Source organism: Haliotis asinina, chromosome 10 (genome assembly GCF_037392515.1).
Source record: "Haliotis asinina isolate JCU_RB_2024 chromosome 10, JCU_Hal_asi_v2, whole genome shotgun sequence".
Taxonomy (NCBI): domain Eukaryota; kingdom Metazoa; phylum Mollusca; class Gastropoda; order Lepetellida; family Haliotidae; genus Haliotis; species Haliotis asinina.
The window spans coordinates 34,370,501-34,495,474 of NC_090289.1; the positions used below are offsets into that span (position 1 = coordinate 34,370,501).

At 38.4% G+C, this 124,974-nt stretch overlaps 1 long non-coding RNA gene across 1 annotated transcript; it reads left to right on the forward strand.

Moving 5' to 3' along the window:
• The first annotated feature begins 34,719 nt into the window (after window positions 1-34,719).
• LOC137298018 (uncharacterized) lies at window positions 34,720-121,624 on the forward strand. Its single transcript, XR_010957709.1, has 3 exons — window positions 34,720-34,767; window positions 76,595-76,642; window positions 121,182-121,624. It is a non-coding gene; the product is annotated as an uncharacterized lncRNA (long non-coding RNA).
• Window positions 121,625-124,974: the final 3,350 nt, after the last annotated feature.

Here is a 124,974-nt window from a genome sequence, read left to right on the forward strand (position 1 = left end):
GCACTAAGCATACTAAATAAGGGAGACAACTCTTGAAGGCTTAGAAGGCAGCTCATTACGTCAAGAGTTATCTCCCTTGTCTGAGCAGACGGCTTCCTGTGTTGACTTGGCAGAATTTACAGCAAGAGAGAAAAGAAAGCTCATTCTAGATGATTTTGAAAGGGGTGAGGCTGATGCTAAAGTGTTAGCTTGTAGACATGGTATTCCTCTGTCTACAGTATACAGAACTTTGACGAATATTCAAACAGGAACCGGGGTAGAGCACAAAGCAGGGGCAGGTCGGCCTAGGAAATTCAGTGTTGTGGATCGCCGAAGACTTGGGCAGATTGTGAGTAGGGACAAATTGAAAAGTGTTGAGAACATCAAAAATGAAATGATTAGCAGAGGAAGTTCTCAGGTATGCAATGAAACAGTTAGGCAGGAATTACAGAGACTTAATTGGGTGAAAAAACGTGGAATTCCCTCGCCGTTGATGAAAGATGCACAAAAGGAAAAACGTTTAAACTGGTGTCGGGCTCATGAAAATCAAGATTGGGATAATGTTTTCTTTTCGAATGAAAGTTCTGTTTGGCTTTTCCCTAATTGTGTGAAAATTTGGACCAAAGATACTGTCAAACCTATCTACCAGCGACCAAAACATAGCCCGAAGTTTCACATGTGGGGTGGCATATCGGCTCGCGGAGTGACGCCATTGTGTGTTTTCACGGGAAACTTGACAAAAGAAAGATACGTTGACATTCTAAATGGTCACCTTCTTCCGACAGCACAAACATTGTATGAAGATGATTGGATTTTCCAGCATGATATTGACCCAAAACACACTGCGAGCTACACAAAACAGTGGTTGTCGGGCGAAAATGTTCAAGTTTTAGACTGGCCCAGTTACAGCCCAGACCTAAACCCAATTGAGAATGTGTGGGGAGTCATGAAGGACAGAATAAACCAAAAGGGACTGAGAAATATTGAAGATATGAAGGCCGAGGTGGTCCAATATTGGGATACCCTGTCACACGATTATCTACAAACTTTGATGGGTAGTGTGCCTAGGTGTATTCAGGCATGCATTGCTGAGCGAGGCTGAGACTGTAAAAGGATGATGTTTTAACATGTTTATGTAAGTAAAACGCCAGAAGTTAATAAACGTAATGAGTTACATGACGCAACATGATTCTCAATAATTTCTGGGAATACTATAAATTCAAACCCTCATATCAATATTGTGTGTATGAATGTATGTGTTTGAAAATGCATAGAGAGGTTAAATCATAAACAAAAATTTGAACTATTTAACCATTATTCATGTTTCTCCAATAAATATTATTACGTTTTTTCAGAGTTGTTTAAGGCCGTGGACATTTTGGGATCATTCAGGAAAATAGAAGAAAATCTATTATTAACAATCAGGAAGTTGTTTCACTTGAAATAAGTGGTGTTTACTTGGTTGAAACAGCATGTATAGACACAGTAAGCTTGATATCCTAGATGGGTTGCATCTGTAATTTATGTGTAACGAAATCGCCATACATTTAGCAGCTCTGTATTGTACATTCCAATGAATAACATCAACATCTTTCAAAATAGAGTTTAAATTTGTTCTGTGAAGGTTCTGAGTAAAAAGTTAGAGTTGACAAAGGGCTATTTGTATAGCCTAAACATTGCTCAGTGGGAAGAGTCCCAAGACAAGTGTTCTCACCTCCAAACAATACAGAAGAAACTGATGGGCAAATATTTACATGGTGCATCAAGCTGCGCACAATGTCCCACAGACGTATTATGCCATGCCAGATCCGCCTTGTCTTTTGGATCCATGGGGTAACTTCAGTTTAGTTTCCTGTTTGTCCATCAAATTAAACAGGTTTGCTTGCCTCTTGTGAAACAACCTGTTTGACTTAGGTGTTAAACCTTTGAATTTCACTGATAAACATCCTGTATTTGAAAAAAATTCACTGTGTAATCTTGTGGATTTTAGTTTCTTTTGAATACTGAAGGATTCCTTCCTTCTTCTACAGCCTTATAAGTGATGCTAAGGTAATGGTGAAATTCATTCGTGTCAGTTTTTTGTTTGAACATATGTGTCTTTTTTCGTTTCGGCATCTGTTTTTAACATGTAATCAGAGGAATTGTTTCGCAGATGGGGTTTTTTTTTGTTTTGTTTTTTTCAAAACATGATACACATATTTTTTAGTTTAAAGGCAGTGGAATCTGAGTCCTTTAAATCAGTAATGTTTACTTACTGATTTTGATATGGCCTGTTAGGTAGTCGAAGTTCTAAACACAGTTGCTTTTGTAGGAGCAAAGAGTAATGAGCCCTATATTGCACAAGTTTGTATACCACTCAAGAAAAGTAGGGGATATTTGGTTACAAGATTCATAAAATGCAGATGATGAAGTCAAGGAGGAAACAGATGATGAAGTCAAGGAGGAAACGGATGATGAAGTCGAGGAGGATACAGATGATGAAGTCAAGGAGGAAACATGATGAAGTCAAGGAGGAAACGGATGATGAAGTCAAGGAGGAAACAGATGATGAAGTCAAGGAGGAAACAGATGATGAAGTCGAGGAGGAAACAGATGATGAAGTCAAGGAGGAAACATGATGAAGTCAAGGAGGAAACGGATGATGAAGTCAAGGAGGAAACAGATGATGAAGTCTAGGAGGAAACAGATGATGAAGTCAAGGAGGAAACATGATGAAGTCAAGGAGGAAACGGATGATGAAGTCAAGGAGGAAACGGATGATGAAGTCAAGGAGGAAACAGATGATGAAGTCAAGGAGGAAACATGATGAAGTCAAGGAGGAAACGGATGATGAAGTCAAGGAGGAAACGGATGATGAAGTCAAGGAGGAAACATGATGAAGTCAAGGAGGAAACGGATGATGAAGTCAAGGAGGAAACGGATGATGAAGTCAAGGAGGAAACAGATGATGAAGTCAAGGAGGAAACATGATGAAGTCAAGGAGGAAACGGATGATGAAGTCAAGGAGGAAACGGATGATGAAGTCAAGGAGGAAACAGATGATGAAGTCGAGGAGGAAACAGATGATGAAGTCAAGGAGGAAACAGATGTACAGTCCATGTAACATAGCATAATTTTGGAGACAATAATTTAATTTTCATTCCTGTTCTTGTCTCATGTCAAGATTAACATGACTAGCAGTTTTGTGAAAGTGTCTCGCCTTCCTGAAACAATTTAAATTTACTTTTACAGATTTCAATGCCCATTGTCAACCAAGTGATGAAAAAGTAACCGAAACTTTATGCTTTTATTTTCATAATTTAATCAAATGAGAAATGTTTTTAATAATGTAATTGCAGATTAACACAGGCCATGTCACATGTTGGTGGCCCATAAGGTCATATAATATAATGGCATTATCACAGACCTGAGCAATAGCTCGAATGTCTGCCGTCTTGGTGGCACCGAGCCTTGACACATGTGAGTCAGGCTGAAACTAAGGCATATCATGATTCTCAGTTACATCACAGGCAAGTTGTTGACATTCTCGACGTGCACGGTGTAGCCTTAGTGACAGCCTCGTGTCATGCTCACAAGCTCACAACTTTTTATCAACCATTTTGAGAAAAGAATGTTCAACTTTGATAGAGTTTCTTTTTGCTGGGATTATTTTGGAAGGAGCTTTCTTTCATGGAAATAGGGTGACAGGATTCTTATCACTTTGTAAGATTAACACATTTTGAGGTGCATCAGTATGTTCAAGCATTCTGTGTTGTAGATGTGATGATGAAATTTTAACTTAATTTTTGCAAGATGTAGATGGATGCATTTAAATGTGCAGACAAAATATGTGTTTCAGCTTGTTTGTTTCATTGTGCAAGCTTTTCCACATTTATTTTCCTACGACATGGACTGTGTCTGTGGTGTAGTGGTTAGAGTGTTTGACTAGATAGAAAAAGGGGATGGGTTTGATTCTCAGCTTACATCACTTTGATGTTAGCCTACCGTTTGCTCGGTCTCAACATAACTCAGATAAGGACTGCTTGGTATCTGTTGGATATTCATGGTAATCACTATTATGCTAGTGGGCAGTCAGAGCTTTTTGGTCATTGAGTTATGTACTCAGTTTATCTCAAGCAGGAAGGTCCGGGGTAGAATAGGCCTTCAGGAACCCATGCTTGCCATAAAAGGCAACTATGCTTGTCGTAAGAGGCTACTAACAGGATCGGGTGGTCAGGCTCGCTGACATGGTTGAAACATGTCATTGGTTCCCAATTGTGCAGATCCATGCTCATGCTGTTGATCAATGGATTATCTGGTCCAGACTCAATTATTTACAGAATATTACTGGAATATTGCACTCACACCCTCACTCAAGCGGGTGTGCTAATTATCTCTGAGTAACCAGAACAAATTCTACACACCTTGAAACTCAGCTGGGTATTTTGCCATTTTTCCGTTAGGCCAGGCTAATTATATTTCTTGTTTTACGGATATTTGTCCTTTGAAACCTGAAGGCAGGCGGGAAAATAAATAAGAATAAAATTTCCAATCAAAGTAATATTCCTTCTAAATAGACAAAAGTATTTTACTTTTGGCAATTTATGAAGTGAATATGGGTCAAAAAAAACCTAAAAAGTATGTTCTTGTCATGTTACATTTTTAACCAATGAAAACATTAGGGTTATATTTTTTTTGAGCGGGGAAAATTAATTTAAATTTTTTTTCTGATTCTTGAAAAAATATGGCAGGCGGATCCTTAAAACAAGAAATAAAATTGGTCTGGCCTTAGTTGTGAAAATATGATAAAGTTTAATTGTTGGTTTACATGTTTGTTATTAGTATCTGATCTGTAGCAAAGACTTCAAAGTGCCAAGTTCATGTGTTGAAATAGAACAACTCAATATATCTCATTTATTTGATTTATCCACCAATTTACAAGCTGAGATTTGACATTTTTGTTTATATGTATATAAGATCAAATTTAATGAGTATTTACCAAAATTAAAACATTCTTGTACTCAGCAGATGTAATAGGAATTGAGTTTTCACATAAATATTTGTGTGATTAACATAGATATGCAGCTTAGCTGTACCTCTGGGTAGCACTTTCAAACCAGCACTTGCTCATTGTAGATTGCTCACCCGCGCATGCAAGCACGCATGTATGCACGCACATACACAGACGCACATTACTATACTACCCATCAAAAGTTGATGTATTCTTAACAATACTCTACTCTAAAACGCAGTGTGTATGTGTGTGTATGTGTCTGCTTAAAGACAAAACTTGTCACAAGCTCACCTCACCTCACCTCACCTCACTTCACCTCACCTCACCTCACCTCACCTCACCTCACCTCACCTCACCTCACCTCACCTCACCTTGATGCACCATTGAGATTGTACCATGTCATGGTCTTAAACTAAGGCTTGCTATAGAATTTGATAATTTCAAACATGGCTCAGTCATTTTAAAAGACATTTAAATATGGTACTTTTTGGTCATTGACTGCCACTTGGTTTTGATGGATGCACGGACAGCTCAACACAGAGTATAGTGTGTCTGAGTGAGGTATTCCTGCATTACTGTGGCATGGTATCTCATTGGGCTAGCACTGTAAAACCAGCTTAAGCCAGGGCTAGTACAAAAAACCACACATGCACATGCATACATGTCATCATATGAGTGAAATATTCTCAGGTACAACGTTAAACCCCATGTCACCTCACCTCAACCTTCTTCAAATAGCTTGCTTTGATTTTCTTTTTAGCGAAAAAACCCAAATCACTCTTTCGCAAAATTTAATTCGAAAATACAGGCATGTGGAGAAAGTCGTAAGAATTATGTTTTATGGGGTAGTTTTGCTTGTCAGCTTAACAGTGCAAAAAATGCATGCATATTTTGGCAAGCTGTTTTATCCTATAAATTAAAAGGTTACCTTACACACTTTTAAAAAAATGTCATGAAATCATTGATTTTCAGTATAATTCATGTTTTGATAATGGTCATGCTTCTGGTAATAACACAGCACATTTGATGTGCAGAATTCATATAAAATCATTACAATCAATGTGACACATGTTTCCAAGATACATTTGTCAACACTTTATCCTCAGTGGAGAGCTAGCATGATGATTGCTTACATTGAAAACTAGTGTTTGATACAACCCCTGTCAATTCAGTAAGTTTATATATTATATCTACAGAATATTATCTTTGTTCATTATTCATTTCTAATTCACTACATAATGCGTATGAAAGTACTGACAGACAGTCAAACATGAAATGGTATAAAATGACCATGTAGGTTTTGATACAGCCCCTATCAATTCAGTCCCATTTTGTACTAAGTCTACAGGACATCATCAATGTAAGTAATATTTTTCATAACTCTCTGCATAAAGCAGAAGAAGGCAGAATGCAGACAGTGAAACATGCAATGGTATAAAATGACATTGTAGGTTTTGATACAACCCCCACTCAGTTCAGTACAGTTTTGTTCTACATCTCCCGGACATCAACAATGTAAGTTATTCATAGTGAACTCACTGCATCAAACATATAAATGTGATGACAGGCAGTCAAACATGAAATGGTGAAAATAACCATGTAGGTTTTGAGACAACCCCTATTTCTGTATGGGTCTAGCACACTGCTGGCTCGCTCTTGTCAAGGTGTGTTGAGTAGTTGAGTCCTCGTAGGCCAGACTGTATCTTGCCATCTACGTTCTCTACAACACTAACCCAGGAATACTGTGCATAAGTACATACAGGAATATACAATTTGGATTTACTTCCATGCTTCTGCAGAAGGGAGGCGGACTTGATGATGTTTGTTTGACAAGGTAGGTGAGGTCCCATGGCTGTCCTCTGTTGTTTACATGTGTCTCCGCTATACCTGTCTGTGTTGTAGACAGGAGGTACACCACGGCTTGAGCTCATTTCAATATCAGGTGTAACTGAATTTGGTGTCCTGTTTTAATGATTTACAAATATCACTGTGAAAAAGTTCAGAAAGTTAATTTAAATTTTGCTGACACAAGTAATACTGAATCTGACAATGAAGAAAGTTAGTGGTAGGTTTTTTGTTTACATTCATGTTTACATTATATGTTTCTTTCAGAGTTGACTTTGTTCTGTAATCAACCTTGTCATGCATTTTGTGAATGTGAATATTTTGCTCATTATGTTAATTGGCAGTTTTGTTGTCACTGGTATAATACTTGGTAGACATATGTGGGTCAGTTTTGCCCTTCCTTCTGTCTCCCTTTTCCAAGTACCAGATAACAGATATTATAGTATTACTGATTATTGATAAATAATGTCAATGAAAGCAGAATGGCAATTTCATATTCATTGTATTGAATGAAAATTAACCCTGTACATCCATTAATGACAGCAAATTACAGGCATTATTCTATTCTAAATACATCTAGAAAGCTAGCTGGTTCATAAATATGTTTTCACTAGTTTAAAATGTATTTTAGAATCTCAGCCATGATGTCATAAAATTCTGTTTGTTTCACTGTCAGCAAAATATGAAATACTTCAATAAGCTTTACACAAATTTCGGTTGGGATATTTTCTTAGTGGAACAATTGTAGTGTCATACACCTGTTTTGTGTGTTCAGTATTAGGAAAAACTAGATTCTAATCTCACAATATTCTTTACATATTCAGCATTTGATGGGATGATAGTACTCAACGCGCACCTGTGTTTGTTGAACTGCAGGAGAGGCTTTAATCAATGCGACATCTCAGTGAACACAAATTCCCTCTGTGATCATAATAACATTACTTCACTCTAGCAAGTGAGGCCTGCTGGGGCCTGCTCCCTCCTCTCTCACAATTTGAAATTACAGTGTATGTTTTGAGTTTTGTGTTCAGACAAACTCAACAGCCGTGCAATAACCCATTGTTATTATGAAGGTAGTGGGACTTATTTACAAAGGGTAAATATGTATAACTTATCCTTGATATACATGGTGTAGACAAGTGGAGCAGTTTGCACCATCTTGATTATAGAGATTCAGATGAAGACTTGCTTAGGGTTTTCTCAATTATATTTAAAATGGATATTGAAGTATGTTGTGTTTCCTGTATTAAGCCTTCAATATGTGCATCTTGATCTTCCAGACCAGTCTGTGAGATCACACATTTAATCACAGCAACAAGTGGTGTTATTTAATGCCATTCTGCTGATCAGGATTTAGCAGTGACTTGGTGAGGTTTTGCTGTTGTATTTCACAATCATATTTAGATTTGTTATTGAAATATAGTGTATTTTCTGAATTGACTGATTCTGTTATTGCCTCTTAATTCAAAGGAGTAACAGGGTAGCCTAATGGTTAAAGCGTTTGTTTGTCATGCCAAAGATCTGGTTTGATTGGGTACAATGTATGAAGTCCATTTCTGCTGTCCCCCACTGTGATATTGCTGAAATATTGCCGAAGAGGCATAAAAACATAATCACCGATATATGCTGAATAAAAAGTTAAGCACTACCCAGTATATTTTGCAAAAATATAGGTTGGCACATAGGATATCTTTCAGAAAAAATCAGCTATCATAATTTGGCTACATACTTTTAGTTTAAAAACAAAGCCAAATTATCTTTTACTTTCAACAGGATGCATGCGCTTTTGGAAAACATGCATTTTGTTTTCCTCAAAGTGGTTAAATTCTTTTGAAAAGTGAAAATCAGAAATGACCGTTATATGGTCACATGATGGCCACTCTTAGTAAGTGAAACCTAAATTTAGTAGTTTTGTATAAGCACAACAGGAATAGTTTTTTTTATTTGAAAAACGGTGTCATATATGTAACAATATTTCCTTCAATTGTAAATACAAATGATTATAACATCCCTAAAACAGTTACCAGATGAACATTCTTTAAATATGGACAGTCTTTCCAATTAGTTCAGCCTAACATTTCCACAGCTTCACATCTTAGTTTTGAAATAGGCTGGGTCTGAACTTTTAGTTCTTGGTATATTTCCAGATGTCTATAAGCAATCTTTATAAATGCCCAACAAAGCTCAAAGATTTAACAGGCAGAAAACATTTTGTATTTAAGTTTTGACAATATTTTGCAGATGTAAATTCTTGTTTTGGTTTACATGAAGGTATGCAGACTTTGTACTAGTGCTAGTGTAGATGATTATTAGTGTTTAGTGTTTGGACTTTGTGCATGTTAGCTCGTGGTTCATGATGACATCAGCCATCATTGATCATGTCAACAGGGGTTATAGGAACTTATACAATGGTGTGTTGTCCATTATTTGTACATCATTTGTCAGCCTGTTTGTTGACCATCCATAAATCAGACCACCTGAAACGGCTGCAGGGATCAACCTTGATCCTCCAGCACCATATTGTGACTGAGACACCTCAAAATGAGGATCCCCTGAAATATCTTCATGCTGATTTTGTTCAAATAGCTAATAGCATTTTGTGTTTTAAGCAAAGTTTTAAACTTGGATTTTCGAAATTTCTTTGATATATTTGATCAACGAAAGGAAGGGAGACTTAATGAGCGCAGTGCAGCATAGCTGTTGATACCAGTTTTTTCCAGTGCTGGGGGGAAAATTAGTGAATCATTTAAACTCTGATTTCATCTTTTTTTTGTCGCATTATTTTTTTTCTAACTTAATTTGTTGAATTGGCATTTTTGTTGATTTGTTTCGGTAAGTGCATGCCGAAAGGTGTCAGAGTCTGCAAAGTTTTGTTTTACGTTGCATGTGACCTTTAACATCTACCACATTACCCCCAAAAGGTGTCACATTACTTGATGGCTGGTGATAGGTGAGTTTTGGTCTTCAACAACCCATTCTTGTGATGGTCAGTGGTCAGGTTAACTCACTTGGTTGATGTATGTCATCGCATTCCTGTTGCATGAATCTGTCACTGGATTGCTTGGTCCAAACATGTGATTTACAAATTTTTTATGATTTAGCTGAATATTCCTGAGTGTTACATTAACAAACAACCAATAAAAAATGTGACAGGTGAAACAATTCCCACATGCTTCTAACTATTTGTGTCACCATGGAATCGTACCTGGTCAGCTCCAGTGCTTTGATGTTATTCTTTATGGTGACATGTGGCAGAGAGTTGCCTGGTACATTGTATATACTTAAAGTCATTATGATGAATATGAACTCATAACGACCTAGTTGTCATTCGTGACTGTGCTGGAGACACATGTGACCTACAAGCTGTACTGGCAGATTAGATATTAGATTTATACACCAGTGACTCAATTTGTATCAGACATGTCCATTGATTATTTTTATTGCTAATACAGCAAAAGTGTCACTCTGTTTTACTGTACAGTACAGTATAATTTTCTCACTAGAGAACTGACCTTTGTTTAAAGGCAGTTGGGTAGCCTAGTTGTTAAACCGTTTGCTCATCAAACTGAAGACCTGTTTTCAATTCCCCACATGACTACTTCTATATGAAGCTCCTTTCTGGTGTCCCTGTCTCTTGTGTTGGTCGAATATTGCTAAATAATAGTGTAAGACCAAAATCAATCAATCAATCACCTTGAAATGCTACATTTGAGCACTTTCTAAATGGCATTGTGTAATCATGTAATCACAGTCATCATGAGAGTTCAAAAGATCCCCTCCTAAATTTCTTTCTAGTCTGATCATATCACCTAAATATATATTCTTTATCTGATAAGGATGAGTCTTAATGCTTATTTGATTGTATCTGAACACACTGAAAGACATACTCGACTTCTAAAGGTGCCACTGAAAGAAATTGTTCCTCATCGTTAGAATTTAGAGAGGATGCAGGCAGAAGACATTCCGAATATAGTATTTACTGAAACAAATGCTTTTATTTAGAAGAATGAGAGCTGATAATCAGAAAGCTTTTAATACCAGTGAATATTGGTGGAGGTGTAATTGAATTATTATTGATAGATGCATTTGGAGCAAAATAAAAATCCCTTTACTAGGTAAGCAAAGGACAATAGCTAATAGCATTGGCATTGTTTGGCTGATTCACCTTTAATCAAGCAGACCCATACAGCTTTGGAATGTGAAAGATCAAGTCAACTAAGAGTCTTTGAAATGCCTTTAGAAGCGATTCACTTAAAGGCAAATCTTTTATGGATGTCAACTTCTTTATTGTGATGGACATGATGATTCGGGTTTATTCTTTCTTCATCAGGTGAATGAAAGAAGTAAGAAACAGGTGGCAACATATCTACACGTGAAGACAACAACAGTAATGAAAGAACAGTGGAAACCAGTATCTAATTGGCACTAAATTGGTAGATGGACAAGTGGGATTGTTAATCCAGGCTTGGTAACAATGGTGGCAGGTTAACAGATGTTTATAAGACTTAATACTACTAAATTCTGCGGGAAACCTGTAAAATCAAATGGTCGTGCTCATGGACTAGCAGGTTTAAGGAGCTATAACCCTTATACAGTTTACTGCAGACTCATGAAAATCCTGGATGGAATTATTTGGAAATTAGTTTTCAGCATCACATGCAAAAGCGACTTAAGGTTGTCAGGCTCCCTGACTTGGTTGACACATGATATGGTATCCCATTTGCTTAGATCAGCGCTCATGATGTTCATCACTGGATTGCACAGACAATTGTTTACAGACTGCTATTGTATAGCGTTTACAATGGCCATTTCCAAGACACTGTTACCTATGAACACCTAGGGTAGAATTGGTCTTCAGCAGTCCATGCTTCCCATTAGAGTTCTTTGATGGTCATTTTAGAAGTTGAGTTGATGAAGAATGATAACAATGGATACACAACTTTTACTGAGCATAATGCCAGACCAATAATTTTCTTGTTTTACGGATCCACCTGCCATATTTATTCAAAACTAAGGGAAAAAAAAAAATTTCCCTGCTGAAAAATAAAATCCTAATGTTTTCTTTGGCTAAAAATGTAAACTCATAAGAAAATACTTTGTAGGGAAAGTTTTCTTACCCATATTCACTTCATAAGTTGCCAAAAGTAAAAGACTTTGAGTTTTTAAAAGGAATATTACTTTTATTGGAAATTTGGTTTGTAATCATTTACCCACCTGCCTTTAGGTTTTCAAAGGACAAAAATCCATAACACAAGAAATAAAATTGGTCTGGCCTAATTACAGAATAAAAGAAGTTGTATATCCATACAAATTGTCCGAATAAATGTTTGTCTTTGGAGTCCACTGACAGGACTGAACGATCAGACTCTGAGACTGGGGTTCGAATCACCACGTGGGTTCAGTATGTGAAACCTCTTTCTGGTGTCTCCCGCTATGGTATTGCTGCAATATTACTAAAAGCAGCGTAAACTGGCACTTACTCACAAGATGCCAGGCTTTATTTTAGGGAGGCTGTGTGGTAAATGGGACTGTGTGTGCTTAGCTAACCATTGCTTTGAAGTGTTGGGCTCAACTTGGACAATGAAGTCTTTGTGTATTGCTGTGAAATGTCATACACTTTAACATTGACTTGAACAGGGTGAAAGAGGGCTGAAGTGTCCTCACAATATCAATAACTAGACTGTGCCTTCAAGACTTGATTTTTACAAGCCTGCCATTATATAGTTATAAAAATCATGAATATTGCTGAGTGTTATCTAAAACAAGAAATAAATAAACATGCAATCTTAATCTGTCGTAACTCGTCATATTAATGGTTGTTGTGATATGATTCCCTTCAAGACAAGTGCCCAGATAAGACCCGATTTGCCTTTGGTTTGACATATTACTGGATTTTGTCATTGCTGGATGACTTTGTTCTTGGGCCTGTATTATGACACAGTCTTAAACCTTTGGCTATTTTATAACTCCTTGTACACTCAACTTCAACAGCCACTTCTTTTCTTTGGAATATGTGGCCCATCTACTGCAGTATAGGTTTACGTGACTCAGTTCAGTTCAGCTCAGCTCAGTTCAGTTCAGTTCAGTTCAGTTCAGTTCAGTTTAGTTTAGTTTAGTTTTATTATTTGCACATTTTGTCAAGGTAATGACTGAATTTATTGTTCTATCTTAGCATTATGATCATTTATGGAAAATATTTGGTAGCCTAAGAGACTTGCTGTTCTTCCAGAGTAGGAATGATGGAGTATACCAATGGTTAAAACATACTCTCGTCCTGTCAAAGACTTATTACTCAATGAATAAAATAAAAGATGCTTCCTGCTGGCTTTCCCACTTGCTCATTCACTCTTTCAGTCAGTTACTCATCCACTCATTTATTCACTCACTTACTCATCTACTTATTTACTCACTTGCTCATGCGTGTGCTTGTTCACTCACTCAGCCATTCACTCACTCACTCACTTAGCCATGCACGCACTCACTTAGCCACTCACTCACTCATTTAGCCACACACTCACTCACTTAGCCACACACACTCACTCACTTAGCCACACACACTCACTCACTTAGCCATGCACACACACTCACTCACTTAGCCACACACACTCACTCACTTAGCCACACACACTCACTCACTTAGACACTCACTCACTTACTTAACCACTTACTAACACACTCACACACTTAGCCACTGACTCACTTTTCCACTCACACACTCACTTAGCCACTCACTCACTCACATAGCAACTCACTCGCACACTTAGCAACTCGCTTAGCCACTTACTTTCTTCTCCACTCACACACAGACTTAGCCACTTACTAATGCACTCACACACTTAGCCACCCACTCCCCTAGCCACTCACTTACTTCTCCACTCACTCCCTTAGCCACTCACTCAGTCACACGCCCACATACTCACTCACCCACTCAGTATATTCTATTTATCCCCAGGATCAAGTTGGAAGTTGTTTCTACCATGCGAGCCAGCTAGGGGAGGAACATAAGGAGTTGTCATTATGCAATGACATGGCTGTACACTCTCAATACCACTTACTAACCACTAACTCCATAAACAGCACATGCTCCATTAATGTAACAAGTGTTGTGAGGTTTGGGTGTGTTTCCGCATAGTAATGCAAGGTGCTACTGGCTGGCGCCCCCTCAAAACTTTGTTTGACTTGACTCACCTGTCGTATACCTGCTGGTGGTTTCAACTTGGGTAATACTTGCTTGTGGGCAGGAGCTGTGATTCACAGACTGGACATTTAGCAAATTAGGTGTTCCACTTTAAGTGAAATGTTTCATTCATTTTGTATTGAAAACATGATGGAGTTTGTGTATTGTCTCCAAAATCTTTTTACTTAAGAAGGGAAAGATATTTCATTAAGCATATATAATTCACACTTGTCTGCAAGTCCATGACTGCTAAACTGAGCTACCATCAAGTGAAAAAATCATATGATGGTGACAAGCATTTCAGTGTTGTAATTCTGGATTTGATTCCACATGTAAGTGCAGTGTGTGAAGTCCATTTCTGGTGTTGAAATATTTGCTAAAAGCAGCATAAAAACAAACTTTCTAACTCACTCTCTGTAAAAAAATTATAAATTTAAAGAAATTACGCAGTTTTGCTATTGCATACATAATGAGCACATTAAAATATAAAAATTCTGAAGTAAATTTTTGCCAAATGTTTTATCTATACATGGTTGAAATGTTTTAAAAAGTTAAATGCTATTGATTATTCCTTTGTCCAATACTGTAAAGATGTCAAGGGATTTTCCTTCATGTCTCCATTATAAAGAACGAATTTGTCACTGCCGCTGATAAGTTTGCCAGCATCTATAGATTGCACACTAAACTTTTTTCGATTGGAAAGTCGGATTATGTGAACTAAGTCTGACAAATACCTATCTGAAAAATAGTTGAATACTTCAAATACAGACCAGCAGACGTCGTTAATGAAAATTCAGTGAGCTTGAAGGTGTGTGGAATGAATAATGGTGCTTGACACCAACACTTTCAAGGAGATCTCTTAAAGGTCATTAGTATCCCCAAACATGTTTCAAGCATTATATAACGAAGATGAAGCTGGTGTGTGGCATCATAATCTAATTGATCTTCCTGACCTATTAAATATTCATGTGAATCTGGTTCGTCCTGTCTGTGAGGCGTATGAGCTGTTTCAAGCCGTTTATGTCCACCTGTTTCTGTCTACATGAAGTAAGGCGACATGAAATCTGTGATGGCCTCGGGATTCATTGATTCTTCATCTTGATACAGCATCTGCCCAGACCATTTCATTGGTCCAGCAGATAGAGCGTCTGTCTCAGTGATCCATTGTGAAGAGGGTCTAACCTGACTGTCTCAGTAGTCAAGGAGATACAAAGTTTGACCATGCCCTCTCAGTAGCCCAGTAGAAAGAGCGTCTGCCCAGACCATCTCAGTTGTCAAGTGGATGGAGTCTCTGCCCAGACTATCTTGGTGGTCAAGTGGATAGAGTGTCCGCCCAGACCATCTTATGTCAAGTGGATGGAGTCTGTCCAGACCATCTTAGTGGTCAAGTGGATAGAGCGTCCACCCAGACCATCTCAGTAGCCCAGTAGATAGAGCGTCTGCCCAGACCATCTTTGTCGTCAAGTGAATAGAGCGTCCGCCCAGACCATCTCAGTTGTCAAGTGGATGGAGTCTCTGCCCAGACTATCTCGATGGTCAAGTGGATAGAGTGTCTGCCTAGACCATCTCATGTCAAGTGGATGGAGTCTGCCCAGACTATCTCAGTGGTCAAGTGGATGGAGTCTTTGCCCAAACCATCTCAGTTGTCAAGTGGATAGAGCATCTGCCCAGACCATCTCAGTTGTCAAGTGGATGGAGTCTTTGCCCAAACCATCTCTGTGGTCAAGTGGATGGAGTCTTTGCCCAAACCATCTCAGTGGTCAAGTGGATAGAGCGTCTGCCCAGACCATCTCAGTGGTCAAGTGGATAGAGCGTCCACCCAGACCATCTCAGTAGCCCAGTAGATAGAGCGTCTGCCCAGACCATCTTCATCGTCAAGTGAATAGATCGTCCGCCCAGACCATCTCAGTTGTCAAGTGGATGGAGTCTCTGCCCAGACTATCTTGGTGGTCAAGTGGATAGAGTGTCTGCCTAGACCATCTCATGTCAAGTGGATGGAGTCTGCCCAGACTATCTCAGTGGTCAAGTGGATGGAATCTTTGCCCAAACCATCTCAGTTGTCAAGTGGATAGAGTGTCTGCCCAGACCATCTCAGTTTTCAAGTGAATGGAGTCTTTGCCCAAACCATCTCAGTGGTCAAGTGGATGGAGTCTTTGCCCAAACCATCTCAGTGGTCAAGTGGATAGAGCGTCTGCCCAGACCATCTCAGTGGTCAAGTGGATAGAGCGTCTGCCCAGACCATCTCAGTTGTCAAGTGAATAGAGCGTCTACCCAGACCATCTCAGTTGTCAAGTGGATGAAGTCTGTCCAGACTATCTCAGTGGTCAAGTTTATAGAGAGTCCGCCCAGACTGGTTCAGTGGTCTCTGCCCAGACCATCTCGGTGGTCAAGTGAATAGAGTGTCTGCCTAGACCATCTCAAGGGTCAAGTAGATAGAGTGTCCACCCATACAATCTCAGTGGTCAAGTAGATAGAGCGTCCACCCTGACCATCTCAGATGTCAAGTGGATGGAGTTTGCCCAGACTATCTTAGTGGTCAAGTGGATGAAGTCTGTCCAGACTATCTCAGTTGTCAAGTGGATGGATGGATGGAGTCTCTGTCCAGACCATCTCAGTGGTCAAGTGGATAGAGCATCCACCCCAACTATCTCTGTGGTCAAGTGGATGGAGTCTGCCCAGACTATCTCAGTGGTCAAGTGGATAGAGCATCAACCCAGACCATCTCAGTGGTCAAGTAGATGGAGTCTCTGCCCAGACCATCTCAGTGGTCAAGTAGATGGAGTCTCTGCCCAGACCATCTCAGTGGTCAAGTGGATGGAGAGTCTGTCCAGAACACCCTAGTGATTCATTGGCTAGAGCGCCTGCCCAAGCAGTATGTATTATTGAAGACTCACTATGGACATGAACAGCCACAGAGTTGTTGATGCAGCATAAAGCAATCGGTGCTCACACTCTCATATTCAAACAAGTGGTTGATAGCATGAACAAAGGTATGATAAAATTCAATCATCCTGGTTATCCATCTTCAGTGACTTGCCTCTTACCACAAATCTGTGGTACCTGAAACCACTTCTTCACCATGAAGAGTAAATCTCATCTTTCATGATAAAAGATAAATTTACCCCTTTCCTACACTATTACATCCTTCAGGCTGATCTAATGTCAGTCAGTTTCCCATCTAACTCATTCATTAAGGAACTGACAGATTTTCCCAATCTGATTATGCACCTCAGGTTGATACAGAGTCACTTAATTTAAGACGAAACTCAGTTAGCATGGAACTGGCAGTTTTATCTTTGAGATGCTCCCCTTGTCGGCTGTAATACTGTTTCTTACAGGATCCACTCAGTGCTGATTAAGTCGTCAAGACAGCGGACACTGAAATATCTATCTGAGATAGGTCTGTAGATGCAAAGCTCCCATGGGGAATAAGTGAAGTTTAAATTTGTATGGTGATTACAAAACAATCTTAACTGTCTGGAAAGTTTTTTGATAAGGTAGTATGTATTTCCGACATGCATCAAGATTAGATAAAACTGCCACAGATGGTATGTAGTGGGGATTATTTGTGTCTATATGGACATTTAATCATAGTTCCCATGCCATCTTCAGACCTTAGTTTGACACATAATTGACATGAGAATTATGTGCTATGCCATTTCCAAATTTAACTTCTACATGTTCCAGTGCTTTTTCAAGTGAACAGCTGATTTGCCTTTGAATGTTTTAGTGTCAGGTGCCACATTTCAGCCAAAGTGTGCAACTCACTCAGTTCTTTACAAACACCTTGGGCTGTCAGTATTTGATGAGTGAGTGAGGTTACACTCAATATTCCATATATAATCCATAAATAATCGAGTCTGGACCACACAGTATAGTGATCAACAGCATGAGCATCGGATCTGTGCAGTTGGGAACCGATGACATGTCTCAACCAAGTCAGCGAGCCTGACCACCCGATCCTTCTCGTCGCTTCTTACGAAAACATGGTCGCCTTTTATGGCAAGCATGTGTTGCTGAAGGCCTATATATTCTTCCTTGGATCTTCATGGGTCTATTTGATAATGATTCATGATTTTAAACTTATAATACATTCAGAATTGTTCAGTGTTATGAAAAGTTTTTTTTGCTTTTACTTGAAATACTAGTGAGAATTCTAAAGCATAAAAAATTCTGTAATTGTAGACTGAACAATGATGATGATTTGTTTTGAGATGTCACTAACATGGTATGTACCAGTGTGATCTGGTTAGACTGCGAATTCATTTAGCTGATAAGGTCTTATCATGAGAAATGATGATGCAATAATTATCAGAAACATGACATCATGATAGGAGGTTTACATGGCTAAATGAGTCAGTGAGATCCGCTTATAGCTGGGACTTCAGACATAGGCTTCACACATTGTACTCATGTGGGGAATTGAACCTGAATCTTTGGCATGATGAGCCAACACTTGAACTGCCAGGCTCTGAACCTTTGTAACTGGCTTAAATGAACCATATGGAGTGAGTTTAGTGTTACGCCACTTTTAGCAATGTCACAGTTGGGGACACCAGAAATTGGGTACACACATTGTTCTTGTATGGGAAATAGAACTTGGGGCTTCGACGTGATGAGCAAACACTCTAAACACAAGGCTACCCCACCACCCCAATTATATAACTCAGAACATGCCTTACATGTATTGTTCTGATGATGATATTTAGTGGGAAGGATGTTTGGTGTGTCTGAACAATTCATTACTCCTACACAAGATGATAAAAACCTTTACAAAATTCTAGGTCTATCTGATGTCCTCCACCCTGATATAGATGGAGTATGGATCGGCCGAAAATCCTCTTCATTATTGAAGCAAACAGTCAACATTGAAGTTTTTGAAAGCAACACACCAAATATACTGAACAGCAAAAGAAATGTTGCTGTTTGAGTTGATAATAAACACTCTGACAGGTCACCTGATTGTACTTTAGCACTCAATCCTCATCAATCAGCTGTTTCTGAAGAGTTTCTGGAGATTTAGCCGGAACCAGATTGTCCATGGTCAGCTGATAATGAAGCATTGTCTTGTGCATTTTGTCTTGTCCCTGAAGCTCTGTGAACTGACTCATGAATCAAGAAAAGTGTTATGGTTCATCACACTTTATATTTTGAAAAAAAAACCCCAACACTTAGTGCAATTCATTTAGGTTTTTTGTAGATTTAGTCGCAGTGCCAATCTGATTTAATCAAGTTAGGTAAGGTTTGTAATCATTATTAAACATTTTCCAGCATCACGTCATGTTTTATACACATATAAAAAGGCTCATCAGTATTAAATAACTGCCCTATATTGCCCAGGGGTGTGATACTGCCATTTAGTACTGGTTGTTATACCACATGGGGCAGGAATTACTGATTTTATCACTGCTGAGATGGACCTTGACACAGAGGCCCCAAGAGACCACCAGATCAGTGTATAACAGATACATTCAACCTACTGTCTGGTCTGGATTGCGTCTATTGCTCACCTTGCAGGATTTCTGAAAGGAGGTCTCTAGTAGAATATCAGCACAATTATCTCATTATCAGCTGTAATTACCGATAATCAGGTTAAGCCTTGTAGTCATTTATGCCCGCTTATTCAGTGTCTTGTTACATTGAATATGGTCTAATTCCAAGCTTTAACACTGCCAAGTGTCAATGATTCAGTTACCCTAGCTGCACTGTTGTTTGACAGACAGTCAACCATGTCCCAGCTGATTTGAGAGTCTAGAGGGGTGTTCCTTGAAAATGGCTTCTATATTATATAGGCAAGCTTGTCCCAGCTCATTTGAGAGTCTGAAGGGTTGTCCTTTGAAAATGGCTTGTATATTATAGGTGAGGTTGTCCGTACTCTTTTAAAAACTCACTCACTCACTCTCACTCATTCACTCTCACTCACTCACTCACTCACTCACTCAAGATGTTAAATAAAGCTGAATTTTTATGCTTCTATATTTTCAGCATTGGTTCACTAGAAACATAATGGCTCATATGATCAGACAAACGGTTCCTTTATAGTCTATTTAATTGTATACAATTCACTGTCTACCAAGGTTATTCTTCCACACTGACACACATTTATACCTATAACTTTGTCATTGTCAACAGCGGTTCGAGGGTTACCAGGTCTGCAGTGACCGGTAATAACATTCATTTCTTCCTAGATAACATAGTAATGTTGAAAGTGGGCAGGGTATATTTAACAGATAAAATATTCTGGTATGTTATAATTATCCTGCTGGCATTGCTTGGTTTATAATGACTATCTCTGTGGAATGATATAAAGCAGACTGCCCTGGATAATAGATGTCCAGTAACACAGAGGGAGGAAATTTGGATTATGCAGTTTGTTACATTTATATTTCTATATTTTGAACAAAATGTTTAGTTACTGGTTTACTATGCAAAATGTTATGGTGTATATATCTATACTGAACAAATATAGTTAGGGATATATGTAAATTTTGAAATTTTAAATAATGATTAATTTATTCACTGACAATCTGAGGAAATATCAATCATATAAATACCAATATCCCTAAATTATTTTTTTTCAGTATATGATATGATACGATACAGTACAATAAATATTCAGTTCAAACAATATCCAATAATATGGCCATTCATCAAATAATAGAAATAAATCGTCTTCTTGAGGTTGCAATATTCCAGCAATATCCAGACACCAGAAATCGGCTTCACACATTGTACCCATAAGTGGCATCGAACCCAGATCTTCGGTATGAGGAGCTAACTCTGTACCTACTTGGCTACCCCACAGCCCCTGTCAGTTACTGGCAGATACAGGGGCAGTGATATAGCTTGATATAAACCAGGTGACCATGCAGGCTGCTATAGACAAGGAGATTGGATGCATGACTAAAGCTGATTATATTCTTACAGTGACACTAATGTCAAGTCAAGGACTCCAAAATCAAAGCTAAATAATACTGATCATTTTTGGGCTAGCCTTGAGGAAACTTTCCTTGTGACACAGTTACATGCAGAAGGGATGACAGGGTAGCCTAGTGGTTAAAGTGCTCGCTTGTCATGCGATTCAGTTATACCCACATGGGTAAGCTGTGTGAAGCCCATTTCTGGTGTTCTCTGTTGTGATATTGCTGGAATAGTGCTAAAAGCTGTGTAAAACTAAATTCACACGCTAGAATACAGAGATATATCAAGAAAAGAGGTAGCTGACTTTGTGTGCTGGTGGTTGGTGTAATCCCAAATATATCATCATATGCTACTTACAAAGTAAGATAGTCAGTGAATTGATTTGTTATGATCTAAGGAAGAATATAATAGCATTGGCGTTTTCATTGTTAGAGATTTATAATAATGACTAATGACTGGAATGGCCAGCTGTGTAGAACCACACTGTCAGCTGTGACTGGAGACTCACCTGTGTTCATACAGGCTGACACAGCAATGTACTACAGGCATCAATATGTTATTTCGCAGTGTTTACCAGTGCACATAACATTATCTACATCCACAGTGTGTGTACATAGAAATACAGGTCAACTCAATCTGGCTTCAAACCATCTGAGATGATGATGGTTGCCATAAAAGGCGACTCAGCTTGTCGTAAGAGGCGACTAACGGGATCGGGTGGTCAGGCTCGCTGACTTGGTTGACGCGTGTCATCGGTTCCCAATTGCGCAGATCGATGCTCATGTTGTTGATCACTGGATTGTCTGGTCCAGACTCGATTATTTACAGACCGCCGCCATATAGCTGTAATATTGCTGAGTGCGGCGTAAAACTAAACTCACTCACTCACTCACTGAGATGATGCAGATAGCTAAAACATTCCAGTTTCATTCTAGACTGCATATTTGTAAACATTTTCCTGCTGTTATTGTTTACTTTGGAATCTACATTGAGCTGAAGATAACATTCAACAGTGTCAGCATAACCTGGGTTTGCACAGTGATAGTTTGAGAATATGTACAAGATGTTGATACAAATCCAACACCTCAGTCATCATTTAGTATTGGACCAGTGGGATATCCCAGTAGTGAGAGTTCTTACATCAAATGCCTGCGTTCAATTCCTCAGTGGGTACTAAAACTCTTGTATATACATCCTCTGTATATGTTATGCGCTTAGAGCATGTCCCTTAGTGATGTTGATGAGGTGCCATATAAGTACCCTTATTATTATTGTTTACAGATTAAGATTGATATGCAGCAGAGAGGGTTTGGGTGATCCTGGCACAGTCAGGCTGGTAAAGCTCATCATCAGCTCAGGGCCCTCGCAGCCCAGACAGTGAATGGGACATCTCCCAGGAAACACTGCCTAGTCGAACCAACCAAGAACTTTCCGCAGAATATGAAGGCTCACTGACTTGGCTGACACATGTCATTGGTTCCCAACTGCGCAGATCGATGCTTATGCTGTTGATCACTGGATTGTCTGGTCCAAACTCGATTATTTAGAGACCGCTGCCATATAGCTGGAATGTTGCTGGGTGCGGCGTAAAACTAAACTAAACTCACTCACTCACTCACTCACTCACTCACTCACTCATTAGGTAGTGTCAGTTCTATAACAGAATATTCCAAATATTTTTGTGCTATAATTTTTATAGAAAGTTGAGAATTATACAATCTGTGTCTTTGGACCAAGGAGAAGACTATTTCTTGCTGTTTTTAACTTGGATGAGTGACAACACAGGAATTAGGACTTAATATCTTCCAAGGCTCTGGCGTTGTTTTGTGTAGTCAGTTATTGGACTCGTGACAACCTCAGATGAACATTGATTCAGTGTCTGGTTGTGGTATGTGAGCGAGTCTCTAAGCTGAACATGTATAGATCTCTCTTAGCACAGTGGTCCAAAGAACCTTGCTCTACTTTATGAGTCTCTCTCTTTGTGACACTGTGGTCCTCAGTGTAGTTAGTCTAACAGCAGGACAGTAGCCCAAGAAACTTTACCATTATAAGGGTAATGCTATTTTTCAGGGCATTATCATTTGCAGAAGCCCGAGGTCTTTCATTAACTGCCTGACGAAGGAGGGCAGTTGAAAAGACCGAGGGCTTCTGCAAATGATAATGCCCTGAAAAATAGCGTTACCGTTATTAAAGCTAAAATGAATAGAATTTAAAATAAAATAAGAATAAAAACAGCGGCATCAGTTTAGAAGCATTTACTGCCAACAACAAAACAACAGAGGTCACTGACACACATTTTACAATATAAGGGTAATTCTATTTTTCAGGGCATTATCATTTGCAGAAGCCCGAGGTCTTTCATTAACTGCCCAACGAAGGAAGGCAGTTGAAAAGATTGAGGGCTTCTGCAAATGGTAATGCCCTGAAAAATAGCGTTACCGTTATTATAGCTAAAATGAATACTATTATTAGAATTTTTAATAAAATAAGAATATAAACAGCGGCATCGGTTTAGAAGCATTTGCTGCCAACAACAAAACGACGGAGGTCACTGAAACACATTTTACAAACATAGACACGTCATAGAACAACACAGATGACGTCACTATTGAGAGTGACGACATTCGACCTTGACCTTTGCTCATACTACCAGCTGCCATTGTTTTCAGTGATCAACAACGTTAGACTTCAAGTCGATATTTTCATTGCTGTATGTTGTCATTTATGGTACAATTGTTATGGTTTGAACAGGCAGGAAAGTGCATAATTTCACAGGCACTTGTGACGAATGTGAGCCAGATATATGTTCAATAATGAACCCAAGTTCAAATGAGCTGTAGGTGATTGAACTTCACGTAACAACGGGCTTGATAATGGCCCGTCGTCAAGCATTTTGCGGGCATTATCAAGTTACAGTGGCCTGCTCATTTGTGATAACGTGCGGTCGTTTTAATGATAATTCTATCCATTTTAGCTATAAATTGTTAGTCTGACAGCAGGACAGTAGCCCATGAGACCTGGCTATACTATGTTAGTCTGACAGCAGGACAGTAGCCAAGATACCTGGCTATACTATGTTAGTCTGACAGCAGGACAGTAGCAAAGAGACTTGACTATACTAGTCTGACAGCAAGACAGTAGCCCAAGAGACTTGACTATACTGTGTTAGTCTAACAGCAGGACAGTAGCCCAAGACACTTGACTACCTTGTGTTAGTCTGACAGTAGGACAGTAGCCAAGATACCTGGCTATACTGTGTTAGTCTGACAGCAGGACAGTAGCCCATGAGACCTGGCGATACTATGTTAGTCTGGCAGCAGGACAGTAGCCAAAATATCTGGCTATAGTGTGTTAGTCTAACAGCAGGACAGTAGCCCATGAGACCTGGCTATACTATGTTAGTCTGACAGCAACATATATATACTAACTCAAGAAACCTGACTATACTGTGTTAGTCTGACAGCAGCACAATAACCAAAAGAAACTGGCTATAGTGTGCTAGGCTGGCCACTTACTCTGCAAAGTAGAGATCCCTTTCTATCTATATCCATTTTTAACTGGAATGACCTATAATACTTTTTGTTTCTCTTTCTGCATGTTCTTTTGTTATATTTAAGTGAAACATCTTTGGGCATTTTTAAAGCAATATGTATGCAGTAAACAACCCACTTATAAATTCAAATAGTCCTGCTTTTATTACAACCGACCTCACTTGCTCTTCACATCACTCATGATGTGGAATGTCTGATTTCTCAAGCAGCAGACAGATACAAGACAACATACATATTCATGCATACTTAGCAGTGTCGACTGACAGGGTCAGCCATGCGTGGCTGCTTGTACACATTGCTTGGACAAAGTTATCTTAGCTCTAGATTGATCTTAACAGATTTCATGCTAAGGTGATCATAACTTTGATACCTTCACATAGATTTACAACAGTGGCAGTGCTGAAGTGATCTAAACCTCCATACTTATAAGGGTCGTAGTGCTAGGATGATCAAAACTTGATGCCGTAGCATAAGACTTAAGACAGTCTTATTGCTAAGGTTGTAATTTACTAAGGCGCCCTGACCTTCATATCACTGATGAGAGGTGTCACTTATAGTTTTACGTGTCGATATCATTGTGGACTGGGTTTCAGTATGTGAGTTTCATCATCACAATCCACAATGTTTGGCTGTTCATTTGTCTTTTCTGCTCAGGGCTTGAGTCTTTGCTTTTGTCTTGATGAACAGTGTAACCAAATTCTTCCAAAGGCAAAACCTAGTTGAATATTAAGGTATATTGTAGCAATTTTCCAGCAAAATGGAGGTAGTCTGTAAATAACAAGTCTTGACCAGACAGTCATGACGTCAACATAATATAAGTATGGATCCACAAAACTTGGATACGATGACATGTGTCAACCAAGTCAGCAAGTCTGACAAGTCTCATCCTGTTAGTCACCTCTTGTGACAAGCATGAGTTGCTGAAGATATTCTCGCGTGGATCTTCTCTGCTAACTAGCTAAAAAACTAACTGCAAAATTGATGCAGAATCTCTAAACGGGGAAATCCTCATCCTATTCCTCTGGCAAAGTTTGTGTTAATGAGAAATTGCCCTACATGTGTAGGATACAATAGTTAAATATCATTTCCTTAATTTCACAATTTCAGTTTTGATATAACAGTGAGTGAGTGAGTTTAGTTTTATGCCACACTCAGCAATATTCCAGCTATATGGCGTCAGTCTGTAAATAATCGAGTCCAGAATAATATTAATAATAATCAACCAGACAATCCAGTGATCAGCAACATGAGAATTGATCTGCGCAATTGGGAACCGATGTAACGTGTCAACCAAGTCAGTGAGCCTGACCACCCGATCCCGTTAGTCGCCTCTTACGACAAGCATTGTCAGCTTTTATGGCAAGCATGGGTTGCTGAAGGCCTATTCTACCCCAGGACCTTCATGGATCTTTAATATAACAGAATGCTGGAACACTTTCACTTGATAACACACATATGCAGAAAATTAGTAAAGTATGTAACTTAAAATCAAGTACAGAGTATACCATGAAGTGCTAAGGTGATAACTTAGTTACCTTTGCACAGACTTATGACAGTTGTATTATCCTATGAAGTCAGTGCACACAGCTATATTTTTGTTTCCTTGTGCAAAACAGCATCAGATAGGATTGACATTGCGGACAGTGTCGAAGGTCATTCTATCACAACTTGTCCATATCTGGCCCAAAGTCAATATTGACACCTCGCTAGGTTTTGTGGACACGACCCCTACAGACAGAGATTTCACCTATACATTACTGAGATGGGAGTCACACTTTCATTTTATTCTATGAACTGATGTTGCCTGGATGCGTATAAGGATCTGATGTTGTCATGTTTGAACAACAGACTGATTTATGTTTGATGCTGGTAAGTTTTTACCATGGATATTTGGAATAGTTTACATACAGGAACATGTCTTTGTCAAGTGAGATGTACATTAGTCGGTGTGTTTATTGTTGAGATTTTACGTGGGTGCGTTATGGTGGCAGTTGGTGGTTTTGTTTGCAGTTTCCATGAACTCTCACCCTGGTCTGCAAGACATTGTGACATTATTACATAAACAGAAGCTTATGGTGTTAAATATTGAGTTTAAACGTAAACAGTTCTTTTGATAATGTCCTGTGTTGTGTGTGTATATTTCATGACATCTGACCCCAGTTTACAAGCTTTGCAAGAAATTGTGACATTATTACATAAACACAAGCTTATGGTGTTAAATATTGAGTTTAAACGTAAACAGTTCTTTTGATAATGTCCTGTGTTGTGTGTGTATATTTCATGACATCTGACCCCAGTTTACAAGCTTTGCAAGAAATTGTGACATTATTACATAAACACAAGCTTATGGTGTTAAATATTGAGTTTAAACGTAAACAGTTCTTTTGATAATGTCCTGTGTTGTGTGTGTATATTTCATGACATCTGACCCCAGTTTACAAGCTTTGCAAGAAATTGTGACATTATTACATAAACAGAAGCTTATGGTGTTAAATATTGAGTTTAAACGTAAACAGTTCTTTTGATAATGTCCTGTGTTGTGTGTGTATATTTCATGACATCTGACCCCAGTTTACAAGCTTTGCAAGAAATTGTGACATTATTACATAAACAGAAGCTTATGGTGTTAAATATTGAGTTTAAACGTAAACAGTTCTTTTGATAATGTCCTGTGTTGTGTGTGTATATTTCATGACATCTGACCCCAGTTTACAAGCTTTGCAAGAAATTGTGACATTATTACATAAACACAAGCTTATGGTGTTAAATATTGAGTTTAAACGTAAACAGTTCTTTTGATAATGTCCTGTGTTGTGTGTGTATATTTCATGACATCTGACCCCAGTTTACAAGCTTTGCAAGAAATTGTGACATTATTACATAAACACAAGCTTATGGTGTTAAATATTGAGTTTAAACGTAAACAGTTCTTTTGATAATGTCCTGTGTTGTGTGTGTATATTTCATGACATCTGACCCCAGTTTACAAGCTTTGCAAGAAATTGTGACAGTGTTTTATTCACTGAGGCTTATCTTTTTCAAAATTGATTTTAAATGCAAATGGTGCTTTTAATACTGTTTGTTTAATGTGTATACCTTTAGGGACCTTTTTCCCAAGTTTACAAGCTTTTCAAGAAATTGTGATGAAGTTATAAACACGGCAGCTTATGTTGTTCAAAATGGATTTTTTAAAACATAAATATATATTTAACATGTCCTGTAGGCTAACTAAAATATGGAGTATATGAAATATAGTGTTTGGTGTTAAGTGCTGGATTATTAGGTCTGAGATTTTGTCAAATTGATATTTGATAGAATCACTCTGAAGCCAGAAGGAGGTTTAGGGTTGTGAAAAGATTTGAGGAAGATACTCCATATATTTTGGCAAAATTAGTTACCGCTTTGATAAGACATGGTATCCTGCCAGAATTTATATCATTTACTTTTATATCGTTATTTATATCTTGCATATAGGGCTGTAGCGATGCATCAGACTATGAATGAATTGCGGTTGTTGTGTCTTGAATAGCAGTTAATTGATGGCAGAGAAAAGGACAACTGATGTTTGGGTGTAGACTTGAAGCTTCATTGAGTTTGTTTATTTGATGTGGGTTTCAAGCTCCTTGTCAGATATTAAAAGAGACTGAAACTTCTTTGTTTCATATGAGGCCAGACCAATTTTATTTCTTGTTTTGTGGATTTTTGTCCTCAGAAAACCTAAAGACAGGAGGGGGAAAAAAATAAAAATAAAATCACCAACATCCATATACGTACTCAAAGGATTTTACTTAGCAATTTATGAAGTGTATATTTGGCAAAGAACAATCTAAAACAAAGATTTTCTTTTTAGTTTACATTTTTGGCCAATGAAAACAATAGGATTTTAATTTTTGAGCTGGGAAAATTTACTTTTATAATTTTTCTCATCCTTGAAAAAATACAGCAGGCGGATCCATAAAACAAGAATTAAAATTGGTCTTGCCTAAGCTATACATTAATTTAGGAAATAACTGAAAAACAATGGCAGTAGCTGATCACAATAGACTATCACTATCACAATAGTATGTTACAATAGAAATTCACTATCGCAATAGTTGTTTCCCCTTCAATAGTCACCCCTACTTGCTTAAATTTCATTTTCTCAGATGCCTTAGCTTTTTAATAAATCCAACCTCCTCCCACCAGCTACCTCCCATAAAAGTGTTAGCTCTCACCGATTGTGAAGGAAGGGGGTGGGTTAGTGATGAATCATGTCACCTTGGTGCCTTGATAGACAGCTTCAACACTTCTGTGCAAGTATACTCCAGTCTGATCCATTTAAAGCTGCTGAAATCTCCTATTTATGTGTCAATCTGGCATTGTCAGTGTTTCATTTGTGCTGGCAACGGGTATTCTGTGAGCCCAGTGATCCAAATGTAACAGAATTTCATCTGCATCTGAACAAGTCTTCTTGTCAAATTTTCAATTTGTCAACAGATGTCCCCTTCTGACCTTTCCATGTTGAGTTTTGTCAGGGTAATAGTATTAGAAGTCTGTTTGCAGGAGGTTTTGATGCCATCCAGATGATTAATAACCACTGCACTATTTCAGTTTCCGAACCTTAGACTGAGAGGTTTAGTGGATGTTAGAGATGTATCATTTGAAGTGGAAATGTTCATTATCACAGCGAGATTAATGACGTGATGGGTTGAAAAACTTGGGATATTTAAGTTTTTATCAATTTACCTTATGCGTGGCTGCCAGGTGTATAGGCATGTTGGTTACATGACAACTCTTATGTCAAAGTGCCAGGTGTAGGTATGTTGATTACACGTCAGCTCTTGTGTCACAGTACCAAGTGTATTTATGTTGGTTACTTGTCAGCTCATGTGTCACAGTACCAAGTGTATTTATGTTGGTTACATGTCAGCTCATGTATCACAGTACCAAGTGTATTTGTGTTGGTTACATGTCAGCTCATGTGTCACAGTACCAAGTGTATTTGTGTTGGTTACTTGTCAGCTCATGTGTCACAGTACCAAGTGTATTTATGTTGGTTACATGTCAGCTCATGTGTCACAGTACCAAGTGTATTTGTGTTGGTTACTTGTCAGCTCATGTGTCACAGTACCAAGTGTATTTGTGTTGGTTACATGTCAGCTCATGTGTCACAGTACCAAGTGTATTTGTGTTGGTTACTTGTCAGCTCATGTGTCACAGTACCAAGTGTATTTATGTTGGTTACATGTCAGCTCATGTGTCACAGTACCAAGTGTATTTATGTTGGTTAAATGTCAGCTCATGTGTCACAGTACCAGGTGTATTTATGTTGGTTTCATGTCAGCACATGTGTGACAATACCAAGCGTATTTATGTTGGTTACATGTCAGCACATGTGTGACAATACCAAGCGTATTTATGTTGGTTACATGTCAGCTCATGTGTCACAGTACCAAGTGTATTTATGTTGGTTAAATGTCAGCTCATGTGTCATAGTACCAAGTGTATTTATGTTGGTTACATGTCAGCTCATGTGTCACAGTACCAAGTGTATTTATGTTGGTTAAATGTCAGCTCATGTGTCACAGTACCAAGTGTATTTGTGTTGTTAAATGTCAGCTCATGTGTCACAATACCAGTACCAAGTCACAGTCACAGTACTAAGTATATTTATGTTGGTTAAATGATATCTCTCATATCTCAGCTAGCTATTCTCGAAACGTTGGTAGCCCTACGAACTCCTTAACCCCATTCAAAACACACTGGCTACGATCAAAGTTAAGAATTCTTAGGGCTACGAACGTTTCGAGAATAAGGGCCCAGGTGTAGGTATTTTTTGCTCACATGTCAGCTCTTCTGTCTCAGTACCAGGTGTAGGCAGGATTGTAACAAAATACTACAAAATAAATGATAAGATGTGAACAAAATTGTAAAGAACATAATTTGTCACTATTAACATGGATATAGGCAAGCCCTTCGGACAGACCTGTAACTGTACAAACTCAACTCACATACATGAAGCCTTTCAACAGAAATAACATTTACCTTAGTACTTGTTCAGCTTTATTAACTTACCCACAAAAGCAACTGCAGTTAAACTCTTTTCAGATACATAAAAGGTATAATTTCTATTTCAGCAGACCTAAGATATGAACATTTTCAAGTGTATTAAGTTCTAGGGACGATGTGGCTGACATTTAGGTTCATCATGATTATTGTTGAACGAGAGTGTAATGTTACATTTATAGCAAGACATTTAAATGTTACCAGAATGTATGTTCTGGTGTAACCAACTAAAATGTGTAAAATTTATGCATCACTGTTTTTATGAGTCTTATAAACTGCCTACGTAGGCAATAAATAAATTTATAGTCTGTAAAAGGAAAATTGTTCAGATTTTTCGTTCTTTTTTTAACCCCTAACTTGTAATGTTGACATTCAGGCAGAGTTTGTTTTGTATAGCCTAAACATCCAAAGGTACATTTTTATCAAGTGATTTTCATCATATCACAGTGTGAGAAGTAGTTTCCAGTTAGGTGTGAAAGTTACTAGCACACAAAATGAGTCACTTACTCAAAATTTGAAAGTAAGCAAAAGATTGAAGAAATAGAGGAGAATAAGATATTGTCGACATGGCACAGGTTTCTTCTGTGTCATGCTCTGCTGAGGTTTCACTATTAAGTCACTAATATACCGAACATTTTTATCAGGCTATAATCTTGCATGATCTTAAAGTGTATTATAGGTTAACACGTCAGAGAGAATAATAATTATTTTTGAAATGACCCCATGAAAATTTACGAACCACTTGGGCCAGTGGCTGTAGAAATTTACTGGTCCTTATAGATTATTACTAGCCACGGCCAAGCAGGCCAGTGGCTATTTTATGCACTTTATACCTCTTGACTCTGAATTGTTCTCTGAATATTTACATATTGTGACTTCCCATTTTTTAACAGTTACAAGGTCAGACCAATTTTATTTCAAATCCGTAAAACAAGATATAAAATTGGTATGGCCTGATTATAATTTAAAAAAGTAAATGCTTGAGTATCTGTTGCTTTTAACTCCCGCCTTGTAAATTTATCTGAGGCAGTGGGGTAGCCCTATGTTTAAGCATTGACTTGTCACTCTGAAAATTAGGGTTCGATACCCCACATGGGTACAATGTGTCATACCCATTTCTGGTGTCCCCTTGCTGTGATATTGCTGGAATATTGCTAAAAGCGACATGAAACCATACTCACTTGCTCACTCCCTCATAATCTTCCTCTCATTCATGTGAGTGAGTTTTTAATGCCACCTTGTGTTGTATAAAGCAGACTTGACTATGTACATAAGTCAGCTGTTGACTACAACTGTGACGAAATATTGTAGTATCTTAATCGTGATGCTTTATTGAACGATAAATATATTCATACTTTTTTTCGCATCGTGATATGTATCTCATAATTGTTAATTGTCACTAGAAATTGATGGTTATGTCAATGTTTATACATTATTTGATATAAAAATATATGTTTCTAAAGAAAATAGCTGAAGATAGCATATCATGATATGTATCATATCATTCCAAGGTATCTCGATACCCATCGTATTATGAATTTTCTGTATCGCCACACCTCAACTGCTGACATCCAAAAGGAAGTTTGTGTATGCTTAAAAAGACGCAGAATGTTTGTTGACTTTCACTTTATGAATTCTCTCACGATTTCCAACCTTTCTATTTCCTGGTATTCATCAGCATTAGAAACAGGACAACAGTGTCGTTTGGTGTAGGGGAAGTAGATGTTCTCCTGCATGTTTTAAATGTAGCTGAGTAAGTGAATCATTTTTTCACAGCTTTAGCAATATGCCAGCAATAACACCAGAAATGGGCTTCACACATTGTACCCATGTTCTACTGAAAGAATTGTTCACTGTTAATTTGGACGATGAAGTAGTGCCTATGTGGATGATGCAGTATTGGCTGTATGTGATGAAGAAGTGTTTGTAGATGATGAAGTAGTGGTTGTTGACGCTTCAAACATTGCTGTTGACAGTATAGTGGCGTTTTTTGACTGTGTAGATGTTGCTGTTAACGATGTAGTAATGGTTGTTCACGATGCAATCTTTCGATGTGCCGTCACTAGAGTCTATGGATGATGCAATAGTGTCTGCAGTGATGCAGTACCTGAGGATGATGCAGTAGTTTTTGCACATGCTGAAGTGTCTATGAACTATGCAATAGTGTTGGTGATGATGTAGTACCCGTGGACAGTGCAGTAGATTTCTGTACATGATGATGAAGTGTCTGAGCAATGCAGTAGTGTCTGTGATGTAGCACCTGTGGACAGTGCAGTAGTTTCTGAATATGATGAACAAGTGTCTATCTATGATGCAGTAGTGTCTGTGATGATGTAGTGCCAGTAGACTGTGTAGTAGTTTCTGAATATGATGAACAAGTGTCTATCTATGATGCAGTAGTGTCTGCAATGATGTAGTGCCAGTGGACAAAATGGTAGTTTCTGAATATGATGAACAAGTGTCTATCTATGATGCAGTAGTGTCTGCAATGATGTTACTAAGTGCCAGTGGACAAAATGGTAGTTTCTGAATATGATGAACAAGTGTCTATCTATGATGCAGTAGTGTCTGCAATGATGTAGTGCCAGTGGACAAAAAGGTAGTTAATCAATATGATGAACAAGTGTCTATCTATGATGCAGTAGTGTCTGCAGTGATGTAGTGCCAGTGGACAAAATGGTAGTTTCTGAATATGATGAACAAGTGTCTATGGACGATGCAGTAGTGTCTGTGATGATGTAGTGCCTGTGATAAATGTAGTAGTTTCTGTATGTGATGAAGAAGTGTCTATGGATGATACATTAGTGTATGTGATGTAATGCTTCAACTGTGAACAATGGAGTAGTTTATCTATATGATGATTAAGAAGTGCCTATGGATGATGCAGTTACTAAGTTTCTATATCTGATGAAGAAGTGTCTGGATGATACAGTAGTTTCTGTGATGTAGTGCCTGTGTACAATGCCATAGTTTCTCTATATGATGAAGAAGTTTCTATGGATGATGAAGTATGTCACTGTTGATGATGAAGTATGTCATTGTTGATGATGTACATGTTGCTGTTAACAATGTAATAGCTGTTGATTGTAAATGGCAGTATTGACAGTGTCGTAGTGGCTATTTACTAAGTGGATGGTTGCCGCTGACAGTACAATTGTTTCTGTTGATGTTGCTGTGGCTATTGCTGTGGCTGTTGATGTGGCTGTTCATGTCAACGTATTGTCAGCTTAGTCGTGGCCTGGCTTTGTAACGATGTAGACATCTTGATAGTACACTTATGATCTGCTTCAGTGATGAGAGCCACAGAGCAGGAAGGAAGCTCCCTGTGATAGACTTGACAGGTTACAGCCAATTCTAACGACTGTCACTGTTTCGTAATAGCTTGAAGCTGAATCGGATGTTTTTGCACTGGTTTGACAGAAACTGTATCTTGTACAGTGGACAGCTAAGGGATCGACCGTGCCTTCTTGAGTAAGGTCACATGATTTTGCCTGATGCGGGCACTTTTTTCATCCTCTCTGTTAATTCTTACCCTTTAGTCTTGAAACTGCTTCAATGGATTGTTATTTCTGTAGTCACTTCTTAGGATGACTGTTCTTGATCTTAGGTATCACTTTGGAACAAATAGTGGTGGTACTCTATTTGTGACATCAACATCAGTGAAGTTTTACTCCTTGTTTCATCACAGTTTACATGTCTAATGGGGGTTTAAAGAGTTTTACAGACCTGTGAAGCATATCAACATACGTATGGTTAAAAGATAAATGAAAGAATACAATCAAAGACATTTCCGAGATTTGAATCCACAGCCAGAGAGCAATGACAAGGTGAAGGAACCCATTTCTGCACAACAATCTCTGCTACCTAATGATGACAAGACATTAATCTCTTTATTTTTTAAAAGAATACATGAAGTTGGTTATGGTGTAAATATGAACTGCAACTGCACTTTCAGGTCCTCATGATATTATTGTCTTCCAAGGCAGTAAGGTAGTCCGGTGGTGAAAGTGTTTGCTTGTCACACTGAACATCTGGGTTCGATTCAGCAAATTGGTACAGTATGTTTGCTTGTCACACCGAATATCTGGGTTCTATTCAGCACATTGGTACAATGTCTGAAGCCCATATCTGGTGTCCCCCCGCCATGATATTGCTGGAATATTGCTAAAAGCATCAAACCATACTGACTCTTAATATCTTCTCGTTTCAGATGACCTGTGATTAACTAACATGAGAGTACATTTTGCACCTGAAAGGTAGGTTTTGATTTGTCCTTCATTTCCTTTCATTGGTCGAGTGTATGTATCAAATATGGCAGTCAGTGTCTCTCTTACATGTGTTAGGATCTGCTGTAATCAGATCAAATACTCGTAGAATTATTAGAATTGTGAAACTAACAGCACATTACTTTGATGCCTTTTTACCTTTAAACCAAAGTGTTAGACGTCTGTGTGTTACAATCCCGTGTCTGATGATGACGAGGAGGAGGATTTGGTAGTTTTATTTGAACTTTCCAACATGATATGCATCTTGCACATGTACCCTGTGTCTGTTGGAATGGCAACCTTTACATTGCTGACAGGGCATGTTCAGGACAGCGTACTACTGACAGTATCCCTGATACAGGATGGGGTAATTGATCACATGGATGATGTTGGCGATAACCTACAATTGTCACTTCACTTGATAGAAACAATGACATTAGACAAACACAGTCATGTCTCTAAAATTGCTGAATCGGGTATCTACATGTGTAATATACAACACCTGTTTCATACAAGTTACATGTTTTGTACATACTATATGAAACCTGCTTCAAACATGTTGCAGCCATTGTTCATGATGTACAACATCTGCTTCAAACATGTTTGCATTCTTTGGTCATACTATGTGACCCCTGCTTCAAACATGTTGCAGTCATTGTTCATGATTACGACCCCTGCTTCAAACATATTGCAGCCATTGTTCATGATGTACAACATCTGCTTCAAACATGTTTGCATTCTTTGGTCATACTATGTGACCCCTGCTTCAAACATGTTGCAGTCATTGTTCATGATTACGACCCCTGCTTCAAACATATTGCAGCCATTGTTCATGATGTACAACATCTGCTTCAAACATGTTTGCATTCTTTGGTCATACTATGTGACCCCTGCTTCAAACATGTTGCAGTCATTGTTCATGATGTACAACAAAGTGCTTCAAACATTTTACATGCATTGTACATGATGTGTGACACCTGGTTGAAACATGTTTACATTCTTTGGTCACAATATATGACACCTGCTTAAAACATGTTGCAGTCGTTGTTCATGATTTACGACACCTGCTTCAAACATGTTGCAGTCATTGTTCATGATTACGACACCTGCTTCAAACATGTTGCAGTCATTGTTCATGATTACGACACCTGCTTCAAACATGTTGCAGTCATTGTTCATGATGTACGAGAAAGTTCTTCAAACATTTTACATGCATTGTACATGATGTGTGACACCTGCTTTAAGAATCTTGTATGCTTCATGCATAACATGACACCTGCTTCATACATATTATATGCTTCTTCCATAGTATATGACACCTGCTTCATGCATAGTTTGGGTATATGCCTTGTGCACAGTATCCAAGGTTTTCATGCACCTATGAATGCCTGCATATTTACTGACAACAAACATCAAGTAATTTGAATAACCCCACAAGAATGTGGCCTGGTTGTGTCATAACTACCTTGGTGTTCCTGGCAGTGACAAACCTATCTTTCATTGAGACAATTAAGGCAGTGTGTTTCCATCTCCTATGAGTGGTGGCGATAATCTGTGGAGCTGTGTAAGGGGCGTAGACAGGTAGAGTTGTGGATGGCTAGCATCACACCAACTAGGCATGGTTTAAAAGCTGTAAAACACTTGATAAATCTGTGTAAAATTCTGGTGATGAAAACCTTTCATCAATCACGTTCAGTGTCACTGCTAGGTGTTGACACAAGCTCCTCTTACTGGTGAGAAAAGACCAACAGATTTGATGAATATTTACATGAGGGGAAAGGTATTGTGCCCACCCTCAATACCTGTGGAGGACAATAGGTATTACGGTCATTCATCGTGTTGATGCCACTCTGTTTGACCAGTGCTGGTTTTCCATTTGCGGGCTAGTGGTTTCACTGCTCTCTTGGGGACATGCTGTTGGTGTTGGTGCAACACCATTACATGGAGGTATTAGTGAATCTGTGGGGACCATCTCTAAATAACTGTGTGAAACTGTATGGGCCATCTCAATATGTCTGTGTGTAACTGTGGGGCTGTCCCAGTATATCTATTTGTAACTGTTGAGACAGTGTTAGTATATCTGTGTGGGAATTGTCTCGGTATACCTGTATGTAAACTGTGGGGACTGTCTCAGTATATTCTTATGGGATTTTATCAGTATACCTGTGTGTAACTGTGGGGGCTCTCAATACAGTCAGGCCGCGTTAGTCCGGAACCTGACAATCCGATTCCCGCGATATCCGAACAATAGCTAGCTGTAACCAATCTTGTTTACTATGTAAACTCATTACCTGTTGATTCAGTAATCCGGTGCTTCACTCTCCGTATCCGAACGTTAATCAGCGGTAACAGATTAGCTAATTACACATAGTTTTGCTTCATTAATCCGGCGGTACATCAAAAAGGTTGGGATAATCCCTTCACACCATGAGCCCCATTCAGTGGTAATTGTTAAGTGACACTTGCGAGTTGAAGATGTCTTTAGTTTGTGATTTTGATCAGTTAGTAGGTCTCACTTTTGGATAGTTGGAGTAATACCTGTCATGCTTACTTTCTGTATAAAACACTGATCGTGTCAAAATGAGGTCACCTGATGCTTGTCAGTCATGATGGCAATTAAGTCCCGCCCCTAGGCGTAAAAAAAAAAAAAAAAAGAAGAGAGAACGCTAAAGCCAATATTGATCTTATGTGTAAACATTTTGGTCAAGAATTCGGACATTCTATCGGCAAGAGCACAATTCCGGACATTGGATATGTTTTGTGATTGGCTATGATCATTTGACAGACAGATGCAATCACGTGGTTGACACCTGATCTTACTTCGTAACAATGCTGTCAGTCACAAGTATGCCAATGTCAAACTGACCAACGTGAAAGTTGATTTCTTGCCCCCAAACACCACATCGCACATTCAGCCAACTTGTATACGTTCGTATGTTTTTGTATTGCTATGTCAAAGGGAAGTAACCCTACTGTAGTTGTGTTCATAAAAGTTCGTTTCAGTAGTCCGTACGTTTCACTATCCGAACGTTTTTGATGAAAAACAGAAGTGTTCGGATTAACGTGGCCTGACTGTATATTGGGGCATCCCAATATGGCTGTGTGTAACTGTGGGGATAGTCTCAATATTTCTGTGTGGACTGTAGGGGCCATTTCAGTATGTCTGTATGAAATTTGGGATTGTCTCAATATGTCAGTGTGGGATTGTTTGGGCCATCTCAATGTCTGTGTGTAACTGAATGGGACCATCTCAATATATCTGTGCATAAATGTGGTGTCCCTTTAAATATATGTGTGTAACTGTGGATACCCTCTCACTATTTATGCATCTAAGTGAATCTCAGTATATACGCAAGTGTGGGGGCCATTTCAATAAGTAAGTGTAAGTTTAGGGGCTGTCTCAATGTATGTGTGAGTTTCTGTGGGAGGCCATCTCAATATGTGTGTAGCTGTGGGGCCCTCTGAATCCAAGTGTAACTGTAGGGGTCCAGTATATAAATATGTGTAACAGGATTATCTCAATACATCTGTGGAACTATGGGGACCATCTCAATATGTGAGTGTAACTCTGGGATCATTATGAGTATGTTTGAGGAACTGTGGATAGCATCTCAATGTACCCCTGTCATACAGCTAAAAGCAACATAAAAATGTAACTAAGCTAAAAATCTGAATATACCTATGAGTTGTATTTTGTATTTTAGATATTCATTTGTCATCCAAAGGCTATTTGTGGTTTGTACATTTGTGCTGTGACATTTCTTAAAAGTACTTCCGTTTTATTTCAGATATTTAAGTATAGTTGATTTGAACAGTTTATTCGCATGTTGATCTATTCCATGACTCTTTTGATGATTTTCGTCATGATATTGCCCTTGGAAACTAAGGAGAGTCAGTTTCTGTACAGTTTAAATCAAGGAATGTAGAAATGATGTTATGTGTGATCATACCAGAACCTATGTATTCAACATTCAGATTACCACGTCCAAGTTTATGCCGGTTTCAGCGTGCACGACCAGATGTTTGGTCATAACTTGACACAGGGATGTGCTGAATAGGAGAAGATGGGATTTTCATGCGATTGAATCTATGGAAGCATGTCTGCTGCAAAGTGCCTGTTGTTAATGACCACTGTGCGGCAGTAATGTATTTCTCAAGTGGTTTCGATTTTGTGGTCAGGCGTGTTGTTTCATTGTGTCACGGAGATTAATTTGAAACTAATAGCACTTTACAAAATGGCAGCATCTTCTATCAAGACACAGTAGGTGTCACATATTTCTGGTATCAACTTTATAGGCATTAGTGAAATGACGACCTTGTTTGTATTAGAGGGCGAAATCATTCATTTTCTTCTCCATCAGTAAGACAGGACCGCAGCTGAAAATAGCAGGGTTGGTGTGTTGACTTTACTCAATGAGTTTGTTTTTATGCCACACTCTGCATTGTTCCATTTTTATGGCATCAATTTTGATGTAATCAAAGTCTGGACCAGATAATTCAATGATCAACAGCATGAGCATTGATCTACACCATTGTTATATAATGACGTGTCAACTAAGTCAGCAAGTCTTACCGCCCGATCAAGTTAGTCTTTGCACAACATGCATGGGTAACTCAAGATAGTCTTGTGGGTGACCAGCAAAGTTCTTTGAAGTTTTTTTCATTAGACATGGCAGAATTGACACTCTCTCACTCAGTGATTTCTGAAACTTTTTGATTTTACAGAAATTTAAGTGTTCACCTGTTTCAGTCTCCCATCGCTAAAATATGATTTCAATGTTGGTGGCAGGTGCTACTTCTGGAATATATTATTTTTCAAGGCTGATTATTCGGACTTATTCCTAACACTGCAAATGTGTGAGTTTTTCTCCCATTAAATAATTTGTCAGGATTTTTTGTTTTCATTTGGAACACCTGTCTATTGAACTAAAATACTTGAACCTGAAGAAACTCACATGCCATTGGTCACCTCACCTGTGTTAACGAGGAATTTATTTTAATGGCAGATGTTTTTCAGCACTTGAACAACCACACCTGAATGAGGAGAAGGTTTTAACACTTACTTCTGAGTGTGAACAAGCACTTCCTGACCTGCTCATTCAGCAATAACAAGCCACTGACACATGTGAACAGGACACATTCCTGAATAGTGATCAAGAGAGTTTTGAAAGAATGTTTCTAATTTATGCCCTTAAAGTTACTCAGCACCATGATGTTACTGTCAACCTTTTTCATATGGATGCAGTGGGGTAGTGGAGTGGTTAAAGTGTTGGGTCATCAGGCTGAAGATCCGGGTTCGATTTCCCATATGGGTATAGTTTGGGAAACCTGTATCTGGGGTCTTCATTTGTGACATTGGTGTAAAACCATACTCACCCCTATATGTAACTGCTGGGAAAAGAAAGTGTGCACTAAGTTTGATTATGACTGAAACTGTAATCAGATTCTTGTATTTGATGTGGGTATCTACCTTACGTTTCGGATCTTATGTTCGCATTGTTTCAGCTTCTTTGTGTTTTCATCTTGTGTATTCTTGCTCAAATTGGGGCGATGGCTAGCCTAATGGTCATGCTGAAGACAAGGGTTCAATTCCCCACAAGGTTACAAAGTGTGAAGCCCAGTTTTAGTGACATCGCCATGATATTGATCGAATATTGCTAAAAACAGGCTAAACCAACCACACTCACTCACTTACTCACCTTCACTTACTCACTCTTGCCCAAGTCAGTTTTCAAGGGTATACTTGCTTTGCTGACAGTTTATGTTGTGAGCAGATTGGGGACATTTTTTTATGGTCGTTGCAGCCTGTTTTTGGCGTCTGCCTGAGGTGTCATGATGGAGGCTGGCAGACATAGGAGGCTGTTATGTATTGGTGATGAGATTCTCCAGACAACTTATCATGAAGTTCACTGGTCTTCTTTGATATACGGCCAAAGGTGCTGTCAGGGGAATGTAATTTGACCATTTCTTTGTTCTTTAAATCCACACTACAATATTCCAGCTATAAGGTGACAGTCTGCATATAATTGAGTTTGGACCAGACAGTCCAGTGATCAATAGCATGTCATGATACAGTGACATGTCCGCATCACCACTTGCCTGATCACCCAAACCTTCTTTACTGTCTTAACACTTGCAAAATTTGAAGCATGGACAGAAGGCAGAAATCTTTCCAGAATGTGTAGCTGATACTTACAACTGTCATCTACACTCAGCTTCAAAACATGACTTAAACATATACAGTGGATATCTCCCAAAAGAAGTTGCCCCCATGACTTGGAATACACAGCAACCTCATGTGAACATCATCACATTCAGTCTGGTCCATCGTTTTCTTCACAATGTATTTTCAGCTAAGAAAATGAAGTTTTCGTATGTATAATACATAAAGGTCTGTCCTGGGAACTCTATAAAGGGGTTGACTGGGTGTATCATTGGCTATATGTTTCTCCTTTGTTGATGCTTCAGTCAATGAAGCTTCTCTTACTTGAAAATAGTTTCCTATCGGCTTTGGCCGTTACCTGTCCATCTTGTGCTCCTGGTTAGGGAAGGCTGTAGGGAAATACATAGGATGTCAGACTTGCAGGGGATTTATTTCAACAATATTGAGTTTCACGACAATAACTGTCAGGCTGATTCTCAATCAAAGTCATAGTGAAACAGTGGACATTGAAAAACAGTCGATTGGTTATTTTTCATATTTTGTTAAAATTGGAGTCATGCAGACTAACATATGAATTTTAAAATGTGAAACTACGTAAACTTATGTGTGATACTTATCTCATTGATTAGATTTATGTTGATAAGTTTGTAAAGTTAGCAGCATACAGCAGACGTATTTAAAGTAAACTTTGCACAGTTGTGAAGAAACATCTTACCTATAATCATAATTTCTGGTGTATTTCTTTTTCATAAGACAACAAGTCAATGACAACAGCATTTGTACAGTACCAAGAACTCCTTTAACATGGCAGCTTATAGACCATTCATATTGAGGCCTCTGGAATATTCATATCTGTACCAAAACCAGGGTAAATTGGGCAATTATTCATTAGATATATATGTACTGATATGTTTAAAATTAGCATCATACAGCAGAGCAAAATATGAATTTATAATGTGTAACTTCCTGAAGTTACGAGTGATATTTGTCGTAATGATAAGATTTATGATGATATGTCTATAAAGCTAATTGGGCAGCCAGCCGCAGTATCTTTGAAAAGATGGTAAACCTCTTTTCATCTTGCCACATAAGAAACTATGACAAAAAGGTTCCATGTGGTATTGAGTTCAGACTGACTTGACAAGATCTGAAAAAAGGCCTTGTTCATCTGAAAGTTGCATTCCTTTTCAGTGATGAATCAGATGTTAAAATGTGTTTTTTTGGTTACTTCCTCCACCTATAGGAAGTACACGAACTAATCTCAGATTGGCCACAAGTTATCAATCTGTTACCGTGAGGACTGAATGTTGTGCTGTCATTTACTCTACCACTACGTACCACTCGATCTAACCCCTGAGTGAGATGAGGTCAACACTTCAGAATATTTTGTTCGTATGATGACTTGCATGCATGTGTATTTGTGGCTGCTTGTACTAGCCAAGACTTGAGCTGGTTTTTTTAGTGCTTGCTCACTGAGATACCGTGCTGCAGTTAAGCTTGAATACCCCACTCAGACACAGTATTATGATTCCAAGCCGACCAGTCCTAGTCCTACCCATTAATGCCAAGCGCCAGGCAGGCACCAGCAAGTGCCATATTTTAACTTCTTTTGGTACGACATGGATGGGGATTGAACCTGTGACGTTCCGTTCTCCTTGTGGATGCTAAAACCACTAAACCATGTAGACCCTGAGTATCTTGGAGTGTTTGAAAATGAGGCTTACACTGATGTTGCCATGACATGTTGGCGCTGGGCTTCTGGGCCGGCGATTATTTTGAATGGTGGTTGGTAAGCATGCACTAATTGTAAATGGGGGTGATATGGTAGCCCAGTGGTTAAAGCGTTCGCCGAAGACCAGGGTTCAATTCCCCACATAGGTACAATGTGTGAAGCCCATTTCTGATATCTGGTGTAGTATTGCTGGAATATTGCTAAATCCGCTGTGCACTTCCCCAACATACAGGTTTCTATTTCTGAAGATTTTTGTTATAATACATGTGTACTGAAGTCAACCATACTAAATGATGATAGAGAACGCTTCAATGGGGATTCAAAGAAGATGATAATAATGCAGACTTGAAAGTGCACTTGTATTTAACTATTTCAAACCTCTTTTTTTCAAATTTCATTAGGAGGAAGTTTTTACCACTTATAGAATTTTTCCAGATATCATAGCAGCAAACCCCATAAGTGGACCTCACACATCGAACCTGTGTTCCTGGTGTGATATGTAAATGCTTTAAACATGGGTATGCGCGTTTAGTTTTCGGCCACATTGCAATATTTCTGCAATGGAATGGAACACCAGTAATGGGCTTCACACATTGTGACCATTTGGGGAAGCAAACCCAAGTGTGACGAGTGAATGCCTTGACCACAAGGCTAGCCCATCTCCCACTTTAAACACCAGCCTACTCCACACCTTGAAAAAATGTATAGTGTGATCATTAAAAATGTTGTTACAAATTTTAATAACAATTTTAATCTGATAATGTCAGTTTAAATGATAACATGACTTTATTAAGTGACTCATACTATTATCTGGAGCCTTGCATTTGTTACTCTATACTGAACACAAAAAGTTAAGGATAATGATTATTTTGCAGGAATATTTCTTTATATTGATGAGTTAGAATACAATTTCATTAAAGAAACAAAAAAAAAATATTCATGATCCATAGCTAGTTTTGTTCAGTATGTGAATAAGTAAATCACATCTATCAATATCCTATAATATTCCATGGAAACTGACCGACAAGAATCATTTTTATGTTAAAATGTATTGATTCAATTGAAAATAAAATGTCAGTGTCATGTGATCAGATATCTTCTGCATGAGTGCAAGGCGACATCTGTTGGTGAATCATAGAGGTAACAATGTCCTTTCAACTCCAGTCTGATTTAAACGGTGACATTGATATCCTAGCAACTACATGTACATCTGATAACAAGATCAGTCTTTTATCTTTGTCACTGAAAGAATAATCACTGATCTCTAAATCCGGTGTCTTACGTCAAGTTTTGGGGACAGTCACATGTCAGCCACATGTTCTATATTACATCAACAGAGCAATAACAATAGCCAATAAATGTATGTCTCATAAACATGTGACAAATAATGAAATGTGTTTGTTAATTTTGAGGTGTGAGATATAGCATCAGAAATATATATATATGTAATGAAAAAATTGAAATTTTCAAAGTTGGAGGAAAGTAGTTCAGCTCTTTTAAACACTCTCACTCACTCACTCACCTACTCACTCACTGGAACATTTCTGTGTCTAAAAACATCTCGATAAACTTTTGAATGAATATGTAAATTAATAATTTGATGGAGGGTATACATGGGTCTGGCCTTCCAGTAATCAGAGTCATCATTTGTTCTCATTTATAATGCAAATTGATGCACCTCTACTGAATATGCATGCAATTTTCCTGTGCAACAGTTGTCTCAGCGCACAGACTAAGGGTCAAAATAATTGTTTTTGTCAGATGTTTAATGAAATATGTTCATGTTTTTGTTATGAATATTGTCTAGGTATGCAGCTGGGTCGTGAAGCAGATGCTGGCTCTTGTACAAAGGATGCAGAGTGTTGATCGCCTTTCACACTCTGGACTCCACCTCTGGAAAAAAAACACACTGAAAAATATCTTAGTCATGGATCTGTTCACTGTTCTGCCTTGCTTACACCAAACAAACAAAAAACTCTTTGCTATATTACCCCACAGAAAGGAGAGCAAAGGGCACTCAGAAACTCCAAGGTTAGCGCTGGAAATATTTTTATGATCAGTAAAATGAGAGTGGATATTTGCTGTTGGGCAGCATGTGTTGTGGGCAGCCATTACAGATGGTATCAGCAGTCTGTATCTTACCTCCACTGGGGAGTAATCTCGGCTTTCAAGTATGTGCTCACTGTCTCTGTCTGGTAAGGACATACATTTTTAGACATATTTAATAACTGAACATTTTACAGAGGAAGTTCAAATGAAATGCAGTGTTTTCAACTGAAATTCATCAAAATTTGTTTGGGAGTTTGTGGTTCAGTCTTCACACCAATAGGACATAGAGAAACAATCTTGTTTTTGTCACCCATGACCTAGAAATAGTGTAAGAAATATTCCTCAATTGTTTTTCAGTACTAAATGCACTTAAGGAAGTATTTATTTCAGTAGTTTTATCAACATGCACACTTTTGAGTTAACTTTATTTTTAAACATTTTAAACTTTTGTGGTGTGAAAAAGGAGACACTTGCTATGCCAATGTTATGTTTTTCTCCCATTTGTTTTATCACTGAGAAATTTGTTTTGGTACAATGGGTTGATATATAAAGTGTGGGGATATGTAAATTACTTTCTTCTTGCTAGCCTGACTGTCAGGATCAACTGATGTGTCTTTGCTTCATTTGTGTATTTCAGTCTGTAAAATAACAGTGATGATAATGATGGTGATGATGATGATGATGATGATGATGATGATGATGATATTATCTGTGATGATTGATATTTTTGTTTGTTTGTGGTTTAACTCTTGACCAGATAGTCCATGATGGGGGTGACTATTTGGGGGTGACTATTTAGGAGATAAACATCATGTGTTGGCCAATTCTTGGTGTTATTGAGCATTTGAAGCATGGGAATATTTCATTTGAAATCTCTGGGTGACACCACCGGTTCCAAATGCATTCCTGTCGACATTGCAAAAAAGTAAACCAAAGGGTTTTACAGTCTGCACTCTTGTACGTCGAGTACGAGTACAGCAGTGAAGTGTCGTCAGCTGGCTGTTTCAGATGGTTCCCATGGCAGCATCTGGAGTTGCTGGAGTTGCTCATTTGTGACGTCATTTTAATGTTACGTCACAATATTGTTTGAATGACATCACCACTGTTGATAATTGACAAAACAATTGTTTGTAATGTTTCAATAAACAGTGAATAGTCTTGCAGTTTCCAGGAATCATATACCATTTGATCATGTTTTTCATCCAATCAAATTACAGAACAGAGTGACTTTTTGTTTACAATGAATCGTTACAGCCCTACGTCATGATATGTAACTTGGAGATGTTGACAGCATCACTGAAGTTAGTGATACTGACTACCAGATCCTATTAGACTCCTCTTCCAATTAGTAGGGATGCTGAAGGTAGCTGCTGTTTTGCGCAACTTCAGATGTTAAAATATCCACTTTGAAGGACGAGAAATTAGATTTTCTCGCCTTTCCCTTTGACTTCAAATCCTCCATTGTATGGCGTGTTGTCGGTCGTCTGTTTACACAAAGGGACGTAACTCGCGATTCACGTTCTTTTCAGGTGTTCTCGGCAAAAGAGTTCGCATTACGAGAGCTAAAAGTTACCGTAACTTTTCTCGTAGCAACGAGAGTGCTAAGATACTTTCGTGAAACGCCCTTAGCAGTGTATCATAAGACATATCGTAGGAGTTACGAGACCTTAGGCTTACGAGAGTTTTGTGAAACGGGCCCCTGTTCTAACTAGAAGGATTAGTTTCTGAAGGTGCATAGTGTTCGCAGAAACAAATAGTTCCTTTCACACTGAAAAGGAGACCCACTGACATGGGAGCTTCAGAGCCTGTGGAAATCAGGACATGCTTCATTGAGGTTTTTAGCGTTGCAGAAAGGGTAAGGGGGTGTGGGAAATCACCAGCAAAAATTGATATCATCACCAACCAAAATTGAGTGTGTCATCATCGGTGAGCAGAAAATCCAAAACCAAAGGTGATCCACTGACCTCTGATGCTTATCATGAATATTGCCACTTTGAAGCTTTATAGGACATAAAGCCATTAACTGACCAACAATGGCAATCACTGGATCTAGATGGTTGATACAAGCCAAGGGCTAATTCTCAACACACACCAGATTGCCTTAGAAGATACTTTTGATTGTTTTAGAATCTACTGACTAGCCAATGAAATAGTTGGTGTGTCCAGCAATAGTGCCTGGGTAATAAATGGTGTATTGTAATGGGGCAGTAAGGTAGATAACAGTTCTGGTCAGTGGGAGGTCAAGGATGGGTGCAGGAGATGGTGGCTTGGTATCTCACCCTTAATGGCTTGTTTGGTTTATGTTGCCGGTATACCTGGTGTCACAGCGTTGATTTTGAATGTGTGGTAAAAGTGATGGGCTGATTTTACATTACATAAATCATACATCATTTTCATTCTGATATTAAAAAAAATACCTATTGAAAAAAGAACTAGTATGCATAAATGTGTACCATTTTGTTACAGTGCCCTCTTAAAAAAATATGTAATTATATTAATAATATGTAACTATTCCCTCTTTACCAGGAATCTGCAGCACTTTTGACATTTTAATATGGTGCTACTGACAAGGAGTGTGCAACCCTTTTGACTCTCTTGCTTCCCTTTTGGCTTTTCCATTTTGGTGCCTTTTTGCCATGTTTCCCTTTTGACCTGTTCCTGATTTTTGGGACTATGTTAATAATCAGGGGCTGATAAGGGGAATATGTCATAAATTAAGGGTTCGTATGGGAAAATACGTCATTTTATGGATTGATATGGAAAATGTGTTATAGATTATGTGTTCATGTGGGGAATTAGATAAATATCATGAATTGATATGGGGAATATATCATATTTTGTGGATTGGTATGGGGATTATATTACAGACTGATGTGGAGATATACATTGTGTATTATGGATTGACATGGGTATGACGTTGATGATTATTCAGTGTGAGGATTATAATAGGTCGATGTAGCCTTATGGTTAAAGTGTTGGGTTTGATTCTCCACAATGGTACAATGTGTGAAGCCAATTTCATATTGCTGGAAAATTGCTAAAAGCAGCGTAAAACCTCACTCACTCTCTAACTCACTCACTCACTCACTCACTCCTGGGAGATGCAGTTAGTGTGGAATCAATGGACCCAAGGAGACAGACAATTTGTAAGTTTGGCATCTTATCTAGACAAGACCTGTCCCAGAATAGGAAATATTGTTAGGTTAGAACCTGGCGTACCTGAACCATGCCTCCTCCACAGCACACAAATACTATCTGCTCTCTTACCATTAATCAGAGAAGACAGTACGGATTTGTAAGAATGTATGTTAGGTTTATTCCAAGATATAGAATAGCCATGACATTGTTAGCGGTCTGTCACCATTACATATTGTTAGCAATAATTATCATCTTGATCAATAATTTCTTTATTATCAATAGTGTTAGTTGTCATCATGGTCGTTATTGTTTATGTCATTGAAAACATTATTATCATTATTGGGCCATACTGGTCAAAGACTTGGATGTGAGTCCCTACATAGGTAAGATGTGTGGAGCCCATTGCTGGTGTCATGGGAGATGTGATATTGCTGGAATATTGCTATAAACGGTGCAAGTGTAAGCTCACTCACTATTATGATTAATAATGAATTTATGATTGTTCCACTTTGTTTGAAAAATATTAAATATATATGTTAGGTTATGTGATCGTATAAAACAGTTGTTGATTGTGTGAAAAAAAATGAAGGGAATAATAGGTTCCCTGTTACCATCATCCTCATCAACATATTCTTCAGGAATCAAGATCTCGCTGGGTTAAGAGTGATGATTAGCACTATGGTTAAAGCGTTCACACATCACTCCACAGCCCTGAGTTTCATGCCTAACATGGGTGCTCTGTGTAAGGCCCTTTTATGATATCCCCAGCCAAGATTCTGCAGTGATATTACTAAATGATTATGAAACTGCTCATTCACTCATTGAAATTACATATGTATCCTGTCCTCTCAAATATGTCTACCTACAGCTAATGACATGGATTTATCGTCCAAAACGGTGCCTAATGACTGGCGTATTAAGTCATCGTGTAGAAATACCCTCCCTGGGGGCTCCACTCATGATAAGCTCCTTCTTGCTGACCCACATTGTTAAATGTCTGCATGGAGTAAAAAACCTACTCCATGTATTGACTGTGATCTCATCGTGGTGATTCCATGACACGAAAGACAGGGTTAGGGTATAAGAAGCTGTCAATCAATGCCAACTATGGATTAATACAAGGATGGCTTGACCCTGTTGTTTATCTATGTTCTGTGAGTGAGAGAGTTCAGTTTTATGCCGCACTCACCAGTATTCCAGCTGTATGACCTGTAAATGTTCAAGTCTGGACCAGACAGTCCACTGATCAACAGCATGAGCATCGATCTATGCCTCTGGGATATGATGACATGAGTCAAATCCAGTCAGTGAGCCTGACCACCAGAGTCACTTCCATGTAGAGATTCTAGATGAATTAAGCAGTTTTATAGGTACTATGACAAAGGGTTGTGAACATTCAAACCTGGACCAGACTCTCCAGTGGAGAGTATCATGAACACATTTAATCTACACATTTGGGATATGATGACATCAAGCAAGCCTATGATCCAGACCAGCTAACTCTGTTAGTCACCTGCTGGAAAACTATTCTAACCTGGATGTTCATGGATCAAAAATAAGTGACTGCAAGTGTGGGTCATGAATTGACTTTCAATATTTCAGAATTAGAATCAGTTTGAAGAAAGTTACTGGATAAAAGTGAAATCTCCAAGTGTCACACCACCACCTTTCTTTCTGTTTTCACAAAGACAAAAATAATTACTTCATTGGGGTTTTCATAATAATTAGTTACACTGACATTGTTTAAGAAGCTGATGAACGCTAGATCAGCTACCATATTACAGTGGAAGCTATCAAAAACGGCATCTGTCCAATCCGGCAAGTTGTCAACACTGGCACAAAATCTCAGTCCCATCAGTGGCTTGTACATTTATCACCAACTCTGCAATCCAGCGCATTGTCTAAACCGGATTATTTCTTCAATCCCAGTGAGTGCCGGTTTAGATCATATTACCATATTACAGTGGACGCTGTCAAAACCGACATCTGTCCAAACCGTCAGCTTCCACTGTATTCCAGTTAGTTAATATAATGATATCGATATCTTATAAGAAGAAGTAACATCGGAATTGTATGATCAAATCATTTGACTACGTCATGGCCAAGAAATTAATGTCACCCATAGTACAGTGCAATAAATTTATTTTATGTCTAAATATCTCTTCCAGACAGAAATGTTTGTTTTCTTCATTACTTCTTCCCATTTTTTCTTTCAAATTTATAGTGCAAGCAATTAAATTCACCTTGCAAGAAGATTATTGAAAAAGTATAAAGTAGAACCCAAGAGTTCATTAAAAATTTGAACTAAAATTAGGTGCTTATTTTTCTCATGAATTACACCGGTATAAAATATTTTTTATACGGCATAGGCCAGGCCATTTAAAGTTCTTGTATAAAGACCAAAAGCTACATTTTGCATAAGTTAAATAAAGAATTGAAACTGTCTTGTTTGATGGAAAATGTTCATTTTTATGTTCTATATTTCTATTTACAATGTGTATCAGGATTATTTCAAGGGATTATTTTCAGTTTATTCACCTGCCTAATGGCAAAGACAGAGAATAGCCAACAAAAAATTTAGTTGGTCTGGCCTTAAAAAATGAAGTAACAAATTGATTTTATTGATCAGGAATACCACATTTTCCCTGTAGGTTATAAGACAGCTTCAGTGTTTCAATGCTGCTACTCTGATGGCAGACTGATCCTGGAAGGAACATGCCTGGCTTGTCCATTACTCTGTGGCAAGATCCAGGGCTGACTTGCATGAAGTGATCTTAGCGCTACAGTGATTGTAACTCCCATTCTTCAACATAGGCTTAAGATAGTCTTAGCGCTAACATTGCTTTGTGCAAGTGGGCCCAGATCATGGAGGGGCACTTGTCTCCGAAAGCACATTTCTCTAAGCCAACTTGGGTCCCTTGAGCATGCCAGAAACCCTTTATTATCGGTTCGAATCCTGTCTCACCCCAACTGTGTTTTTAGGTTCATTAGCTCCATGCTGGAGTGCCCTGAAGAAATATGATCTAATCTGTGTTGAAAATAGATAAGTTTGCTGCTGAGTAAATTTAACCAGAGCCAAGTCAGCTGATTTTCATGATCAGGAAAGCAAATGTTTTTGCACTTTTGTTTCCAACAAGAATAGGTTAAAATCAAACTTTGCTTCGATACATCTTGTATTTACATTCAGTTGTCCTGTCTTTCTAAGTTATTACTACTGTTATATACAATTAACACAGACTGACATGATTTTATGTTCGACTGAAAGATACTTATGCAATGTTATAGACTGATGGGGTATTAATTATTTATTAGTTCAGAAATTATAATATAATTTCCTGACATGAATTATTTTTCATAGTGACTCTTTTATGGGTTTAATAATGACTTTCTTGGAGATAGGGAGAGTAAAGGTGTCTGCCATATTTAGGAACCTAGGGCAGTACCTGACAATACCTAGCTCACGAATTTCTTCGTTAGGGTGATGGGTAGCCTAATGGTTAAAGCATCAGCTTGTCATGCTGATGACCTGGGTTTGATTCCCCACATGGATACATTGTGTGAGGCCCATTACTGTTATCCGCCGCCTTGATATTGCTTGAACATTGCTAAAAGCAGCATAAAACCGTACTCTCTTGACACGCACTCACTCATTCTCACTCACTCACTCAAGTGGTAAATGACTCTGACGTATAATATTGGGCTTGCCTTCCAAATCAAGACAGACCTTGATGATCCTGAAATACTGTTCAGAGACCCTTTTACCCCACACACTCACTGATTCCTAAAAATGATCCTTGGATCAAGACAGACTTTGCTTTACCCATTGATTGTGGTGCTCAGAATTCCTTCCGAAACTCACTGAGACAACTTGAAACCTTGGTTAAAGTCAAAGGGTCTTGTGCAAACTATCAGGTGGGAGAGGAATTAGGCGTGTACTTCAAGTCGCAAACTTCTTGTCAAAGTAATTTTTAACTGCTCAATGTCTCCCAGCTTTGGAGACACCACAACATTTGTCAACATTTGACATTCTCCCATCTGCTGTTTTCAATCCCGAGCACATCTGTCGAATGAAGATTGTTCATCATATATTTATAATATTTCATAAGTCAATACTTACATTTGCTTAAACCCGAGATGCAAGATGTTAGAAGGCTGATGTGACATTTCATCGACCTAGAAGTGTGAACAGGCAAACATTGGAACATGGGTAGTGAGCGAAATGCAAAAGTTTTTTAATCAGTGATGGTGCTTGAAGTCATGTGTTAAGTACTTGGATGTCGGACGTAGACCGTATTGAGGTAGGACTAAATGATATCGTAAATATCTCCACCACCGTATAGTGTTTGGTAGAAGCTTTAAGTGTTTTCATTTTATGAATGGCATACCTCGACAGCAGCATGCACGGCTCATTGTGTAGTCTACTTTCTGTCGATGAATGAAATAGGACCTGCTCGGTAGGTATATGTGTATTATTGTTCAAGTTCAGCTTTGGCATGGTGATTGATTCTCAGAGTCTTCAATGATTTTTCTGTTTGTACTTCAATGATTTACGACATTGGCAAGTGTGTCGTATTCTATGTTGTCCTTAATATGCGTTTATCTATTGATTTTTTTCCGGCCAAGATAAGACGAGGTTTATTGTGTGAGATAGATGTTAGTATGTACGGCAATAACATGCGATAGGTCTCATCAGAAACGGGGATATTGGCTAAGTGGGACTTGATCTCCGATTATTCAGCCAAGTCAGTGGGTCATGCTCATTGAAGGAGTTTTTGTGATTACAATAATGGAAGTATACCTTTTCCTTTTTCGTCCATATTTTTTAAGGGGCAGTGTGATTGCCTACTGACTGAAGTGTTGGATTGTCACACCAAAACCTGGATTCGATTTCCACATGGGTACAATGTGTGAAGCCCATTTCTGGTGTCCTCTACCATGATATTGCTGGAATACTGCTAGACGCAGTGTCAAACCATAATCACTCACTCACTCCATATATTTTATGATATTGTTTATGTGTATTTCATCTCCAGCCCAAACCAGCAAAAGAGCAGACGGGTGAAATTTTTTTAATGATAACACAAAGAATTATCTTATTTCATGGAATGTTGTAACTTAGATCCCTTAATCAGTGTTGAATCAAGCCAGTGTAATTTCGTGATTTACTTGGTTTCAGGTTACTGCAACACTATTTTTATTTTTGATGTGTCACATGTCACGCAGAGTTGATATTAAGTAGGCTATTTTGGAGTAATGAAGTGTAATCTTTATGACTTTTATCACCACTTATTATGGTTAAAATAAGCATCAAAGGTTCAAAATGAAAGTCAAACAAATTTCGGTAAAAATTAGGCTGTAAAGAGAAATGACCTTGACATCTGTGAAGAAGCAATAACCCTGGCTGGCTGTCAGACTATCGCAACTCGGTTAATACCTACATTTGAAAAGCTGGTGAGTTGCACAACCCACAGATCATAATTTCTAGATGCAACACTGCTTAATGATTGTCTTGAAATTAATATTTGATGTAGATCAAGTCTTTTTCTAAGACAGTTATTTTTCAAATGGAGAAACCCATGCTTGCCATAAAAGGCGACTGTGCTTGTCGCAAGAGGCGACGAACATGATCGGGTGGTCAGGCTGACTGACTTGGTTGACACATGTCATCGGTTCCCAATTGCGCAGACCAATGCTCATGTTGTTGATCACTGGATTGTCTGGTCCAGACTCAATTATTTACAGACCGCCGCCATATAGCTGGAATATTGCTGACTGTGGCGTAAAACTAAACTCACTCACTCACTCTTAAATGGAGATGAAAAATAGGAAGCTGCCTTTTTTATGACTGTGCAAAGGTGAAAGTGTTCTTTTAGTCATGAAAGGCATACATTTCCGTAACAGTGATGAAAATTGAGGTGTGTGCACAAATTGTTGTATTTCATGTCAATTTAATAAAAATCCATGGTGGATGGAAAAGGGAAAATATGCAAAGTATTTTGGACAGCCTTACAGGAATTAACATGAACTTGAGCAATGGGGGTGTGACTATTTGTTTTGCTGATTCAGCTAAAAAGTCGTGCTTCTTGAGAAGTATAGCTTTAGGTAAGCCCAGTGATTAAAGCATTCACTCATTTGGCTGAAGACCCAGGTTTGATTAACCTTATGGGTACAATGTGTGAAGCCCACTTTGGTGTCCCTTGCTGTGATATTGCTGGCATATTGCAAAAAGTGGCATAAAACCACACTCACTCAATCTGAAGAACTGAATGGGAAGTCTTCTTATGAGTTAATCAAACTTCCATTCTTATATTGTTGTACTGTACTTCTTAACTTATAAACTGCCACTCAAAGAAGTTACCTGCACTGATCTCTGGATTGTAAGATGAACTTTTGAATAGAGGGACCTAGGATTCAAATGCCAGTTTTGCAGAAGTTATTCCAAGTTTGTCAACAGGACTCATCTCTTTTCTCATGGGTGTCATGAAAGAGGTAAACATCCTACATCACTTTAGTATTTACCTCCTGAAGCTGACATACTACCCCTGGAGAAAAGGGTTAGAATTGATCCTCAGTAACCCATGCTTTTGATAAGAGGCAACTAATTGGAATAGGTGGTCAGGCTCACTGACTTGGTTGACACATTTGAGTAGATTGATGCTCATGCTGTTGATCACTGGATCGTCTGGTCCAGACTTCATTATTTACATAGCTGGAATATTTATGAATGAAGATGAATGTTTTGGCTTCTGTACTCCCAGCGTTGGTCACTCACTCTCACTCACTCACTCACTCACTCAATCTGGAATTCAGTTAAAACCAAATTTAATCACTATGTCCAATTATTCAATCAGGTTGATAATGATCAGTATGGACAATGAATGGCATGTGATTGTAGTGAGACAACATAAACGGTAGGATTCCATATGGTAATCATCTCAACAGATACTGATGCGTAATTGAAGTACTGAAAGTATCCAGTCAGATTGGCTTGCTGTCCGTGTTTACTGATACAGTGAAGTGTGAAGTGCTGCCCTGCTGGAACACAACTCTATACCTGTGTCTCCGGGGAGGCCGACTGAGATAGGTAAATGACTAAACGCTGACATTTCTCGGGTGAAATTAGGTTACACCAGATCAAAGCTGGCTTTTCATAGAATGAATTAGTGGAAGAATGGGCTAAGTCTCCTGTCTGCTGGTCAGTTAGGTATTGCTATTAGGGACATTTGTTTTGGGTGTTCATTACAGCTGTCTGGTGTGTTCCCAGGGGATGTTGCAACAGACAGCTGTTTTTATGGGATTTTATCTCTTAGGGCTACGAGTCATTTGTTAGGGCTGAGGATATAGGCAGTTTGGGAGATCTGTTTGTCGGGTAAAGGGTGGATGAAGAGTTGACTGTGTTGATGGATGGTGGATGGGTTAGGGGTAGGATGGAGGGTAGGTGGGTTAGAGGTGGAGATGGAAGGTAGGTTTGTCAGGGTTGATATTGGAGCGAGGTGGGGTGGAAAACAGATGGGTGAGGGTGGTGTTGGAATGAGGTGGGTTAGGGGTGGCGATAGAGAATAGATGGGTGAGGGGTGGTGGTGGAATTAGGTTGGGTTAGGGGTGGGTTAAGCGTAGGTGTGTTAAGGGTGGGAAAGAAGGATTAGTGGGTGAAGGCGGAGTTGAAAGTAGGTAGGTTAGGTGTGGGATTGAAGGTAGGTGGGTTAGACGTGGGGTATAAGATAGATGGGTGGAAGATATATGGGTTAATTAGGGGTAGGGTAAGCCTACATGGGTTTTGGGTGGGAAAGGATTGGTTAGTGAAGATGGGGTTGAGGGTAAGTAGGTTAGGGGTGGGGTTGAAGGTAGGTGGGTTATGGGTGGGTTGAGGGTAAGTGGTTTAGGGGTAGGATTGTGCGTAGGTGGGTTGTGGGTGGGGTGGAAGGTAGGTGGGTTGGTGTGAGGATGGAGCATAGGTTGTAGATTTGTGGTATTGGAACATGGCGGCTTAGAGGTGGGATGAAAAGAAGGAGGGTGAGGATGGTGTTGGAATGAGGTGGGTTAGGGGTTGGTTGAGCATAGGTGGTTTAGGGGTCGGTTTAGAAGGGTATGTCGGTTAGGTATGGGTATGAGCTATAGATTGGTGAGGAGTGGGGTGGATGTTTTGTATTTGGGTTATGAATAAGGATAAAAGCTAGGTTGATTAGGGATAGTGTGGAGCATAGGTGGTTAAGTGTGGGGATGAAGGGTAGGTGGGTTAGGGTGGGGTGGATGAAGTAGTGGGGGGTAAGGGAATGAGATGGTTGGTTAAGGAATCATCTCCACAACATTTGAAAGAAATATCAGAACTTTCAACCTTTTGAAGATAATGCTAAAGACCCACCTCTTCCAAAAGGCCTTTTTGTCCTGACATCAGCGCTTTGAGCATGCATTATGCATGGAAATATGCGCTTTCTAAATAAACTATTATTATTATTTTAATTATTATTAAGGATGGTGGTATATTTGGGACAGTGAGAAATGGTGACAGAGGGTGGGTGGGTTTGGGGTGCTTGTGGTGGGTATTTGGCTTTCTAAATAAACTATTATTATTATTTTAATTATTATTAAGGATGGTGGTATATTTGGGACAGTGAGGAATGGTGACAGAGGGTGGGTGGGTTTTGGGTGCTTGTGGTGGGTATTTGGCCTAGGGATTGGGAAAAAGAGTGGATTGGTTTGGGATTGGGGTGGTAGGGTATGTGTATGACAGTGTGGTATACTCAGTTCAAGATGACTGCTTTCATGACTTGACACACTGTAACCCTCTATCTGGTGATCTATGGAAAATAATGTTCAATCACAATGATTGATGACCTGCTTTAAATTCACATTATATCCTGACACTTACGATTTTATTAATAATTACAGCATTACACTGAAAAGTATGAAGTAAAGAAATTCTTAAATAGATGTGTCATGGCCGAAGGCAATATTTCTAGGCATGCTTGCCTCCATGGGGAACCTGTGCTTGATTCTGTGTCCCTGCTGGTAATGTGTGTTTGTCTATTATATTTTGTAGCCATTATGGGGAAATAAGAGAGTCTCTTAGGAACACTTCCATCAGTCACTGCTGGGATTACCTCAGTAACAGTCTGCTTGGTGAGAGCTGCTGTTGTTTTGATACATTGACTGCACACGTAGATCATTGTATGGTAGGATGTGGTCGAGCTCCCGTGAATGGTGATTGTTGTCATGAATGGGCCGTTTTGGAGGTGAGAGCTGCCCCAAGGGCACTGACAGGTCAGCTCAGGAAGGACTGATGGCTGGTGATAATGCAGCCATTAACCCATATGTACACAGCAAATTTACACATAGGTGATAAGTTTGTTCGTTTTAAACAGTCGTATCATTTGTAATACCAGTTGTGGCAGCTCATTTTGAAGAGAATTTAAAACTACACTACAAGAAAGATAGTTATGATGACAAAAGAATTAATGAGCATCTTCATTTTTGTAAAGTTAAAGTATTGGCAATTGGTTAAGAACTAATTATTCACCTGAGCTCACCAGAATTATCTATCAATACACATGTGTATCCCAGCGTGAAATTGTTTGTGTAAACTATCAACTAAATGTAGGTAATACTGACAAGAATACTGCCATTTGAACTAATTGCTATTTGACTTGCTGTGAAAGAACATCAAACGAGTTTGATCGCTTTGTGCTGCTATGATTACAAAGTACAATTTGTGACAGTCTAGGTTACACAGATTACAACCAGTTGGGCTGGTTTATGAAATCCCATGCTGCTGGTTGAATAATCCTGAGTTGTTGATTACATGGGTTGCAGTCTGACGACTAAATGGTTTCAAATTACATATGATTTTTGTTGTGTTGCTAAGATGGATCAGAGATAGATAACATTACTCCACGCCTGTATTTTCACCTGACTTACCTGGAGTGATTTGATTAGATTTGCCTCACCTGAAAGGTTGTCAGGTGGAAATACCTGTGTGAAGATAATAGACTAGCTGTGTAGAAATGTGTCTTGACATATGCAAGTGATGCTTACTTGAAAACATCTTTGTGTATGTGCAGCTATGTATTTTGATAATAATGCACAAGTATTATAACTGCATGGCTAGTCTCCAATACTCCTTTGTCTGAGTCCATTACAAATGACATGACATATAATCTGGAAATTTCATGTCTTGCTTTCAAGAGATCATATATGACCACTACCACTGCCCTTGTATCAATAGTAAACTTCCAAATTTTCATGGGCCATTTTACATTCTAATGTGTAAAATGACCCATAACCCCTGCCTTTCCCAGTCCCTGTATGACTGTTTAAGAGAGTATTGCATTAGGCGTGTGGTTATGAGTTGTGGTAAGGAAGCAGTTTGTCCTGGTTTGATTTTCCATGTGGGTGACTGCTCCTGTGGTCTAGTGGCAGTAGACTGTCTACCAGTCTGAGGCCTGGCATTAACCTGCCTGGTGACTCAGATTCTCTGAATATTCATGCCTAATTTTAGCATGGTGTCAAGGGCTGTTGCTACAAATCCAGTGTTAGTCTGAACCATGACAGGTGGCTCAGAGTGTCTGAATATTCATGCCTAATTTTAGCATGGTGTCAAGGGCTATTGCTACAAATCCAGTGTTAGTCTGAACCATGACAGGTGGTTCAGATTGTCTGAATATTCATGCCTAATTTTAGCATGGTGTCAATGGCTGTTGCTACAAATCCAGTGTTAGTCTGAACCATGACAGGTGGCTCAGAGTGTCTGAATATTCATGCCTAATTTTAGCATGGTGTCAAGGGCTATTGCTACAAATCCAGTGTTAGTCTGAACCATGACAGGTGGCTCAGAGTGTCTGAATATTCATGCTTCATTTTAGCATGGTGTCAATGGCTGTTGCTACAAGTCCAGTATTAGTCTGAACCATGACAGGAATGTAAGGGAAGCTTAGAGGTCAAAATGTTCGCTCATCGTGCTGAAAATCCAGGTTCTATTTCCCACATGGGTACAATGTGTGAAACACGTTTCATTTGTCCGTCGCCATAATATTTCTTGAATATGTTATGAGTGGCATAAAACCCTACTCACTCACTGGAACATTACAAGACACACTCGCTCAACCATTCAGTCCACCACTCACTCACTCACTTGACCACACTCTCACTCACCAACATTTAGCAGTTACATATGCAACAACCTTAAATCAATTCCAGGTTAGGATTGGCTCCTAGTGCTCTGGTTTCCTCACCTGCCTGTATCTACTACAAGAGGGCGGTTACCCACATGCAAAATTGAAATGTTTTCCCAGTGACTTTTATGTCAACATAATATTTCTTTTCTGAATAATCAAACATTTTACTTCCATTACATGCCCATGTGTACATTGCCCAACCTATTACTCCATCACAAGATATGTGGTTGGCCTCTCCAGCTTGGTTTCCGACCACAGGAAACTGTAAACACACCAACTACAGTTCTGCACCAAATGACATTGACTTGAAATACAGAAACATTCACCACAACTGATGATGTCAACAAATATGGTCTCTGAAAAGCATGTTTTTGAACCATCCATTTTGACAGTGTTTTCCAGTAGCTGCTGGCATCATCAGATTGAAGACTAGCTAATTTGTGTAAGATTCGGGGAGCCAGATGTGAGCCAGTTCTTGATGTCCTGCAATGAGATGACTGGAATACTGCTTAAGAGGACCAAACCCTATACACTTAACTGCATGATTTAGAAAGTCCACCCCAATGAGTATATTTCCGTTTCCGTTTCTCCTAATCAGAACCCTAACATTTTTTTTCACTTTTCAGTGAAGTTTCACCTCAGGTTTTGCAAAATGTTTTGACTTTCCTTTTTTATGATACAAAGAATCTATTGATAAAGCAGTTTTGATCATGTCTATGTTGACACTTCACTGTTATTTGAAATCAGACTTGACTTGATTTGACTAAAATACTTCAAGTATCCATGGTCACGAAGACAAACTCCCAAACCTACCTAATCAGTTTGTGGACTGGGTTAGATATTATGTATCCTTTGATTCCTTACCTTGACATTCTGTTAATCCAGATGGTGACTGTTTTGTAGATATAGTATCTGGCCTTTTGGGTATTTTCGGGCCGGTGGGGTGGCCTAGTGGTTCAAGCATTCACTCGTCATGCTGAAGACCTTGGTTTAATTCCCCATGTGGGTACAATATGTGAAGCCCATTTCTAGTGTCCCGTGCTATGATAATTGCTTGAAAGCGGTGTTAAACCAAACTTACCATACTTACTCACTGACTCTTGATAATTGCTCCCCTAGTGAGAGTTGCAGTATTTAGACAATGCAGTTAGTGTACACATATTGCTGAATGCAGCAAGTTCCAGTCTGTCACGTTAAATACGGCAAATATAGTGTTAAAACTCTGCAGACTGATTGTATAAAATCGCATCTCCTTGAATGTTAGCCTCAGTGATAAAATAATGTACTGGCCTGCTGTGCATATTCCATTGATATTGGATCGTGTCCTGTAATTCTATATTCATGCCAGACCAGCTGTTAGTGAATGAAACAAGGTTGTTTCAGGACAATGCCATCAAACATTTCCTCATTTTTGGTGTCAGTGGTAATAAAAGAATCAATACTTTCAGGACACCTATAGTGTTTAATGTACCTCAATACAAACTTACATGTTGTATTGAATCATCTCCTTCACCTAGACAAGCCAACAAAACAACTGGAGCACTAAGATTTGAAGAAGTGTTTGTTAAGATTGTTGTGGCATGCAATGACCCCCATCTTGACCAAAGCCCTATTCCAATTTATTTGAGGTGTTTATAGAGATACTTCTGCCCAAAATAATGGTGCAGCCATTGTGATATATACTGCTCACAGTGAAATACATTGATTTACATCTCATGTATTGCAATACTTGCAATACATTTTGTAGCAAGTCATTGAACATATAAATGATAGTGGTTACATGAATGGAAACTGTTCCAAGAACCATTTTATGCAGGTAGAAGCATGGTATTTTCTGGGTTTGGAAAAATTTGCAGATCTGTCATCCAAAATTGTGTTCCACAGAAGATATTGCTTGTGTGAGATCAGACGTTATCTCCTGGGAGATACTGTTTTGACAGTAGATTTTGTACAATGCCCTGACAATGCTATGATGTCATGAAGTTGATGACGTCACAATCACTGCACTGCAAATCAAATGGCAGTACTGTTTTCAGAAATGTACATTTTTCATTGAAAACTAATGAAGAATGATTTTTGGATAATAATCAAAAGCGATATTTGTCAACTGAAGAGCTTAGCTCATTTCACAAATACTTTCTTTTGTATTGGTGTGAAGGTTTGTAGTATTCATCAGAGACTGAATACTGTTGTATCACTTTGTTGATAAGGGCATGGAATCAGTCTTACTCTAGTGAACTCTCGTCACAAACGTTTTTGAAAACTACTACACAATACTGACAATGTGTCATGAAGTCTTCACTTCACTTTTAATATAAAATTCTTCATGTGTAAAGTGTTATAAATCATCACTTGCTTCAATTTTTGTGGTTTGCTTTCCTAGACTAAGATAGTCAACAAATATGTTTTTTTAATATCATTGTATGTTGTATTCATTCATTTGAATATTTTGGGGATCTTAGTTGATAAATCAATTTTGTTGTTAAATGTCTTCGCAAATCATGTCTTCATAGAGGATTTGAGTTCCCACCTTGCAACTAAGTGTGAAGAATCCTTTGATGATGTTTCATGCTGTGATATTACTGGAATATAACCGTAAGCACAATTAAAGCACCATCAAAGCACAATCAATCAGTGATGTATGGACCACCATGCCTGTTTAACATTGCACTTGAAACACCTTACATGCCAGAGAAGGGTGGACCTGGAGTTTTATTGTCTGCCCAGATTTGTGAATATCCATTCCAGTTCTAATGCTTTATATTGAGAACATTACGATCATTCAGTACTTCTAATGAAACACCTACCTTGACAGCAACGATTGCACCCATGTGTTTGAGTCTGTTGAAAAGTGTTATGTCTGTGACTGCCTACAGACAAAGTCTGAGAAGGTCAGAGTGTTTGAAATAGAGAGTTCTATTGATACCTGCCAGACAAGAGGATCAGGCCTCACAGAGACATAGTGTTTAGCATCCCAGAAATGTTTGGCCTGTTTTTGTTATGATGTTCTGTCTATTGGCGTAAAACACCCTGCTGTATCCTCTGACAAGGCTCCCTGGAGGATCAGGGCACTGATATGTTGACAGCCATTGCTGTCAGTGGGGATGAGGTTGTGGTTAGAGGATACAGGGGCGCTGTTCACCATGATGCGTTTGGCCTTGTTTCACTTTTCAATCAGTTACTTTTGTTGTGCCAGTATTGAGAGAACAAATTATAGAACTGACCTGATTATGATTCTGATATTGTCAGACAGTGCACATTGTCATTGGTTTCAGCAGAATGATGAACACCAAACACCTTTGACTGAACCACTGATCATATCAGCATCAAACCTATTCTACTCACTCAATCAATCACTTGATTGAATTGTCTTTGGTATTATGGAACTTTTATCATTCTTAATTTTTTAGATCTGAAAGGTCTGACTATGGACCGGTAGAACTGAGAAAAGGATGAGTTTGGGCTGTTAGAGCTGAAAAAAATGAGCATAGACTATTAGAGTTGAGCAGTAGGTGTGTATGGGCTGCTAAAGTTAAGCAGGGGATGACTATAAACTGCTGAAGTTGAAAATCGATGAATGTAGACTGATGGAACTGGAAGGGGATGAGTATAGGCTGCTTGAGATGAGAAGGGTGATCAGTATAGGCTGCTTGAGATGAGAAGGGTGATCAGTATAGGCTGCCTGAGATGAGAAGGGTGATCAGTATAGGCTGCCTGAGATGAGAAGGGTGATCAGTATAGGCTGCTGGAGATGAGAAGGGTGATCAGTATAGGCTGCTTGAGATGAGAAGGGTGATCAGTATAGGCTGCTGGAGATGAGATAAGGGTGATCAGTATAGGCTGCTAAAGCTGAGAAGGTGATCAGTTTTGGCTTCTAGGATTGAGAAGTAATAAGTATCAATTTACCGCTCATCATTTACTCAGGAACAAAATTGTCATGGTCCTTAGCATTTGTTGAACAGTATATTATGTATTTTAATACTTTCCTGGATCAGGAGGTCAGAATTAGATTGGCCAGCTTGTGGTGGTTTTGCAAATCATTTGGATGGGAGCACGTTTTGACTCCCACATGATCTGAGTTCATGTAGTTTGGGTTTCCCTGTGTGCACACTACAGAAGTCACAAGTCACATCAGCATGCTAGAGATGGGTAACAACGACACTTTTGTCATAGCTTTCATCTTCTCAAGCACTGAAAGGGTTAAACCAACAATATAATATCATTCTTTCGACCCCAAACCATGACTAAAGTTATCAGTTTGTGTGATGACTGTGAGGAATATCAGAGCGTGACTTAATCCCACTGTCAGTAGAGTATGGGGAGGTTACGCTGTGCAGGAGTTCTCAGGGTTGGAGGTAACAGGAGCCTCGTGCCGTCATTTGTCATGATGTACTGCATGCTATCATACAAACTGTTCTCAAGGAAGCAGCGTATAATAGTTAAAGGGTGGCTTATAGCTTTACACTAGTTAAAGGGTCACCATTTACAGTGGCTCATAGTTTTACACTAGTTAAAGGGTCACCACATACAGTGGCTCATAGTTTTACACTAGTTAAAGGGTCACCATTTACAGTGGCTCATAGTTTTACACTAGTTAAAGGGTCACCACATACAGTGGCTCATAGCTTTACACTAGTTAAAGGGTCACCATTTACAGTGGCTCATAGTTTTACACTAGTTAAAGGGTCACCACATACTGTGGCTCATAGCTTTACACTAGTTAAAGGGTCACCATTTACAGTGGCTCATAGTTTTACACTAGTTAAAGGGTCACCACATACTGTGGCTTATAGCTTTACACTAGTTAAAGGGTCACCATTTACAGTGGCTCATAGTTTTACACTAGTTAAAGGGTCACCACATACAGTGGCTTATAGCTTTACACTAGTTAAAGGGTCACCATTTACAGTGGCTCATAGTTTTACACTAGTTAAAGGGTCACCACATACAGTGGCTCATAGTTTTACACTAGTTAAAGGGTCACCACATACAGTGGCTCATAGTTTTACACTAGCTAAAGGGTCACCACATACAGTGGCTCATAGTTTTACACTAGTTAAAGGGTCACCATATACAGTGGCTCATAGTTTTACACTAGTTAAAGGGTCACCATATACAGTGCCTTATAGTTTTACACAAGTTAAAGGGTCATCATTTACTGTAGACCCATGAAGGTCCTTGGGTAGAGTAGGCCTTCAGCAACCCATGCTTGCCATAAAAGGTGGCTAACGGGATCGGGTGGTCAGGCTCGCTGACTTGGTTCACACATGTCATCGGTTCTCACATGCACAGATCGATGCTCGTGTTGTTGATCCCTTGATTGTCGGGTCCAGACTTGATTATTTACAGACCGCCGCCAAATAGCTGGAATATTGCAGAGTGCGGTGTAAAACTAAATTCACTCACTCACTCACCATCTTCAGCGGCTCATAGCTTTACACTAGTTTAAGGTCTTTATTTACAGTGGTGCATAGTTTTAAACTAGTTAAAGGGTCACCATTTACAGTGGCTCACAGTTTTATACTAGGTAGAAGGTCACCATTTGCAATGGCTCATAGTTTTACACTAGTTAAAGGGTCACCATCTACAGTGGGTCATAGTTTTACACTAGTTAAGGGGTCACCATCTACACTGACTCATAGTTTTACACTAGTTAAAGGGTCACCATCTACAGTGGCTAATAGTTTTACACTAGGTAAAGGGTCACCATTTGTAGAAGCTCACATTTTCACCCTAGTTATTTATGATCACCATATATTATCTCACAAATTTACACTTATTGCATTATTTTACACAATTTGAAGCTCGTTTCTCAGCAGCAGCTTGCACTAGTTAAGGGGCTGCCTCTGCCATCATTAACATGCATGTTTGTATGACTGTGCTCCCCATATGGGGGCCGATCAGTATTTAGATAAAGTCTTGAAGATCATACTTTAATCCAGTTAAGTTACTTCAATTTCTTATGGCATTAAAGGCCATTTATGTAGGTGACTGACTCATAAGTCACTTATTTCCAAGTTTAGTGTATGCATCTCAATTTTATCCAGGATCCAAATATTTCGTTGCTTTTTATATTTATTATTTTGGGGGTCTTTATTATTAATTTTTTTTCATAATTAATATTATATTTCTTGGTACCTGTTGCATACAGAACTAGTAATCAAATATGGGTCCAGTCAGTATTTAGATAAAGGCTTGAAGATCATACTTTACTCCAGTTAAATTACCTCTATTTTGTGGGCATTAAAGGACATGTATGCTTAACTAGGTGACTGACTCCTAACACACTTATTTCCAAGTTTAGTGTATGCCTCTATATTTTATCCAGGATCCAAATATTCATTTGTTTTTTATTTGTATTATTTCGGTATTGTATTTCTGAGTACCTGTTGCATGCAGAATCAAGAGTCAAATACACTAAGTACATGTGTTTCATGTTTCACCTAGTAAATCCACCAAGGTTTATCTCAAGGGAGGCTCATTGTTGCTATTCATCCAAGCCAGAACGGATAAAAAAATGATAAAAATGCAATTTGAGGCTGCTGTGTTATAAACGAGCCTCCCTCACCATTTGAGCCCCAATGGAATTTAGTGAAAAATATTACTTGTTACCTTGTGTTCTTGATATATAACCTGTAATGTAACTGCGTTGAATGAAAATGGATCTCAATGTAAGATAATGGAGACGTTATGGATGGTGCAGCTTTTTATGCCGAGTTGCATGACATGAATGATCGGCTAATTGAAATGACAAGATGAATTATGTCATGAAAATATAAATCAGGATATATGCAAGATTGATTAGAGTGTCAAGATGTTTTTGTTTTTATATCAGATCCATTGATTTTTTAGTCGTGATTGAAAAGGTCAGACCCCTTTGTTTATGTACTGCTGAACCGATTTTATCATGTTTTTACTCATTTTTTGGCCGGTATGTCAAGATTTAAGAAGTCATAGAACTTACATTGGCATTTTGCTTTAACATTTACAAGACATTCTTCAAAAGTTAACGGGGCGGTAATGTAGCTGAGTGGTTAATGTGTTCACTTGTCATGCTGAAAAACTGGGTTCAGTTCCCCATGTAGGAAGTATTTGTGGAGCCCATTTCTGGTTGGCTAAAGAGGGTGTCAAACTAAACTTGGTTGATACATGTCATTGGTTCCCAATTGCGTAGACAAATGATCTTGCTGTCGATCACTGGATTGTTTTGTCCAGACTTTATAATTGCTGAATGCTGCCATATAGCTGGAATATTGCTTAGTGTGGCATAAAACTAAACTCACTCACTCACTCACACACTCGTTCTATGATTCATTACCAATTTGTACATACATCACAAGGTATAGGGGTGAAGAAAATGCTCAGAAAATGTAATTGATGTGAATGGTTCAGTTTCAATGTGGCAAATGTCATCCACATCGTCACCTAGTGTCCTAGTTGACCTGTTCCACCTGTTATATGGTATTGCATCAGTAGTAGAGTGAGATAAGAGTGTTACAGACAGTGTCTACCTGTCAGTGTCAGGTGTTGGGAGGGCATGATGACCACTTCAACCTCTACACTTGTTGTAGGAGAGGGGAGGTGCTTGTGTCTACCAGGTGAACACAGAATGATGAGGTTGTTGTTGTTGTTGTTGTTGTTGTTCTTCTTCTTCTTCTTCTTCTTCTTCTTCTTCTTCTTCTTCTTCTTCTTCTTCTTCTTCTTGTCAAAATGCCAGAAATGCTTAGTGGAAATGCATATCTACCTGTTGCTTACCTGAACAGATGAGGGTGTACAGATAAGTGCAGGTGTGCAGGTGCCACAAGTATACCATTAACTGTACAGATTAGTTCTACAAGTAGATGTGCAGGTGCCACAAGTATACCATTATCTACACAGATGATGACCTCAATAGGTGATGATGACCTGTGAAGATGCGGGGTAGAATAGGTCTTCAGCAACCCATGCTTGCCACATAAAGCAACCTATGCATGTCTCAAGAAGCGACTAACAAGACTTGGTGGTCAGGCTTGCTGACGTGGTTGACAAATATCATCGGTTCCCAACTGCGCAGATCGATGCTCCTGTTCTTAATCACTGGATTGTCTAGTCCAGACTCAGTTATTTATATAACTTGAATATTGCTCAGTGTGGCATAAAACTAAACTCTTTCATTAATGAGGCAAATGGCCAATCACCAAAATTTCCCCAGGAACTGTCTGATTACCAGGTCCATCAACAAAGTGAAGAGTTTTCTGCATGCTAGAACATTACAGGGTACTCTTACACAGACCTTCACATGCCAGAGGTCAGGGCAATGTTTCAAGTATGTATTGGATTACCTCATGTTGAGACCAAACAGAGGAATGAAAGTGAATATATTGCATACTGGGTGAGAGTAAACAAGCGAGTGCCATGTTATATACACAGACATATGTGACAGCCCTTGTACCTGTAACGAGAGTGTCGGGTACAGACAGGTAAACATGGCAGAGAGCTGTGAACGTGTCACCTTCTGGTATAGGGCTTCCAAGTGACTCCATGTTAATCTGAAGCAGCATTATGGGTAATGATTTGTGCAGTCCAACCAATGAAAACCACAGAGTATCTGAACTGAGGAATATATGCTCACTTTGAATAGAATCAGCCTCAAAATCAAGCAATCAAGGCACAGGGACATCTTTCATTTCTATGTTATCCCAAAACATTGTCAGTGGAATGCAATAAACCAGATGCATATGCACTGAGTGTGTTGTGGACTTCATGATATACCATGTTTGGTTCCATTGAAAATTTTATTTTGATCAGTTTCATGCATTTTTTTCGTGGGAGGCAGATGGGGTGAGGATTGTATCATGCTTATTAATTTGCTTATTATTTCTGTTTAAGTGGACCCATTAAGATATGGATTAGAATTGGTCGTCAGCAACCCATGCTTGTTATAAAAGGCAACTAACAGGATTGGGTGGTCAGGTTCGCTGACTTGGTTCACACCTGTAATTGTTTTCCAACTGAGTATAACAATATCCAGGTTGTTTATATTATTTGGTCCAGACTCAGTTATTTACAGATCATGACCGTATAGCTGGAATATGGATGAGTGCAGCGTAAAATCAAACTAACTTACTGTTGCTTCTTGGTCAGGTGAATGGCCGATATGGATGACGTGACGTGATGTGTAACGCCCATAACATTTCCAGTACCCATGGTGGGATTCGAACCATGGACCTGAGAGGAAGTCAGATGCCTTGTTCAGATAGCGAAACAGGCTAACCTGTCAGCCAGCTGACATTAATTCATCTATGAGATAACATTGCTCCCTGCTACAAATGGACATATGCATGATGACCAATGTGTCACCAAACAGGGAAGCTGGTTAAGGCAACGCTGGCAGCATACAACTAGTAATTGTTAAAATAAATGGGTTCATGGTGATTGGTTTATGCAATTTAACACATTGATGAGTAGATTGTAATTAAATATTCCATTTTCTGGTAAGAAAATCACCTGTTCACAGTTGATAAGTGGCCTGAATCATCTGATGTTGACAGGTTTTCAGAGCCTGTGCTTCCCCTAGATTGAATGAATGTTTGTGCAGGTTTAGACTTGGTGATAGTCCCTGTTCTTGAGTGTATTGTTATTGAGGATGGTTTCAGAGACATGAATGTTTCCAGGTCATGAATCAAAACTATCTTTCTTCTTGTTAAATTATCTTTAAATTATGTTCTCATAGACTAGTTTTCAGTGTCTGGCATGAAAATATTCAAACATTCAGTTTTGTTCATATACCATTGGATATTGGATTTACAAGATTGATAAAATGCAAATGATGAAGTCAAGGAGGAAACAGATGATAAAGTCAAGGAGGAAGCTGACGATGAAGAGAAATTAAGGGAAAATGTGACAATTTATTCCATTCCTTTTGAAATGTTTCATCTGTATGGATATATATTACCCTTCCTCATAAGCATTAGCATTGGCTAGTGGTATGCTCTCAAAATGGAATATCCCCTACCTTTTTAAATGGTATATTATCCTTGTAATCTTTTAAATGAAAATTGAAATTTTTTCGTTAAAAATTAAGAATCACTTCATTCAAGTCAGAATTCCATCTTTTGATCTTTTAGATTGTGGTTTTAAGATATTAAACAAGCATCTGGTCGAGCCATGCCCACTTTCCTGTTATGTCCTCCTTAGCAAAGATGCTCAGATCATCTTGAAAGGTCAAGTACTCGGCTTTAAAATGAACTTTTTGACTGACACACAACCTTATTGGGTAGCTCAGTAGTTTATGTGTTGGTTGTCTTAAGCAAAAAAGCAGGTTTGAATCCCTTCCACAGAGGTTCAACGCTTATTCCTGGGCCCACAGTAATTTACCAGGAGCAACATATGTTACAATGCACACCCTTCATGGTTTGTATGTCGAGATTTGGGTTTAGAATATCAGCTCTCACCAACCTATGATGACGATAAGAGTTGACTGTATTGGTAGGATGGTAGGACCCTGTGACTTGGCTGGTTGCATGCTATTGTATCCCACAGACCAGTGAGTATAATTGCATTTCTGCTCAAGAGTTGATTAATTACAGACGAACAAGTAAACAAACAATTATATGAACAGATACCTCTAATACAGTAACTACATGTTTCTTAGAATCATTTCATCACATCCAGAAATATTTTTTTAAACATTTCCACATAACTTTCATATTTTTCTACCGGTTTCCCAGGAGTTTGTACTCAGTCAGCCAGTTTATAAATCTGTATAGAGGAGAGGATTTGGGAAGGTCTCATATTGAATTAGTTTCTTCTTTCTTGCATCTTACTCATGCATGGAGAAAATTATACCCTTTTCCTCACCATTAACTTCTGACAGTATGAAAGTGCATCAATACCAATAATCATACATAACACTCCTTCTTATACCCGGGGGAGGGACAGCCTATAGGTTATTGTATTCTGGTGAACAGTAACTAGCTGCACATAGTTCTGTAACAAAGTTGCCTGTCCGTAATGTGGGAAATTTGTCTGTTGTCACTCCAGGCATTGATAGTATAAGATATACACTGTCTAGACAAATGCTACGACCATTTATACCATAAGGCAGAGTGTCAGTGGGAATTAAACAGATTTTGTGAGCTCCTTGACCTTTGTGTTGGATAAATGCATTTCCTCTCAGAGGATGATATGAGGATACGATGACATATACACAGTTTAAAAAATAGCATTTTTATGTGCAAGGATCCATACTTGTTTGGAAATAACCATGGACTTTATTTCCATGGTAACATGTAAGTGAAATTGACTAGATCTAATGAAATTTGCATTGAACGATTACTGTTGGAGGGTTTTAATGTCTTCTTAATAGCATTGCATGCTTTTCCGGTAAGGATGGATGTTAAAAAATTGGAACTATTACTGATACCAGGCACCTAAGGATTGGTGAAATGCTGGGGAGATTGACAGGTGAAACCTACTTTGTTGCATCAAGGACTAGTACATTTGTTCATTTATCGAGATAAAATGGACCAGTGTTTGTTGAAGGGTAGCAAAGGTGGATATTAAGTGTTCAAATCTTTCATGATATCTTGACATTGATTTTACTTGGCAGTTAGTGAAATGAATTAGTGTGCTTGAGGATGATTTTAGGTTTTTAATCTGAGAGAATTACATGGACATTTTGTCTTGAGAGTATTCAGGATACAAACTCACAATTCTGCTCCAAGGCTGTACTGAAGACAATGCCCATGGATTTATAGTGATTCTATCCTTGAAAGAGGCAAATCCAGATAAGCGTACAATTCTCAAAGGACACCAGTCTGTTCAAAGAATATTTACGTTTGTTAGAAATTATCATTTAAGCTATTAATCATTATTACTAGGGAGACTTGTGCAAGTCTACTCCTAACCTTGAACTGCCATTTCTTCCTTCAAATTTGAATGGAAGGCTTGACATCATGTAATGGAAAGCTTCTCAAATGGGTGTAAAATTCAGCTCACTGACCACAACAAACGGTAGTTAGCCAATGACGTCAAGGCAAGAATATTGACCTGGACTGTGTTGACTTCTGATGGTCTGTTACTGGGAATCACAACTTGTTGATTGAATACTTAAGTACAATCTGCACTGAAGCATTGTAAAATGTAAATAATGAAGTCGTCATCCATGACATTTAATTACGTCTAAAGTGCTTCGAACAAGTGGTTCAACACATTCTTCGGTTTCCTAGTGTTAGACGTGATAGAATTTATACTCAGAACATCAACAAATTGAAAATTCTGAATAAAACACCTTTAGTATAGATTTTATGTTCCACTAGCTCTTGTTATTTGGCATTTTCGATTTTAAGTTTTGTGGCAAAGAATGAGTTAATTCCTTGCTGCTGGCAAGTATGCTTCAGTTATGTCTTATGTATCTGGAAGTAATCAAGACTGGATAACTGGATAGACTTATGGTGCTTGAATGAGCAACTATTAGCACTGGCATGAGGAGTCCGGTCAGGCAGGTCACAGTGTTACCAACTCTCCATCCACAGCCAGACTGCGTTAAAATTGTGGCATTCCTGCTAATGGTACTTAACAGGACTATGTTTATAAATGTACGTGCCAACAATGGCCAAATTTATCATAACTCAATTTTATATATCAGGCATGTAATTTATTTCAAAATATAACTTCTTTGATTGGCGTTCTAGAAGTTGAGAGATGAATGAGATGTTTTGAGGATGGATAACAATATATGGATGAACAACTACTTTGTTACAGGAAAGCGATGTTTCAGTGTAGTTTCAAACACGGCTGGATGATGTATGTTTCGTCAATAAGTTATTCACCCATATATTGTTATCCATCCTTACTTGTCCAAATTCTAAAATACAGGTTCACTCGCAGATTCACTCACATTCAGAGTTATCTGCTCCTTTAGACTTGCAACGCTTTAACTGTTAATGTGATCTGCTTTTTAATTTTCTTGTCAGTTGTTAGAAAATACTTAAACTACTTCAAGTTGTTTTTATTTCATAACAGTTAAACATTCATTTGGGATTTGTCTTCAGATGAAACAATTCAAAGAGAAAAAATACTATTGCAAGGACGATGTTGCTCTCACGATAGCATGTTGCAATAGACTCACTGTCACAGTTGTTGTTTTCACCTCAATAGTCTGCCTTATTAAATAAACACATTGTGTGAAGGGAGGGAGCTGGTCAGAAATGTATGGCTTCAATGATATAATTTCATTTTGATTCATCAAATAAGTAAATTATACTGTTAAGTTAAAAATATTTATGTTTTTTTTTAAAAAATACACAGTATACCAGTATTTTTCAAATGTGTTGCGTGAAAATACATTGGTATTTCAAACTGGATATACAAGAAATATATCACCACCTGCCTGGAGCATCATAGAAATACGAACAAGCAAACAGTTGCATCCCTGTTGATGGTGGAAAACATTTATTCACGAAAGAAGTTTTTGTCAGAAGAAAATATTTATTCATGAATACAAGCCACATGACTCAAAGGTGATTACCATGGCTTATATATAGGATTTGCAGAAGCAATTGAGATTGACAAACATAAGTCTTATTGTAAATTTTCAAAGGTAAATTTCTTTTTAGATATCAAGAAAAGTTTTTGATGATAGATTCATTGCTGGAAGATTTGCAAACATGACAACAGACATAACATAGTCTGTGGTTACTTTTTCTCTACATTTTTTCAGAAGAAGGATAACTTTCCATGCATATGCAAAATGAACTATGAAGTGAACAGCAGTTTCCATTACCTATTATATCGTTATCATTTCACAACCTCATACAAAATTACTCAATGCAACCATCTTGGGTATATCAAGGTATCTGTTATGACAAGATGAATGACCGCAACATACATGGGACCAAGGTGCATTGGGTTTTCTAAGCAGATGACTTGTTTTGACAGCTTGGTTTCCGATTATCCAAGTGGATGGTTAGGTTTCAAGTATGTCATTTAATATGGCTTCCTGCTATTAATTAGTTTAAACGTAAGTGGGAAGTGGCAGGATTTTGAATGACTCTTCTCGTGGGAGGTATAACCCCAGCGTCCATCATCTGCAGGACCAGGAGAAAATATCCCCATTTCTACCAGATTATTTTTCACTTATGTTATACACGACATGGTGATGGTGTTTTTGTAGAGCCAAAAACTCTCTCGGTCGTGTTTTGATAACAAACAAGTATATTGCCAAATGTCTTGAGGAGTCAAAACTTAGACAAGATGTGTTTTTTCTCGGGTTATGTTTGGTCATAGTGATGACAGCTATGTTGTGATCTGTTTGTGGGGCAGCCATAATAGAAGTAGAAAATTTTAACATTTCCTTGAAAAATGGGGGGCAAAATATTTTATTTGTTATATGTGTCTTGTTTTCCTTTGTTTTCTCAACATATTTATTTGTAGGGCACCCAGAGTTTTATCTTGTTTATTGCCTTGATTCATCAGACTTGACTTCAGTATATACTGAAACAGAAACTTGCTGGAGTTTGTGAGGACATTCAATGGATTCATGTGGTTGATCTCTCGTTAACCCAGCCATAGCTGCTTTCAGTAACAAGTGAACGATTGCTATTCAAGCCAGCAATTTATGCCTGAGTGTGTGAGTGAATTTAGTTTTACGCCACACTCAGTAATATTCCAGCTATATGTCGGCTGTTTGTAAATAATTTTGTTTGTCTCGACCAGACAGTCCAGTGATCAACAACATGAGCATCGATCTGTGGAAATTGGGAACTGATGACATGTGTCAACCTAGTCAGCAAGGCTGACCATCCTATCCCTTTAGTCACCTCTTCGACAAGCTTAGTCGCTGTTTATATTTATTCCTGAATGCATGCATGCTGCACATGCATCTGAATTCCAAAGTTGTGTTTGAGTGACCTCCTCACTTTCCACAAACAAAACCATTTCTAACCTCAGTCTGTAACAATACTTTATTTGGCAAAACAGACAAACTGACCATGATTTATATTTTCCTCAGACTTGATTTTCAGTGTATATTTTAATACATTAGGTTCAAATACTCCATTGATACTTTTCTCTTTCAGTATTTAAGAGGCTGTGAATTAACATTTTATGTTGATATTGTACCATAGTCATATATGTCACTCATCCTCAGTTTTTACTTTAAATTCAGAGTGAAATTTAATTCAAAATGCATCACCACACATAAAAATATGCTTCCTGTACTGAAGGCAAGCTATTGGTTAACACCTTTGGACATCAGTTCAGCACTTTGGTTTCATTATTTTAGTCCATTTTCTGGAGTCCTCTGCTGTGATATTATGAATACAAACGTAACAAATGTTAAATGTGGGATTACACTTTCTCAGTAAAGTACAAATTCTAGAACCTTTCTGGGATTGAGTCCCATCAGATTCAGGCACTGAATCACCACCATACAATGTCAGCCAGTACCCACTCAGCACTGCAGATTACACAAATATGGAAGTTAGACAACTGGTAGTATAGACTACAGACTTTCTGTACCCTTCTGATAAGATTAAGTTGGCTTAGAAAGTGTAATCCAATGAATATTTTACATTTGATGACTTTCTATATGATATTGTGTCTTCATAGCTCTCAACTGTGGGGGATGTGCCAGTTTCCACACTTCTCAGAGGAGTATTTCTTCAACGGGGATGTAAGCATCAAATGGTCAAGCTGATGGTGTTCGATGACATTATCATCACATCCCTGTTGCTTGAACTTGTGCTCATAATATTGATCACTGGTTTGTCTGTTTCTGACCTGAAGATTCGGGTTAGAAATGATGTAGTTAAATTGTTCGCCCCGTCACGCTGAAGACCCGGGTTTGATTCCCCACATTCTCTTCAGTGTGTGAAGCCCATGTCTGGTATATCTCGCTGAGCTTTATCTGGAATGTTGCTAAAAGTGGTGTAAAACAAATCACTCACTTTTACCCTACAGAAAGGTGCATGTTCCGTCGAGCTCATATCTTTCAAAAGGTCAGTGCTTGGAATCAATAAACCAAAACAATCGTTTTTGTCTTAAGCCTCCAGACAACTTTCACGTAGTTGACATAACATGCCCCTGCAGTAGCCATAGCAACTAGTAAGCTGTAGGTCATTAATGTTCAGCTCTGTGATATCTATAGGCTGAATGTAACAAAGGAATTTTTAGGGGATAAAAAAGATCAAACCATGCTTTTTTGATGTGCTGATTTTCATTACAAAAAAACCCCAACTGGTTTGATTCATTGGCAACTTTATCAAAACATATGACCTATTCTCAGTTACATAAAGTTAGATGATCAAAGGGAACTGCCATTTTTTAGCTTCTTTTCCAAAAACATATTTTTATTATATATCTTCCCTAAGAAGAAAGGAAAAATGGAATTGTTTGTTATTTAATTCAACGCTGGGGTATATTCAGCCATATGACAGTGAGCAGTAAATAATCATGTCTGGACCGGTCAATCCAGTGATTGATATAGTCAGCAACTGATACCTCATTGTATTCCCCTTGAGGTAGGTTTCCCACGATTTCTGGAAAATCAGGAAATTTCACACACCATTTTCCCGTCTTGGAAATATGATGAAATTTAGAAAGTGGATAAAATCATGGAAAATTCATCAAACGATCTTGGGGTTCTTAAACAATCAGTACTACAAGTGCTAGGGCAGCCATCAACATGCGTAGACTGAATATTTTTCATACTTGTGAATACTTGCTTAAATACACTTGGTTGTAAAATTCTAAACAAAGTATTCATTTATGATGTTTAATCTACATCTGTAAGTGGAGATGGGAGGTTTTATTTAAAATTTTGTTTTATTTCAGACGCAGTGGTATATGTTTAGAAGTATCATATTAGACTAGGACATATCTTGAATTTGTTATTTCTTGTTATTTTTTGTTTTGTTTTTGTTACAAAAAAGTGGGAATCCAGTACTGACAGTTCAGGTTGTAAAATACCAATAACTTTTTAAAAATGTGTTGTTGTTTTTTATGCCGCACTCGGCATTATTATAGCTTGTGACAGCGGTCTGTAAATAAGTGAATCTGAACCATGCAACCCACTGATCAACAGCATGAACATCGACCTACAGAATTGAGACACCATGACATGTGTCAATCAAATCAGAAGCTTGACCAACTTATCCTGCTAGTCGTTTCTTATGACAAGCATGGGTTGCTGAAGATCAATTCTGACCCGGATCTTCATAGGGAGGCAAGATTAGGTTGCTGAAGATCATTTCTGACCCATATCTTCACAGGTAAATTGACTGGGTCATCTCACTCGGCAATTGCACTTCACAGAACAATTAATGTTTGCTCTGAACATCAACCTCTTGTTTAGGGTGTCACAGATTATTTAGAGGTGACTACATGTAGATGGAATGTGTCTGTGTGTGGAGTTTGACAACAAGCAAAGAAGCACTCACTGACTTCTCGTTCCAGTTTTCTCCATCCTGACTATGACGTCATTCGTCATTAGACATTGCATCAACTTATGAAACATTAACCTCCCAGAGAGAAAATATGTAATGACATTATCCACAGCTAAATCATATTTGTTTCTATTTTCAGATTTCTCATCTTCAAAGGAAATACCACAGTGTTTTTGCCAAGAGACAGGTATGTACTTCCTGTCTTGTCCTTTGTTCAAAAACAGCATGACCCATGAAGATCCTGGTTAAAATTGATCTTCAGTTCCCATTTGTACAGATCAATGCTCGTACTGTTTATCACTGGATTGTGTGATATTGACTCAGTTATTTACAGCTGTATAGCATCGGCCTGTTGTAGACAACTGTGAACCAGAAAATTCAGTGATCAACAGTATGAGCATCAATCTACACAATTTTAATATGATGACAAGTCAAAGTGAGTGAGCCTGATCACATTAGATACCTTACCCACATGCATAGGTTGATGAAGATGAATTTTCGACCAGATCTTCATGGGTATCTCTCATACTGACACTTAGTCTCTGAATATACATAATTTTGATTTTAAAAAATAAACCCATTTAAATTTAAGAGATACCCTAGTGAGTCTACATATTCCTGGAGAAATCTAGACTTGCTTCTTTTAGGGCTTAAGTACAGCAGGGAGGGCTATAGTCTGTCGTACAGACCCTGAAGTATATATATCCAAGAAAGCCCATACAAGTCTAGAAAATGTGGCAAGTCTAGATTTCCGTAGCTTCAGTTTGAAAATGAAGAAAGTCTCAGGGCTCCATTTCATTATATAGTTGGGTTTTTTTCACTATTAACGTAAAATATGTTCATTTCAGAGACTAGCTGTTAGTGTAGGAGGGCTAGGCAGATGGAAAATAATGTGGTTCAGGGACTATGAGACAGACTAGGGTATTTCTATTAATATTACAGTTCCTCTTCAGTTTTGTATCTCTTTCTTCTGTTCTTTATGCACTGAAAGATTACTAAAGCAGAGAGTCCAGATATCTAAATCTTGGCCAATTTGAGTAGCTAGATGTTTGTTCCAATGTGTGTGACATTTTAAATAGCTCTGTCACTAAAAATACCCCAGGAGAATGCTTGCAGATACAAATACTACCATTATGTGTATTTGTGGAATGAGACTGATAAGAAAAGGATCCCTGGCTCCAAAACTTCCCCGAGACAATAGCCAGGCCTGTTGGATGTACTCTATGACAGAATGAACCTGATAGGTTTATTTCAACAGTTTAGGTTATCAACTCTGTTTTGAGAGTTTGGATCCTGTGTGTGAACCTTTGTGGGCATGTTTACAAAAAACACGTGTCAATGTCCAGGCCTAATGAAAGTGTCTGCAGGAGTTGGTGTCGTTCTGACACAGGATTGCCTTCACGTTTAAAGGATGTTGTGGAGGAGGTCTGGTGATGTTTTGGCAGAGAGATCCTGCCTGCAATGGGATTATTGAGGAGATTTATGGACCCCTGAGGTTGAATGGGCTACCCAATAAGCTTGTGAAGGTGTAAAGAATTGAATCTGATACTCCAGGGAAAACATTTGTCTGGGAATTAGTGGGAAGGCTGTCATATATACCATGGTCATGTCTCTGCAACTTTTCTCAAGCACTAGTTTAACATTTTTGTCTACTGAAAATGACACTGAAAGTTCATGCAAGTGCATTCCATTTTTGGTGTTCCCTGCTGTGATATTGGTGAAATATTGCTGAAAATTGATATAAGACCATACAAACTCACTCAGACTGATCCCTGTTCCTTGACATTTGTAACAAAGTTCAAGGCCATGTCGAAGATTTTGTTGCATTTAAGAAGTGTTTGGACTTCATGCATAAAATAATTAATAGTTGTTGATTAGAAGTGATGTTGTTGTGAACATTTACTTTGGATTGTTTAAGACGACCAAGTATGATCAATATTTTATCCCCAAATTGACCCAAGAATGATCTTCCTTCACAGAATGTATTGATCTATGTGCCATGGAAACCAGGGTTATTTTGTGCCTTTGTGGAAAATCTCCTTGTTAAACACCATTAAAGTCAGCTGCTTGGATGTATTTTTAAGCTGGGTTCCAGTGCAATGAACAACAGCAGTATTTCATTAGTAATGAGTCTATGTTAAGGGGCAGTATGGTAGCCTAATGGTTTAAGCATTATCTCATCATGTCGAAGAGTTGGGTTCAATTCCCCATATAGGTACGATGTGTGAAACCCACTTCTGGTGTCACCCACCATGATATTGCTGGATTATTGCCTGAAGTGGTTTAAAACCATACTCATTCACATGCTCACTCACTCACTCACTCATTATGGTAAGGTGGAGCTGGTCATAACAAGTTGCTAAAGTGTTAACCGGTGAAGATCTAGGTTAGACTTGATCTTCAGCTACAAATGCAGTGGAGTAGCCTTGTGGTTAAACATGTTCATGTGTCATGCAGAACACCTGGGTTCATTTTCCCATATGGATACAGTGTGTGAAACCCACTTCTGGTGTCCCCCCTGCCATGATATCGCTGGGGTATTCTAGAAGCAGCACAAAGCCAAACTCACTCACTATGTTAAGGTATGGAACTTAAGGTCAGGTTGCTTTGTACCATATGACACTTTGGTTGTCAGAATCTGAAATTTTGATGACATTGACATTATGTCATGGAATTGAACTTATGTAAAATCTGCATTGGTCAGGGGGTCAAAAATATTTTGAAAAGTGACTTAAAAAAAGTAACTTGTCGTGACTAATTTTCCACTTGTCATGATTTTATGACACAATATGATAATGTCAGAGAATGAAAGTTCTACTATATTATTATTACAAAATTTAATAGCTTCATATGAGCAGATATGAAATGAAAGCCATGTTTATTTCCAGTTTGAAACCAAAAGTGGAAATGATCTAGTAGTCCAAAATGGCTTGTCCCGGGCATCAGGTGATGGGAAACCAAACAACATTCACTCACTAGTTTGACGGTTTCCAAGCATCTGGTTTTGCAGAATTGCTTCCCTTATCTGTCCCAGGATGCTAATGTATATTAGATCATCCTGAGTGATGTTGTTTTGTCACCAACAAAATGTTTGGTAAAGTAGGACAAATTCTCAATTCAGAGATGTCAACCTCTACTTTATCATTGTCACTATGAATTTTAGCATCAAATTATGATAATACAATTGCACGAGAAAGTCTATGAAATTTGAAGAAAATTCTTTAAAATTTGGATATGTTAGAAAAAACATATATGTTCACCAAATAAATATATTTTTGCCAAAAAGATATGACAAGAGAAATGTAATGCGGATAATTTGGAAATCTGTAAAATTCTTGATTAGTGTTATATTGTCTTGTTCAGAATCAATAATGATTTTAAGAATTCATGTGACTACTAATTTTATATCAAACTACTAATTTTGATCCTTGAAAGTACTATTTGCAACACTTAGGGGTTGGCATCTCTGTCAGTTTCCTCTCTTTGGTCAAGTTTTGCTTTATGGATAATAATTAGGAATTTATTTTTTTTTCTGTCAAGAATGTTCAGTTCAAAGATGAGAGGTTGGTCTATGGGCATTGCTCAATCATGAGTTGTAAGTCACAAGTTGTGAGTCATTTGATGAGTTCAAGAGCTAGGACCTTTATCGGACAAAGACAACCTCAAACACCAACCTTCAATCCAATCCAACCTTCTCACAAGGCCTAATTGTTTAGCCAGCATATACCAGGTACCTCTTTAACCCATCCAAGCAGCTGGTCAGATGAGATCAATTTTTACACCTACAAAAATATTTATCCTTTTGACCTGTTATTTGTATCTGTTTGTTGTAGAAATTGTTTCAGTGTTCTTGGATGGATGATATTTTTATTTTAAGTCTAAACAAATAGCCTGTGTAGGTCTGTTGTAGAGTATACCGGATGTGTTGATAATGTGATAGGGGCTGACAGTGCAGACTGGGGTTATCTCATAAAACACTTGTCCTTCCACCCTGACTTACTCCATGGGATCGTTTCATTTTCTTTTGCAGTCTTCATGCTGGTATTTTCTGTATAAATAATTCATGTTTGTGAAAAAATACTTCAGTGTATTGAATTTATCTCATATGTTGGAAGACAGGTGCAAATGGGAGTTTAAACCGTTCCATGAATGAAGTTTTTATGTTGGACAATCATACACATGTGTTGATTTTCTTTTGCTCTTTTTATTGTAGTTTGTAGAGGCCAGTTATCTCGCACAGGTTATTAAATATGTACACACATGTATGGCTATTTGCACTCATGGTTTCATTGTAAACATTTTATTGAAGAAAAAACATTTAGTGTTTAGTTTGTCCCATGTTTTTTTTTTTCAACCATGGGCAGGTTCACAGGTCTCACAGAGAGCGACTTAATTTTTTTTGAGTTGGTTTACAGACTTACCATCATTGAACCCAGAAACAAAATCTGAAAGGCCAGGGGCTCCTTTCACGAAGCAACCTTTACTTAGGTTAATGTTAACTCCCGTTCTTGAACGTTGCATGAAGGTGTTTCCTTAGTGACTTACGATTGCCTAAGTGCTTTGTGAAAGGAGACCCAGGTTTTTATACAAGGGAATGCAAGCCCCATGTGCAGTTTTTGTAACAAATCGTTGATATTATTTTCATGAGCCTAATTATCCAAATACAACTTAAATATGATTTCAAAACAATCCTGACAATACCTTTCTATACCTATTTTCCAGTCTACCAACCACTTGGTTTAATGTCAAAATCCAAACCTCCATCACTCACACCTAAAAATTTGACAGAACACGTGTTACATGTGACGTATAAAAATATTGCAAAAAAATAAAAAAGAAGGATGGTATGTGTTTTTACGATGTTATTATCATGGTATTGATTAAGAGCTTTATTGTAAACATAAAACAAGTGATGGTTGTTCTGTACTGTGTTTTTTACTCAATTTCTTACAAGAGAATATTCTCGTGCTGGGATTTTTTGAGAAAATGTTAATTCATTCGCAGTCAGATTGTACTTAAATGAATCAAGAGACTTAGTGGGGATACGTGTCACTTGGAGGTGCCACGGCCATCAGGATCTTCATTTACAAGTCTCAGTGATCTTATTTCACAAGGAAATCCTCTGTGAAGTTGATGCAGGACCAGAAATAATGGACACGCTGTACTTTCATTCAGCGGATAAGTCTTGATAAGTAGTGCTTGATCATGATATTGAGGTTTGACAAAGGAATTTTTTGTGAATCTGTTCCATCCTTCGAATTTCATGAGAGTCAGTAGTTTGTCATACAGACACTGAAACAAAGATATCCAAGAAAGGCCATGCAAGTCTAGATTTCCACAGTTTCTTGAAGAAGGTCTCAGGGCTTGTTGTCATTACAATTTTTTTTTCATCATGAGCTGTTTTGTTTCTCTAGAATATGTTCATTAAAACGACTAGTCATCAGCAACTCAAGCCAAGACTACTGACTCGTGCTGGTTAAGTACAAAGCCAGAGATTCTAGTCCTCACCGACAATTATATCTGGGGGCTGTTAGACTTCAAGTTCTTAAAATCAGACCTGTATTGACAGAAGATGTAAGCAGTATCCCTTTATTGACCTGTTCAACCAGGTGTAGTGACAAACTTGAAGGCTGAATGAGTGTGAGAGTTTTTACACAGCTTTTAGCAATATTCCATCGATGTCAGTGCTTGGGACATCAGAAATGGGTTTCATACATTGTACCCATGTGGGGAATCAAACTCAGTCTTGGTGTGATGGAAGAACACTTTATCCACAAGCCTACCACACCACCCTAAAAGAATAATGAAGTAAAGTTTTAGATAAAAATGAATCGTTAAGGCTGCTATGAAATCAGACAATTGTCATGAAATCCCTTTTAAGAAAAATGATAAATACTGTTGATTTTATTCTACAAAGAATCTCCTTTGCCATTATACCTAAAGGATTTAGAGTTTCGCTTTATGAGGTTATATGGGAACATTGGGAGGGAAGGCTTTTCTCACAAGGGACGTACTTTGTAATTACTAGTACAGTGAAATCTCATTTCTGTAAACCATATTCATCTGAAACCCATCTTCCCATACAGTTGTTAAGAACATATGTATATGATTTCTTGGAATCTTGTTACCTTGGCAATTTGACGCTGAAGAGTAATGACAGGATAAGCAATATTTGAGTGTGTGAAATTGGATTGTCACTGCCAGATACATAAAGGAAGTAGTAGTTTAAACAGCTAGAAAGGGTCTTTAGATTTGATGTGAAGGATATCACTTAAGTTATTAACTTTTAATAACCAGCTGTATGCATCTAAATGCATCTAATAACCGAAAATGGTTATCTGTCAAGAAGTACTGAGTTTAGTTTTTCACTGCTTTAAGCAATATTCCAGCAATATCAGGAAAAGGGACACCAGAAATGTGCTTTCACCACAAGACCACTCCACTGCCCCTGTCAACAAGCACCTGCTGGACTGGGACCAGAATCTGTTTAGGTGTGATATAGTCAAGGCCAGTCAAGGGAATATGGTTGAGCAGTAGTCCAGCAACATCATGACAGGGGAGCATAAGACTGGACTTCACGCATTGTGCCCATATAGGGAATTGAACCCGGGTCCTTGGCGTTACAGGCAAATGTTGTAACAGTCAAAATAAACTCAAATCTAATTTGAAACTTAGGCTATCTATCTGCCATTGCCGCATGTAGAATGCAATGTCACAGAAGAAAATTGACATCATACCTTTGTTCATGACATCACATGAACTCCCTCGATATTTTTGCCCTTGTAGGTGATAAATTTGACTCTGTCATATTTTACCTGTCATTCTGACTGAAGATGAAAGTAAAAGACAAACAGTATGATGATGAAACTATTCCTGCCATGGGAGACTTTTACTCAGTAGGTGAAAGCTGTCTGCTCCAGTTGGATGCAGGCAGACATGTGGACCTTGGTAGAGATTATGTTGAAACATGATTGGCAGCTCACCATATTAGCAGACCTGCATAGTTTAAATCAGAACTTTTCAGCCAGGCCTGTCAGACAGTCTAAAATATTACTGGCTTAGGGGTCATTACATGGCAGTTATTGTGAATGTTTTGAATCTGATTTCCCATCAGAATGAGATAATGTGTGAGGTTACCAATCTTCCCGATTCTTGTCTATGTCTTTGATCTCACTCCATGATCCCATCTGTGTTTATCAGATTTTACAAATATCAGTATCTAATGACTGTCTAATATGGTATTTTTGTCATGACATTTTCTCACAATGATGTAGTGTTATTTTTCAAAAATTGTTTCCTGTAGACCTGCTGGGCATTTCATTGAATCTCCCATCACAGTTTCTGCTTGATTGTCTACAGTTATCCCCCTTTGTAAATGCCAGACTGAAACTAATTAAGTGCAGTACATGTTATATGTCAGGGTTAATATAGAACAGTACTGAAAGTCAAAGCTCACCAATTTCTTTGTGGTATTGGGACAAGCCCAGTTATGAGCAATTAATTGGTCAGTTGTAGAGGTCAGAGGTCACATCATCCAATTCGAGATAAAAACCCAGACAGATATATTGACAGAATTTGATCCAGATTTGTCAGTAGATGTTTTTTTCTAACCTTTGCTTGTTCAATTAATCATTCCATATTCAATAAAGCCAGGTGGAGTCTGATACTATCAGCATTACAAAGGTTGTTTATAAAATGTACTATGTTGAGTTGTCGAGTTGGTTCAAATTAAGTGAATGTCAAAGTATTCTAACAAATATATGATTTTGGTGGAGTTCAGATACTACTGCCTTTGAACCAAAAGAAGCCAAGAGCTTAGAAGATTCAGAATGTTAGACTTGGGTTCAGATTGAATTTCCCTCAAAATAGCTTTTCTTTGACATGTTCGGAGTACTGTAAATCAGTGATGAGGGGCACAGGTGATGCAGCTGTCTGGACCACAGCAAATAACTGTGCAGAGTTGCATCCCTTAGGCTGGGAGGTTTCTAAACAAACTGGCAGATTTTCTTCCCATAAATGTAGGCTTGATGGTTTTCCTTTGCTCTATACAGCCTTGGGGAAAAGCTACGCCCAATTGGTAATCAAGGAATTTGATTAAAGTCATTTGGAAACACTTTGAAAGATTTTATGATGTATGTCAATCAAATAGTGTTTGATTACCCACACTGCATCATTTTGAATCTTTGGTGATTGATCCACTGGCTGTCATCAGGAAAAAAGGTGGTAAATCTGTTTACCAAGTCTGGCGTAGGGTATTGAGGGATGAGGCATCGGGTGATGAGCTATGAGAGTATATGTGATCAACATGGGGCAGTGGGGTTGCCTAGTGGTTAAATTTCAAATACCTGGGTTTGATTCCTCACATGAGTACAATGTGTAAAGCACCTTTTGATGGTGAAAAATAATCCCATTCAAATGCGAAAAGGAGCTCTTGTGAGGTATGAGATTCACCTGAGGAAATCTGGACTTGCTTCATTGAGGACTTTAGCATTGCAAAGAGGCTGGGCAGAAGGGGAAATAATGTGGCTCAGGGACTGTGAGACAGAGAAGTTAAACTGAGCCATGGTGTTGTCTTGGGCTATCGATAGGGAGTCAGTATTAGTCTGAACTAGACAAACGGACACATTCCCACATGCTGTTAATCCCAGTTTCACCTCACCTCAGTTTGACACTTGGCATTGATATCATCTTACATACCCTAGACCAGACTATAGAGCAGAGTGCCCCTTTAAACAGCAATTGCCCTTAGGGGAACACATGAGTGAACTGATCCAATGGGCTTTCTGCAACATTGTGTAGTTTTGATATACATCAAGCTCGTATGCTGTCTTGGTGATGGACATGGTTGGAGCAACAGTGAAGATATTTCATCTGTTACCTGCATGTGGGGGCCAAACATGTGTTTTTGCATCTATTTGGCTGAGGGTTGTTGTCTGCTTGTTAGCATGCTCTTGTTTGTGTTTTGACTGAGTGGATGTTGTATTTTACCCGAGTCAGCAATATTTAAGATTGAGATGTTAATGACATCAAATCAGGAGATGGCAAAGTGGTTGTAGATAGGATGAATCATTGCCTATGATGATGGGTGAGTGAAGGATTGAGTTTGGTTCTAACACTCTGTACAGTATTTGATTTATATCACAGCTTTTCAGTTTGTTTGACTGAAGTCATGGACATTTTTGTGAAAACCGTGAGCCTGGTGCTGACAAGACTAGAAACACTCCGGGAAAATATAAGGTTTCCAAATTTCGGTGTGCCCAAGGGATGCAACTCTGAGCTACGAATTGTGTGACATTCACTTAATGCATTGGCCACCAAGGTTGCATGGGTCAGTAGGACACACAGTCTGCCAGGACCTTGTTCCACAAAGTACTCGTAGTCTGTAACGTTTGTGAGGTAAGCTCATCTTTGGGTTATAATAAATTCGAACAGGGCCCAGATCATGACTACCTAGTACACATTGGCCATTACATGAGATCCTGAAATTCTTAAGTGGGAAGCATGTGCTGCTGATAGACAATGGCATGCTTTCCCTTTTCAAGAATACCTGGTGTCATCACTGATTGTCAGTGATCTGTACATATACTTTCCACAGCTATTTGACCTTTTCATCTTAATGGAATGTGTTTTGGTAGATGAACAGGATTTTTTGCTGATAAATATTTATGATTTGTTTGAGGGTTAATGACCACTCATCAGTGTTCCAGCTATGTGATAGTGGTGTGTAAACATTTGAGTCTGAACCAGATGATCTAGTGATTGACATCATGAGCATCAATCCACACCATTTCCATGTGCAAAACAAATATGCTGTAAGCAGTGCTGATTCTTTTGCTTCTGACAGTTTCAAGTGCATGTGTTTATGGGTAAAAGAGTAGTGATTCTTGGTGTCTCTTGTCATAATGGGCCCTGTTTCACAAAACTCTCGTAAGCTTACGATCTCGTAAGTTTTCTCGTAGCATTGTACCTCTTATACTGTAACATAGGAGGTGCAAATACTACAAGATAAGTTAAGAGATCTTAGGCTTACAAGTGTTATGTGAAACAGGCCCTGGTGCTGTTCATCACAAACACATTCAAAGGCAACTCAGATCAATGTCTGGGTGAGTTTTGTTTTATACCATCTTTAGCAATGTTCCCGCGACAATATGACGGGGCCACCAGAAAAGGTCTTCACTCATCGTACTCGTGAAGCAAGTCAAATGAACATGGTACAAACAAAATAGGGAATGACATCAGAGGTTATTCTTATCACTGATGTATTCACAGTGAAATGAATAATAAATCAACCAATTCAAAAATTGACAGATAGTGTTATTGTTGTGTAACAAATTGCAAGTATATGTTTATTTAATACTGAAATACGATTGGAAACTATGAAATTAGGCTTTGAAACTATATCTTCAGGCAGAACAAATTGATATCAGTTTCAAATAAGAACTGTCCTTTATAATTTTTAAATATTTCCTTACATGTCTGGTTTATCTCTCACTTTTTGTGACTCACGTTCATCTTGGCAATAAAACTGAGGATCTGTACAAATTAAATCAAATTCATATCTAGACTTGTTTATCAGCTTAATAAATTTGCATTAAAGGGTACAGGGATATATGATCATACGTAACAAAATGTTTTGTTTGAGATATTTTGAAAGGAAATTGTTCGTGCAGCATATAAAGATTGTTTATGAATTCAGTGTATTTTCATTTTCAAAGTTTTGGGGTAAGTCAAGTGGTTGGCAAGCACCTCTGTTGTCTAAGACATTGCCAGTTATGCCCCTTGGTGACACCAGAATCTCATGATGACTTGTTTGAATCTTGGCTAGCCCCTTCTGTGTACTTGATGGAGGGTTTTTAAAAAGTGGTAAGCATCCAAGACCTGCATCTCTTCAAGATTTCATTCTGCTCTAAGTTGACACACTGTGATATGAATAGACTACTGCTCAAAGCCACTTTAAAAACACCTCTATCTCTCAAGTCATAGATGTTCAGACTGTTGTCATGTATCTTTAAACCAACATGAAATATAGGTTAAATCTAATATTCTTTGTACTTTGACAGCAAGATCAATAAAATTGTTCTGGTTGGCACAACGAATGAAAATCAGATAAATGAAGACAAATTTATTTTGTCTAGTTTATTCCTCAAAAAAACTGTCTAGTTTATTCCTCAAAAAAACTAAACCGGTTGAGAAACAGTTAAACAATTATTAATCCACACAACCACAAGGAAACATTGGAATGCACTTAAAATTTGATTGCTATACAATAAATTCTTCAGATCTCAGCAAAATAAGACTTCCCAAATCAAAATTAAGTTACGAGATGTTTGGGCTCTCCTGTTGACCCTCAGCAAGTCATGAATGGAAGGTTTCAGTGACAGTTCCTTGTAGCGGTAGATATTGTAGCAGTGGAGTAACAGGCACACAGCTGACTAGGCAAGCTGCTTCCTTGGTGGAGGAAGTGCCCTTCGTTGACCAGGTAAGATACAAGTGTGCAACAGGCTCTGTGGAGTGGGATCGAGACTGACAGCTCCTAGATGTGCATCATTTCTAATGTGTAAAAAAATGTTATTGGAAGGCCTGTTTACTTTCTTGGTTATGTATATTGTTTTCTTGATGTTCCTTGCATTGGTAGGAAACGTGGTTCTTGTTGTTTTGTTGGTTTTTTTTAAATGATTGTAAAATGTTTTTATTCATGGAATAGTTTGTAGGTGTGTTTGTTATGGTATCAATAATTTTGTGATCTTCTGTTAAATTCATACAACTCTGAAGAATTTAAATGCACATTTTGTTTACAAGTTAGTCTTGCCCAACAGATTTTTTTTGGTGTTTTTTTTTGGTTTTTTTGTGACGTGGAATTATGGAACTGTCATGACTCTTCAGGTGGGGTTGTATCATTTATCATGTATCAGTTGTATCATTTTTGTTGTTCTTGTGGTGAGGCATTTTTTGGTGTGTTAGTGTGGATGTGAGAGAGAGACACAAAGAGAAAGAAAGACTGCGACAAGTAGCAATGGTGAGATTTTACTCTCACATATGAAACTGCTGTCTGTCAGAGTTATAACAGGTCCTCATGGTACTTACACATCTACTTCATATAACAAGACATTAGTATATGCATGCTTCAGTAACAGGAAGCCATGAGCATGTCAAGGGCAGGAATATGTCCACAGAAAATGATTTAACGGATCAGATGGTGAGGCTTTGTGACATATTTGAATATTTGACTGCATGTTCTGAAACCCAGTATCATGGTATTGTGCTCATGGTATCTATCACTGAATTGTCAAGGCGCAGTTAGCAGCAGTTTGCCCTTATGGCTGGTTTGTGGCTTAGTGTGTCATTTAATGAAAAGGAATATATAAGCATTGTAAACACTGTAGAGGAAGGAAGTCTGAAATGTGTGTTGATGATTGTTCAGTTGTTTAACAGGAAGCTTATTGGTGTATGCATAGATCTCTGTATACTATTCGAAAGAAGTTAAGGACTTACCATTTCATTCATATTTCTAGTAGATCTGTCAAGACAGTGAGTGAGATTACTTTTATACTGTTTTTAGGTATGTTCCAGCAATATTAGTGGAGACACCTGAAATGGGCCTCACACGTATCCATGTGAAGAATCAAACCCGGGTCTTCGGCATGATGAGCGAACACTCTAACCTCTAGGCTACCCCACTGCCCCCTGTCATGACAGATTTAATGTTATATTACAGTACAGATTCTGGTGATCCTTAACTTATTTAAAGTAGTATATGTAGCACATGGTCTTTATCTTGTTGCCGTCAAATAGGTTATTGCTGTATAAAAGGAGGTATTTCGGGTTCTACCAGCATGGACAAGATGACTCCTCCATCGACATGCTTTTAACAAGTACGCTTCATAATAGAGGTGTAATAGGCTGGTCAGGATAATGTTAGGTTTTGAAGTAATAGCATCATTGCTGTTGTCAAAACTCGTTACATGGGATATGCTATTTTTCTTAATCAAGGGTACAGCCTACTAATCATGGATGTAACAAGTGTTGTTTTAATGTTTTAATGGATCTGCGTTTTGGCATTACTGCCTTTTGGGAGGATAACCGTGGATGATATATGTGGGAAAACCATCAACTGTCTCTCAGTTCTTCCAGCAATTGTTGCTTCTTCAAAGTAAATGTTGGAAATTTAACTTGTATAAAATTTGAGTTTTTTCCTAATTTTTGGCATACTGTTTGTTTATGTGAGGTACATCGAAGCAAATACAAGATGTCTGCACTGATACAAAGTGATGTTCTCATGCAGGAATCAGTGATGGTTTGTTGTGGATGACAGGCAATAGCGGCATGACTGTATTTATTTCTAGTGTAAGATGGGGAAATAATGGCATGACTGTATTTATGTATAGTGTAAGACTGGGAAATAGCGGCATGACTATTTATTTATAGTGTAAGATGGGGAAATAGCAAGATGACTGTATTTATTTATAGTGTAAGACGGGGAGGTCTAAGTCTAGTGGTTAAGGCTCGTCACACCAAAGGCCCGATTGGAATGAAAGGACAGACTTAAATGAAAGGACAGACTTGAATAAACACACCACTGGACCTTATTTCACTTCATTCCATCTTGTGTCATCAAACTTTATCTCACTTTCACTTCACCCTCACTTTCACTTCACCTCACCTCATTTTCACATCACTTTCTCCTTACCTCACCCCAGTGTCATTATCTCTTCCATCTCACTTTCATCTCACCATATTTTACCTCACCTAACTGTACTTTCACCTCCCCCGACATCACTTTCATCTCACCATATTTTACCTCACCTAACTGTACTTTCACCTCCCCCGACATCACTTTCATCTCACCATATTTTACCACACGTAACTTTACTTTCACCTCCCTTGACATCACTTTCATCTCATCTGGCATCTTTTTCACATCATGTTCACCTTATCTGACATCACTTTCACCGCCCCTGACATCACTTTCATCACACCTGGCATCTTTTTCACATCATGTGCACCTTATCTAACATCACTTTCACCCAATCTAGCATCAATTTCATCTCACCCAACATTGTTTTCACATCACCCCATTTCACAACGTTTACATATATTTCACATCACTCACATCTAACCTAACCTCACTTTTATCTCTCAAGACCTCACTTTTGCCTTGCCTCGCCTCGCCTCACTTTCATCTCACCTCACCCTCACTTTCACCTCTCAATACTTACGTCTAATCTCACTTTCATCTAACGTAACCTCACTCTCACTACACCACATCAGTGAGTTTTCTCCTTTCAGTGTCACTGTAACATAAACGAAGGTTGTGGAAAATGGCCTCAACCCTCTTGTCACTCCCACCCAAGAACAATTTAAAATATTCACAAATCTTTCCCAAACAACGGAACACCCTTGAAGCACTTTGACAATCTGTATGATTAATTCTTTAATTTCATCATTTTATCAAGTTGTAGTTGGTTCCAAGAAGGAGATATCCATATTGAAGACACATGTATGACACATTGCACTGATCAACATGTGTACATTCTGCATGCAAGGGATACAGTGTTGGGTGGTAGGATTTAATAATCATAAGACAGCCAGGTGTGGGCATGTAAGTAGGTCTGATAAGCATATCCGTATCTGTTCGATCTGGAAACTCAAGCAAACTAGCATTGCAGGCATTCTTAGGATGTTCCAGATGTACAGGTGATTTGTGTTGGTTGGGGATATTTTGTTTTCAAACTTAAAACAAATTCTCAAAGGTAATGACTTTTTGCAAATGAACTCCATTCGTAAGGTTGTTTATTCAGTGATATATCACATTGGACATTTATATTTGGCAGTCAGTGTTGTTTGGTGTTGTTTCCTTCTTTAGAGTTTTCTCCCTTTGGTGTGCCAGAATCTTGTGTTTATCATGGTTTAAATCATTGTTTTCAGGTTTGTCAACACCATACCCATGCCTGCTAGTATCACTAAATGGTAGACATCTGCGGCCTTTAACATATGTTATATTTGGGACTATACTTTCTTAGGAAAGTACAGGTTCTTGCAGCTTTGTCAGGTTGAGTCCCATCTGTGGTGGCTGAGCAGGTTAGGTGGCTGCCTTTGTTTGGTTGCAATTAGGTGCCCGACTCTGAAGGTGTGGGTTCAAATCCTGGATGAGACTCAACCCAACTAAAGTACAAGTATCTGTACTTTACAAAGAAAGTGTAACCCCAAATATAACATGTTGCCTTTTTGAATGGCCTTGTGTAATTGAAGATCTGCCAATAGTATCAGGCTTCTTTGCAACACATAACTTAATTACTGTTGAGAACTGCATTAATGAACTTGACTTGCACACTCAGCTCCCTGGGACAGTGGGTAGAATGTCCCAGGCACAATATTGATGGTCATAAGAATGAGAAAGTAACTTTAGTTTTAGATCAATTTTTGCAACATTCCAGCAATGTGACAGTGGGGGACACCAGAAATGACATCAGACATTGTAATTCATGTGGGGAATTGAACCTAGATCTCTGCCTGGCAAGTAGATACTTTAACCAGTAGCCCACCTCACCACAGATCTTAACAGGTAGGGGCGGTGGGGTAGCCTAGTGGTTAAAGCGTTCGCTCGTCACGACGAAGACCCAGGTTCGATTCCCCACATGGGTACAATGTGTGAGGCCCATTTTCTGGTGTCCCCCGCCATGATATCGCTGGAATATTGCTAAAAGCGGCATAAAACCAAACTCACTCACTCACTCACTCTTAACAGGTTACTGAACTGTTAACTGTTAAGATCTGGGTTAGAATTGATCTTCAGTAACATGCTCATCGTAAGAGTTGATTTACAGGATCGGGTCAAACATGCCAAATTGGTCCATGTGTGACATTGCATCTCATGTGAATTGATTAACGTTCATGATGTCAATCACTGCATCATCTAGTCGAGATATGACACAGACTGGCTTATGTATAATTGGAATAACGCTTACTGTGCATTTATACCCTGACACTAAATAAGAAACGCTCACTTGCTCCCTCATTTAGTCACACAGATATGATATAGACTGCACTGATTAAACTGAAAAATAGCTGAATGCAGAGTTAGGAAACATTCACTCACTTACTCTAATTTGGCTAAGAGCCCACGCTGAATCACTCAATACTGCAGTCTCTCTCACTGGAGGTAGGATCAAGAACGGACAAGCAGTGAAGACATCTGGGTGCTCCAGAGACAGGATGATCACCTAATGATGAACATAGTAGATTTGAGCCAAGTTGTTCAAACCACTGTCAAGTATTGTATAACATGAAATGGAATTATTTACATGCCGCTGAAGTCAAAGACAAAGAGAGTGTATCAGTGTGTCCGTTTGGATGACTTCATTATGTCTAAAGCACGGGCAAATCAATTACACAAAATAAAAAAAGCTTGGGAACATCTGGTAACAGTCAAAGGAGGGAATTCAGGAATTGCTGATATTAATAAATGTACATACAACATACACCCAATACAATACATATGTGATATGTGGGTGTGACAATATGCTCTCCTAGTTTACAAGCAGTTTTTATACACATGTTTTCAGTTGCATAGAAAATATTATTTGATAACAGGGGCATCAGAATCAAACTGATCAGAAGATCATTTCTGTATCTCACTACCCCTATGATCTAGGGACCCAATCAATCACGAGATCTTCATGCTAGGAAACTAATATTATGTCCGTTGTTTAATGCAGCACTCAGCAATATACATCTGTATACATTGACAATCGATAAATAACTGAGTCTGGATGAGACAATCCAATGATCAACATCATGAACATCGATCTATGCATTTAGGATACATGACATTTGTCAAGTCAGCAAGTCAAACCACATGACACCATTAGTTGCTTCATATGACCAGAATTGACAAAGATCAAATCTAACAAGGATCTTCACAGGCCAACTGATGTAGAGTATTGGAAATCGCAGTATCTGATTTTACAAACTTTGTGACAACACACTCAAATGCCTAATGTGGTTCATGTTCCTCCAACCCGTGAAGGTCCGGGGTAAAATAGGCCTTCAACAACCCATGCTTGTCATAAAAGGTGACTATGCTTGTCATGATTAATGGGATTGGATGGTCAGGCTCCCTGACTTGGTTGACACACGTCATTGGTTCCCAATTGTGCGGATTGATGCTCATACTGTTAATCACTGAATTGTCTGGTCCAGACTGGATTATTTACAGACTGCCGCCATATAGCTGGAGTGCTGCTTAAAACTAAACTCACTCACCCATGTTCATCCAAATCTGTCCTAAGTTGCTAAAAATGAAAATATAAATTAATGTCAGAAATGTTTATTATTTTTGTTGTTTGGATGAAAAGAAAACAGAAAATGAAGAAATATTGCGGAGAATATCAAGTCAAAGTTGTGTCTTGTAATGGCCGACTTTATAGGCTTTATCATGCCTGAAATTAATTGATAAACTCTGTGACATGTAAAATCCCATCCAGAAAAATACTTTTCATTCAACATTCAGTGAATCAGGTAGTTGAATAATCTTTGACTCATTAAATCTCTACGTTTTTACCCGTTAAGCCTTCCTTGATCACTTCAGACAACGAAATCAAGAAATAATTACTAAATATACCATTCAATATTTGGTAAGTACCACCCGTGAAAGAGGATTGTTTGGTCCTAAGCAGATTTTGTGTAATATTGCTAAAGAGGGGGGAAAAATAGTACAGTATATTTTGAAAAGGATAGGTGTTCACAATTAACTAGAGCAGGAACATTCAACATTTAAGAATGTTTTTTTCTGTATTGTTGAGAAAGGGTTTTCAAGATTGAGTGTCTATATTTTTAGATTAACAACAGTTCAGTGAAAACAGATACCTAGTTTAATGAGAAGCATTAAGTGTAATTATTGAATGAGCGAATCATCCAGGGCTGCTCCAGTATCTACCTGGCAGCTGTACCTGTGTGTTGACGAGGAATGCCTCTTCTATCAGCAGCATTGTACAGTGGAAAGGGCTGATAGAAACATGCTTCCTGCCTTTGTGAATGGCAGTGAGCTCTGTGTGGCCATGTAGGTATGTTGGGTTATTGCACACCGACTGATGGTGCTTGTTTCCTGGTTCCATGAATGTCGGAGGAACAGAGTTATGCTGAGTGCATGTCCAGGTATGTGGGATTCTTTGTGACTTAGGAGAACATGTTTGTCCATCTCTGCAGAGGTCATTTAGTAGCTTTAGAGTTCAGAGTTAAGTATTAGTATATTTTTCTAAAATCATTTCGTATGGTTGAATGATGGATCCTATGACATTTAACAATCATACTGTAAAGATACTGGATCATGTTGGACCATAGTGGTCCAGTGTTCATGTTAGAATGTATGTTGAACACTTTAAGGAGTAGAGGGGCGTTGTGGTAGCCTAGTGGTTAAAGTGTTCACTCATCAAGCTGAAGACATGGGTTCATTTCCCCACATGGGTACAATGTGTGAAGCACATTTCTAGTGTACCCCAGCATGATATTGCTGGAATATTGCAAAAAGCAGTGTAAAATCATACTTACTCGCTAAAGGAGTAGAGACTTGATCCAAATAGACCAAATCAGAACTTGAATATTCATGAAAACATCTATATTTGGAGGGTCTTCATTGTTGGTCGCAATAAATGTATGTACCTTATGTTTAAGAACATGGTCAATAGCAAAGTTTTCCAGTTATAAACCATCAGTGGTTGTAATTTAATGTAGATGTATTGTATGTTACTTCCACCCATTTGTGGTGGTAAAACTGGTTATTGCTTGATAGATTAAAAAGATGAAATGTGATGGCCTACAACTTGTATGACCAGCCTGTTGTGTCAGTGTCTGGGTGCATATATCAGCTGTTGTCTCACAGTCTGGGACTGATGTACTTGCAATGTGACACATGGCCAGGCTTCATAACAGGTCTGTAGTGGTGTGTATTGGTAACATTGTAATATAGTAGAGTACAGGCAAGTATTGGTCACATTGTAATATAGTAGAGTACGGACAAGTATATCTTTTTGTCATATGCAATGACATTGACTAGTGGTATGCTCGCAAAATGGAACATTCCCTATTTTTTAATGGTATATAATGGATTACAAGCATGTATCAGTCATATTGTACATAAGTGGAATAGATGTATATTCAATGGTCATATTGTAGTATAGTGGAGTACATTCATTTATTGGTCACTCTGTAATATAGTGGAGTATAGCCATTTATTGGTCACATTGTAACAATGAAGTGTATGATATTTTTATCCACCTTGTAACAGTCAAGTATATGCCTCTATTGGCCACATGTAATAGTCAAATATAGCCCAGATTGGCCACATGTAACAGGCAAGTATAGCCCAGATCATCCACATGTATTAGTCAAGTATATGCCTATTTACACCTGTGTCCAGAGATCACAGCAGTCTGTTGATGCCTGAGGCTAGGCAATATCACCCTTCACCCGTCTCAGTACACCACTGATGCAACACAAGAATGATTAGGGACTGTAACTTGGAATGTCAGTATTCAATTGCAACTGATCTATGTTCACCGCAGCCATAAAATACCCTTTTACAATGAAGAAAAATTGTTATACTGACAAATGGGGAGGAACCTTTGTTTTTATGAAATCCTGTCTTTTCTCAAATCCTGTCATTGATGTTTTACATGATGTAGAAAACATTTGAGGCAGTTATTTTATATTTCATATGAAAAACTATGATGGAATGACTTATAAGTACCTGCGGGAGATCTACTAAAAGGGTAATATATCACCTAGAATATTGGCATCCTTGCTTCAGGAACCTGACGGAATTCTGGGTTAGAAGTGGTCTTAAGCAACAGATGCTATGTGATTAGAGGTGATTAAAATGACTGAATAGGAACCAAGTGCAAACTGGTTATAATAATAATCATAATGTAATTGTTTCTTTCCTTCACTCAACTCATGAAGGTCGCGGGGTAGAATAGGCCTTCAGCAAACCATGCTTGCCATAAAAGGCTACTATGTTTGTCGTAAGAGGCGACTAATGGGATCGGGTGGTCAGGCTTGCTGACTTGGTTGACACATGTCATCGGTTCCCAAATGCGCAGATCGATGCTCATGTTGTTGGTCATTGGATTGTTTGGTCGAGATTTGATTGTTTACAGACTGCCGCCATATAGCTGGAATATTGCTGAGTGCGGCGTAAAACTAACCTCACTCACTCTTTCCTTCACTCACTTTTTCCTTCACTCACTCACCCAATCACTCACTCCAAACATATCTGAGATCTCTACATTTGTAATGTGTCAACATTGTTTCAGAGATCATACTGGAAAAAAGCATGTTCTCCCACATCCATTCTGCTAAATCAAATTAAAGTCAAAGACATAAAGAATTCAATCATTCTCTATCAGTTGCTCTGGCCTGAAATAAACTGGAAAACGAAAGTGATTTGTTCTTCAATCAATCGTTCCAGAGCCAATAAAGGTGTACAACATTCAATCTCTTCTCCTGATTTATGTGTAGACCTTGTCTATTGTCAGAAAAACAACCGAAAGTATACCTCACGTGCACCATGCTGTTACAAATGGCTTTCATATAAATGAAGAAGCGCTGGTTCCTGACATAGAGCCATTATTTGTTGATGAAGCGTTGAAGCTGTGTGTTGTACTACACTGGAGGAATTGAGACTGATATTGGTTGTATGTGGTCAGTCAATTTACTACAGCTGTACACTACAAACATATAAATTCACATGATATTTCACAAAGTTTTCAATAAATCAGCTCAGTGCAAGAAGTATTTTAGAAAATTCTCTGCCATGCCATTGATTAATACAAGAATTATGTTGTCATGATAGCTAGGCCTACCTCGTGAAAGGAACTATTGTCATTTCTAACTTCTTTGAGTGACACATAATAGTTGGTGTGATGAACATCGATGAGAGTTGTATGGATATACAGCTTCTTTAACATAATATAATGTTTTGGTATTAGCTACGCTTGCTTGATAACAATGTTAGCAGCCATACCGAAACATTGCTCACAGCATATGAAAGAAGGATACCTATCCATGAAGCTTTCACCATTGTGTACTGCCATTGTTGTTCTGATGTGAACAGATTCAGATGAAAACCTGGAGTTCGAGTGTATTCAGTTAGGCTCAGACGAACACTTAGGCCATGAATACATAAGATTTTGATAGTTACAGTTAAACTCATTTGGACTGAAAAAGTGACCCAGTGAACCTGTGTAAATCGAGACAACTTTACAATGATGACCACAATTTATGTGAATTATGGAGACAGTCCATGGCCTTACGTTTTTCCAGTTTGTGTTCGTTAATCTAAGACTAGAATGTAACTGAAGATTTACCAACACAGCTACTTTGTTGATGTTTATCTTCCAGTGGTTTGAGAATCATCAGCTAATTGATACTGAGAGTGTGTCTGAAAACATTTGACCATGTCAACAATGGATGGTTTGGCAAGTTAATTCTCTGTGATGGATAACAGGTAGCCTAGCCTTCTCTTTGACACCAGGTACAGATGATGCATACCTCATCAGCCAGGAACATGTGGAAAACCTGCAGGCACAGCTGTTCCTGCCTCTCTGGATATCCTTGGTTCAGCGGGTAGTGTTGCCCCTGGCTGGGGAAGTGATGGTTCGATCCCCAACTACACTACCAAGTAACAGTACATAATAGCGGTTGGCTATAAATCTGTATTATCCAATCTCTTGATACCTTGATTCTAGCAGACAGAGTCTGGCCAGGGAGGTGAAGGTCATTGTTTGATGCATAGCCCTATCATACCAGAGATGTATTTATGAAACTGTTCATAATAATGGTAAAGTATGAATGTGTTACCAATCCAAATTCACCCAGATGTGAAACATATTTTGTGTACCTATAACCAGTCTCATCAGAGGTCAATAGTGTACTACTATTGTACCACAGTAAAGTTTAATATGGATATTTCCTTGATCGACTAGATAATTTCACTCTACCCAGGCATCAGGCAATGGTATTTTCAACCCCTGATATTTCATGTTTTAAACACTATTATGCTATTTCTTCATGCCTTTAGTCAAGTAGGTAGAGGATCTTCCCTGATAGGGAAGATTATTGTTCACTTCCAGATGCATCATACTAACAATATGATCTTTGATGTATAATAACAAGCTAGCTGTTTTTATATCATCCTATTTCATTGATGCCTGTGTGAGTTTTAGTTCATTCAAGTTTGTGCTAGTCACTTGATAGTGCTGCTTGGGCCAGTTAATAATACACTCACTTGTGCCCGAAGGTTCAAAACTGTTACAAACTGATTAGTGGGTTGCAGGTGTTCTTGCCATCTAAGGAATTGGAATTTGATCTGAACAGTAATGTCCCTTGGTTGTGTCAGGAGCCTATGATGTTGGTTCAAATGCAGAATTGGCCATGTGAGTTTGATCAAAGTGGTTAACATCTAAGATCTGCATAACTTTCAAATTACATGAATTGGTCGAGTCGACCTTGGTAGAGTGAGGGGGTTGGTTTTGGTTGGGGTTAAAATGGATTCCATCTGTGCAAATTTGTTTTTTCCAAAGCAGAACTTTAACAACGTTCACTATTTCTTCACCAAACTTGGGACATAGAGAGATCTGGTGGCCTACTGGTGCCTGTTGGTTGTTCTGGATTTCTGACACGAAATATTTTTTGCGTTCCCATGGCTAGTTTGATTGGTGCCTTTTCATATTTTTGGATAAACTTCAATAACCATTTATTGCATTTCCATGGCAAGAAAATTTGGCTACAACTAAAATTGGTGGTAGTGTTCTTTTCCAGAGTTATCGTCGATGTGACATATTTACTCACTCGCTCGCGCACTTTAATTGAAGTTCACTATTTCTTCACCAAACTTTGTACAAAGGTACAGACATGTTCCTGAAGAGTATTTTGCCACTGTGTGGGAGACATTGATGACTTTGTCTTCTTGTTTGATTCCACATGTCAGCACCATGATGGTGTGGGGAGGAAACAGACCTGGTATTGAGAGATGCGGTGGAAAGATCCAGAGACTTCACCTGATCCCCTTACTCTGATGGATCACAGGGACACAGCCTTTAGATTGAGTTGTACAAAAACTCACACATCCGTCTTCACCTATTCATCACCCTTGATAATGAAAGACATGGAAAATTAAGTAGAACCTGTGACTCGGACACACAAATGAATCATATTTTTTTTGCTGTTAATTTGGAACCTGTGAGTGTAACAAATCCCTATTAGTCAATGTTTTTTGTAAACAATTGACCATACACAACCCCAGAAGGGGGATGCTTGAGGTTAAGAGTGATCCAAATTCATGTGCGATCAGGTACACAAGGGTACAGCATTGCGACACCATAACTCATTTGGTGATGAATTTTCAACAAAAGTTACAAAACAGTGCTTATTCTTTTTCCAGTCGTGCTAAATGAAAGTGAGGGTTAAGATGTGCACTCAGTGTGATAAAGAATTAGGTGGTGATCACAATGCTCTTTGTGGACAGACACAGTGATACAACTGACTGACTGTTGAGACAGTGATGCAACAGGCTGACTGTATAGGCATAGCCTGTCTGACAGTCACTGAACCATATTATTTTCCCAACTACCAAGCCCTATCTGCAATGCTAAAGCCTTAAATGAAGCATGTCTAGATTTCCTCAGGTTCTGCATCTCCGGTCCCTTTGGGGCTCCATTTCAATTTATAGGAGTTAGTTGTTGCTGTCAAAATCATGAATATTCAGAGACTAAGCATTAGTCTAGTACAGACACAATGATACAACTTGCTGAAGGTTGAGGCACAATGATGCAACTTTCTGATGGCTCAGGCACAATGATACAACTGGATGACTGTACGGATGCAATGCATAACTGTTCAGGCATAATGATACAACTGGATGACTGTACAGGCACAGTGATGCAACTAGCTCACTGTTCAGACACGATACGACTAGCTGACTGCAGGCACAATGATGCAACTGACTGTGCAGGCACAATGATGCAACTGACTGTGCAGGCACAATGATACAACTGACTGACTGTTCAGACACAATGATACAACTGACTGACTGTTCAGACACAATGATACAACTGACTGACCATGCAGCCACAAACTGATGTTCATAAATCTATTTTCAAGACAACTCAGGTCATATTGGTGTTAAGACTGATCTCATTCAACACCATTGCTATCAAGGAAGTTCTAAAATGGCAATTCTAAATTTGAAACTTGACAAGTGATTTGGTTGTTTGACAATAAAACTGTCGCACTGAAAGCCCAAATCAGCAACATTATGTTATGTAGTTTTTGATGTGACAAGCCTAACGACCTGTTGTCATCCCATTAGCACAATTACGTGGACCTGTTGACCTTTAGCACACACATAACGGACATGTTAACAACTCCATAATGCAGAGAATGAGGGAAGGGATTACAGAAGGGCTACAACAACGACTCGGAGCTGTAATCAGTAAAAACCTCAATGAAGATTTAAATGTGATATGTCAAGTGAGGATTTATTTCTTTCAAATCTAGGTAAAGTACAAAGACAGGTGTGAAGTAGATGACTGATGGTTTGTTAACCTCACAATGAATGATTACCAGTGGTCAGGAAAATCCCATATGGATATATTGGGTTTGAACTGTGGATCCAGAAGGGGTGACCAACAAGTTTTCACATACCAAGACATGATTTTGTTCACTTCATGATTTAGTAATTGTGTGCATGCCTCTTTGTTTTCAAAATTGTAAATCCATTCCAAATAAACTTGATGCCATGGAGACTACTTGTAAAACAACTTGCCTCCATGAGACCCAGTGCTGTTTCATGACAAAATGGCCACTGTTGGTTCCCAAATACTGAAAATTTATTTAGATTTTCTCCTGATTTCTAATTATTTTATATCTTTAATCTGAAATGAGCCTCACTGGGTGGTGGGGTAGCCTTGAGATTAAAGCGTTTTTCATTGTGCCGAAAACCCACAGTCAGTTTCCAAAATCGGTACAATTTGTGAAGGCTTAGAATTTCAAGTGTCCCCCTGCTGTAACATTGATGGAATATTGCTAAAAGCGATGTAAAATCTCCCACACTCACTCGCAAAGTAGCATTGTAGAATCTGTTTGAGCAGTATTTGTTTGGTCTGGACCTGTTTCCAGCCAATCAGTATCAGATGTCACGTAAAATACATTTCATTTGCAAAATATGTAAATGACAATATTATATACAATCAGTATTGATCAAGAGAGTCTTACGTACCTTCACTTATAAAGTAATTTTGTTTAGAGTGGAAGATTGATTGTAAACTTAGTTCAGAATCATATTTGTTTCCATCCTGTCTTTATTTAGACAATTCAGGATAAATTATGAAGCAAGTTTTCAATAGAGCTAAAAGTTATCGCAAGGGGATGTTGTGTTCAATCCTACACCCTCATGAGATGTCACGACGGTGGCAACCCATTCCTTGTCAGTGTTATTATAGGGGGCATAGCCAGGTGGTTAAAGTGTTTGCTCACCGAAGACTCGGGTTCAGTTCTCCAATGTGTGAAGGCCATCATCTTATATACGAACTTAATATTCAGCCCTTCACATGTTCTGAACCTGTGAAGGTGACTATGCTTTTTTGCTGTAAGAGGCGACAAACGGGATCGAGTGGTCAGGCTCACTTACTTGGTTGACAGTCATCATCGGTTTCCCATTGCACAGATCAATACGCTCATGCATTGCCTGTCCAGACTCGATTATTTACAGACTGCTGCCATATAGCTGGAATATTGCTGAGTGTGGCATTAAACTAAGTCTTGTTTCAAAGGTTTCCTCTAAGTTCACTGATTCTAGTTTGTTTAAACTATGTATAATATTTATTTCCCCTCACTATTGTAGTTTGCTCTAGGTACTGTTAATGTCAATTTCTTCAGCACAAATGTGAAATGCCAGTGTTATGTGTCACAACAAATTTTTCTTTTGCTCTAAAAGAATGACTCATTTTCTGTACATATATACATCAGTGTTTAATAATCTTTCTTTGAAACAAACATTGCTTTTCCTTTGAACATGTGAAGGCAAATAGATATTCTGTTGGATTAAAAGTTGTAAAGTCAAGCCAGTATCAAAGCATTGGATCAATATTAAAAGTTGCCATGGAAGTGGTTGTCACAAGAAGTAGATTTTGAAATTGAAATCAATAATTTGATCCGCAGACTTCAAAGCACATATGTAAATGAAGTTGGTCGTAGAGTAATTCAGTTTGCTCTCTGACCCTAAACAACATGAAGCTGACAAGACTTTGACATTCATTCGGTCAACAGCAACTTGAGCTAGGTAAACAGCTGAGTTATGGAAATCGCACTTCACATGCAAGCTATGAGTCATTCACAGTCGACAAGGTAGGCAGGTAACTTAGCTGTACTTCCGATATTGTGCAGGTCATGATTTGTGACCTCGGCAGACGAACCTGCATCAAATTTCCTGTCTGAGTTCAGTCTCCTGTGAATAATGTGACGTTTTGGGAGTTGAATGTTTAAAGATTTTTTGTTGTTAATGGACTATTGAAAAAGGCTCTTTGTGTTTAAATCATATATGTGTTTAAGGTCCTAATGTGACTAAGGCTTTTTTTGGATTATACAGGATTATGATAATCTGCTGGAAGGAAAGTAGTTGTTTATGCATCAAAGGATCTGACTGTTGGACATACTGATATTCTCCCAATATGAAAGCCAGTTAGATTCATTTGAGCTGAAAAATATTGTATCATTTATGGGGCGAGTATTTTAGGAAATAGATCGTTGATTGACCTAGTTGACATGAAATTGATGTGGTGTTTGCAAAAATGAATTGTTTTTTAATTCCTTTTATTTATTTTATGGATGCCTGGAAGAAGTGGCTGAAAAATATAGTCCTCTCCACAAAATTTAATTGACAGTCCCTAAATAACAGGCAAGGGTCTACAGTGATGGCTCATTCTGTCAGCCAGCCTATGGCAGGCCCATGTTGCTGATGCCAAGATCTGCTGTCAAATAAATGCAATGATAATTTTACTTAATCACAAATGGGTGTCAAGCAAAACACACTCACTCACTTTTCTTTGCTCATTCCTTCATCCTCACTAGTGGTTAAAGCATCTGCTTGTTGCATTGAAGACCAAGGTTCGATTCCCTGCCAGGATACAATGTGTGAAGCCCATTTCTGGTGTCACCCGCTGTGATATTGCTGGAATATTGCTTACAGCAGCATAAAACCAAGCTTACTTACTTACTTTTTCACTCTCATTCACTCACTTCTTCAATCAACCATCTGTCCTCATTCATTCTTCCTCATTCACTATGTCCTCATTCATTCATCCATATTCACTAACTCACCCAGATTTATTCTTACTTACTCAATCACCTTTTATCCTCATGCGCTCATTCACTTGCTTCTTCACTCACTCATACCAACTCATTTATCCTCACTCATTCGTCCTGGGGTAGAGGAGGACTTCAGCAACCCATGCTTGCCATAAAAGGTGACTGTGCTTGTTGTAAGAGGTGACTAACGGGATCAGGTGGTCAGACTCGCTGACTTGGTTGACATGTGTCATCGGTTCCCAATTGCGAAGAACGATGCTCATGTTGTTGATCACTGGATTGTCTGGTCCAGTCTGGATTATTTACAGACCACCATATAGCTGTAATATTGCCGAGTGTGGTGTAAAACTAAACTCACCTCTCACCCTCATTTATTCATTGATCCACATTCACTAACTCACCCAGGCTTACTCATTCAGACTTACTTTCATCTTCACTCTCTCTCATTCTCATTCATTCATCCTTGCACATTTTCACTCACACTCCCTCATGCAACCTGCATGGTATGAGTGCATGAATGTGTTTCAGTATATTCAAGAGATCACTATCTGCATGCCATTCTGAAACATGTAATAGTTTTGAAACATTTGAGGATATAAAGAAGTGTAAAAGATGTTATAGACAAAATGGACAAAATGACCTCTAACACATTTCCGTAGTGACGCACTTCAATGGTTGGTCCAATGACCTGTCCAGAGTCTCTTGTCTGCCATCTTTACCTAGTAATGTGGGTGGATAACACGGAGATCCACTGCAGACTTATTAGGTGCTTGTTAAAAATCGTTTCCATGGAAATCATTCTTTACATAACATTGGAATAAAAAGCATTTTAAATAGCGTCTAATTTCGTCCAGTGTAGACCATTGATATGTGTGGAAAAATGCATTAGACTTTGCTAAAAGCATGCATGTTTTTTGTCCTATGATCGAGCAAAATAAAACTCCTGAGAGGGCTATGGAGCTAAACTGGCATGTCTTGTTTTTCTATGGAAAAATATTCATTCCAATGGTAAAAATACTGGTAGGATGTAAAACTTGCAAACTTCTCCACACAGGTAGAAGAAAGCCTCTTGCATTTCTTACATATTTAAGTCTGGATATGCTATCACGACATTTTGATTTTGATAGGATGAGGACGTGATGTATTGATTTTATGGTTGATTTATTCATTAAAATATAAGCATTCCAAACCTTCCTGAAAGGAAAATAGGATATCAACATTTCTCTGCAAGATCACAGCTATAAATCAGATGCAATGAGAGTCATGAGGTTTTACAGAGATATCTTATGAGCTATTTCGTGGTTGAAGTATCCAATTAATAAATTCCTCGCATGCTCATATTAGGTGTGTAAAACTTTTACAACAGAGTAATGCATTTTGCTGAGGGCGTGTATGACTTGAGAGATAAGCTCCGCAGAAACAATAGCGGTTATTATGTTCCATCAGAACAGGCTGACTTTAACACCTGTTTTACAGCCTGTTTTCTGAACTTTATGATTTGACCAAAAGTAATAAATCTGATAATGGTTTATGTGAATTCTGATATGAAAATGTACATGCTAATGGCATATTAAGAAAACGGGCAACAATCTCGCTTTATGGTATGATTTTGTCATGCACTTAAGTTTCAACACAGTGATTTTATACTTTGGTCAGACGGATGCAAATTTGTTGTGTAATGCTGCACTAAGCAATATTCAGGCTGGATTAATCATTTGGTAGTTTATAAATAATTGTGTCTGCTCCAGTGAGTGATATCATCACCATTAAAACATCAGTAATAATGCATTTAGGACAAGCAGCCATGCAATTGCAATAATGGCCCTTTGCCCATAAAATTACGTTTTTGACAAAATCTTTTCCAGGTAAGAAGATACCACTGTATAATGTTGTGGGCTGGTTACTTCAGAATTGCTTCCTGTTGGTTGTGCAGGGACAGAATTAATTTTACATTTTCAAAATGACATGTTACCTGTGAAGACCTGAGGCAGATCTGTTCTTCAGCAACCCGGCCATGTTTGTAATAAGAGGCAAGTAACAGGATCGGGTGGTCAGACTCGCTGACTTGGCTGACACGTCAATGTATCCCAGTTGCGTCAGTCGATGCTCATGTTGTTGATCACTGGATTGTCTGGCCCAGACTTGATTATTTACAAACTACTATGATATAGCTGGAGTATTGTTTAATGTGGTATTAAACAACCAACAAACAAAGCGGTTAGGAATATCTTGCAAATTTTGTGTGTGAAAGTTTTCTTTTACAAGGGGGACTAGTCTTTAGATCATTTGGATGGATTTCCTGTTGGTGTACCTATAATTTGTCAAAACCATATGTACGTCATGCTTAATGTTGCTAGAAGATAATGGACAGAGATAACCCCTGTTGAAGCATTGACTTTATGGATGAGAACTTCTTTATTGCATACAGCGTCATTTCATCATAGATTCTTACACTGATATCAAGCGTTTAACCTCGAAACATATGCTTTGGCATTTACTCATGTCTCGAAAGACACTCCAATGATTTGACCCGTATTTATGTTCTGTGATGGAGTTAGGATGAGTATTCCAGTAATTTCGTGACATTTAAGGAAAATACCAAAGTTATGCAGTATTTACCATGATGAAACCCACGTAGACATGTTTGGTACTGACGGGCCTTGTAAGAAAAGGATCAAACTGAGATGTGAACCCACAGTCACTGGTTCCTGGTCTACCCAAGGGAAGCATATCCCTGCACAATTCTTTTTTAGACACCTAGGACACTCTGCACTTTGTTCTACCTTAACATGCCTCTGTCATATTTGTTTTAAGGAGCTGTGGGGTAGACAAGTGGTTAAAGTGTTTGCTCATTACACCGAAGACCAGGGTTTGATTCCCCACATGGGTACAATGTGTGAATAAAATTTCTGGTGTTCCCACCATATTGATTGAATTGCTAAAAGCAGTATAAAACTAAACTCACTCACTCTCACTGTTGTTTAAGAATGATATATGGATGTATGATTGCCCCCAGTGGAGACCCTCAAGGGGTAGAGGACGGGGGTTACAGATAAGCATGTTTGATTTGTTGTGGCATATTCAAGTTGTTTGAAGCCATGACAGGGGTTATGGCTACCGGGCTATTCAAGGTTTTTTTTGAATGGTGTTTGGCAATTTACAAAAAATAAAAACAATCAATGAATATGGAATTATGTCTGTAAAGGCTAAATGGCCCTTATCATTTATTTGTTGTTCAGATTAAGAGGTTCTGATCTGATCAGAATGAACTATCTGATTTCAATCTGAAAGACTGTTCAAAGTACCACCCTGCTGAAACTGGTTTAGCCTTGTGCTGGCTGTTCAAAGTACCACCATCCTGTAACTGGTTAAGCCTTACGGCTGTAGCTGGGTGCTTGTAGCTGGTAGGTTAGACCCAGTGAAGTTGCATGGTTGTGAGAATAAACCAAGGAGTATAGTGTTACCTATAGTAGTCTGTAGGAGACCACTGTTAACTGTGCACTTGGATTTTCCTTCAGCTGCTTAACCTCAGAACATTATGTCTTTTAATGCAGTGCCACATCACTGTACCCAATCCACGCACCCAATCCACACCATTCCATTCACTCACTCTCACTGTGTCCTTTCACTCTTTCTCATTCACTCTCTCACTGTCCTCTCACTGTCTCATTCACTCACTCTCACTGTGTCCTCTCACTCTCTCATTCACTCATTCTCACTGTGTCCTCTCACTCTTTCACTGTCATTGTACTATGTCCTCTCACTCATTCATTATACTGTGTCCTCTCACTCTCTCACTCTAACTGTACTATATCCTCGCACTCATTCACTCACTATAACGTCCTTATTCTCTCACTGTCACCGTACTAGGTCCTCTCACTCAATCACTGTACTGTGTCCTTTCACTCTAACTGTACTATGTCCTCTCACACATTCACTGTACTGTGTCCTCTCACTGTACTATGTCTTCTCACTCATCCACTCACTATAATGTCCTCCCTCTCTCCCTCTCACTGTACTGTGTCTTCTTACTCACTCATTCACTGACACCTGAAGGTCCTGGGATAGAATAGGCCTTCAGCAACCCATGCTTGTCATAAGAGGCAACTAACGGGATCGGGTGGTCAGGCTCACTGACTGGGTTGACACGTGTCATCGGTTCCCAATTGTACAGATTGATGCTCATGTTGTTAATCACTCGATTATTTACAGACCGCCGCCATATAGCTAGAATATTGCTGAGTGCGATGTAAAACTAAACTATTTTAATCACTCATTCACTCACTGTTATGTCCTCTCTCTCACTCATTCAGTTTCCTCTCATTTATCCACTCCTACTGTCTCTTCTCAATCACTCTCACTCACTCACTCACTCTCTGAACTCTAGCACTGACCAACTCACTTTAAACTCAACATAGTAAGGTGAAGTAAGGGGACTGTTCTCAAATGTTGTCTCCATATTTACAAATGCCCAAGTAGTCATACCAAACCATTTCCCCTGTTTGTTCCTGTAACTGTTCCCTTGTAACCTGTGATAAGTAGATGTGTGGTAAGAAATGGCAACTCAACAACAATATACCGCCTGCCACTTGGTAATTAAACCACTAGCCCGTAATCCGAACCACTCTCATGAATAATTGATATTAGAAGTGCAGCTGATGTCTAGACCCAGACTGAAAGAAATGTTCGAAGACATACATGTTCCTGTTCTCTATATCTTGAGCACCAAGATCATGATGTGTGAGGTATGAGCGCCAAGACTTGGATGCCTCATTCCACCGGGGGTAAAAACATTATTGCCACAACTTTCATTTTAAATGTTCTTTAACAGAAAGGAATGTAATCTCCAAAGCATTTTCAAAGTTTTGATGGGAGTGTCCTTTTCATGTGTGGCAGGAATATATAATGGCAAATAAAGGCTAAAATCATGTTACAAATATACATAAAATGATTACTGAAAGAAAACTTGTTATGTAATATGCTGCCTTTATTATTCTATTGCTTTATCAAGGTCTGCTTGTGTGGTAAGGTCTGGAAACCAAAAAGAAACAGAAATGGTTCAATTTTGTTGGCATGTTAATGCATTGGGAACACTTGCAGGAGCCCCATGTGCATCACTGCCGTGTTTGTTTTCAGGAAGTGATATGAGAATGTGTGTATGGTTATGAATTCTTTAAGACAATTTTTATTTTCTTTATGGAAATCATCTGTCCTGTTTCTTTTGAGGTTGAACATTACTATACTTAAGAGGTACTTCTCTTGTTGTTGCAAGGATCTGATTTGTGATGATCCTTGATTTGTTGTGACATAGTGACAATGGCAGTAAAATGAAACTCTCAGGGCTCCTTTTAATTATGTTTCATGATTGTTATTTATGGACCATTTTAGCTGTAAAATATGTTAATTCTGGAGCGAAAGTGTTAGTCTGAGCCATTTTGAAATTTATAACCAAACCACCTTCCTTCATATTGCGGACTAATGAGATCCAATACTACAGTCTGTTTGCTGTGAACACGTACCAATGAATTTCACTTTGAACAAAAAGGTTAATCAAATATAGCGAAATGAAGATTGCAAATCCTTATAATTTTACTTGCCAGTTGCACATTTTAATCTCAGAATTTTATTCAACTTATGCCAAAAATTATTTTATAAACAATCATAGTTTCATATTGCTATTACTGGTTTGTACGTATTATAAAGGTTTTACGCACATAAAATGAAACACCAAGAACAATTAGAGTTGGCCTAAGCTGATGCTCGTGATGTACTGCACAGGCATTTGTTTCACTGTTCCAACACCACTTACCCCATTGTATTACAAACTGGTAATAGCGATTTGAGACTATGATTGTTTGTTAAACAACTTTTATCATAAGTCATTAAAAATCTGAGATTAAAATGTGCAATTTGTCAAGGTAAAATTATGAGGATTTGCAATCTTAATTTCACTTATTCCTTTTACCTTTTTGTTTAAAGTGAAATTCTTCGGTACGTTTTCATGGCAAACAGACCATAATATTGTCTGCTGAGAGTTGCCTATACTACTCACAAAATTCATTATTTATTTTGATCAGGCTTTAAGAAAAAATACTTTACTCATGTATGGCCATCGTGTTATTTAAGTGTCAGTTAGTGGAAGAACATTTAATTAACAGGATTTAAGTACAGGATTTTATTTCATTTTCATGTATGAAGGACTGCAATGTACAATATTTTTTTATTGAAACATATTTCATTCACTTAAGAAATGGATTGTGAACATGTTATTCAACTTAAATAAGCCCTCTCCACATAGTTACAGCAGTATATTACAAGTTCTACAAGAGGCTGACAAAGGGTAAAGATATGTACAGAGTTATTTAAATCGTTTAGTGTTATGGATGTAGATATGTACAGATTTAGAAACATTCTGATTTTCACAAAGCGAGACCTGCATTGCCATTTAAGATGAGATTAATATCAATACATGCTCTATAATTTACAAAATTTTTAATTATATATAATGGACATTCAAGAAAATAATGAAAAGCATTTTCACAATTTGTGCACAATAAACTACACAAACATACATACACTTAATTTGAATCTTGCAAAATATGAAAAATAATTCTTAGCAATAATATCACCGTGCATATGTCTCAAAAGAAAATAAAGTACACTCATTAGCCTTTCATATATAATGGTATATTTGATAACAAATTTGATATTAACATTTATAAACATTTGAAAATAATCATGTGTGTTTAAACTAAATGTTTTTAGCAGAATATCATGATCAAACTAATTTTCATCGTGTGGACCTGACCCCCTCTGTGGTGTAGTGGTTTGAGTGTCCGCCACAGAGAGTGGAAGGTTGTGGGTTCAGTCCCTAGCTGTGTCAAAAGACTTTACAGTACGGTACTTGTTGGTCCCTGTCTGGCGGTTGGAATAAATGAATACAGCAAGAACTAGTTTGCTTGGTGTCAGTATAATGTGTCTGAGTGGGGTATTATAAGTTATCACATCATGTCAAGGGAAATACAGGGTTTTATCAGTCCTGAGTAAGGTTGTATTCCGCGAGGGTTTTATCAGTCCTGAGTAAGGTTGTATTCCCCGAGCCGGAGGGGAATACAACCTTACGAGGGACTGATAAAACCCAGTATCTCCCTCGACACGATGTGATAACGCATTTATTTAGCTGAATGTTTTCACTAAATCAAAACAAAACAACACGCATCGAATCGACTTGTGTTTATATATGTGAGATGCCACTGATTGTTTGACCTCAATCCACCGCACGTTACTAAAGGCTTGTCGATGCTTTCCTCACTTCGCGTCATCACTGAGGCGTAGCGGGGTGATATGACTTTTGTAACAGGATTACATGACTTTTATACTCCTGCTCGTGGATCATGATGGATGTACATGGTATTTTATCAGAGTCACGTGGACCAATCAAAACTCGACATTCTTACATGAGGCTAGATAATCATGCTTAACTGCGGCATGGTATCTCAGTGAGCTAGGACTATAGAACCAGCTTAAGTGTGGGCTAGTACATGCAGCCAAACTTACACAAGCATGCATATCGTCTTATAAGCGAAACATTCTTAAGATCGACATTGAACCCCATTTTACCTCACCTCAAATGTACCTGTTATGTCACTAGTGTATTCTAAAGAATTGTTGTAGTTCAGTTTGGAATGCTGATGCTCTACATAATCCAGTTCCTGTCTTCAACAGGAAGTCGTGATTTCAGTGTTGGAACTTGATCTGGTACTTGATGTATCCCATTGCAGTAAGGACTTCAGAAATACACCCTTTCAGGCACTGACTGTCTATATCCATCTGATCTGTATGATAGTAGTGATATCATTATGGGCAATGATATCGCTTCCTTCTGAATGCTGTCCTGGAGCGCAAAATATTTCAGTCACGCAAACATTAAGCCTATTCTTGGAAAAAGCAAAGCTTTTAACATGTGTCTCAAAATCTGTAATTAGACACAGTCTTTACATCTCAGATCTCCGATAATGGTGAGTCTGGATCTATTTGTGTCTAGACCCTGATTACGCCTGACCATTAGTCCTCTGTCCATCTTCCTTCACAGGAAAATGTCACCCTGTGTGTGATATCTGGTGATGCATCATCAGGCTGTCTGTCTGGAGAGGCCTTCTTCAGTTGTCACAAAGCAATAGGAGGCTCCTTTAGGCTACTAAAGCATTGGTTTAATGACAGTTGGATAGACTGTCAGAACTAGTTGTGGGCTATTGCATGCATTCTGGTTCTAAATCCTCAAGATATACACTGAAGCTGTTGTAAGTAGTTGTCATTAACCTACTGACCACTGAAGTAAGTAGCTGGATAAACTCTTGGTGAACTTGGACAAACTTCGACAGTAAGTAGACCATGTGTTTTACATCACCTAAGTCGAAGATGATGAGTTCCTTCCCTTTGTTGCCAAGGGATGCACTAGATTGCAGAGACATGGAGATGTTCTTTCATTTTATCAAAATGTTATGAAAATTTATTTCAAGAGCTGCTACATGGTAGAGTTGCTTCCCTTTACCGGCTCACAATTCACCGGTTTGGAGACTCCATTACATGGTTACCTGGGAGTTAATGCCAGTGAACATCAGTAGTTTGATACCAAGTTGCTATTGGTCAAAAGGATATCCATTCTGTTTGTAACATACCAGCTTGGACCTGTTTCTTTAAGCCTGTACTCATCTCTACCAATTTTCTTAATCTCAGTGGGTGAGAGTGTCTATTATGTCTGAACTTTCTCCTTGCCAGACTCAATCTGGTAATCATGGTCAATCTGAAAGTATCTAGCTAAACCCCTCTAATATACTGCAACAACTTAACCAGGACACTGATTATACAGTCTAGGCCTGCTCTGGAACTGAGCAACAGACTATAACCACTTTAGTCGACTCGCAAATTTGTATCAAACTGACAATCTTCCTCATGGGTCAGTTTTGCCTGCCTGATAAACTGATACAGGTGATTCATTTCCTGTGGTCAGATATGATTGTGTCTGATCATTGTGGGGTTTTACATAAGATACAACTCTGTGGAATGGAAGTATAAGTAATCATCAAATCTTTTAGTGACCAGACAGTCTAGTGATTCACCTCATGAGCATGACATGTGAATGTCAGGGTTTCATGACATGTGAATGTCAGGGTTTCATGACATGTGAATGTCAGGGTTTGAATATTGGCCTTCAGTAACCCATGCTTGTCAAACGTGACTGGGTGGTCAGACTCGCTGACTTGGTTGACACATGTCATCATTTCCCCCCTGTGCAAATTGATGCTCATGATGTTGATCACTTGATTGTCTGGTCCAGGTTCAGTTACCTGCAGATCATCGTTTCCTAGCTGGAATATCACTGAGTGCGGCGTAAAACGAAACTCACTCTCCTTATGAGCATTGATTGACAATGACATGCATCAACCAAGCCTGTCCACCTGATCTCATGAATCACTTACAACACGAATGAGTTGCTGAAGATCGCTTCTAAATCACAGTCTTCTACTAAGACATTCCATTAATTTAGATGGCCATCAATTTCCTATAGGGACCCTGACATTAATTTTTGGTGGTTGCCTGGACTACAGTTTAATTAGTCAAGGTTAAAACCTGTCATCTCTGCCCAATGTGTCACTTACGTCTTATAGAGCATCAGAGTTACTTCCCCTTGCTCCTTTGCAGGATGCAAGCCAACAAATTATGCTACATTTTTCAAATGAATCTGAAGGATTTTTTGTTGGTTTTAGAAATTAATAGCCGCATTAAACTGTATCCAGGAATCAACCATGGAGCGACTTCAGTATCAGAATCAAAGTGCACTTAATAGGTATTTTGGTTATAAAAGATGGACAAAAATCTTTACTTAACGCACAAACCATCTGCATGGACCAGGTTATCAGATTCAGTGAAAGCTAAGTAAAGAATGGATTATCAGTAACTCGTACCTTTTGTAGGAGTGGATTAAATGAAGGTAAGGCGTTACTCTTACGTTGCCAGACATGAATCAGTTATTGTCTGCCCATTAGACTGCATAAAAAAATTTAATGTTTTTCACATTTTTTTCAAAAGTGACAAGGGTGGTAGGACTTTTCTGTTTTTAATTTTTTATAGAAATAAAGTGACGCTGGAGGGACACATATTTATTTTTTTCTCTCAGAAATACAATTTAGGAGGTTCATGTGTTGATGAGTTGTAAATTCAGTCACACTCGTTCTTACAGACTCTCATTTTTATTGTGGACAAATGGATGATGGGGATGTGGCCAAGACAAGATTATTTTTGTTGTTGTTGTTGTTTTTACCTTGCCTGGCGCATGGTTTTAGCTGGATAATACAGTCCTGGTATAAAATGTACACACAGTGTGTTGTCACTGATTAATACAGCAATCTTAAATGTAGAATCCAGAGACTTAAGGCACCATATCTGTATGAATTGTGCCCTTTGAGATGCAGTTATGAAATGTGGCTGACACCTACATGTGCCAAGAGATGGGAGCATAGTTTTATACTAATGTTTTCAGCGTAAAACATTACAGTTAGGATGATTAATACATAAAAATTTATTTTCAGTGAGTTACAATTACAGTGAGTTTCCAATTTGAAAGCATATATATTGTTGACTCCAGCATATTACTGAATACGCAGGCATAACTGATAAGAAAGTAGTCAATATTTATATATTCCATTCAAGATATAAAAGCTCTCATTGATAGTTGTTGAAAGAAACGTGTTTTTAAGTTGGACTGAATGAAAATTTCGATTGACATGTTTTTACGATTTCATTTTTTCACCATTCAGTGTTATTCCCCAATTCATCTGGCCTCATTTCTCATGCAAGCAACCATTGGTAGTCTGATCGACCTGTTATCCATTGGTTTCATTTTCATTGGTTAGTTTCCAGAACAAATTAGCTGGAGTAGTGTGCATATACGACCACAATTTGTCATCAATGATTCATGCTGCATACATTTTGTCATACGCATGTACCACATGCTGTCTGATGTCTGTGAGATTTATCGCAAAATTTTGAAAGAATGGTCACATTTTGCGAAACAAGTGTTACAAATAACAGATGGTACCAGTGGCTGGTCATAGTCTTTTGTCTGTGAACTTGTGCTGTTGTCAGAGCTCAAACTGGGATGAATGTCCACACGGCAAATTCTACAAGTGCAATTGTCATGCGGTCGAGAGTATTATGTGCCCAAACTATTAGACTTAGACTTATAATTACCAAATTGTCATCACTCTGTGGTTCAAAAGAATTTAATTACAGGATATGAATTATCAAATTTTATGGAAAATGTTATTCTCAATGAACATGCTGTATGTCCTGAAAAAATATATGTGTTTTGTTGTTTACTCAAATTACTTTGTTTATTCTTTCTTGTTTACTACATGCCCATGATGTCACTCACTGGATTGTCTGCACAAGTTTCTTAGTGATATGCCAGAGGCTCAGGTTTGATTCCCCACATGGGTACAATGTGTGAAGCCCATTTCTGGTGTCCCCAGCTGTGATATTGCTGAAATATTGCTAAAGCCAGCGTAAAGCCCAACTCACTCTTACGCTCGCTCGCTCGCTCGCTCTATATCTCCCAAATCATGTGGGAACCTTTTCAGTTTAATTGGATTTATTTGTTGCCGTCAAAATGAAACTAGAGACTAAGCATACGGTTGATATATATCATATCCAGCAATCATTGAACGTGATTGCTTTTATCAATCACAAAATATGCTGATGTATGCAAAAATAAACAGCACAAACATTATATGAAGATCTCTTTGCAGAGGTGAACCTGTTGATACATAGTGTTAATGGAAGTACTGCAACGAATAGGATGGTTTTGTCATGTGCTCAAGGGTATATCATGTATATGTAGAGGTGTAGCGGAGCAAATTAGTGTTGCCTGGTGCACGGGTGGATGTCATGAGTGTGGTATATCATGTTTATCTCGTGTGTTAGGACTCCAGTGTCCAGTAGACTGAGTGGAAATTGTGGACTAGCTGTCGCTCTCATGTCAAGAATCAACTCCTTTGTTTGAAGAGCAGTCAGGTGTGTACAGGTGCTGTGAGGCAAATAGTGTTGGGTTTAAAGTTTTGAAAGGTGATACCTTTCGAACTTCTTGGAGAAGATAAAATCACGGTCTCAATCATACATTTTAACATGAGAAACAGCTTTCATATAAAAAAAATACCAATTTGGTCTTGACTAGGCCAGACTAATTCTTTGTCTCTGAACACAAGTAATGGCTGATGCAGACAACTGCATTTAGATTAACAAGAACCCCGAGTGTTTGTGATTGAAGGACGGGCAAGACAGACTTCTCAAAGTCTAATTCTATTTCAAAGACATTGTTGCAAAATCGATTTTTCTTTTGTACTCTTTTTACCTAAAACATCAATGGGAATACACAAAAGTTTGTTTTGCTACTTATCAGAATTAGTTATGCTATGAGAATAAGTTAATTTGGCTGTGTTTGGCCGTTTTGGCTTCAGGACAAAATTAAAGAAGGATAATTGCTCACATTTTGTCAATATTTTCAGCAATGACAGATCACATATGTGGAATAAAGAGCTTGGAAAATCAGTTTTTTCACGTCACAGGAAATGTCACTTTTCAATAACAGGCTGAAAAGCCAAGTTATATGAGGCTAATCTGTGTGATATCAGATTTATGCAATGATGAGTTTGTCCTATTTTTGACCGTTTGTGATGGTGAGGTAGCCTAGCCATTGTGGCATTCACTCATCATGCTGAAGGCCTAGGTTTGATTCTCAAATGGGTACAATGTGTTAAGCCCATTTCTGGCGTCCCCTGTCATGATATTGTTAGAATAATGCTAAGATCAGCGAAAACCTGAAGTCACTCATTCTCCCCAGTCGACGAGGAGCTCTCTGTATCCTCCTAGTGGCGCTTCAACCCTGTTCAGATGCCTTCCGTGAAGCAACAGTTCAGGACAGTTCTTTGTGGATTTGCTTTGGACATTCAGGGATATAATCTATGCAAATTCTTGCGTCGTATATGCATAAAAACAAACAATGGCTGCAACAATATTTATTAGCACATCCACAAGAATGCAGAAAAAAGTCCAAATATTTTTTGTGTAAATTCCAATCAAGTAACAATAAGTTATCACTGAGTCTGCTGCTAGCTGAGTTATGGTATCATTTGCAACTTAATCACTGTAACAATGTGATGATCATGATACACTATACAATAACAGTAACTGATTTACAACAATATTTCAAAATAGTATTAGTAAGTGTCCAGGACCCCTGAAAATTATGAGTCCCAAGACCATCAAATATAAGACTCAGGGTAACTCCCTGAGCATATCCTGTATAAGTTGATTCAGTGTTACTTGCCCACTCACTCACTCGCTCACTCGACCCATGAAGGTCGCAGGGTAGAATAGGCCTTCAGCAAACCATGCTTGCCATAAAAGGCGACTATGCTTGTCATAAGAGCCGACTAACGGGATCGGGTGGTCAGCCTTGCTGACTTGGTTGACACGTCATCAGTTCGTTAATGCCCAGATCGATGCTCATGTTGTTGATCTCTGGATTGTCTGGCTTCTGGCCCAGACTCGATTATTTCCAGACCGCCGCCATATAGCTGGAATATTGCTGAGTGCCGCGTAAATTTAAACTAAACTCACTCACTCACTCACTCACTCACTCACTCACTCACTCACTCACTCACTCACTCACTCACTGTTAACCATTTGCTCTTCTTGGTTTTTGTGTGACTTAGCTGTGTCTGTCAACTGATTTTCCAGACAAGGATTCTGGAGGAGGCCAGACACATATTATCCCATGTGTTTAAGAAAGCTGGCTAATGAAGATCGGGTGGTAACAATGGATGATCTGACTGATAGCGTGTCATCAGACGGCCAGGATCTTTGTTCCAGCATCAGACGACTTCTCAAACAAGCCCAGATCTGATTAATGACTAGATGAAGTAGCATATGTTACTGGAGATAAACCAAATTTTGTGTACCAGAAATAGCGTTCTTTAGAAAGGGTCTAGCCTATGTACATATTACACTTTCATGGATATTTTCTCTGGTTAAGACACCTGTGAAGATATGGGCAAGAACTGATCTTCAGCAAAACATGCTTATTGTGAAAGGCAACTAACAGGATGAAGTGGGCAGACTTTATTCATTTTATTGACACATGTAGCCCAATCATATTGCTGAAATTGCTGACTACGGCATTAAACACCAAACCAAACTCTGATTTACAAACAACATATGAACAAACATGAGAATGACTGTCAGTTAAGATCAGAAATTTTAAACTGAATATCACCAGACATGATTATTAACTTTTTCAGTTAGTTTTTTTCGTGCTGGACAGGGATTTAGATTTCCATGTGTGTTGTCCAGTTGACTGAAAGGGGGAAGAGTATGATGAAGACATCACTGTGTTCCAATATGGAGAATGTTTCTGTAACCAGTTCTGGAGTTTAACATTATATGTCAGTGTGTAAACGGATTAATTTGTTAACTTGTAGGAATTAGATTACCCTTTATTTCTTTATCCAATTTTCTTTGGTTGACAGAGCTGTAAACATGCATTACATGTGATGCTTATGCATCTGGCAGCCTCAACATGGAACCCCTTGACCACCTTTGAGGCTACAGTGAATAAAACAGACTAATCCCGACCTGGGGTCTGGTCATCTCATTTAAAAGGATCAAACATTTCCACAGATGGTTTTACAAATGTTGCTGTTTGTCCAATGCCACACTTGTCATGGAAGAGATTAAGGTGATAGATTGTCACTTACTAAATGATGGAGTGAATGGCACCATGTTTACCCGGCTTGTTTATCAGGCATCACGAGTCAACACCTGCACTTCTTGCCCTAATCAGGAGTCGGCTGTGGGCTTGCAGGAGAGTCTGTGATAATTGCTTTACCTTATTCTGGCCATGCCTCATTATTCAAATGATGGACGTTCATTAGGACTTGTTTTGTTGTCAGTTTAGATGAGTATGCTCTGGTTGCTTTGGTTCGTCAACAGCGGTGGGGAGTCTAATGGTTAATGTATTAATACGCCTTGCTGAAGATTCAGGTTTGATTCCCTCCATGGTTGCATTGTGTGAAGCCCATTTCTAGTTGTTCCTTGTCATGATATTGCTTGATTGCTTAATTTGCTTCTTGCTCTCACACTGACTTACTCATCCTTCAGTGGTTGGTGACAGGATGCTGTTTCTAGCTGAAAGTTCAGGGCTGTGGGGTAGCCAAGTGGTTAAAGTGGGGCGTGTTGGGCAAACTGGCTAAGGCGCCAGGCTAGTGATCCAGCGAGGTTTCGGTTTCGGGATTGAGCCCACCTCTGACCGGGTGTGAAAACCTTTGAGTCAGCTTTGTGTGAAGACTCTTTCGGTGTTGTCACAACCCCTAGTGTACAGTACACAATCCTGTGCACTTGAAAGAACCCACGAATCCGTTGGTATATGACCAGATGGTGGCCACATGAACATGTGCATACACCTAGTTGCGGGTACAGCAACGTGCAGTAAACTTGGACAAAGTGCTGTGACTATGTGTCCCAGTCCACCCAGCTGTCAGTTGGGTACCTCGTTAGGATGAGAGAGTCACATTAAACTTGGTGCGTCTAGTGGCAGCAAGAGTTGTATACACCCCACTGAGTTGAAACTGAAATACGATGTGCTGTTGAGATTGACATCCAGTGATCGATCGAAAAATACCAGCGCCTTGAGCATGCACTATTGCGTGGATATGTGCGCAATATAAATATCCCATCCATAGTGTTCACTCCTCTCGCTGAAGACCCGGGTTTGATTTCCCATCTGGGTGCAATGTGGGAAGCCAATTTCTGTGTCCCCTGAAATGATATTGCCGGAATATTACTGAAAGAAGCATAAAGTTAAACTCACTCACTCACTTTGTGCAGTTACGAATGCAAATCACTCTCTCACTCGGTCACTCATTTACTTACCTACCTATGGTTGAAGGGAGGGTACATTGCCCATTGCTTGCTTGCCTGTTTGCTTAGCTCACTATCTCACTCCTCCTTCAGGGGATAGATATTAGCAAGATGCTGCTTCAAACTGAAAGTTAAGGGCAGTTGGGTAGCCTAGTGGTCAAAGTGTTCACTCATCATGTCGATGACCTGGGTTTGATTCCCCATGTTGGGACATTGCATGATGCCCATTTTGTGGTACCCCTAGTGTGATATTGCTGGAATATTGCTGATCACATGGTATACTACTCAGGAAGGAAGGAAGGATGTATTGTACAAAGAAAATTTGACTGGATTCTGTCTCCTAATCTCCCTCATAGTACAAAGTGCTGACTGCATCATGTACAGTGTGGCTCATCTGTTGACTTTGTCCTAGTGTATAGCTTCTTTCCTGATTGAAACTGCCTGCTCTGTCTGATGAAGTAGGTGTCTTGTGATCGAATTGCATGTTCAGGCAAGAAAATTGATGCTAAGGTAGCCAAACTCATTTCGACTGTCTTTGACGCCTTGTAGATGGGCTAATTTCGCACAGCAGGTTACTTTTAAAACAAGGACAAATATGCGGGAAAAGATGGGAAAAGACCCGGACACTTAACTCAGCAATATTGTAGATATAGGACTGCGGTCTGCAACTGAGTAAGTTACAAGCAGACAGTCTTGTGATTGACGCTATGAGCATCCAGTTTATGCAACTTAGATATGATGTCAGCAAGGAAAGAAACTTCATGTCAGTGATCACCTTTTGTGCTGATGTTGATGAAGAAGAATTCTAACCCCGATCGTCTCGGTGTTCACTTTGTGGATTATAGTATGGGCCTGTTCCATTGTTTGGATGGATTGTACTAACTTTTATGGAAACATTGCAAGTCTGATCAGGATGTGATTACATATCAGCCTCCGCCATTTAGTTGGAATATCTTTTATTGTGGTGTTTTCAATAGGGATTCATTGAATAAATGGGTCAGTCGATGGATATTGCTCTTGTTAATGATTAGCTCTGGGCTCGGAAAATTCATTGATAGTCATAAAAAAAATTCAACATCAAATTAAACTGAAGAAGTGTGTTTTTTATTCTTGTGTTTGTTAAATCAAGACAATAACACCTGATGCAGCTTCCATGGAAACAGCAAACCAATATTAGCACCAATTTCCCTACCGGAAATACCCTCAATCATATTAATCATTGTATTAAACTGTTTCATTTACACTATTGTTTTGATGTGTCCTGTTATTTCCCATATGAGTTTTGTGGTGGGATTTAATTGATTATTGATTAATTACTGAACAATTACTAAGCTCCAATAATATGAATACTGTAACTTTGAAATAAACGTTTCATATGTTATCTCCTTCAGATTGGCACATCATGAAAGCAAAGACCTGTTCACTCAATGACATAATGGAAGTTGTCCCAGAGGAATCAAGTGCAGTTCTCATTCGCCAGCGCCAATGGTATAATGGTAAATATACCACAGGAACATGTGTTGCATAAACCCAGAACAAGGACAGATAGGCTTTGTTTATCATCACAGGATATATAACCAGTGTGGTTCATGTCATTTCCAGGACGTTAACCTGTTTCATGCCTTTTGAATTACACCAGGACACGTAACCAGCTTCGTGCACCTCTTTTCAGAAATAGAAACATCCTTTCTGATACCACTCACTTCAAACAAGGACATTTGTACAGTTATATACCCAGCTTTGTATTACAGTTATATAACAGCTTGCAGCAACATATTGTGTTATAACCAGCTTGGATTCTGGTGTGAACTTTGTAAAGCCAGAAAGTTTGGAACCCATGCTGCCTTTTCTTTTCAAGTATATATCAAACTAGATCAGGAAACCTTTTATAACGCAGCCTTGGATACAGCTCGTGTCACAACAGGCCATGTAATCCTGATACCACTTGTATCACACTATACCATTAATCCTTGTACCACTTGTATCACACCAGGCCATATAATCCTTGTACAATTTGTATCACACCAGTACATGATACAGTTTCTATCACGTTCAGGGTGATATCTGTGATATACCCATGGTGCCTCTCGCATCTCACCAGGGCCATTAGACAGAGAACCTCTCACATAATAACCAACAGGTAGTATATAACAGTGTATATATATCTTGGTGTAGGTCTAAGCACTGTAATCAGCACATGAGCATAAGCATCACTGATCTTGCACTCTGAGTACCAGATTCTTCTCTCAGAAGACTGAAGACTGTGTCACAAACATGTGTGGATAATTCTTGTGGTGCATCTGTTGGGAGTCTGGATTTATCTTGTGACTGTGGACCTACCTGCTTGACCAGAGGAACCAGTGTAACAGCCAGTGGGCACTCGGTGTATAACTGCTGCTGCTTGTGCAGGAATCGCTTGGAAGCAGACGCAGATCACAGTAGGTTGCTTTACTAATATTTGTTGTATTCACTGCATTGCCTTTCAAATAACCCATTGCCTGATGTCCTAGTCCAATATAGTTTTCCGTTGGGCAAAGAAATTTGTATATCATACAGTACAGGTGTTCAGGTGACTTTCCAGTGTCAGTTATGTTGTTTATTTACAAAGTCAGCAAGAAAATCACGAGTGGAAAAATTATCTGGGCAAGTGTTTTAACACATGTGACTGAACCAGAGTACTCTAGCAATTTTAATTTGAAAGTTATTTCCACCCTTTGCATTTCAACATTTTCACATCTTCACACATATATTTTGCAGAATGTATGGAACATGATATAGACAAAGTTATGGAATAGTTTGAATTGACCATTTTAAAATTGATGAAGCTTCCCTAGCTTCCATGCTCATTTATCGGAATTTGTTTTGTTGCTGATGTTTGCATTAGAAGAAGAACAATGGTCATCAACATTACGCACAGCACTTTGAACAGATCTTTCACAAATATTTTTGACTATTAACTACAAGCTACCATACTCAGTTGAGTGTGTGCCCCTTCTCAAAACTAACAAATCAAATATGTTACAAATTTCAGTCTTTTATCAATATAAGGAAGACAATGACTCGTGTATTTATTGGTATAGTTCTATTTCTTGGACAACGTTATCTGTGTTATCTGTTTTTCTTTATGGTAAGTCTATCTGAGGATATTATGGCAAAGGATTTTTGTCATTTTGAAAATGTACTAAACGTTTGCATCCTATTTGATGATGAAATACCAGTTCTCAATTCTGGCTCAGTGCAACTGCTATGGCACCTGTCATATTCTACTTGTGTGATCACTGATTATATCTTACATGTTTTGTGTTATTTGTCTGACCACTGATTATATATGTCTGACATGTCAGGTTACTTGTCTGACCACTGATTCTACATGTTCTACATGTTTTGTGCTACTTGTGTTGCCACTTATTATATATGTTTTACATGTCATATATTTGTTTGTCTTATCACTGATGTTTTTCATATCTCTCTTTTCACTGATAAGAGCTCTATACTTATTGTCTGACTTTTCATAATATTCAATTTTTTTATTCATCTTACAGGAAATGTTATTCATTCATGGAATGTCTGCCAACTTATTCATTTTGTCACATGCACGTTTTCTTCACCTAGAGATCCGGTCAAGAATGTTGCATTTTTTTATCACTTTGCATTTTACAAGAATTTGGAACATGATTCTTCAGAAGATGTTTTCCAAGAGAAGACTCTTTGTGAGGTAAGCCATTTTTGTGTATTTTTTCTATAATTATTCTTCAGTGTGTATGAAAATAACCGTACAAAATACCCCAAAAGAGAACCTAGTGTTTGTGTAAACAGGAATATTTTTCATCAGGATGAACTTCTTTGTTGTGAAAAAATATCCTGCTAACAGCTTTACTGAGAACTTCTTTCAGCAATGGATGTCTGTTTTTTCAAGTTACTCTGTTGAAAGTTGTACTGAGATTTTCTTCCCTGAATAAAACTTCTTATTCACCAGTCTGACAGGTAGACATGTTTTGTTAGTAAACTGGTGCATCATTTTAGACTCACATCTTGCCCTCCCTTGACAGACTTGACAACAAAGCTGATAAAAGTGGAGTTACAGTGTTTGGTTAAGTGAGCAATACATGCCAGTATGTCTGATTCCCAAACGAATGATGGAATGTATGTACATACATTTCCATTGCGAGTTGGTACTTTTATTATCCCCCTTGGCATATAATACCTCATCTGTCTGTCCATAATCATTTAACTGCAAGAGCATTACTTAAAAAACATTTAATAATTTTTTAACAAGAACTGGAAAATATATCAGACAGGTTAAAGTGGTACCTTTATTACAGGTATTGAAGAAAACATTTACAACCATGTGACAAATTCGTTGACAAATATATGACAAATTGGTTGTTTATTTCTTTTTTCTTTCTCACACTCATCAGCATTAAAGCTATATGATGGTGATCAGTGAGTATTCAGGTTTGGTCCAGACAATCCTGTGGTTGACCTCAAGAGCACCAGTTTACACAGCTGAAACATAGATCAATGAAATTAGCTAATATTTCCACGAGTAAATGCTTGGTGACGACGAACATGGTTGGCTGAAGACCAGTTCTAACTGAAATCTTCACTGTAGCCAATTTTAGTGGTGTTACATTTCTTTATTCTCAGAGAGGTTGCCAAGTGTTTATAGTGTGCACTCGTCACGCTGAAGACACAGGTTTGATTTCCTTCACAATCAATGGTCTCCCTGCCGTGACATTGCTAAAGGTTGCATAAACCCCAGCTCACTCACTCACCCACAAAAAGTATTAGTGACAAGCAAGACTTGAGGTTAATCTGTGGATTCACAATACATTACAAGACAGATAGACAGGATTATTCATTATAAGGGCCATTGGCGCAAAATACAAATCATTTGTCATTGGATAATTAAGGTGCAGGTAAGTTGTGCAAGCAATGAAGATAGGATTTCCTGATTTTGCTGACACATTTGAAAAAATTGCAAAATGATACACTCATATTTATGCCAGTTTTTGTTTGCAACAATGTTATCCAAATTTTGTTTGTTATCAGAACATGTGACAATGCACATTTCTTGGTACATCATACAATTTACAAACAAGCAAAATGTGAATTTCATCTTCAATAGATATGTTATTTTTATTACAGAAAATGCAAACTCTTTCGTCCAAAAAAAAATTCAAA